Below are 129,579 nucleotides of genomic sequence, written 5' to 3'. Positions count from 1 at the left end.
GAGTAAAAAAAAAAACCTGAGATGAGCTGAGAATACCACTCCCACATTCTTGATTTATAAAGGGAAAGTTGGAGCCAGGCTGAATACTGAAAGATCAGAAAGCACTCCTGGAATCGACAGTGTCTTGAGCAGTATGTGTGAGAAGGCTGTGCAGACGTTTCAGCTCTGCCTTTAAGCTGTTTAACAAGCCATTCCCTGCTGAACACAGGTACCTAAGGCCAAAACTGTCTCTCATGTCCAAGACAAAATTTAAAGCTACTTGAAAACTGCAATAATGTGAATGGAGTTTAAGTCCAGACACAGTCACATCTTATTAGAGCAGACACAGTGCATGGACTGCAGGATTGCGATGGCTAAATATTTAGAGCAGAGGCAGCAGTCGTTTTATTTGCATGAAACACACAACCACAGTCTGCTCTGCTGATGCCAAAAAGCCATTTAATCAGCACTCAGAAAACTAAGGAGCGGAAAAACAGAACAATACAAAAGTTAGAAACTGAACTGTCATTTGCAGAAGCTTGCCTGATAAGGCTAATAGTTAAAATGATAAAAAGGCATGCTATGGATAAAAAATAAGCAGCAGCTGCCAGAGTAACTCGGGCGCTACTGAGAATAAACACAGAGTAAAGGCTAAGTCAAAAACCAGCCCAAGATCAAGATGATAAGACTACTGTCATCTGTGCAGTCATTTTCAATTTTCTCTTGAAAATCTCTTGAAACTTCCTCACAAACTAGCCAGCAAACCACTTAACCTGTAGTTGGTCTAATTAAATTGTACATTTAGATGCCATGGAATTTGTGGTAGCACCATCAAGAGCTGTCAGCTAGCTTTTATCCACATTGCTAAGAAATGTTCAAGGACACTTGGGACAGCAAAAAATTGCTGTGAGTCACCGAGACTGAAAGCTTTTGCACACCAAGCAAGAGTGCAGCCAAAAAGAAAAAAAAGGACCAAAAAAAAAAAAAGAAGAAAAAACTTCAAACAGATTGATGAAACATCATCAAAATGAAAGTTCCCCCTCAGCATGCTCATCTCTGCTCTCACAGACATTACAGGCACTCCAGAAAGCTGCTGTCTGAGAAACTGACAAGCAGTGCCAGGTCAGGTGGGGTGTTTGAGCTCAGTCGTAATCAGTGCGATGCTCTTAATTGATACAGGTCTGTCCCCTACTGCTGCAGGTCCAGGTGAGACGTTTGATTCACGCTCCCTGAAGTAAACCTGTCCCTGGGAGGTGCTTCCGTTTTCCTGTCAGCTCCGTCCCTGAGGCGAAATCAAACATCTAAGACTGCAGAGTCAGAAGTAGAGGCTACAGATAGTTCTACAGGACCATAACAGCATTTTTTGCACATAACCCATTTACTGTAAATTGTGCATATTCTGTGTTACCGCCAACCATTTTCCAAAGCTACAACAGCTTTTAAGATGGATCAATGTGTTTTAGCTTCTGATTCACTTTTTTTTTTAAATAATAAATGTATCATTGTGTTTTAGTGGTCATTCATGGCAGCTGAAACGCATGGTATATGGGTTGCTCTGAAGCATATTCCAGGTGGTGCATTCAATTGCTGGTGGGAAGCTCTGATTCAACCCTGATAGAGACAAATGTCTTGCAAGCATAGACATATGTATTTCATTTTCATTTTCCAAATCTACTCAGTAGTTGAGATGGCTCCTGGTTACTGTGGCTGCCCATTGCTTCTACATAGAACAACTTGATTGTGGAAGACAGTTTCCTTCAAGGACATTAATAAAATGCAATTTAATATTATCTTTATTTTGGTTTTACTCTATCAAAGTTTTATCATGCATTTTTAATACTTAATACTGTAATACTTAATTTAATACTTAATAATGAAAATTGTGCTAGGACATGTAGTCCTGCTCATGTGCAAAATGATGCAGCTCTGAGTAATCTGACCTATCCTGTCCTATGGAAGTAACAACATGGGGTATATGTATGTATACGGGGTATACCTAGCTAAAACCTGTAGTGACTCTGACACCTATGAACTGGGTTTAAAAGGGCTAAGGCTCGAGTAAGTGATTAATGACTACCATGGGGCAACACAAATGCAGCTCTGAGACAATATCTGCTTGTCATGTTATTATGGCTAACATAACAAGCAAACAATGAACTACTCACTGTTCAAATCAAGCTTACACTCAGCAATGTCGGCATCTAACATGACAAATGTAATTTCAGTATTCACTGACTTCTGAGTGGTGCTTTTTGTCTGCAGACTTCTGCGAAAAACATCTGGGTTTTCAGCACGCTAGATGTTCAGTTTTCTTCACCAGCACTAGTTTACATCAGCTCTCTGCCATTTCATTCTGGCAATCAACGTGCAGTCCTATAGTCTGGAAACAGCTGCTCCTGGTTTTAAAACATAGGGTTTGTTGAGAACATGCAGTCTACATGCAGCCCAGAAAACCAAAATCATGAGCTAAAAATGTCTACAAGCTACGAGCTGCATAGTTGTATTATACTCCTTCAAATTTTAATTCACTTCATTACATCAAGATGTGAATTTGGGAGCTTTTTGCATTAAAATAGTTGCTGATGAGATCCAAGCAAGTCTTGGTTATTGGAGCTTTCTATCAATGCTTGAGAGCATTTTCAACAATCCAGGCTTTTAAAGTGCATTACCATGCAACCATTAACACTGACGAAGAATAAAGATGAATAAATGTCCATTATGATGGATTACCTTTCTCAAGCAGGTCTCTGATGTTGATTGTCATACCACTCTGAAATGAAGTGAAACCAGTAGCTGTCTGGGAGGTGGAAAAAATGCATCCATCAATCTAAAAACATATGGACAAAAGGTCAAAGGCTGAAAAGTCAAGGAGGCTTGACTTTACAGATGTATGGGGAGGTGTCAGTGAATTTGTACAGCCTGCATTATACAGCATAGTCTAACCTCTGTGAGAAAGTGGGTCAGAACACCGACTCAGCTATGACCGTGCAGTGTGTGAGCCCTGTGGTTGTACCCTTTCATGTAAAGCCATACATGAGTCATGACAAGTCGTTTGTCATGGCGATCCTATACAGCCCCTAAACCCAGCGCCATAAATGATTGTGACCAGTGTCATGTCTTATCAGTTTTGGCATTACACAGGTTTTACAGCATGACCGCTTAGGTTTAACATTATCATAGGTCATTTACTGCTCTGTTTGCATTGCTTTGAAGGATTTATGTCCGGCCGACTCGCTGTCCAGTATTTATGCAAAAGGGGCTTATGTCGGTCCCAGAAGTGGAAAGATTGGGGATGGAAACAGTTGAGTTGAGGGTAACACTCTTGCTCAGTTGGAGCGGGGGAGGCAGACATTTAAAAGAGCTTACTGCTGTAGCTTTCACTCTGGCTTTGATTGTCTTCGCTTTGATCTGGTTTGGGGCGGCCATGTTGTGCAGTGTTATCCTCCCATAATCTCTGCCATCTCTGAAACGCTGCAGTGGAAAAGACACTGACTGGGTTTCTCTGTCTCTGCAGTGCCTCGGCCAATATGTTCACCACTCACAGTAAGTATGAATCACCTTATATATGAATAAAAACTGGAGAAAAACCCTCTGAGTGAACACTGAATACATACAACAAAAAAAAAAACAAAAAAAAACTGTGTCACTGTTCAGTCGATTGTGGAAGAAAATAATACTCTTCTTTGAAATGGAATATACAAGTGTGACACTAGCAGGGTGACCTAGACCACTTCCCTGCTGTACTTTGTACTTGGACTTCCACAGTGCATGCCCTGTTTTGTTAATGAATTGACCCTCCACTTAATCAAATGCAACATTACCTTACTTTCAGCAACTAAAACAATGTGCTACAGAGAAGCTGGTACGTGTTGTTTTCTAGGGGAGAATTTTGAAGCGCTTGCACTGAAGCAGAACTTCAAAGGGATATTGTGCATCTATCCCAAATTAGCTGTCTGAGCAACTGTCTGAGCACTTTGAGACCATCCTCTGTTGGTAAGAATACATTATCTTGTGGTTGTGAAATTATAGGCATTTATGTTGTAGTGCACCACTGAGCCTAGCTGGCAAAGAACAAAAAAAAAGGATATAGAGATCTGGTACAGTGAATAGAAACTGAATACAGACAAGCCCTCATGGCTTTCAGATCAACATTCCCAGACAGGCGAACTGTATATATATATGATACCTCTTGATGCCCAGAGCTCACCCAGCTTGGACCTAACACAGGAACCTAGCTGCACAACACAAGCATGGTTATAAAGCAAAAATGGGAGGTGAGGATAAGGTGTACTCTACACATTTATAACTCGTGTTGCAAGTCAAGTTTTAAACATCTTTATAAAAACAGATAAAAAAAATAACTACATGTTGGTTACAAAATCAGAATTTAGGCCTTTGCAACAGGTCACTTGAGCCTCTTGTCCGAGGTCCAAAGTACATACTCAACAGAAATATATTCGCTGGGAGAGCTGTCATGTGTGTTGACACACACTTGGAAGACCTTCTGCAGTTTGCACATGATTTGTATCACCTGCATGTCATTAAACCATGAGCATTTGCTAGCAGTGTGAGCTACAACAAAGACAGGACCTACATCACACTGAAATGTCTGATCGGTCTGCAGCTGAGGACAATATAACACAGTCCTCGGTGCTGTATCTTTTTTTTTTCTTTTTATCTTAATTACATAAACAAATGCATGATTAAAAGTTGTACCGAAGCTCTGCGCCAGCTGTTTGAGGCAAGCTGACACAGCTGTATACATGTGTCTTTGCACACTAAATCAAATGTCCCATTGTGCTCATCTGGAGTGAATTAGGCTGTGGGAGGGAGGGGGACCTAGAGGCTTTGATATACAGAGGAGGAAATGGGTAATGTCCTGGAACCACATGCAATATCCTAATAGGAGCTGGTGACTGATAAGAGGGAGATAACCAGATCATCATTGTCTGTCTGCAACATATAACTTCTTTTCTTTCTCTTTAACTGTCTCACAACCATGAAATAGTGTTGATATAAACACATTAAGACATGCACATTAATCACTTTGCTCTCCTTTTCATCAGCAACATGATAATAAATAATGTTTCATATAGGCAGTGCCAACCCCACCATGCATGTCCCAAAACCTAAAAAACAAGACATATTTTCAAGCAGAGTGAGTCCAATAATTGTACTCTTCATGTTCTAGTAATCTTAAAATAATAGTAGCAAGCTTTCCATTACAATGGTGTTGGTTTGAATCCCAACGAGAGGAAGGAACTTTAGGGATCCAGTGACAACCAGAAGCTGCAAAATATCACACACCCCACTCCCTATAAATTCAGTTGATGTGCTGTGGAGGAAGGCACATCAGCCCCAGCCACTGGAGCAGAGTTGGTCAGGAGCCAACAGAGGAAATCTGTGGTTGTACTAGGCAGCTCCTGTGTGAATGTGTAGCAGGGTGTGTCTGAAATACAGCCACTCTACCCAATATTTCAATTGCCTGGACAAATAAAGGCTTACAATTGTTTAAAAGTTATAATATGTTTTAAACCAACTATCCTTGAACCTAGATTCTTGGTTATAACAACAAAGTCACCACAATTGCTGCTGTTGTGATTAAAACTAGTTGAATGCATCAGGCTGAAATGATGCGGTGCAGTCTATAGTTACAGATCTAAACAGTCTAAATCTGAAAACAGGAAAGATATGGCTTCTCATTCATTCATTTTAAAGGCATAATTCATTCCCTTTGAAGTGCAGCCCAGTCTGTTTGCAAGGAACACAAGAAAGCCAATATGGAGAGCAGCTGGTCAGTTGGGATGAACATGACATGCTGTTTGTTGGGAAGAAAACAGAAAGAAAAGGAGGAACGAGGAGATAAAAAGAGTGAAAACAGACGAGCGTCACCCTCAATCACCAAAAATATCTCTTCACGGGCTTGCACACATTTTTTATGAAAACAAAATGAAGCACTATTTTGTTTGCCGAGAGAAAAACCTCTGTGGATAGTATGAACACAAATAATGTTTTTTAACATCAACATACAGCAGCTCTAACAGGACACAATGGGCCATCACATATTTGCCCCAGAAAGTGCAACTTAATTACAAGAAACAGACAGCCAGCACACTTATGTCAGCCAAATGCAATGTAATTAGAACATCTGAGCAGAGAGTGTAAAACTGAAAACAACCGACTTTAATCAAGAAAAATTACATCAAGTCTCTGAGACTGTGGTCGAAGCAAAAATATAACAGTACACAGAGGTGGCAGAGGTTTTCTTCACAGATTATGTAGCAGGGATCTGCTGCCCTCTTGTGTAGTAAAGTGTAATAACAGTACAAAGTAATGCATGGCAACCTGAAGAGAGCACAAAATAACAGGCCACACATTTTTTTTTTAATATCACACTGTGATATACAGTGTCTGTCAAGAGCTTCATTAACTGAAAGCTAAAATGATGATTGGCCCAAATTCCCTGTTGTGAATCTAAATGGGTGAATTACACACAAATGTAGTTCAATCATATGCTAAATATTCTGAAGACTTTCATGGCATTAATGTCAGTACTAGAATGAATAGTAGCAGGGGGTTGGGAATAAAAATAGATATTTAATTTAGGGAATAGATGCCAGAGTCAATTTGTTTGTCTTGCAAGACCAGTATTTTCTTTCAAATTGCCTCTGAAAACACATTTCTTTTGAATAATTTCTTTTGAATCGATTTCCTTTTCTCTATTATAGTGCTTTTGAAAATGTTTTTTTTTCTTTATTGTAAGCCTATTTTATAACCTTATTCAATATGGGTACATTTGGCTGCATCTGAATATTTTTCTGTTTCTTTTTTCATTTTGTCCTTTGTAATCTCTGGTTTATAGATAATCTTTATTATTATTATTATTATTATAGGGGGACATTTTAAATCTTAATATTGAATTAAAAAAAAACAACCTGTTAGTTGTTTATTAGTCACTTATAACGCAATTCAAAGATGAGAATACACAGATTACACCACACTAATTGAGGATTTGTGTACAAACCAACATGTCTGCCACAGAGGAGATTGATGCAGTAGGCTATGGAGTAAGACTGCAATCAAACCGAAAAACCAATCATCAGACACCTTATCAAAATATGACAGCTGGCTGAGCATGTCAGTGAGGGAGGAACCTCCCATCCCACATGCTGATGATAATTAGACCCACGATATCTGCATAAGGCTGTGCAGTGACTTGGGCCATCCCAACCGCCTCAGTTGTAGTTGGCTGTACTACATTACTGTGTGCCAACTGAACACTCAGGCCTATCCCTGCTTATACAATCATTTCTAAACTCACTGTTGGTCTTAAAGAGAGTTGGCTGATGGGACTTGATCTGTCTTTAAACAGTCAGTGAGTAAGCAAATCTACAGCGGCACATAGATTTAGCTTCTTTACTTATGCAAAAATACTCATGACCTCATGTACGTAAGTAACAGATCACAAAATCATCAAAATGTGTAAAAAGTAAAAGCACTCACTAGGCAGAAAAAAACCAATGACAGTTACATTGTTATACATATGACAATGAATATTTATCATTACTGATGTGATAACATGTAAGCAGTAAAATACCCATTAATGCACAGATGCAAGCAACATTACCCAAAAATAAGGGTATGATGGTATCTTTTTCTGATTTGTAGTAAATATCCTTGACTTTGTTTTGTTTATCCATTTGTTTCAAAATTGCTTTCAGTGAAAACTTCATAGGCCAACTGCTGTCTTCAGCCCCTACTGGGAGTGTGTATAGATGTGATCCCATTCGCACAAGGAGGTCGGAGGACAAAGCATATAGTCAAAATTGTATTTCATTCCTTCCACTCTACCAAATCAAACCTGGAACAACAAGCTGAACCAAAACTGTACTAAACAAACTGTACAGCTGTGGGTGGGTGGGTAGGTTCATTGTGCTTGCTACAGTGATTTAGATTGCTGCAATAATACTGCAGGGCCCAGTCATTACATCATTTTGTAAGTATATGCAATTATGTAATTTTGACTGCATGCTGTTAAATGAGGCCAAATTTTGAGGAAGTGAATGTTGACTAGAGGAGGAGCTTAGGACTGTGCTGACAAATGAACAGTTTTAAGTGGATAATTGTTGGTCATATGTGGTGATTCTGCATTTTACCTTGAAAATGAAATCTTAATATTATGGCTTTTGAACAATGAATGCATTATATTATAGTAAAGGTATTTCACATATAACAACTCTATGTGATTTATTTTATGAAAAAAGATGACGATTATTCTCAGATGTAAGATTTGTTTTCTTTTATCAACAGCTTCAACATTAGAATACTGCTTACACATTAATACATCAGTAATAAACAAATATTGATATTCTAAGTAGGCCTAAATGTTGCTAATGATACATTAATGCAGGACTTTTTTAAAATGTAGTGTTTGTACATTGTGATATTATTACTTTTACTTAAGTTGAGGATATGAGAATTTCTTTTTTGTTTTTTAAGCATCTTGATTTTTAGCTATGATAAAATTAATTGGCTTCACTTTCCAATGATTCTGGTGTTATATTAATTTTTTGTCAATCTAATGTTATAAATGTATTTTTTATGAAATTCCATCTAAATATTATCAATTTCTCTATTTAGTCCTGCACGTTTGTCATTTGTAAACATCAACTTTAAATGTTTTTGTGCACAAGACATCAAAGCATAAAGCATCTATTAGAAAGAGTAGCAGTAATATGAAAGCATAAAAGTCAAATAAATAGGATAAAAGTTAAGCTTAAAAACTACATTTTTATTTTATCCGTCTTTGTATAGAGTATATAGCCTACTCTTTCCACCATTACATTTATTTGACAGCTATATCTTGCAAATTAAGGTTTCACACAAAAACAAAATTAGGTCTATTAACACCTTAAGTGCTTTTTGTTGCAGTTTTACTTAAGACGAGACTCTGAATGCAGTGCATTTGCTTGAAATAGTGCTTTTACAATAGTATTATTACTGTTACTCAAATAAAGAGTCAATCTTTTTGTCTACTAAGGCAGATTTTGTCTCAGGATTACTTGTTTCCATTGGAGGTCTATGTAAAAAAAATATTTCAGGTTCCCCATACTTGTCATCTCTAAATACATAAATTTGCTGAGATGTGCAAGAAGTCAAATTTTGTGTCTGTGCTTAAAAATTAATCACCTACTACGTTTTTGATAGGTAATATTTAGATATGGTACGATTATAATGACAACAGCAAGTTAGTCTTTATGCCATGAATGCTTAAAATTGCAGTTCTGCAATTAACAGCTGTATAAGAAAGTAACTAGTTGTATTTACTCAAGTGCAGGTTTTTAAAGATTTTATTATACTTCATGCTTCTGCTTTACCACATTTATGCATGTCTTTTACTTGTAATGGAGTATTTTAGCATTCTTTCAGTCTTACTTTTGCTTAAGTGAGGGACTTGTGATTTACTTGTGATATATGATGTTGGGCAATTTAAATAAAACTTACATTTTAATTTGATTTGATTTTTTTTTTTTTAATGTATTTATCTAATCAATGTATTGATTTATTTTGATGATTTAAAGGCTGTTTTTTTGCCATGTTATTTATGCTTATTGCCATATGCAACTACACAAACTTCCGATTTCGTCATGCATGCAATTAAAGTAGCCTCTAGGTGCGGCTGATACAAAGTGTAAAAGTTTATAGGAAGACTTCAACAAGAAATGTCTGCTCAATACTGAAACATTAGGTCATGATGGCAACATATGAACACTCCTGAAACTGCAGCCGCGCCCATTAATAGCTGCATTAGCAACCAATTACAAATCAAACAAAGAAGAGGCATTAATAAACGCCCGAGTTATATTTAGCCTCTAATAACAAACGAGCACTCAAATGTCATCCCATATCTGTGAATGCAATCGTGATGCTCCAAAAACGCGGAAGCAAGGCCGGTTTGGTATCTTGACAGAGACATCTCTGACCAATCCTAACACTAACTATACCGTGAGTGCAGCTGAGGGCTGAGGGCTGAGGGCTGGGGGGGGCAGGAGGAGGACGAGGAGGAGGAGGGGGGGGGCAGCAGCAGCAGCAGCAGCAGCAGCAGCAGCTCAGTCAGGAACAGAAGTGACCGCTAGCTTCATGTCAACCACACAGAGAGAGCTCCACTAGCAAGAGCGGAAACCTTTCAGGGGGAAGCAGGAGAGGGAGAGACTGAGGGAGAGCGAAGGGGGGCTGCCGGAAGGGACACCGGACTCCATCTCCACGCGTTTGAACTCGAACAAAAATTATCCCCGTCGATTTATTAGTGTTTTGCCTGTCTTAAAGAGCTCGGGAAGTATCGGCTGTAGGAAGGTTAGCTGTAGCCACCGCCATCTCCTCTCAGTCGGAGCGACCGCCGTGTCTTCCACACCATGGGGAACGCTGCCACCGCCAAGAAGGGCAACGAGCTGGAGAGCGGTGAGTCCGGGCTGCTGGTCGGCCTCAGCGCCGTTTCATGTTGTATTCAGGCGTTTGACACTTACCAAGCCCCCATAAAGCAGCTAGCTACCCTTGGTATAGCACTTAACACTGTCCTATCTGGCAGCTACGGTAAAGCAGGGGAGGGCCGTCCGTCCGTCCGTCACCCCCCGCACGGTTATCCCACCAGCGCTGCAGACACTTCGCCGTTTAGTTGTAGAAAAACAATCTTTCAGGGTTTTTTTTTTTTTTTTTTTTTTTTTGATCTTGCACATTAAATTAGTTAAAGGCCTAGCGAAGCTGGCTAGCAGCAACAAGACCCCGTGGATGTTGTGGCTTTCTTGGCTGCAAGGGGGTGGGGAAGGGGAGCATTGACAGACAGCGTTAACAGCAAGCTATTAAAGCATTTATTACAGAGCTGTGAATGCAATGCTTATCGATAAACTCCCCATATGGATCAATTCACACTTTTAAAAGGTTACTCGCCTGCCTGCTGGGAGCACAAGAAGGATAAAAGCTTGATGACCAGCTAGCCTGCTAACTTAAGCTATGAGGGGGGGATTAGCCCTCAGAAGGCCCCTGTCATTTCATTGCCTCTTGATGGTGGTAGCTGTTCAGGCCTGTGCGCACATACAGTTAACCGTGGCGTGCAGTCGCCTCACATCGATATACTTGGACAAAAAAAAAAAAAAAAAAATCTCCAGCCTAGCATCACCTCATCATCTCTTCTGTGCCGTGATCCTCTGCTTGTAACAATCACGACGTGGTTCTTACTGTATGTTTTGTTGCAGCCTCCTCTTAGCACAGTTAGCTCTGTTAGATAGAAACTTTGCACTGGTGATCTTAAATCTGCAGCAATAAACCACAAAACCAAAGTAATTGTTATAAATGGCCAATAAATTTTACTTGAAGGCAGTGTGGGACTTTTTCTGCCTCAGGCTTCAGTGCTACATTTTATTCTTGGCTACATAAACAAAGCTTTCCCTCTGTACAGCACCCTGACCAAATATGGTGAAGAAATGACAAATGCCCTCTTTCCATTCATAAAACTGGGACCTACTACTGTCTTCCTGGCATATGCACACTCACACTCACACAAACACACTCGAATTGTGTCACTTATGTTTATTTAGAGCTCCATTTCTAATCTTGCTGTGGTAAACGTCCACCAAGGCTCACTTCTCACACTCAGCTTGTCATTGACTGGAGCAGCTTGTCATCAGACCTTCGTCAGAGGATAAGGGGTATTACAAGCTTTGAAAGGTTTGACGTAACTCGGCCCAGGCCAGTGTCACTTTGCGCTCGTGTACTTTGATGTGTGCAGCTGGTCATCGTTGAGCATCCCATGCAGTATATCATACATGTTTCCCTATGCCTGGTTGTAAACATAAAAACTGTAGGTGTTTATTGCTTGATGCAGAACCAGTTGCATTTGATGGCTTAAATTCAGTCACATATGCACTGACTTTTCATGCACTTTTACACTCTTAAAACTTGCACAGAACCATCTGTGTTCAGTTACGCACTTAGTTTGTTTAAAGTATTGTCACTATATGATGCAGTGAAAACGTTCCTCTGAGATTTATTGACCTGTTGAGAGAGACCAGGCAGGCACAGAGAACGGTGCCAACCAGAGACACTCAGGCAGACAGAGATGATCAGATCAGCAATAGTTCTCATACTTCCAAGCATTTCTTTTGAGTGTAACTATGATCCTGAGATCCTAGGCCGTGGCTAACTGTTAAACCTGTTTAAGCTGACACTGTGCCCTGAGCTGCAGATTTGTCTGGAGTGTAACCGCTCTGACAAGACGACCTGGTTACCTACAGCACTGTTTATACACTAGGCTACCTGTGTTTACTCTATATCGCTGCCACTAGCTGGATCAGTTGGTCACAGGGAGATTAAACAGTTGCCATCATGACACCTATTTCATTTCTCTGTGCCCGTGTATTGTGTTTCACAGAATAGTGCAACAGGACAGACTGACATAACTAAACCGTGTTATGCTTGTCTGGATCTCAGCATTGCTGTCAGGAAGGGTTGGCCAACTGTGCTGGCTTTGGACCATTTAGTTTTCCCTCAAGGTACAAAATGTTGGAGAGACTATTGTGGGAACAAAAAGAGCTCGTATTATTCAACTGTTTCGAGTTTCTGGATGGCGAGTATTAAATCAGCAGTTATGTTCCAGGGCTGTAAAAAATTATTTTCATTGTCAATTCTCAATATCAATCTGGAGGTAAATTTCTTGAGTTATCATTTGGTTTGTGAAAATGTCAGATTAGAGCTGAAACAGTTTGTTGAATAATCATTTGATCATTACAAAATTAATCAATATCTATTTTATAATTCATTAATTTCAGTTTCAAGCATAAATGAGAAATCCCAACTCTTCCTGTTTTTCTCTGTTTACATCATTATAAATACAAAATATCTGGGATTTGGATGGTTGTTTGTACTAAACATGACATTCGAAGACATCATCTCAGGCTTTGGAAATTCTGTTGAAGCCCTAGTTTCATCTATGGAAGGTCTGAAAATGTAGAAAAATGACAATCACAGTTTCCTGAAGCCCAAGGTGACGACCTCAAATTGCTTATTTTGTTTAATCAAAAGTTCACCAGTCACATGGGTCAAGCCACACAGTTGAGAAGCTAGAAACTAGGACATATTTGGCATTTCAAATAATCTGTTTAATCAGTTATCAAAATAGTTTTAGTTATGTGCTTACCAACCAACTGATTAAACAACAAATTGATTTTGATTTATTTTGTTAAGGCAAATTCAGTTTTACGTGCAAAAAAAATAAAAACAAACCCACATTATATTTTTACAGAAACTCAGAAGCTTTGTAGAACATGGTAGATTTTGAACGTTTCCTTTCTCTAGTATGGATTGTTATCTTTTCAATCTGACTTAATATGCATGACTGAATTTGTGCTACATGGCATTTGGGTACACCTGTTCCTTGAAAACCACAGGAGACAGTCAGTCTCTGTTTAAATTCCTCAGGTGAATGTCAACTCTGTTTTCATTCTTGTCGCTTTGGTTCATTACATATGCTTCATGTTTGTTGATGTGTTATACTTGTTGTTATGTACATGAACTCTATATTTCTCTCTGTCTTCTCTTCTGTATCATCCCATCCATGTGGGTGATTGTTCCTGCAAAACCTTGGTGATCAATAGAGACTTTTGGTATGCTCATTCCTCCAAAAGATGACCAGAATGGCAAAACGGCATTGGTCTCATTGTGAAGACTTGCTAGACGTGCTTGCTTTTACTGTGTGCTTTGATAATAAGTCAGTGTTTTTGTTATCCACATTCTCTCAATCTGGATATCTGCTGTCTGCTGTGTTTCCCATACATTGGTTTGTCTCTGCTTACCATTTTTATGCTGTGTTTTATAGCTTTCCCTCAAACCATATTAAGTGATGCACAAGATGCTCAGAGAAACCTACCCTGTAATTTTTAAGTGTTGTGGTCCCCTTCCCTTTTGAATAAGGCTGCTAATTAACAGAAAATATACTGAGTTTCTTGGCATGCATCACTAGTCTGCCTGTCTTGAATGGTGTTGTCTTGTGTTTGTGTATTGTCCCACCTTTAGAGCAAAGTATGTGGTATTTTTAATATTTTTGTTTAATTTATATCCAGATGAGAGTTGACGTTGCCCTGTTTTCTTCTCCATTGATTTGCAATTTAATTTCCATTTCCCTCATTTTTTTCCCTTTCCCCTTCTAGTACAGTAGCATTTGGCCTTAAACCTTTTTAAGTACCTGTTTTTTTGTACTAATGACCCAAACTGTGTTGCTAAAGAAGAAGCAGAGGCTAACTGCATCTTTTTTTTGTTGTTTGTTTTAGTGAAAGAGTTTCTAGCCAAAGCCAAAGAAGATTTCTTACGGAAATGGGAATGCCCACCACAGGTCAGAATAATGAAAAGCTGAACTTAACGTTTGTGGTAGCTTCGTCCACAGAGAAGGCTAACACATTTTTATTTCCACAGAGCACAACGTGCCTAGATGACTTTGACAGATTAAAGACCCTGGGTACTGGCTCATTTGGGAGAGTCATGCTGGTGAAACACAAAGGAACAGAGCAATACTTTGCCATGAAAATACTGGACAAGCAGAAGGTCAGTAAAAACATGCATCGGGCATCATGGGTCATTTTCAAAGAAATAACAGTGTTGACATTAGCAGGTAAATGTACAGCGACAACAAATGTTTGGTGCCGCTTAAGATATCCAGCAAATACTGTATAACCATAATAACCTGTTGCTGTTGCATTACAGGGTTACTAGGGGACACACGTAAAATAAATAAATAACTAAAAGCTTCCTTTCCTCTCAAAGTTTGCTATCTTAGATGTTGCTAACGTAAGTGAGATTTTCCTGACAAGGTCTATCTCTTTTTATCTGTCAGGTGGTGAAACTCAAGCAAATAGAACACACATTAAATGAGAAGAGGATATTACAGGCTGTGAGCTTCCCCTTTCTCGTCAAACTTGAGTACGCGTTTAAGGTACAGTGTACTTTTCTTTTTTTTTTCTAATGTAGCAACTTAATTTCCCCTTATAGTTTATCAGCAATATTAAAGTGTATTTTACTTTTTTTGTAGGACAACTCCAATTTGTACATGGTGATGGAGTACGTTCCAGGAGGAGAGATGTTCTCACACTTAAGAAGAATTGGGAGGTTCAGGTGAGTATTATTGTGCAGTGCTCAATACGTATAAAATATACAGCATCTTATTGTGCAGTGCCACCTGTATTTATTATTTATTTTCTGCTCATACCGAACTTTTATCAGTTTTTGAGATTGCTTGTGTTGGTGTTTTTCTATGACACCAAACACACTTATCTATTCTTCCTTTCCAGTGAACCACATGCACGGTTTTATGCCGCCCAAATAGTGCTGACATTTGAGTACCTCCATTCACTAGATCTCATATACAGAGATCTGAAACCTGAGAACCTCCTCATTGACCACCACGGCTACATTCAGGTGAGCTAGAATGCACTGAATGAATATGTAATGCTGCTTTGTCTCATATGTCCACACTTTGGACATGAATGGTATAGAAATGTATATGTGTTCCTGACTTCTAGGTGACAGACTTTGGATTTGCCAAGAGAGTAAAAGGCAGGACCTGGACGTTGTGTGGGACACCGGAGTATCTGGCGCCAGAAATCATCCTCAGCAAAGTATGGACATTCTGTTTTTTTTTTTGTCTGAACCAATTAATGAATGAACAAATATTTTCCTTTTTCTTTCCCCTTCCTTTTTCTGTACTGCAACAAAAGTCAACCCCACAGGTCTTAATGCAGTGATACAGTTTTTGTTTTTGCATTTCTCAGAAGACCTAATAGACCTAATTTCACTAATAGATAACATCAATCACTTTAAGTTTTTTTTCCAGCCCTTGTACAAATACATTTTCAAGCAAAATTGTCAAGCTACCTAATAGGGCTGCGCAATCTTAACCACAGTGTGATCGTCTTATCGTCACTCTGTCAAATTTCCAATAGCTGATATGATTGCTGGGGATGTGGGGGTGGGTGGATGTTTGTCATATATTACCATAGAGAGAGAGAGAGAGAGAGAGAGAAAGAAAAAGATCTCTCTCTGTCTCGCTGGCTGTCCGAAGTTCTATGTGCAACCTTACAAAGCAGCGGGCCAAGACACCGAACCAAAGGACATGTTCTGTCTGCCTATCGATCTCCTCCCTGAATCACAACACAGCACACAGCTGCGCTTCAATGACAGTTGGCTGGTCACTGTGTGCAGCATCAGTTACAAACGACTATATATGTGAAACTATGGCAGGGCAAATTAGATTTAATATTAATTTAATACTACAAATAATAATAATAACAAGTTAATACATTAATGGGAAAACAAGTCAAATGTCGTCTTAACAAAGGCAGAAGCTGTCAGTGATCGCTCTGATGATGGTCGATCACCCTACTACCTTAAACACCCATAGGAAATGTCAGGTTTCTTTTTAACATTGACCACATTCACTGTGGAACAAACATCAAGAGGAAATCTGCACAAGAGGAAGAGATACCAACATTTTTTTTCAGTTTCTTTCAGCCTCAGTAGACCAAAAAGACGTGATGTGTTTTTTTTTGCAAATCTAGTTTTTTATCAACTGGAGGAAACCTCACACTTTGCTATTGCAACAGCTCTTTTACCAGAAAATACAATCTACATTTGAATTTAGACAAGTATAGAAACTCACTTGGGTTGAGACGAAAGTTGAAAGTTGGTGCAACAAAAAGGTAAACTACTACACACAATAAAAAGTATCATAAATATCTCACAGTCTGAGTAGCCAAAGGTGGATATTGCCTTTTAACTAATGGGGTTTTCATACTGTACGTTCTTGTAATAATTACAATGTACAGTATGAAAATTAAGCATTTTTTTATGCAAGTCCCAAAACAAAGAATATTTCCCCAGCATAATGTTATCATTAGGTCCATTTGGGGATATAGGACATTTGGCAGTTTCCTCTTAAATTCAGAGACTGTCTTAATATGGAACCTCTTACACCTGTGTCTGTCTTCACTGTTTTAGGGCTATAACAAAGCTGTGGACTGGTGGGCCCTCGGAGTTCTCATCTATGAAATGGCAGCTGGCTACCCTCCGTTCTTTGCAGATCAGCCTATTCAGATCTATGAGAAGATAGTGTCTGGAAAGGTAAGCAGGTGTTTATTTTTAACAAATGAAAAAGAGTCCTTTATTACAAAACTCTTGTATTTAAACTGAGAAAAAAAAAAGTCTAAAAAGTTCCTGTTTCTTATTTCTAGGTGCGATTCCCCTCCCACTTCAGCTCCGACTTGAAGGATCTGTTGAGAAACCTGCTGCAGGTAGATCTGACCAAACGTTATGGCAACCTGAAGAATGGAGTCAATGACATTAAGGGCCACAAATGGTTTTCCACAACAGACTGGATCGCCATCTACGAGAGAAAGGCAAGACACCAAATGCATTTTGTAGTGACACCAAACAGTGTTACCCCTGTAAAAAAACAAGTTAATTAGATATTGATTTGTTCATATCGATTTTTTGCTAGTTGTAAAATTCCCAGCTATGATGCTGCAACAGTGTTATTTTAGACTATTTTGTTATCTGAGGACTCTTCATCAAATTTATTCTGTGGTTCTGGGTTCTTGTGTGGAGGACAGTCTTTTTTGCGTGAATATTAACTCATTAAGTCATTTCAGAATTGGGCAATCAGAGTCTTATGGGTTTTTTTTTCCTCTTGGAAATCACCCAACTCCACTGATGGCTGTGAGTTATCAGTGTCACATGCCATTTTGCAGGGAGGACAATAGAAATAGTGTTTCGATTAATCAAAGTGGATATTTAGCTCGGGCTTGAATCCTATTGATCTGTTGATGCTATTTAACCTCAGTTATCAAACAATCATACTATGCTTTCAGAAACTTTAGACCAGCTCTTCTGTGTCAAATACATCCTTAAATCTGAGTCTGCTTCACAATGAGCAGGCTCATTACATTTCATTTCAAGATGTTACCATTTTCTTTAACTTTTTATGTTATTCCCTGATTTACTGCTGCCCCTAATTCTTTACAGTGGTTACTGGTTGCAAAATTTCTGCCTCCACAAGACAAAACCATGTGAGATTCTGTGATGTTGAAACAGTTTGACACACAAATCAGGAAGCCTGCTTTATTTTTCTTTCTGTCTATTGACAGTCCTATGTGAGTCAGATGTGTGATTTTTTTTTCTTGTTAAATACTGCAGTGTGACATTGTTAGAATGTAGTATTATCCTGCAGGGTTGTTGCAAAAGGCGATTTTAGACCCATTTTCACTCTGTCTCTTCTTTCATGATAATATTTTTTTTTTCTGAAAGATGAATGAAAAAAGATAGAAAGTCACAATCTCTGTAGATGAAATGATCAAATCAATTGGATTGTATTTGATCATCTGCAAAATCTACAACAATAATAATAATGACCGTTTCTATAATGAGTTTCTCATTGAGTGTCTCTCCACCTTCACTTCTTCTCTCTACCACCCAAACACAGTATATGTTTACTAAATACAGAGCTGAGGGAGGTGGACTGACACCTTTGAAGAAATACTTCAGAGCAGGCTTGACATTTGTGTCTCGACATTTTCTAGATGCATTTTGTGCTCAGTGGTTTTAAGTTTTTTGACAATTTCTCTGTAAGAAGAGTGTATTTCTTCTGTCTGTTGTTGTTTTTCTGACTGGCTCTATAGACATAAATATAAATCCTGCATGTTAAAATGTGTATTTCTCTTATTCTTGCAGGTGGAAGCCCCGTTCATACCAAAGTGCAGAGGCCCAGGGGACACCAGCAACTTCGACGACTACGAGGAGGAGGAAATCCGCGTTTCTTTAACGGAAAAATGCGGGAAAGAGTTTGCAGAGTTTTAGGACGCGGGAACATGGATAAATCAGGGAAAAAAAGGGGATCTTTGCACTCTTCTAAAGACTTGGGATGGAGCAGAGACCATCGTTTTTCAGATCTACTACATAGTCCCTTCATTCCACAAGGCTGAATGAGGTCGCCATGATCCTTGGGTGCCGATAACCTCTCACTGTCACGTACACCTGCGTAATAAAGCAGACACACCACTTTTTCTTTTTTCTTTTTTTTGTACCTACCCACTGTTTTTTTTTTTTACTTTAAAGCAGTTAGTCTTGGATGTTGTTACCCCCTTTTAAAATGTGATATTTTTCAATTTATGAGGAAAAACTGAGACAACGGCCAATAATAGTCCACACATTGTAACTGACTTGTCTGTGGCAGTTTGACACACAGTTGTGTGGGTTGGAGGGTACTCCCTCTAGTCGTCAGTGGTGTATATTTAATGGTCTGTTACAAGTCCACAACAAGTACTGGCCAGCTTTCAGAGGTAGTATTTGTCCTATGTGCATATCTGTCAGTTTTGTAAGACATTTGAACATGTCGGGTGTTTAAAGCATGACCAAATAGAAAACATTGGGAGACACAAGAAGAGAGGTCTTTTCCTTTCTTTGCTTTTTGCCTTAGAGAGCCAAGTCCTCAGCCCCCCCGCCCCCCCACAAAAACATCCACTTACTGTCTTCTTGGTATTCTGGCACAGCAAGCCATCGCAGAAAATGACAAACCTTGTTACATTAGTAAAATCCAAATCCAGTTGTTTGTTAGATCCTCCTGGATCTGTTAGTTACATGTAAAATTTGTCATTCGGTATCTTAATCTTTTTTGTCGCTGTGTCTAACATTATAGTCATATTGTCCCTAGATTTCAGGTCTGCTTATAAAGACCTATTGTTACGAGTCTGTGGAACAATGTGACTTCAGTAAATGGAAAAGAGTGAAGTGAAATCCTTTTTAGGGTTTTTATTGAGTGTAATGTAAAGCTGAGAAGGTCAATGTGAATAGTGTTGCGGCTTTGTGCTTCAACATTGTTAGTGATACCTTAAAAAAAGTACAGAATTTATAATGTATTAAATCAAAGATGTTTTAAAATCTAAAGAAACGGGAATGCAAAACTGCAATTTGCCATATTCTCCCTGTTATCACCTCCAAACAGATTATGTTGTTTCATTCTTGTCAAAGAATGTAGGTTTGCAACTTACAGGTATGCCTATTTGAAAGCTTGATTTCAAGGTACAGTTTTCCTCACAATACACTGTCTAAAATAAAGACTGCTCCTTTGTATCACATGTAACCCTGTTATTGTTAAGCTCATTACATTATACGTATATGCATTGTTTCATATATGTTTTTATTTATACACATTAGAGATGCTAATAAATTTTATTTTTAAAAGTGTTGAAGTTGTGCTACTCTCCTTGCATTTTGACATTTACCATTGTGTCCCTGGCATATGCGCATTAAGATGGTCTTAATTTAGTCACACAGTAATATAGAGTAGTTCATGAATATGATAGATACTAGATTTAACCACAGTTCTTATAACTTTTAGTAATTAATTTGAGACTCAGTAGTCAGTAAATTGAGAGCATATGCTTACTTTTTCACTTTATTTTGTTTCGTATTTTTTCCTCTCCTTTTTTTAACATATTCACTTCATAATGAATATCATTCAAATTGTATAGTTTCATATTGAGAACAGTCGAGAATGGGCATTTTTGTTGCTTTCATTCTGTGATATTTTCTTATGCTCAACTATAATGATGTGATGCATTAAATGTAATTGCACATTCAATGTATAAATGTATAATATTGTTATGTTATATGGTAACTTCTAAAAATCATTTATTAGCAAACCAGTTTTTTAGTGTACAGCAATAAACAAAAATTAGATTTATCAAGTAATTTTGTTCTCAATTTTATGAAGATTTTTTTCACCCCTATGTTTCTTTTTTTTTCTTTTTTTACTTTTATTGCAAAAACAAATGAACATACAAGTAGCACTGAATTCACAATTATGAACTTAATTGGTCAAAGATGTGAGTGATAAGTAAATAAAAACAAATTTATGTTAGAAAGGTTTCAGCAGTGAAATAAAAAAAGCAGAGGTACAAGCATATAAACCAAAGAGCTTTTTGTATTTAAATGATACAGAAGTAATACATTAGTCAACAACTCTATATGTCGCCTGCTTTTAAGTGTTGAGTAAATAATCTATTTCAGCAAAGTAAGGAAGATGGCTCGTACATATACATTTTTATAACTTTGAGAAACAAGTCATTTATGCTCCATACATAAACACTTTTCGAGCAATAAAAGGTAATATTTTTGAATTGTTATTTTGGCTTTTTGATTTTTGCATTAGCTATAGTTTTCAGATATGCTTTAGTTCATTTTGAAACAAAGAAATAGCGGTTCTCTTGCCGACTATTTACTTTTGCGCTTATTGTAAATACAGAGAAGGACAAACTCTTACAGCGTTTCAAACACCAACAATTCGAACGGTACATTTTTGAACCTTTGGCTTTCCCGTAATCCTTCCAGTGAGAGGGTGTGTGGGTAATGTAGTACAGTGCCGGACACGTGGGGCGTCGTGTTGCAGTTCATTCGTAGTTTGCGGAAACATGGCGGGCTTGGAGCTGCTGTCTGACCAGGGATACCGTCTAGATGGACGAAAGGCCACCGAGCTGCGGAAGGTTCAGGCCCGTATGGGGGTGTTCGCTCAGGCGGACGGTTCGGCGTATATAGAGCAGGGAAACACGAAGGCTCTGGCCGTGGTGTACGGTCCACATGAAGTAAGTGGCATGGATGGAGGGGAGGGTTAGCCAACAGTTACAACATAACAAAAAATGATATGGATTTATTTAGCAAATGAGCACGGCAGTTGCCAGCGCCAGTAATTTCTGTAAACTTCATCAACTTATAGTAGGTCATTCCTGTGAGTTTGGATAGAGCTTTGTTGTTTCCATGTAGGTTTATCCATGATCCAGAATGGCACGAAATGCCATTCAAAGTGAGGGACCGTGCAGTTTATATTTGACTATGAAAAAAACCCCACTTTCTTTAAAGCTGACTCAGAGAACAACAAACTGAGATTATAGAGTAAATCATTATAATTTAACATATCATACTTTGGTATTTTATGATTAGTCAAGTAATGTGTTACATTATCACAGCTTAAATAAATGTGTTATGTGTTATTACTGGCCAACTGACCAACCTAATAGACTTGTCAACATTACATACACAAAAGTATGTGGATGCGCTTGTGTATTTTTGATATACGGCTGTTTTTCATTGTTTATTTATAAGGAAGGGAAATCTAAACTTTCAGCACACACTGACACTTTCCTCCAACTTTGTGGGGAAGTTTAAGGAGCGAGAGAGCCCTGACCTCAACCCCATGCAACACCTCTGTGAGGAATTCGAACATCGACGCCCAGCTTTTCTGCAAGATATCATGAGATGTTTGTGTTTATCACTACTAGATGCGCGGCTCACGCAGTCGGACCCTGCACGATCGGGCTGTTATCAACTGTCAGTACAGCATGGCCACGTTCAGCACAGCAGAAAGGAAGAGGAGACCCCATGGGGACCGCAAGTCCACTGAGATGAGCCTCCACCTCAAGCAGACGTTTGAAGCTGCTGTGATGACCCAGCTGTACCCACGGTCTCAGATAGACATCTATGTCAAGGTCAGTAATTAGACTGTTCGACAGGGAGACATGGATTTGATGGGTGTAAGTGTACTTTTTGTGAATTGATTTTTTTTTTTTTGTTCCTAAGTACATGAAAACTTTTCTGTCCAAACAGATTCTGCAGTCAGATGGAGGAAACTACAGTGTGTGTGTGAATGCTGCCACTTTGGCAGTGATTGACGCCGGCATCCCCATGCGGGACTACGTATGTGCTTGCACTGTCGGGTTTGTGGATGAGACGCCTCTTGCTGACCTTTGCTACGCAGAGGAAAGTGGAGGAGTGAGCTCCCTGGCCTTAGCACTGCTTCCCCGGGGTGGACAGATTGCTTTGCTGCAGATGGATGCCAGACTACACCAGGATCACCTAGAGACTCTTATTGAAGCTGCCATGACAGCCTGTAAAGGTGTAAGCAAGGTGCTGGATGAGGTGGTGCGACAGCATCTCCAAGAAGTGTCAGTGCTCACTGGGGAGTGATGCAGGGAGGAGGGGGAAAATCTGGACTGTTTGTGGGTGCAGCCTGGAAATGTTATTGGACTTTGAATGGAGAAGAATGATGGAGAATCTTGCTTGCATTTTTTATGTATTCATAGCAATTGCTGTGTACTTTTGTATATATGTAGTGAAGCTAATAATAAATATGTGAACTCTGCATCCTTTCTTTCATGCTTGTTTATTTGTGAGTAGTTGAATTTACGTATGTATTTAAGTAGTTGAAAGCATAATCCTTATCCCAGTACAAAAATGAATACACCTGCTCACATATTATTCTGATCAATAACCCGCATTTAAGGAGACTGAAAAAAAAAAAAAAAAACTGAATATGCTGTGGCCTTGAAAGTCACCAGATCTTGATCCAACCTCAAACCAAAAGTGCCAAGATCAAAACATTTGCTGTCACTTCCCAGTTTTCAGTGTTGGTAATGCTGTTGATACAATGTTAAACAGCATCAAAACAGGCTACATATAGTATATCAATTGAACAAACAGAAAATGCTGATTTTCCATTTATAACTCAGTCAAATTTATGTTGTTAAAATTGCAATGCAATGCAATTGCAATTTTCATCCCAAGTTTGGAAGGTCAATTTAATATAATAATAATAATACCACTACTAATAATAATATTAATATTAATAATACATAATAATGATAATAGATTATGATGACAATGTAGCAGTTGATTGACACGTCCAGTAAGATTAATCGCTGTGTTTATTTTATTCTATTTTATTTAGTTTTTTTTTGGACCGGATGTCAGTCCACCACATTAATGTTCCCGCAGGAACAAGGAAGTTAAAGCATTTAGCATCGGCTGCTGTGAATGAGCTCCACCTCTGCAGGTGGATGTGACCAGCTTTACACTGGAAAGAGGTATGTGTTCATACATACTATGCGAAAAATTAAAAAAAATAACCACGGAAAGTTTGATTATTATTTCGCCTTCGCAGAGGGCAGCGGTTTAAAGCACATCCCCATCCAGCGAGGTTAGCCTGCTAGCTAACACAAGGCTAACCACAGCTGTCAATAGATGCTGAGACGCGGCAGGGCGGCAGTAAACCCTTATAATGACCTGAGTCATATAAAGCCGAAACTCACGATATCTAGTTTTGCGGTTGTCTGTCTCAGTGATAATTGATCTTAAATAATAGTTAAAGTTACAGCGTGTGCTGCCTTCAGGGTCCAGGGTGTCCAGGCTCCAGGACTGTGTTACAGCCGACAACAACATGGGGCTGCTGTCTGACCCAAACAGAAGACGGGCTTTGATCAGCCTGCTCACCCGCCTCAATACCCCAATCTGGTGAGATTTTAATATGAAACAATTCCTGCACAGGCTCATGGGCCAGAGCCAATGTTTTAAGTGTGACTGTTTATTGTTGGCAAGTCAGTCAGACAATCACAGAAAGATGCAACATGACCATAAAGAGACACAAAATAACCACAAAGTGAAAAAAAAAAAAAAAGAGCAGTTTTTGTTGTTTTGCATCTCTTTCAGTCTGGGTGCCTGTTTTATGTGTTGTATGTGAATGTCAGCAGGGACCCATTGTCTGATTATCCATTCATGGCTTGTAGTCACTGAAGAATTAATTTGCCAAAGTGAACTATCAAATGCACTGGTGACTGTTTTTTTTCAGTCTGTTTTGCATTTTAGAATAACCCCTGTGCACCAGTGTGTATTCCTTATATGATTTTTGTGCCACTTTCATGTCTCTGTCTCAGTATGGTCTGCTACGTGGCGGGTGTGGCCTGGTTCATGGGTTTAGCTTTTGAACCATTCACTCTGCGGACGTACATGTCAGAGAATGCCATGGGGTCTACCATGGTGGAGGAGCGGTTTCCAGCCGGGGAGAGGGCGCTGGCCACTGGCAGGGAGTTTGCTGCTCATAAGAAGAAAGCAGGGTAAGTACCATGCGGCTTCAATTAAAAATTGTAGAAAGCCTGAAAATAATCTGTTTTTTAAAATCTTGGAGGATCTTGTTTATGATGATAGCAAACAAAAGCATTTTTTAAATTTGTAATGCTAAGTCTTGTCGGAGTCTCACAGGATTGTAAAACATTCCTTTCCGTTTTCTGACCTTAGCTGCCATACTAAGCCCTACAGCATTTGCTTTTATGTTTCTCTGCAGTGGGATGCCTGTGGATTGGTTGGTGAAGACCATGCAGGCTAGAGGGCTAGAAGTATTTACCCAGAGCTTCTCTCGCACTCTTCCCTTTCCTGATGAAAACAAAGAAAGATATGTGAGTTTGTGACTGAAGACATTTTGCATTTTTACTTTAAGAATGCTCCTTTGTCCACTTTTCTGCTCTTTGCGAGCAACTGACTAATATTTATATTATGTTTGTGCGTATTCTGTGGCTCTTCTTCATCTCTCACCATCCTCAGATGGTGAAAGGCACGAATGTATATGGGATCCTTCGGGCCCCTAGAGCTCCTCGGACCGAAGCCCTGGTGCTGAGTGCTCCCTGCAGCCCGGGCGATAACAACAACCAGGCTGTGGGACTGCTGCTTGGTTTGGCACATTACTTCAGGAGTGAGTTCAGCTCCCACTGTCTTCTCCCAGCCTATGTTGTATACATATATGCAATCCACAGCACCACAGTATAACTGCATACTGTGCTGTAAATGTCACTGTATAGTGGACTCTTGGTGCATTTTATCCTCTGGTTGCTTCAGTTATGTGAGATCTGCAGGTTCACATCAGCTGCATGGCTTCGACACAATTAAACACATTAGACCAGCGTTTCAGTTGCAGCTCATGCTTTAATGACTGCTGTTTTCCTCAATAGATCAGATTTACTGGGCCAAAGACATCATCTTCCTCGTGAATGAGCATGATCTCATTGGTATGCAGGCTTGGCTAGAGGGCTACCACCACACCAACACTACAGGTGATCACCTGCTTTCACCCATTTACAAACCACGAACAACAAATTTCCCTTCAAGTATTGAATTGTTGAGGTCAACACCATTTAACCATTTTTCTTTTCTTCTGCATCAGTGACTTTCTAAATGAATTCTTCTGCAGTAACAATTGTAATGATTCATCTAGGTATGGACTGGTCCCCACTGCAGGGCCGTGGTGGTTCAATCCAGGCAGCTCTGTCCCTGGAGCTCAGCAGTGATGTTGTTACTAGTTTGGACCTGGTACTGGAAGGTCTCAATGGCCAGTTACCTAACCTGGATTTAGCCAACCTCTTCTATGCCTTTTGCCAGAAGATAGGAGTCCTTTGCACTATCCAGGGAAAAGTAAAGTTTTGTTGACACTTGGCACATTTTCTCTTTTCTCATGTGTTTGGTGAAAACGGCGATTACCTTGGTGTAGGACAGGTCATATTTAGAGTTTCTCTGTTTCTACAGCTGCAGAGGAATGACTGGGACAGTGTATCTGGCTACAGCCATGCAGTCCAGACCATGATGCTGATGGTGATGAAGCAGGCCAGTGGACGGCCTTGGGGAGACCACGGCCTGTTCCTGCGTTACCACATTGAGGCTGCCACCATCAAGGGCATCAATAGCTTCCGCCAGTACAAGACTGACATTACCACCGTTGGCAGGTCAGAGCAAGCGTCTACTGACTTTTGCCATAGGTTTAATATATTTATGTGCTTTATTTTGTAGATTGCATGTGTTATAAGCTGACAGCTGCTGTTTTTGTCCTAATCAATGTCCTTTAGGCTTCTGGAGGGAATGTATCGTAAGCTGAATAACCTCCTGGAGCGCCTGCACCAGTCCTACTTCTTCTACCTTATGCCTTCACTCTCTCACTTTGTCTCTATTGGTTACTACATGCCTGCCTTCGGCCTGCTCGCCGTCATCCTGCTGCTTCGTGTATCCTTTCACAATAATTTCACTTGCATTTTGATAGGGTTGGATAACTTGTTCAAAGTATGACTTTTGGCATTGCTGTTCACATGTGCTTGACTGCCAGACTTTCCCTTGACAATACCACAGGCCTTAGACCTGTGGGTCCAACTTTCGACTCCACCACCTAGAACAGAAGATGGAGTCGCTGACATTGAGCAGGTGAGACACACAGACATCCAATCAGCATGGCAGATATTGAAGTATTCACATGGCTTGAGTTGATGAGTCACCATTTTAATACAATGTGATTCCTCCCAGGAGTCCAGTCCAGGAGTGCTGTCTGTGTTGACTCCTCTGGTGATCAGCCACCTGACTGGAGTGGCTCTGTACATGCTGCCAATCCATTTTCAGGAGATGGCCGTCAAACACTTCCCGGTGTTGGAGACTGAGGCCGTGGTTCTGACAGCTATCGCTGTTTATACAGCAGGGCTGGCTTTGCCTCATAACACACACAGGTAGCTACTGTCAGCTGCAGCCACTCTTTTTATGTGGTTTGAATGCTCTCTGGTCTGAAAAGACAGCACCATGTTGATATTAGAACATACAATATTCTGACCTGACTGTGTAGAGTGTGCTGTACAGTGAAATCTTGTTACACACAGATTCAAAAAAAAAACTCAGCACTCACAGTTCTGCATTGTGTGTGACAGTGAAGTACACATGCACATACGTATAAGTTGCGTCTGAGTTAAATGCATGTAACCTGTGTAAAACCTCACTGTTGATATAATCTGTGCCCAAACCTTATTTAAGCCATCTCAACTGTACATTTTTATACATTTACAAAATTCTGTTTCTCATGTGTTTCTCACAAGTTTACAAAGGGTGATAAAAAAAAACAAAAAAAAAACATGGGCTTTGAAATTATTCCTGACCACCGCATCACAAGTTCTGAATCCTATTGACCCTTATTTGAACAGCTGAAAGTGACCAAATAACACTTTAGTTGAGACACTGAGAAACTTGTGCAACTTTCAGGCCACAGTGATGCAGGAGAGTGAGGTGTTTGTTGTGTTGTTTGTTGCAGATTCCTGTCAGGTGAAGGGACGGAGCAGGGCTGGAGAGTGCTGAAGCTGGTCGCCGTGCTGTACCTGGCTGTGCTGCTGGGTTGCACCGCCCTCATCAACTTCTCTCTGGGCTTTATCCTGGCTCTCACCCTGGTGCCTGTCGCTGCCTTCGTCACACCCCACGTCCCAAAGTAAGAAACGCACTCAGATGCTTCGTAAGATGTTGCTGTGTACTGCTCTGTTAGTCACATGGAAGTAATACTTCAATCTCCTCTTCTCCCCTAAGGGTTCTGTCAGCCTTCATCTTGGTCGTCCTCAGTCCAGCCTGCACACTCCTATTTTCCGTCTTTTTCTTCCAAGAGCTACAGGAAATGCCTGTCAGCTTCCATGATGGTTGGTTGCTCTACCTGTCAGTCATCTCACAGGGCATCCTGGACCACTCCCTGTACGGCTCTCTGGTCTACCCACTCATAGCCCTGCTGGTCTATCCTTGCTGGCTGCTTTTCTGGAACATCCTCTTCTGGAAGTAGACGTCAGTCATGCAGAACCACTGAAGGCTTTCATGGAGAGAAAAACCCTCTGAGGTGTTCTCAGGTTCAGCAGGAGGAATGACAGTTAAATCCACTGGAGAGTTTGAAAGTTGACTTGGAAAAAAGTGCTGTGAATCTCTTTTTTTGGACATTTTAGTATCAACACCAAGTATTTCATTCTTGATAAATTAAGCAGAATGGACTGTTTTTAACATCTCATTTACAAATAACTGAGAGGAAGAGGGGAAGAGCTTTTCACAATTAACGATAAATGTCACAGTTGGGTTGCTTTCTGTTTAAAAAAACAAACAAAAACAATTTGGTTTAAGATTTTTGTTTGTCATACATAAAGAAAAATACTGCACTGTTGTACGTTTAATTTTTTCAGGCAGGATTGTAATGATGGAAGAAGTTTAGACAGTACGGACATGGTTTATTTTAAGGGTAAACAGTGGTGAAACAGAATAAACCAATTGCTTGGTTAATAGATTGTGTCCTTTAAAGGATAACTGGGATTTTTGAATCTGGACCATGTTTTGGCTATAAATGATTGATAGGAACAGAAATCTCTGCAATCAGTCCACTATTGAGTAAGATCAGCATACCTGCCAACCGCTGCTGCAATGCAAACAGCAGGGCTTTTGGTCTATGTCAAAGTACATCCACTGACAGTTTCAGATTATTAATGTGTCTAACAGCATTATAGATGGGATTCGTACAGAGATGGACCTTTTTGTTAAAGAATAATTATTTATTTAACCAGAAACAGTAGTTACATTGCCAGACCGCCTTGACAAAAACAGAACACAAGAGTTGCTTTGTGGTTAGTTTGTTTGCATATTGGTGTGACTTTCAGTGGTCGAAGAAGTATTCAGCTCCTTTACCTAAGTGAAAGTATCAACACAATAGCACAAACAAACTTACCGATCGAGCTAGCTCAGTAGTGCAGATCTGCAGAGATTTTGTCTTTATCAATTTGCTTTTACACCCAAAAATTTGGGAAAATGAGAACCAGGATAAAAAAATCCTTAGTTTTCCTTTACGATGTTTATACACCTGTATCTGTCGAACCAGCCATCACTGCATCTAATATTTTATACCTGTTTTGATAACTGTCTTTGAAACATGTTTATTTTATATTTATGAATGCCAAAATAAAACACTAGAAAAGTTTGGTTTCCTTGTTTGGAGCATGATACTTTCCTATATTATTGCATTTGCATACAACTTCAACACAAAGGAACTGACATTTAGTTCAAAATTTAATTCAAAAAACACTGCACAAAGACAAAATCTGGAATATTAGCAACACAAACAGCTGCATTTACACAAATTAAAACCTGCTACAAACTGAGCAATGACAACAAAAAGTGAAGTTGAGTGATTTAGTGCATTTACAGATACACTAGCCAGCAGCTCTGTGAGGCTGTATTGAGATTATTCAATCCTGTTCATGTTAACATCAGAGGAAAATTCAGGAAATGTTTTTAAGTTATTAAAAAAATATATAAAGGAACCATGGATGTCTCCAGATAATTTTGCCAATCAGTGTAGTAGAGAGAGATATTCTGCAAGATGCGAATCTGGGAATCGTGAATGGCTCAACTAAAATTTATGGCAATTCATCTGATTGAGATATTTCTGGATCAACCAACAGAATCAACAGAGCCATGTTGCTCACAATACTAACCACAATTTGTCCATGGATCAGTGTATCATAGAAAAATAGATCAACAGATGGATCAACAGGATTTCTTTAGACCCATTATGTTTATTCAGCTAATGCAAGTTTTTACAGTATTATGTACTGAAAACAGATCATTCCATTTCTGTCACAGCTCAGAGGGAATCGAGAAAAATTAGATCAACTGCTAAAATGTACATCAATTACTCAATGCATCTTGTTAAAAATAATACACTTGATACAATGTTATAAAAAAATAAAAGCACTTGACAACCCTGTAAACGCAACATTCCTTCTCTGTTCATTTTCCATGGCTTTTTTTTTTTTTTTTTTTTTTTTTTAATTTCCAACATTTTGGCACCAACAGATGACACACTTGAACAGAACAGGGTGCTGCGCAAGGCTTCATCTTTCCTCTCACTTCACAGTTGGCAGGAAACTGAAAGTATGACATTCCCTCATCTTCAGCTGCAATCAAATGCAAAGAACTTACATCGCTTTTCTCACCCCTAAAATAAATATTAGGCCGTTTGTGTTCTTTTTGCACCACACGTGCAAGCGCGCACGCACGCGCGCACACACACACACACACACAAACACACACACACACACACTCTCTCTCTCTGTAAAATAAATAAGAGGTCTGGCCAAATTCAGATGTATGTCATGGTCATGTCCATATAAAGGGTCAAAGCTGACGGTGCAGTTCATCGTCTGAGCCTCTGTGTCATGCTACAGTGCTTCAAACGCTCCCGTCTTCAGCAGCCAGCCAGCTGTCAGAGGACTCTCAGTGCACTTGACAAGTCTTGATGTGAGTATTTTGTCAACATTATGTGTATGTGTGTGTAAGTGAGTGAGAAATTGCAACTAGACCGTGATGATGGGCAGTCAGCTGCTGCTTAAACCAGACTCTCCCCGGTCCTCTCTCCTTCCTTTCTCCTTTGTGAGAGAAGGAAAAAGCGAGTGAGCGACTGTCACTGAGGGGAAACGTTAAGAGGAGTAGTACAAGGGTATGGACCGTAAGATATCATGCCGTACCTGCTGGATGTGTGTGTCGGGTCTGGCTGTGGCGCAGATTTCGCAGCCCGGACGAGACGGCTTGTTGATGAAAGTGCATGAGGGACAAGCCCACTCTGTCTGCTGAGAGGAGAAGAGTTGAGACAGGGTAGAGGGACAATTTAGGTTTGGTGTAACTTTTCTATACTGCCTACTTATGAAGAGTCTGACAGCTCATCACTAACTTTTTTTTATATGTTTTAACTTAGCTCAATTATTGAATAATACAGCTCTATTTAAAGATAATGAGACATTAAATTCTAAACAGTATAAACTGGTCACATACCTGTGTTTTACTGGCTTTGTTGGTGTGATCGTTCAGTTGCAGATTCTCTATGTCTAGGACATCTTTGATATCACCTGGTCTATCGCTTCCTCCACCTATGCTCCCTGAATTTGACAAAAACAACAAAAACAAGGGTCATAGAGCTGCACTTTCTCTGGTCTCAGTGTAATTTTTACAGTGAGTCAGAAAATATTCAGACAGTGACACATTTTTTGGTGTTGGCTCTGTACTGTGACTGTTTACATCCATATCAGATGAACAAACGTAGAAGGGAAGTAAAAAAAAATAAAAAATGACAAGCTGAAAAAGTCTAGAAATAAAGAAAACGTCATGGCTACAACAAAATATATGAATATGAAGTACGCTGCGGGAATTATAGCTTATTTTGTAAGCTTGTAGCTTATAACTGTTAATATGAACCTAAATTAAATAATCTTATTTAAAATTTGGTTACAAATCTTTTGCCAGTTATGACCGACTGAAGTCTCTAATTTATGGGAATCTCCAGACTCTTTGTATCTGCTGTGGTGAGGTTCTGCTGGGTTCATGTCCTATGATCAGATGATTGAGGTCAGGTGACGAATTGGGCCAACTCAGAGCATTGCAGTGTTTGGCTCTAGAACTCTCCTTTCCTGCTTTGGCCATATGTTTAGGATCACTGTCCTGCTGCCTTGTCTGGGGGACTATGTTTAAAAATGGGTGTAAACACCCTTGAACACCCTTAAAGCTGAAAGGCAGCACTTTAAACTCATATTTACAGTTTTAAATCCAACATCCTGGAGTCAAAAGAGTGAGAAACATCACTGTTTCAAAACGTTCTGCCTGAACTGTGACAGAAGGGGGATATTTATCAAACTGACCCTGGTTATTGTGGGGTAGCCTTGAGGGCAGGGTGCTGTAACCCCTCCAGTCTTGGGAGGTGGGTCCATTGCCTGGGGGCAGAGGTGGGGCGAGGAGAGCGCCCTCCAGGTCCTGCTGGAACAGCTGGCGGGTAAGACGGGCCTGTCGGGCGGAGATCAGGTAGAGGTACGCTGTGTCACCGTCCTTCTGCACCCCGTAGGACGCTAATGACCTCGGCTCGGTGCACAAACACTGACCGATCACCCAGCGCTGCACGCGGGGATGGAAACCGTACTCCAGAAACACCTGAAGAAGAAGAACGCAGGGAGTCAGTGGAGCTGCGAAAGCTACTCTGTGATATTTCCATTCTATTTTTGATAGTTCTCTAACCTGTTGCTTGAGCGCAGCCACAGTCATGTAGGGAAACACTTTCACTGTGACGCAGCAAGATGACGAAACATCCTCCACGACCACAGATAAACTGCAACAGAGATTTGACACTGTAAGCTCACACACCCAACATGGATGACCTATCAGTCGTAGTAAACTTGACGATCAATCCGTAGGCCAACAGTTCTCACCCTATCTCTCCGTCTGCGTAGTTTTTTTCGGACAGTTGAATCGTCAGCGCTGCTTTTTGGCGAGCCAGAGCGGACGCGTGTTGGGAAGCGGCTTGAGTGTCACCTGCTTCAATCGCTCTGGCGAGCTCGCAGCACAGCTCCTCTAAAAACAAGGAGGCGGCAATCAAAAGTGACATTTTTGGAGCATGTTTTGTGCAGAGAGAGGGAAGAAAAAAAAAAAAACCCATGATGATAAACAGCGATACTCACCGGTGAGTGGCAGCGAGGCTGAGCTCCACTGCTCCATAGCTGCTGCCGTGTGGTTCTGTATGCCATCTGATTCGTATGTGTTAATGTTTGCAACTGTCAGAGGAGAGATGAAAGAATAATGTCAACTGATATCAGTATTTATTTTAGCTGCACTTGGCTGATAAAGGCTCAAAGTACATATCAGTAACGCACTTTAATCACAGAAAAAGGGTTTAAGAAGTTTTCTTCTCTTCTTCTGTATATTGAATTTAGAGACATTTTACTTTAACTAATAATTTCTTAATATTTGCTTATATCCCAGTTTATAGTTGCTACAAGAATCTACCTTGAACCAGCCAAAACCGTGTTAAAAAAATATTTAATAGACAGTGAGGAATAGCTTCAGGTGCAGTGCGTCTGGTCTCTTTACTTTATATCTGAGGAAACACTTTGTCCATTGAATATTTTATCACATTGATCTGCAGCTTATTCATTTATTCAGTTTCATCTGAGGCCTGAAAGAGGTGGAAATCTAGATGTAGACACATAAGAGCTGTCGTGTATTATGTTTTTTTCAGGGGGCTGTCAAAAAGTTTGTCTTTTTTCTCCAAGGCTATTACGTCCACATGATTATCAGCGCTATGCTGTGAGAATAAATGAGACAATCTATAAATCTATATAATTTAAGTGCTATTTTGTTCTTGAATAATTGCAGTGTGTGTGTTATTAAGCAGTTGTAATTTTCTTTTGAACTGAAAACACAACGGGTCATAAAAAAGAGTTGCCAGACGGACCTCTATGTGCCTCTCTTAGTGAAGACATCACCACCGTGGCCCACTCCTCGGCCTCTCGGTCGCAGCGGAAGTTGAAGCGGATGCAGTCGTGGGGTGGCGCAGCAAGACGCATCTCATGGCAACGAGGGGACTTGACCTCATACTGCACTGAGCGCAAGTCAAACTCTGCAATGAACTGAGGGTAAAAAAAAAAAAACAACAAAAATTTAAGATCTCAAAAGGCCTGTCATTCTGCTTAGATATAATCCAGGGACTGCAGTGCATGTCATTCATTTCTATTTACAAAATAAAAGACAGAAAAGAGTTGTATCAATCACTTAAAAACTACTCAAAATGTGAAAATATGAACAGTGCTATCTTTAAATTGATTGTTTTATCTGACCAACAGTAAAAAAAAAAAAAAAAAACAAGAGCCGGAAACGAGCAAATGTTTGCATTTTTTCTTGGAAAATGACAAAAGCAATTTATCAATTATCAATATAGTTGCATATTAGTTTCCTGCTGATGGACAAATCAATGAATTGACTCATGGTTTAAGCTCTACAGCATTGTTTTCAGTTTGGAAATAGGCAAAATTAGATTCAAGCCCTTGGCAAAATAAGACTTTGGAATCTGCAAATACACCTCTATGACGACCTTTTCTCAATTGTTAATGTAAGAAAAAGGAAGGAATTCCCTGAAATATGGCAGAAAGCAAATGAATCCTTGTTCAGACCGAGAAAGACTTGTCATAAGTGATGGAGTTTGGCAGCACAGGGATTTCAGAGTATGATATGTCCTCTGACTTTCACTATGGAAATGGCGGGAAACATTAGTGCACTGAAGTCTGTTGTGAGTAGACAAAGGCAGAGTGTGTGTGTATGTGTGCGAGTGTGTGTATGTATAAACTCTGATATGACTGAGAATGAAAAACCTATCAGCTCGGACAGACAAGATAAAAGAACTGGGATCAAAGTAAAACCATGCAAATCAACAAGCATCTCAACTGTCGGGGGGTGGGGGGGTGGGGGTTGGGGGTGTTCTGCCCGACTTGAGATGACAAGCCGATTCTGAGGTTGTCAGATTTTACGGAGATGCTACATAGAGAACTTGGAAAAGAAAGGCAGATTTAAGAGTGGACGTGGTGAGACTGGCACAGTGCAAAGTAAACTCAGTTTAAGCATGATCAGTCATGTAAGTCCACAGCTGGGGCTGATATGCCCACTGTCAGTAGTCACCCGTGATAGTGAAAGCGTGATAGAGCAGTGCTGTCTAAAAACAGTCACTTTTCAGGTTAAACATATATAAGTAACTGAATTGCAAAAGGAAAAGTAGATAAGTAGTAATCAGCAGTGTACAGATAAACACTAGGATTTAATCATTGACAGAGTTTAAATTTCAAGCACTATCTGTGCTTCAATGAGACAAATTTTAAAAAAAGAAAAAAAAACCTTAAACTCTGAAAAAACTATTTAGGGTGAAAAGTGTAAGAATCTGCTACAATGAAACCTGCCGACAACAAAAAAGAGGAAAACAGCATTTACAAAAGTAGCAAAAGTGTTTCTGAAGGGTTAAAGGGAAAGACGCTGGGCTGGAAAGACGTTTGTATTTATGAGTATATCAAGCATATATAGTATATTGAGTATATAAAGACACGATAACAAAATGCTACCATCAACCCAAAAAACATCATGCAGATCCCATGTGTCCTCTACATCTTCAGAATTAAGATTATGATGTTTTCTGAAAAATGGAGAGAAAACATTGCGTTCTCACATCTTTACCACAAGTTGGACAAAAATATCCTGTGTATAATGTTTGTCCTAAGTGGGGTGTCAGAGGAATGGTATGATGTTAGTTAAATTTAACGGCATTAGGTGGTCTCATCCTCAGTTTGTCAGGCTCAGCTCTTGCAGTCAGTCAAGGTTCTGTCAGCCTCGGTTGTACAAAACAAATCAGGCCAGAGTAAAGCACTTTGTCCTTGTCAAGTTGAAATGTGTGAAATGATGTAATTGTTGTTGTTGCTTTAAACTAACTTTAGGCCTCATGTGACCAAAGTGCATGCTGAGGTGGTGGTAAAGCATCTGGGTGAATTTAGCTCTGATCTGTGTTGAAGTAGGCGTGCGGGGTAGCAAAACTTCCTGTTAAACTTGCAACTGCTCCACATTGTTATTTATATCTCTGCTTTATTGTCGACATTCACAATTACACCTGTCAACACCCTTTTCACCGAACTGAAACGCTCTATTCGCCACACCAAATGTTATAACTCAGATTCTCCAATAAGGAATACAATTGAATTTGTGGGACCAAAATGCTCCTCTACTGAGCCAATGCTCATGTAAAATGTAATAAGATGACTAGAGACTTCCAGCAAGATACAGAGAGAGAAGTGTAATGGTACATAAATTATGAGCATGTCACGCAACATGACAACTTCAAGGCTAAAAACTGGTAGTTTGTTTGTTTGTAGAGGTGATGGGTGAGAGGGAAAATACCTAGTTGTCTTCCCACTAAGTCCAGGAGCCTCACTGCAGCTGTTTACTTACAGGATCACAGCTGAAGGACTTCCCCTGATACTGTCATGGTTCAAATAAAACTGAATAAGTGATGGTTGATGGGAAGGCTGAAAGTGAAAGTGAAACTAAAAGCCATCTTAACTTCAGTAATGTTAACTTATGCACAACAATTTCAAGTTATGCCACTGGCAAAATAAGGACTAAAATAGAGTTACAGTCAGGTGGCTACAATTAAAAAGAAAACAAGAGGGGAAGTTGGTATTTTTGCTAAAAGTTTGACACATAGTTGTTACAGTGGCTCTAGAGGAAGGTCTTGGGTGGTGTTTCAACTGCCTGCCATGAAAGAGACATGCACTGAAAGAAGTCTGATGTGATTTTATCCCCAAAAATGAATCTGTGGGCTGCATGTTTCTGGCTGACTGCACCATAAAATGGCGTGTACAGGCCTGTGCGTGTATAAAATATAAATGTGACTCAGTAAGATGGTGCATCACAAACATATCTAAGCACACGGTGACAATACGGCTTCTAAACACACAGGTGTATGTGCGAACTCTCACCACACTGCGGTTTCCGCTCGTATCTCGCAGAGCCAGCCTGAACTCTCCGGCCCGGGCTGGGTCCATGCTGAGCTGTAGGCGCAGAGTCTCGCTGCCTGCTCCGGGGAGGCACAGGGGCCGGATCCCGGAATGGCACACCGACACCCGGACTGACATCAAAACAGTACTGCAGCAAGCCGTCGGCGCAGGCCCGCCGCATGCAGCCTGCTGGGACGCGGCAGTGACCGGGGCTGGAGGAGCCCAGCCGCCCGAGCTGAGTGCCATGTCGCGGACACCCGAGGCGTGGTGAGGGTGTTTGAAGCCCCGCGGCGGGTGTTACTGCTGCCCGCTGCCTCTGTGTCGTTTATAAGGTCCACCGGTATCTGGAGAGAACGCGTTTCTTCACGGGCAGGCTGTGGTTTTCTCCTCGCCTCGCAAATTCTTCCATATCTACACGACCGGAGCACGGAGCGAAAGAAAAACAAAACAGGAAGTGCAGCAGTTCGTCTCTTATTTTTGTCCGTAGAGAAACGTGGCCGTCAAACATTCGAAAAGCCGTAGTGACTGAACAGCACTGATCGCACTGCATTCACAAAAGAGAAAAAAAAAATTAAAAAATATATTTTGTAGTGCGTAATTTAGAAACGAATCACAATTAATTACTCGTAATTATGAGATAGTATATATAGTCTAGGATATTATTATTTTCCAATGTTTTAAATTAGATTTTATTATGAGAAAACAAAAAGAAAAAAAAAATAATAATACCTTGTTAATTGGTGGCCTGACTGTGTTTTCTGTGTTTTTTATCCCACACACTGAGGACAAATACAATAAAACAGCGTAAAAAGGAAATCAGACAGCAATAAAAGAAATAAACAATCATCCTCTGCAGATATAGGGGCAAAATAATGTCATTTATAAAGTGATACTTAAGAAGAAATACATTTATCAGAAAACAGCTAAATAATGAATACACAGACAGATTACACGGGATTTCATGAGGTTAGATAAGTGGTTGTTATATAACACCCTCAACAAAACTTAAACAGTTTTTTATTTTAATCACTTAACATTTTAGTGACATTGTGCACCTGTGTACACAGTTTTGTTGTATACTGTATATAATAGGATCCTAAAATACAGTATATCCTAATTATAATTGGGTGCCAGTGTCGGGACTTTACAATGAGAGTGAGAGTGTGCCAGCTAAAAACTTGAGAAATTTGTATGCGTTGTAATTGATTTATAGACTTTTTGTGAAGACCTGAGAGCATTGCACTGCAGTTGTTGAGCCTGCTTGTAAATAAAAATTCTCTGTCAGGTCAGGCCTTTTGTTTCCCCCATATATAATGATCTGGTTTTATCCCACTCAATAATAACATTTCCTGCCTGTGGTCTACTGCATTGGGATATCATGGGGATAAGTACAGACAGTTGAGATATTCATCACCAGTTGAATGCCGCCAGTTGCTTCTACTTTTGTAACTTTGCAGCACTGAAAACATTAAACTTTTTTTTTAAAAATGTGTTTCTTAATATATTTATCTTTTGGGTTTAATATATTGACTATACTCATCAAACTAAATGGCTGACTTATCACTGTCAGGATTTCCATGATTATAAACTATAACAATACAGACAGATACTCCAGTGATTATAGTCTGAGAGACGATATCTGTATGATTTCAGCTGGGTGTCCTGCACAGCCACGACTAAAAGATAATATCTAAAGAAACAGTAAGTTTTTATACCATAGGTGTTTCAGAACTGAGTAATGGATTAAGTAAAATGACTAACAGCCAGTAGCAGATTGTCCCTAAATGGCATTGTCTGTTAATAAGGCACATATTACCGCATTTCTCCAAAGTATATCTTTAACTACATGTCCTATCTTCATGCATATAATTGAACTCGCAGTAACTTGACCAGCAAGACACAGCTTAGCTCAAGACAGGTCTGGTCTGATAGAAGTTAGAGACAAATTTCAGAAATGTCTGTTCTGCAGGAGATCAGCTTAAATGTGAGGAACATGAAGCAGTTAGAGTACGCAGTCCTGGCCAGACGGGCACACCAGATCAAGGAAGAGCTCAGACAGGTAAAGACAAAAAGGTGTTGACATAAATCTACAATATATTAATAGTTGAGTGAATTGTCCAACCTGTATTGTGATATATTGAACCTCTGCTTTGAATTCACCTGTCAATAGGGAATGAGAAAACCTTACAAAGACATGATAGATGTCTCCTGGGGCGACCCGCACAGGGCAGGCGTGAAACCTCTGTCATTTGTCCATCAGGTAATCTGTGACCTTCAAAGACAGCATGTTTTTTTTTTTTATAAGATTTATAAAAAGCATTAAATCTCTCTCTTTCTCTAATGTATGTCTTCATATTTTGCAGGTTCTTGCAGCATGTATTTACCCTCAGCTTATGAACAGCGACAAACTGCCCTCGGACGTAATAGAGAGAGCTCAGAGGCTGCTGGGGGAATGTGCTGGAGGGAGTGTAGGTAAGGCCTGTGTATGTGGTATTACAATGAAGTGATCAGAAATTGTGTTCTCTGAAGCCGATATTACTAATAATAATATTACTAATAATCATTTTTGTCTTTTCACTTATAAATATAAATCTATATATTTTCTATATATATTATTTATATCACTATAAATCTGTCCCTAAGACTTCTGCCCAACACATTGGAGGTGAATGGAGTTGTTTTTGAGGTGCATAATGCATTTGAAAATTACATTTAAAATGCTTAACAGAAACTTATCTTTTAAGAAACCTCTCAGGTCCTGTTAATAATCCACACAGCTCACTGTGAACACTTAGCATACAAAAAGTAGTTCCTGTAAAAACTATTGACAGCTGTGCTTCTGTGTTTTATTCACAGTAAGGAGGACGCTGTATTATGGAAGGAATCTTTAAGTGTAATTTTTCAATGTTTTGAGCACCACAAATGAGATTTCATTCACACCCATAATGATAGGGAGGCAAAAATCTCAGGGACACTAATAAATAGATGTATGTAAGTGAGGAAATGCTTTTTGTTATTTGGGTGAATGGACTTTAAGCAGTTCTCAGTGTGAATTTTTGTTTGAGACACTAAAAAGACAGTATACATATAATGCAAATATGTATATATTTATGTGAAAAAAAGTACTACTATACATCAGATACATACAGATGAATGATATATACAAGCTACAAAAAATATATATTAGTCTACTGTGTAGTGTAATATTCATACAGTACACAATAATATTATATATATATATATATATATATATATATTATATTATTGTGTATAAAAAGCTGCTCTACAGTGTCATCTCAGCTTTTCTTATCAGTCTGTGTTTTGTGAGAGTTAATTCAGTGTTATTCCTTCAGGTTCCTACACTGCTACAGCAGGTATACCAGAAATAGTCCACAGAATCTCTGAATTCATAATGAGACGAGATGGTGGGGCTCCGTCTAACCCTGAAAACATATACATAAGCCCAGGCTCCCAGTGGTCGCTCATGGTAATAGTCAATATTACTAAAATCCTGTATATATATTTTTCCAGCCTCTTCCTCCTGTAAATTATCATCATCTCCAAGTTAACCAGTCTTTTCCTGTGCTTACTAGAACATTCTCAATGTCCTGGTGAACAGCGAGGCATCAACCAGAACAGGTGTTTTAACTCCAGTGCCGTGCCACTGCACAACCACTTTGTCCATAATGGGACTGGGAGCAGTCATGGTTCCCTACTACCTGAGTGAGGAGCAGGGCTGGGAGCTGCAGGTAGAGGAGCTACACCGAGCGCTGGAATCTGCAAAGGGAGTCTGTAACCCTGTTGCTCTGTATGTCATCAACCCTGGAAATCCATCAGGTAGTGAAAAAATAATAATAATGGAGATCATCTAAATATATTTTTGTATCAGAGAATGTAGATCACACGGTTGTTTTCATGCTGTGTTGGCTGTTAGGTCATGTTCAAAGCAGAAAATCAATGCAAGAGGTGATCCGGTTTGTTTCAGAGAAGAGGCTCTTCCTTCTGGCTGATGAGGTGGATGTTTTAAAGCATTATAATATCTCCAAGCATAATGAAAAATTCATACACATGAATGCACACGTGTCCCTTCACTATGTCCCCCTCCACAGGTTTATCAGGAGTGCGTCTATGGGGAAAAGAGTGAGTTTGTCTCCTACAAGAGGGTTCTGACGGAGATGGGGCCTCCTCTTTCAGACACAGTGGAGCTGGCGTCCTTCCACTCAGCATCCAAAGGCTTCATGGGAGAGTAAGTTCTCAGTCCTGATCAGTGTCTGAAAGTTTGTCAGCTACTTTGTGATTGGTGATCTTCACAAAACTCAAGACAAAGTTCATTCTTGATCCTGGACAAGAATGTATGAATGTCTAACACTTATTTTAAGTCCCTGAGCGTTGTTTATACATTTAACACATGGTTTATAACAAACTATAATGTGGTTGTATGTAGCTATGAGGGCATTCTTAGCGTTTATTAATGCGCAGGATTGCCATTTATTATCAGGTTAGACTTATGGTGTGTTAAATGAAGTGTTACCTTAAAGTGCAGAAGATCATGTGATATGATCAAAATCTCTTGAACAGCTGCTAAATGTGCATATGATGGGACCGTTTTGTCACGGTTAGGACTCTGGTTTGGATTTGTCTCTCCCACCCAGGTGTGGTCTACGTGGTGGATACGTAGAGCTGGTAAATCTGGACCCTGCTGTAATGAAATACATCCACAATCTGTTCTCCAAAGACTCCTGTGCCCCTGTGTTAGGTCAGCTTGCCCTGGAGCTGATGATTAACCCTCCGCAACCAGGAGATCCCTCATATGCTCTTTATAATACGGTGAGAACAGAGATACGTAGTTCAGATTACTATCCTGTTTTGCAGGATGTATAATAGCCTGCTTTCTTTCCTTTTCATTTTTGCTCTGCAGGAGACACAACACATCAGGACTACACTGGTTCATAATGTGAAGAGAGCAGTTGAAGTTGTGAACAGTCTGCTGGGTTTCTGCTGCCAACCAGTGGAAGGTGGAGCATTTGCATTCCCCAGAGTGCATCTTCCACCTAAAGCCATTGAGAAAGCCAAGGTTACTATGCAATCCTATTGAACCAAGTGTATGATGCAAAATCATAATATAATTATATCAGGTGCATTGGTTATAAAAAAAAAAAATTAAAAATAAAATGATGTTTTGGGATATTTTAGGAAATGGGAATGAAGCCAGATACGTTCTACTGTATGAGACTGCTAGAGGAGTCTGGTGTGTTAGCCAGTCCTGGTTCTGAGTATGGACAAAAGGAGGGCACCTACCACATCAGGTATAATACTGTAGATAAATCAACTGTTATTCTAAATAGAGCTTTAACAAATACCACTTAAAATGCATTTTTCTAGTAGACAAACTGTGGTATGATTTAAGATAAGTGGTCCATTTCATAGAATAGTTGCAGATTTAAAAAGGATATAAAATGTAACTGTGCACTGTCAATAGAGGTTTGGAACATTTTACATTTCAGGTCTGTGACCCATTTTTCTTTCTGCAGATTTTGCATTATGACATCCAAGGACATCATGGAGGAATTACTGAAACGCCTGAGCAGCTTTCACACACAGTTTATGAAGGATTTTTCTTAAACAAAGCCACTTAAGCAGTTCAGTGATTCAGTGAGGAGAATAAAAGAATCCAATCATTTCCCTCATGTCGACATGTGAATATTTATTACAATAAATATGACATTTACTGCATGCTGTCCATTTTAATGACCTTTGGCCAGTCCTCCTTTGTCTTTACTTGTTAGAGTAAAGTTCAACTTCTGCTTTTCAGAAAGCAAATAACCACAAACAATAAACCTCAGTCCCAAATCCAATCTTCAAATGGATTTCCTCACGCCTCAGTGCAAGTTTATCATTTACCTCAAAGAGTACAACAGTCCACTTCTCCTCTTAAAGAGTCCTGATTGGCTCAGCACATTAAATACCAACTCAAGAACTAAAAAATGTCTTAAAACAAAAAGACCCTCTCCAGAAAAAAAACAGATATATTTTTGGTTCCTCTGTACCAGCCAGCAAATCCAAGTACACGTGTAGAAAGAGCTTGTCATCATCAATCCACCTCACTGTCGCTGTTGTCACTCTGAGTAAAAGGGTTTGAGTCTGTATTGTTGAGCAGCTCTACGAGTAAAGAGATGAGCTTTCCATCTTGAGAGGTGTTGGTGATTGCGTTGTTGGGACTATTGAGGTTTCGGTACAGCATGGTCTGAATGGAAGTGCGTAGCTCCCACAACAGCTCCCACGTCTCACGTGTCAACTCACAGCGCACCAGAGAGCGACCAGGAAATGACACTTCCACTCTGTCTCCTCTCACTGGGACATAAGAGAGAAAAGTTATATATCATCAAGGAAGGAGGATTTAACTCTGGATATTTTAGGTGCTTTGGAGCAGCACCTACAGTATTTGTATAATCATTGATTTAAGCAAAATGCTTGTCCTGACATAAATTAAATTAAGTGCTTAGCATAGAGAACTATGTCAATGGGTAGCCTTGTTCCAGACTTCTCCAGTTTTTTAGCCGATTCGTACAGGTCTGGTTTATTGCTCACTGACACTTGGAAATCCACCGAGCCAATCAGGGATTTGTCGGTTAGATTAAGAATTGGGATGTCGTCTTTCTTGCAAAAAGTCAAAGCGTAGCAAAAGACAAAAAAACTGATGATTCATACAGCTATTCAAGTTGCTGAATTAACAGAAATAACAACTTCTAATCAGGATGTTTCTTTGACAGAAGTGAAAAATGTTAACTGCTCCTAGCAACTGCAGCTGCTCGTTGACTGAAAAATCACGACTCCTCCGTTTCAGAAAACAGCTCACATGACTGAACTAGACACAGCGTGCCAAGTATACTTCTTTGAGTGACGAAGCAAAGGAATACATTTCATATCGGAAACATGTTAAGAGTTTATTACACTCACACTTGCATAACTGTAATTTAACATGTAGATACAAACTGGCCCTCATTAGATGAGTGTGACTTTAATCATTATATAATAAAAGAAGGGTGTTGATGTGTGGTCTTGTTTCTGTAATTTACTCAAATTGGTATCACGTGTGGGACCAAAAGTGCTGGAAAATTATTCTTAGTATTTTCAGTCTTGCTGCTGCCAGATTAGCGGCTCTTATTAATGACGATGCAGTTAATTTCATAAAGCACAGACAAACTGATTTTTTGATTTATTAGTAGGAAGTCAAAACAGCTCTAATTAGTTTCATTGATTGGACTTCAGATTTGATAAGTCCTTTTGTTGATGTTGTTACCGAGGCTCACATATTTTTATATGCATTTAATATGGATAAGAAGAACATAATGATTTCTGTGTTATTAGTCCAAACAGATTGTGTTTGTTGTGTGGTTCCATCTTCCTGTATTACAACACAAGATGGTCGACGTTTGTATCGTGGTTTCGGTTTCGGAATTGCTGCACCCCTACTCTTTATAAACAGCACCACACATGTCCTACCTGTCTCTTTGATGTCACAGTCTGTGAGCAGCAGCAGGGCCAGCGGGTGGACCACAGAGGAGTCTCTGATGAAAACATTCCCGCTGGACTTGACTGCGTAGAAGAACGTCAGCCAGCGACTAGGGAAGTCCTCCTTTCCTCTACAACACAAAGGATGACGTGAACTTTACACACACACATTATGCAAGTCAATGCTGCTGTAGTTGTATCTTTGAGCATGCTCAAACCTGTTCACTGAGGAGCGGTGAAGCAGCACTGGTCCACTGAGTGTGCGGAAAAACACATCATTGGGGCGAAAGCGGCCTCCCTTAGTAACACCACCTTTCTTCACCTAAAATATATATTTTTTTAAAAAAACAAGCGAAAGATTATTTTTTTCCCACATAAACCCAAACATACATGTCCAAAGCCTTTGAAGGAGTACAGCAGAAAATAAGCTGTTCAAAGCCGTATTATAGACTCCATTCTGAGAAGCTGCTCTGTACCTGAATGAGGTTGGGATAGAGTCCAGCCAGCAGCACAGCTTTAAGCAGCTCATCCTGGTTGCTGTGTTCATTGCAGAGAGAAGTGTGACGCTGGCACTCACTGGCACGAGAAACCAGCTCAGCGTCATGCAGGTTCTCGCTGAACTGAGAGATGAGACCTGCAACAGCATGACAGAAAAACAGGAATGTTACTGTTAGACCCACACATTCGGTCTCACACAAGAACATTTTCATATTTGCTTTTTTTCCCCTGTGAGGCTTCTTCATACAAGTCTTCACATTTACTTAAATCTAACACACAAACTTGTTATAGCCTGATGAAGTCAACCTGTTCATAAGGAGGTGAAATTTCATCATAAGCATAGCATAGCATAGCATAGAGCCCTAAAATTGCCATATGAGGCTACGTGTCCTGCTCTGTTGTGTACAAGCCTCATTCACTAAAATGTCAAAGAGTAACAAGAATTTCACAAAGCGGTGCTTGAAGTCCTGCCAAGGGAAATCAAGTATAGTCTTATTTGAAGGCCCAAACACTTATGTCTATAAGACAGATGTTTTAAACTAACCATTGATGAATCGAAGGCTGTGCCTTGACAGAGTGTGTGTGTCCAGATATTCATCTCTCTCCTCTCTGTTGCCCTCCTGCTGAAGTCTCCTCCAGCCTAACACAGCTCTACTAAACACCAAATAGTCACTGTAGCTGAAGCCACTCAGAGATTCTTTCGCCTGGAAAAACAGAGCACAGATGATTGATCAGTACATTAGATTAAAGAAGTTAAATCTGTTTTATTTTAAACTAAGATTAATGAAGATATGGGTGTGGGAACATCTCACCTTGTTGACGAGTGCTCGGTTCTGCAAGCTGTTGTGGAAGGGGTCTCTGGTCAGACAGGCAGCTATAGACATCATGGGCAGAACACATCTGAACATGGCACTCAGGACCAGCACTTTGCCCAGCCGAGGGTCACATGACATACAGGCAACACGCTCTCCTAAAGGCGTCAGGGTTTCTGTCCTGTCAAGAACTCCTGCCAAAACAAAAATGCCAACATCAATTAAATTCAGCACAGAAATGCATATACGTGTTAAGTCAGACACATAAGATGGTTAATATATCAACACACAATCCAGAGCACGAGTCGCTGAGTCACTCACCTATGTCTTGTAAATTTCGGACAGCGTCTCTCACAGCTTCTTGCTCTGGACTGTCCAACACTTGGGATAAGAAATCTTCAGCCTTCACAAACAAAAAAAAAAAAAAACAAAAAAAAAAAAAAGACATAGGGCATCGTTCAATATGTGAGACAATACTATATAACAGGTACTAAAAAATGCACAAGAGCTATTGTTCTCTGTCATCACCTTGCAGTTAGGACTGTGAATTTTGGTCTGCATTACTAAACTCTCCAGCGGGGTGCGCAGGATCTCAGGGATCGGGAAAGGAGTCATGGATTCCAGCTGTTTTCGTGGGAACAGGTGGTAGGACTGCCCTGGCTGACATCGCCCTGCTCTCCCTTTTCTTTGAGTAACATTAGAGCGGGATATCCAAACTGTGTCCAGACAGGACACCTGCAAAACCAAAATGAAACAGGTTGGATCATTACTGATTTGTTGCCATTTTACATTCAAGAAGAAAATATCACAATCCCCAAATCTACACTTTTGCATCTCTGAAAAGGTTTAATGAGAAACTGGACTTAATGCAGATATTATTACACTAACCTTCGTCCGTGGGTCATAGTTCTGTTCTTTGTGAGTTCCGGCGTCCACAACATGGACAATGTCATCTATGGTGACGGAGGTCTCAGCAATATTGGTGGTAAGCACAATCTTCCTCTGGCCCATTTGGGGGCGCTGGAACACAGCCTGCTGGTCAGCCACTGATAAACTAGAGTGTACTGAAAGAAAAAAAAGAGAGAAATCATAAATGCAGTCTTTTCACGGGGAGAATTCCCTTTTTATACTCAGAAGACATAAGTCTTTGTGTCTCTGTGCTCTTACATGGCAGGATCATCTGTGAGCCCGAGGAAAAGTGGGGCTTCCCCTCCAGTTTCTCTTGAACTTCCTTGATGTCCTGCCATCCAGGGAGGAAACACAGCACTGCACCTGAAGCATGAGGGGGAACGAGTTTTATTAAATATACAACTGAGGCCACCATCTTAAATAGTGCTATAAAAAGGCATTATTTAAAAAAAACAAAAAAAACAAAAAAACACACAACAACACCAAAGAAAGGTTACAGAGTATTATTTTACCTGGTTCTCCACGTCTGTCAATGTGCTCAATTACATCAGCCACTAAATCTAGATCAGGTGTAATCTCATCTCTTCTCCCCTTCAAGAGAAAATACCATTTGAATTTAAAGGTAATGCAACTCATCAAAAACTGAAAAATCCATCGAGACTTGAGACTCACCTGCTCATCTGTCTCCTCCCTCTCCTGGACTGGCAGTGGGCGTCCCATCTCTCTCAGCACATCCTCCAAGTACCTCTCCCTCACTGGGTGCATGAACCCTGGCACCTTCACAATTGGGCAACCTCCAAAGTACTGGGCCAGCCTCTGGTTGTCCCCAGTCGCGCTCATTAGCACCACTCGTAGGTCAGGGTTCTCTTTTAAGCAGGAGCGCAGTAAGGCCAGCAGCAGGTCTGTGTTTATGTCTCTCTCGTGCACCTCATCCACCACCACATGACTGACTCCCTTCAGGAATGGGTTTGACTGCAGCTTCCTCAGCAGGACACCTACTGTGAGGAAGAGCAAGGCTCCTCCACTGTGCTCCGGGGGCCGGCTCTCAAGTCTCACCTATGCACAGAAAACATAGAATTATTTATTGTACAAAAAGATTTATGAACTGACATGAATAACTGTAGCATAGCACAATAGCATTCTAATGGAAGTAATCAGCTCTAGCCTTGAAACACTTCAATTCTAATACTACCAGCCAGAAGCAAAAGTCGATCAAATTTAGATGAAATCAATTGATTTTGTTTAGGAACGTAAGAAAATTTGTGAGTGCTCCCCCTATAACAACAGTACCAATGCCAAAAAGAAAAATAATTAGTCAATTTTACATCTGCCTCTATAAGGATAATGATTACAATAATGATATTGTATCCTGTCTTAATTTTTTTTTTTATTTATACTTTAATAGAAGTGCTCCCTCAGGGCTAGAGCTTAGGACTGCAATAAAAAAAAAAGTTAAGTAAACATAGGGCAACAAACAATTATTTTCATAACTTCATTTTATTTGTTTTCATTTTTGATTTCATCCTTTAGTCTATAAAATGTGTGAAAATAGCCACAAATACACTATAATGTAATTGTAGCTCCACAACATTTTTCTGAAGGTGATGTCTTTAAATTTCATGTTATTCAGTTCACTATCATAACAGAGAAAACCAGCAAATGTTTAGCATTTTTGCCTCAAATGACTTAAACCATATAAGAAACAGTTAGTTGTCCAGTGGTTGTCCAGCAACTTGTCTGATAATCAACTTATAATTTCAGCTCTAATTGACATAATACATTAAAAAAAAAAAAAAAAATTTGGTTTACTATAAACCTGTATCTACCTGATATCCCACAGAGCGTCTCAGAGCTGGGCCCATCTCATGAGCAACACGATGGGCCACTGACACGGCACTGATCCGACGAGGCTGGGTCACCAGGATGTTGCACTCGGCTCCGTCCCTGCCTCTCACACATTCCTCCAGCAGGAAGCGGGGGATCCGTGTTGTTTTGCCACACCCTGTTTCACCGGCGATCACAACCACCCTTGAAGACTGGACTGTCGACACCACACGCTGACGGTGGGCATCAACTGGGAGCTCCACACTCAGGCCAGGGTTTGCCCGCTCCCATTCCTCCTGAAGGTGGGCGTTGAGCTGCTGAGCCTCCTGTTTTGACAAAGGTTTGTACAGTCTGCCAGTGATGGCGTCTGTCACCAAGTCCTCTTCCTCTTCATCCTCTTGGCTTACTGTCTGCTGCCCTCTCTCCTCTTCCTCCTCCCACAGTTTCTGCACTTCTGTTGCCACTGGGTACTGTTAGAAAGATGCAGCTTTAGCTTTGAAAGAAAATTAAAATACCACCACATGGCTTATGCCAGTGGTTCCCAAACTGCGGGCTGAGCCCCTCAAAGAGGTCCCAAGATAAATCCGAGGGGTCACAAAATAACTCAAGGGTTAAGAAATAAAAAAAAAAAAAAAAAAAAAAAAAATTATATATATATATATATATATATATATATATATATATATATATATATATATATATATATATATATATATATATATATATATATATATATATATATATATATATATATATATATATATATATATATATATATATATATATATATATATATATATATATATATATATATATATATATATATATATATTTCTGTTGCACAAAATTATGTTTATTTTTCTGACTTTTCCTCCTCTTGTTTTGCCCTTCATAGAAGCGACCATAACCTGTGATGTGGGTCACGTCAAAAGGCTGAGAACCACTGGGATATCCAATCATTACACCCATGTGATCAATTCAAAACCTTGGGCATTACTGTGCTGCAAAAACATCCCCCACTCTTCCCTGATTTGTTGCCACAAAGATAACCACACTTTTGTTTAATATATAATTGCATGTTTTAACCTTAAGTATATGTCCATTAATCTTTGGCCATGTAGTGCACACACACATAATTTAAAAAAGAAAAAAAATATATCCAAAGGACATCCATTTTACTCACCTGTGCAAGATACCCTCTCATCTGAGTCTGCAGATAATTTGGGATTTCCAGTGGGAGGGGGCGTCTCTCCCTCTCCCCTGCCTCCCTCACCTTTTCATGATGGTACATGGCGTGAGTCAGCGGATTGTTGTTTCTATCCAGAAGCTGTAGCTCCTAAACCAGGTGACATGACATATATATTAGCATAGTTCTTACGTGCAAGAGCATAGTATGTCTCCAAAGTCATTTCCACCTTCAGTTTCATGCAGGCGAGAGCTGCAGCTTTCTTTTCTGCTGTCACTCCGTTGCTCGCTATAGCTGTGAACGTCATCTCCTCAGGCCAGAGCAGGGTCAGTTCACACTTCTTTTGCTTCCCTCCTGTTGTTCTGAACCTCATTAGCTCCTTAAATGATAGACAGAAAGATTGGTTTAGAATTTATGATAAGCTAGGAGCGATTAGCTTTCATGGTGGCAGGGGTGAGCGCTACCAACCCTGATTCTGTCAGATGATGTGGCCACCTGGAGGACCCTGGCCAGGAGAGGTTTAGGTTGAGGAAACAGGGAGAGAGCTTCAGCAATGTTGGCGGCATCCTCTGCAGAGGGCAGGTGTTGCTCACCTGCTTTAGACACATGGACGTTATCTGTCCATGGTTCATCCTCATTATCATAAAAGGGCGAATGTAGCCTTCCTCTCCCCCGACCAGCTCTCCTCCTGGGGAGCTGATTGTTCGGACCAATCACACCCATTTTCTGTGCACAAAGAGAGTGGAAAAAGAGAGCAAATCACTGCAGAGAATTAAAATGAGTAAGAAATGTGAATCCACTTTGTGAAGTGTAAAATCTTACTCTGAGCTTGAGGCAAGCAGCAGCTGCAGCAAATCGTTCCGCATCGCTCCTCTTGGAGGCATAACCCTCCTCTTCAATCTTGCAGGGCCACAGCAGTGTGACAGTGGCTTTCTACAGAAACAAAGTTACAGCACAAAACTTAAAATCAACTATGATTGAGCTCCCAAGTATATGGTGTGTCTAGAAACCCCATATCACCACATTTGTTCTTACCTTCATACCCACATGTTCAGTGTAGCTGTACTGGATGAGACGGGACAGGTCACTGACTCCCAGTGACCGAGAGATGGTGTTATTCAAGAGAGTTTTAGGATCTGGAAACTCCTTCAGCAGGTCTGCACTAAGCTTATCTAAACAGTGAAAATAAAAAGTCAGACACACAGTTCATGGAGAATTGGTGTCAGAATAATATTCTGTTGGCCTGCGGCTGCTTACACCAAATGGTCGGCATTTCTTGCAGCTTAACTCATTACAGTAACTACAGATCTCTCCCTTGTTTTTGATACCAGTCAGTCTGGAGTCCTTACTTTGTCCAGAGACATTAATTTTAATTTCCCTGATCCTTGTGAAAGCTGCTATGGGAAAGAAAGCTTTTACTACCACAAGACGTGGCAGGACGAAGAAGATTAAAGCTTTTTAACATTAAATCGTTACAGCACACCTGCAGGTGTTTCAGACTGGGATGGCGGTTTGGAAAAGGACGAACAACTGGACTTTTAGTGGTATCTTCTAATAACTAATATAGTGAGAAAAATGTGACAGCTACGAAAACTGTGCCTTTACACTTTTATACATCCATTCTCTATTTATAATGTCAATACTGTTTACTTGAGGCTTAGGTAAATCTTGAAATATAAGAGGGAGAGGATGTTTTCAGGATGTCTTTATGATTTTTTAGGAGGGATGTCCTTGACGTTTAGCACTGCTGCGAGCTGTCACCTGTTAGCCGTTAGCTAACTTAGCTAACAGTTGTTTCACTCACCTCGTTTGGTCTGAGAATCTGATGTACTCGGTTCCTCAAATCTTCCAGCTTTTGTCGTGCACCACCGCATTTCTCGGCTCCAGTTGGACGCTGTTTGGCCTCCTGAGCAAACACATTTGGCGATATTTCTTAGCCCTCTCAGCCGCATGAGTAAAACACCGGGTAGCGCCATTTTTAAACTACAATCTCTTCTTCTGCGGCGGAAGTAGACAACAGTGTTAACAGCGACACCGTTTGGGGATAAAATAAAATAACATTAAAATGACATGGCAAGAATTACTCCGTCATTTATTCACTCAAAACACGTGAATCCAAATTAGTAAGACATCCAACACATTAAAAATGTATTTGTATTAACAATTCATCAGTAGTCTTAATGGAGTGCATGACTTCCCCCTTAATTTATGCAAGCATTTGGAATATATGTCCAAGTCCTTAATGATCCATTTCATGTTTTATTTCTTTGAATTAATGTATTTATTTAAATTCAAACTTAAAAATTCAAAAAGGCAAAAAGCCAAACCCCTTTAAAACATCTAATTTTCAAAAGACCTTGTTTAGCACCTTAAGGAGATTTTAAGGGTGCACACCTTTAATTTAGACACTATTTTGAAATATGGTTGCCTTTTCATTATCCATTGAGTGTAAGTGTAGTTAAGCCTTTTCATCTTCAGCCCTTAATCAATAAATTAAATTCATCCTTAAACTGCACATTAATTAGTGTTGTTATAAGGTATAATATAGTTCATCTTGCTTTAAAACCTGAAAACATAAAGGCAGCTAACCCCTGTTACAGTAAAATAATTTTGGTGGGCCCTCAATACTAAAGAATTGTTACCACCTTTCACTACACGCAAAGTTAGAAAGGGCACATCTTAAGTGTGGATAAAACATAACATTGCATTGCTGGGATGTCTCGATCAGCAGATTTCAGCCATTATCTGACTTCTTTGCACACAGCAGTGTCACCACCTGGAGAATGGTTGGAAATCTCCCAGACTGTGTCTGGTGTTGTCTGGACTGCAGCCCATAAATAGGTCTGCATGACATACCAGCTCTTTCTGATCAATATGGAACTTACATTTGTCCTCCTCTTGGTTGTCACAACTGGTGAGTTATTGTTAAACGCCTTGTATTTGTTGGTGGGAGTTGCTACCTAAAATCAATATGAAGCAAGGTGATATCTTGATTTGAGAGAACGCTATATACATTTTGGGGACCTTCGTCCTCTCATTCAGCTTCTCTTGTTTCTGCGTCTTACTGCATTGAAGTGTCTGGGTGTGGTGTACCCAGTAACAAGCCCAACACCAACCGTGTGGTGAATGGGGAAGAGGCCCGTCCCTACAGCTGGCCATGGCAGGTGAATCAGTGCAAACACATTTCTTTTTCACAAACATAATTTATACCCATCCCTCTCATGCTGATCATTCAGTTTTCTGTTTATCTGTAGGTGTCTTTAGAGTCCTTCTTCCCCACCTGTGGAGGAACACTTATTGCTCCTGACTGGGTCTTAACTGCTGCTCACTGCATCACGTGAGGACGAGTTTACATCTCAGATAAACAGTTTTAAAACTAAAATAAATGTCATGTTAGATCTCTGAACTAATCTTGATGTTTTTCTTGCAATGGTCACATAACATTTCCAGATAAAAGGAGAGTGCTGAAATAGTAACGTTATTGATATTTATTTCTAAAACTCATTTTTAAAGACATGAAGGCTCTTTTTTTTTCCTATCCAGATTCCACACATACAGGGTGGTTCTCGCTGAGCATGACATGGACAAGCAAGAGGGACCTGAACAGTCCATTATGGTGAAAAAGATGTTCATTCATCCGAAATGGAACGCCAACTGTGTGTCTTGTGGGTAGGTTATCGTCCTTTCTCACCATATTCAGCCCGGCACTGTAGATCTGTGGTGGATTATTAAGAAACAGTAAATATGTCCTTGAAAAAAGTGTTTACCCTGAGAGTTTCTGTTGAACAGCAGCTGAGTAAATATAAGTTTTGTAAATGTATATGAATGCACTTAAACATGTAGAAGAAGCAGGTGCTCTACACAGTTAAGTAAACTCTGTGGTATTAAGAAAATATAATTACTGACATGTTTCTTTCTTGTTTCATTCTGTTACAAAGGAATGATATTGCCCTGCTGAAGCTGGAGAACAGTGCTGTTATCAATGATAAGGTTCAGCTGGCTTGCCTGCCACAGCATGGTGCTACTCTTGCCCACAACCAGCCATGTTATGTCACAGGCTGGGGTCGTCTCTACTGTAAGATCTGCTGCCAAGTCCGCTAATGCCCAGCTTATGTCGGGTGTAGTGCACCCTTGTGTAAAGCAAACACATTTCATTGCCCTGGGACCTGAAGAGATGCATCAAATATTATTTAGATTCTCAGCTGTTGTTACAATGAGTGTGTCGATTTCTCTTTAGCTGGAGGTCCCAAGGCAACTACACTACAGCAGGCCCTCCTTCCTGTGGTGGACCACAGTATCTGCAGTAAAAATGACTGGTGGGGAAGCTCAGCGAAAACAACCATGGTCTGTGCAGGAGGAGAGAGCAAGTCAGCATGCCATGTAAGTAACAACAATGTAACTCCATGCTTTGTGCGACACAAACAATACCATTTTCTCCAATGCTCCAATAACTGCTATCGTCTTCCAGGGTGACTCTGGTGGACCTCTGAACTGTAAGGGCAGAGATGGTAGATGGTACGTCGAAGGAGTGACTAGTTTTGTTGATGGGCGTGGATGTAATACTCCTCAAAAGCCCACAGTCTTTACCCGTGTGGCCTCTTTCATCCCCTGGATCAGTGAGGTGAGGAAAACTGCATAAATGTCATTTAACACAATCACTTCACACAAAAGACATAAAGTAAATATAATGTAGGCGTTTTGTGAAATGTACAAACTTAATCTTGTGTCATTTCCTTGCAGACCATGGCCCAAAACTGAAGAAGCTTCCATAACTGAGGATGTGACTGAACAATAAACTGTATAATGACATTTTCATATTTGTCTTGTATTTCATAAAAACGGGTAGAGTATTCATAACAAAGGAACATTTTAATCAGTTGTATACATATTTTTTTTTTTTACAAGAACAGGACAAAAGTGAATCTCATTTTACACAGATTTAACATAGTAAACATTCAAATATCAATTATGGAAACACAAAGGCATACTGTGCATATTTACTGTAGGTTTTAATGAATTAAGGACTTTATTATGATCATATCGACAAGGAAAATAAAGCAAAGCAAGTAAAACTGTACATGAATCAATTAACATGACGGAACATGTGAATGCAGCAGAAAGATCGTTTTCATTCAGCAACCTTGGTTTTAGATTATATACTATATGGTGTAAAACATTACAAGAGACACTCATGGGTCTGAGGGCGTCCAGGTGAAGAAGTCGATGCTGCGCAGCTCCTCAGGTAAGTATTCCTGCTCAACAGCGCCGCTGAAGGCTGGGTTGTATTTGTAGCCTTTAGAGTAGCCCAGTTGCTTCATCAGCCTTGTGGGGGCATTGCGGAGGTGCAGGGGGACGGGAGGCAGGGGGCCTTTGTGGTTCCTCATACAGGCCTTCACATTACTATAGGCCTTGTAGATCTCCACAGACTTGGGTGCTCGTGCCATATACACTACACACTGAGCCAGGATCACCTGTTGAGTAGCAGATGAACAGGAGGAGGATAACAGAGACACTGAAATACAACTTTTATTGTGCAAATGGCTCAGATATGGCAGTTAGCTATTTTGATGGAAGACTGTGTAAAACCACCACTGTTTGGTCACGTCAGCTTACCTCACATTCAGGCATCCCGATGAAGTGACAGGCCTGGAAAGCAGACACAGCCTGAGGGAGGGCAAAGGGATCTGCCATACCTGAGAGAGGCATGAGAAGGAGGGCATCCAGTCAGACTGCATTTAGAATTACATTTTCCGTGGTCAAAATCTTATCTTTCCCCATTTTATCTATAAGCATTCTCTGTTTACATTTCATCCAGTATTTTCTTTCTTGTAATAAATTCAAAGTAGTAAAGAATCAGGGAAAGTCAATCACATAATGCTTAGGAACATTCTAATAAGCAATTGACAGAGGACTGTTAGAAAATATAGTATCAGTCAAAAGTTTGGACACACTCTGTCCAAACTTTTGCCTAGTGCTGTATTTTAAGTTACTTGGTCATTTAAAGAGACAGCATAGCACAGCACTGTATGTATGACTTAACAGTAAATCACTGTTATACAATTCATAATTTTTACTGACAAAATTACCACTAACTTAATTTGTACCATTTCTCACTTTTCAAAACAATGTTAAGAAGTACTTTTTCACAAAGTAAATTAAAGGACAGTAGCATGATGCAACTACTTTAAAAGCATAAACAATGACTAAATAGAGTGTCACCACGATGTATGAGGAATGACCGGCTCACAAAGAGCATAAGACAGAACCCACATAAACCAACACAAAGCATAGAAGAGCAGAATATTAAAATCAGTGAATTCAATAAATTAAATTACATGAAAGGTAAAGAAACATACAAGTGTTCTGCATAAAAATAAGTTTGAAAAGAAAAGATTTCTGACAGGCTCCACCACTGAAAGATCTCGCTGCAAACGGCCACAGTTATCTTTAGTCATCAGCTAATCTTAAGGGACAATGAAGAGGTCCCTGTCGGAACAACACATTCCTCGCTCTGGCTCAAACTGAACTACAATGTCAGTGATGTAACCAGGAACGCAAGGCTGCAAACATGATCAGTTAAATCTAATCTTATCCATTAAGGCAACCAGTGTGTTAAGACCAGAGGATCAGACAGGAAGCAGTGTGCCAGCTGCATGATGAATGACTAGAATACATTATGAAAGATAAAACACATCATTCAGGAATTTCACGTACCAACATCCTCGCTGGCAAAGCGGACCAGTCTGCGAGCCACATAGAGGGGATCCTCGCCGCCCTCCAGCATGCGGCCCAACCAGTACAGAGAGGCATTCTCATGGGAGCCTCTCATCGACTTGTGCAACGCTGAGATACAGTTGTAATGCTCTTCACCTTTGAGTAACACAGATACATACACACAAATACATCAACATGTGAAGCCAAAAAACAAAAAAAACAAAAAAAACAGATCAAGCATTACAGCAACCATTTTCTAAGCCTTCACTGTGGTGTGAAGAACATTACATTAGATTACATTCATAAAACCATGCTGCACTATGACTGAGGGGCAGTTTCATCCCCATGTGAAACAGGGAACAGTAAATCTCGGTCTTTTGTGACAGCTGAGTATTATGTAACAGGACAGTGTGGAGGACATATGAGGTCTCATGAGGGGAGTTATCCATTATTGCGCTTCAAAAGTGGTCAGGTTGGGAGGGATAAATGAGTGGGGAGGCTAAAGCTACACTATATTAAAAACTACACCTCTTACTAAACTCAATTCTGACAGTACTATGGTCACTGTAACTCGAAGAGCACTGATTTTATTATTAGCTATTTCAGTTTAGAAGATTACAAGTTATAGTACTTTCTAACTCTATGAATGCACAGAACACCATCTCAAGCAGTCTCGTCGTTTTATATTTCATGTTGCAAAGGGCACTGGGGCTGTACTAAATTGTGTGTCGTGTAATACCCCTAAGTGACATTCACTTGCACACACAGAGGAGACAAACCATGTGCCACTCCTAAGCAACCATAAGCATAGCTATAAACACCCCAGGTTATATCCATTGTGGAGTATTTTTATGTTTTCTTCTTTTATTTTCTTCTTTGATCATTTAATGGAAAGATTTATTTAGAGGTTATCTAAAATGAAGGTATTGATGGTAGGTGTTCTACCAAAGCTGCTGAGAGGATTGTAAAGTTGTGGATTTGCAAAATATGTTGCAATGTTCCTCTGACAGTTCCTCATATTTTAGCCATCATTGGTAATACTTCAACAATGGCAGAAAAGAATGGTATGGAAGTTACTGCAGTAGACGCTATGAAAACTATACTACAGAAACATTGGAAGTACATTTGGGCTTACCAGCTTTATCATAGAGAATATGGGACCTCTGAAGACCCTCCTTGACATGCTCCTCCTTCACCAGTATCTCTTGAGGAGGAATGTTTTGTCCCAACAGATTTGGCTGGGTCAAGCTCACCTGAGCCTGAACAGCAAGCTGGAGACTATTGAGTCCTGCTCTTGCATCGCCGTCACAGAGGTAGGCTATGGTGTCCAGAGCTTTTTGCTCAATGTAAATCTTTGGCCTAGGAAGAGAGAAAACCATATCAACGTCAACATTTTTATTGCAGTAAAAAGTCAAGTGCAGTGTAGTGGCTTTTACAATAAGGCTACTGCAGCATGACCATATTACACCTGAGAAAGAAATAACTGCAACCTCAGATTACTGCTTGTTACTGGGTATGATGACTATTAATTTATGAAAACATATATTCCCACACAAGTCTGGGAGATGGCTGAGGCTCCAACAACTACTTATACACTCCTACCATATATTATTATATTATTATATTACTAAGCCAGGAAAATAAGAAAAAAAAACAGGCATCAATGACAGATTTTGAATTGTAGGGTGACACCCAGTCGTGACATGTGGAACACCAGGGGCTCGGCCCCCAGAGGAGCACTTACTCATTTCCATCTGTTTGATCTTGACCTTTGGGATTCGCTGGCTCTTGTCCCAAGACTCTGATACCGAGTGTGGCCACGGCCCTGTCCAGGATAGAGCTCATCGCCTCCACAGAGAGCTTCTCCAGAACCAGCACCCTGCACCTGCTCAACAGAGCAGCATTCACCTGGAAGGATGGATTCTCTGTGGTGGCTCCGATCAGTGTTACCGTCCCGCACTCCACGTGAGGAAGGAAAGTGTCCTACAGGTAAACACGCACATACTGAGTGAAGAAAAACACGAGCGCAAACAGGGAATGAAAAGAGGTGAAAACAAACACCATCTCTGAAGTGATAATGTCAAGAGTAAGTTTTCATACTGCTTGCTCCATTAGACAAATGTCTCATCCTGCTGCCACTATCATAAGACAAAGTCACTGACAGCACTTGTATTACTATGCTATGTATTTTCATGTTTTGAATCTTATCGGGTCATTAAGCGAGGATCTAGACTGGTCCTCTAATGTAGGGATTTACTGTCATGCAGCAAATAACTGCTTAGAGTCACGGAAACTAACAGCCAACCGATTCCTGTGGGAAAGTAAGGGAAGTAAACTATTCAAGAAACTCAAACCTCAGTTTAAAATCTTGTGAACAGTAAGCTCTCTCTCTCTCTCACTCTCTGTCTCTTTCCAAGAATCAAACAGAGGAATTGGTGGGTATTGTTTGAGAGGGGATCGACCATTGAGAGAGAGAGAGAGAGAGAGAGAGAGAGAGAGAGAGAGAGAGAGAGAGAGAGAGAGAGAGAGAGAGAGAGAGAGAGAGAGAGAGAGAGAGAGAGAGAGAGAGAGAGAGAGAGAGCATATTCTCATAATGGTTTGCCTTTGTTACTGTGCTTCAAAAGTTATTTCTAAACATTTTGTAACTGAAGCTAACATTACAAAATATTGTAGTGGCTCTACCTGTTGGGATTTGTTGAAGCGGTGAATTTCATCAATGAACATAATGGTCTTTCTCTTGCACAGTCTGAGCTCATTCTGCGCCTGCTTGATCACCTCTCGGACTTCACTGGTGGACGCACTGGTTGCAGACAGAGTGACAAACCGAGCTGTGCCATTCTTTTTACTGGTGCTGGCAATTATGTGAGCTAGAGTCGTCTGAAAGAACAAAACATACACAAGTTATTTGTTTAAAACATATGCACTTCCTTCTGGAATCTTAATGGGCCCAGAGGCAAAACTGAAATTACCTGACACCAACAATAAAAAAAAAAAATTGTACCACGTGAAAACATTTTCTGCTTAACAACACGGAGCCAGTCATTTAATATTTCATGTCATTTAATGCACCTTGCTTCGAGAGCCTCATAAATCTCATCTATCACTGTAAATCCTTTAAACCAGCTACAAAAATAACCTTTCAACTGTGAAACCTGGATGCTGTTAAGACAACTGATAGGGAGTTAAAGAGGTCAAGTGTGAGCAAAGCATGTTGACAAAGTCTGAGCAAGGCAAGCCGCTGTACAACAATCCATGCAAGTAGCTTGGCATACCTAAGAAGTCATTAACAGGCTGTATTCAGGTCTGACAAAGAGAAGAGTGGCAAGCACCAACCTGGCAGCCACAGACTGGACTGAATAATTCACTCTGTCAACATGCTGTAAAAGTTTCCTCTCTCTCAACTCTCTGTTTATCAAGGGCAACAGAGAGAATGACACTAAAACTTAAGCTGGGAGAAAAGAGAGTACTTTCTGACAGAGCTTCACTGACAGCTATTTGGGTAAGAACAACAGTGTTGTGTTACTAAAAGAAACAGGTCACTGCTTAGGACGTGCATTTTATTAAGAGCTGAATCAATGTGTGAAGTGACATAAACATGATCAACTGTTTAGATTCGGGCTGCGCCTAATGATAATTTTCACTAACAATTAATCTGACCATCACTTCCTTAATTAATTTATTCGTCGATGAAATGTCACATTAAAATGTCCCACAGCCCGATAGGGGTAGATATTCAGAGTGTAAGATTAAATAAAGCATGACATGCTCACATTTGAGAAGCTAGAATGAGAAAATGTTTAACACTTTTTCAAAATGCCTGAAATTATTATTTATCAAAATAGCTGCAGATGAATTGACTAATAATCAATCAATCAATCAACTACTTGTTGCTGATATAGTTTATATAACTTTTAAAGCAAAGAGAAAGAAAGCACATATTCTAAAATTAGAAAATCTGCTGCTTTTCTGTCTTTTTTTTATACTGTTGGTTGGACAAAACAAGAGAGATGTCACCTTGAGCTCTGGGAAATTGTGAGGGGCGTTTTTGATTATTTCTATCATTTTAAAGACCAAACAATGAGTTGATTAACTGAAAAAAAAACAAAAAAAAAACCAAAAAAACAGATTAATCATTAATGAGAATCATCTCATGATAACTGATATTGATTATCTTAAAGCTAGATGTAGCTATTTGAGGTAAGAATAATATCAGTGCTGTGCTGTCAAAGCGAGAGACTTGCTGAAAGAGGGCACTGCATATGGGACAGTGGGAGGATAAATGAACATCAGCTCTGGTCAACAAGGGGTTTGGTGCTCCACGTCATCTGTCACCACCACACCTTTCCGCATCCCGGTGGTCCCCAGAGGATTAGAGACGGTACCTCTTGCGAGTCTAGGAGTGACCGGAGGAGTGTTTGCTGGCCAACAGCCTTACTCTGACCAAAGTATTCCTCCAGGTTGTTCGGCCGCATGATCTCCGCCAAAGGCCTGTCCATGGTCAGCAGTGTCCTCGGTGATAACCCATGTGTCGCCTTCAGCGTCTGCCCGCTGGACGCAGGTGTGTGGCTCTTCAGAGGCTCCGTCCCTGCTGGTCCAGGCTCAGCGGTGGTGGCGCTTTGTTTAGCGGCAAGTGAACCATTGCGTTCACTCTGAACGGAAACTTTACTCTTGTTGGTCTGGAACAGAGAAAACATCGAAGTGGTCGGGGTCCCTGCCACGGCTTTGTTGACACCGGGGCTGGCCGGTGCGGCTTCCGCACTAATGCGCGGTTTCTTCAGAGGAGGTCCGCTCTCATCGGTGGCGGACGGGCTGCCGTCGGTGACGCCTTTCAGCAGACACACGTCGAGGTGTCCGTTAATTGTGGCCGGCTTGAAGTCTTTGAAACAAACGGGACACTGCACCGACTCCCGCGGTGCGGATGTCTTCTCGTTCGCCATGTTGCTTCCGCGCTAAACTTTTGACCTTTAATCATGTGACCAAACAATGACATGAGAAAAACTGTTAGAAACTTTCTTTTGCATAAACGGGATGTATAGTTGTGACTTCCCTCGTTTACATGCTCAATATGACGTTTATTCAAAGATTATGTAGATTAACTTTTTTTTTTGTTGTTGTGGACCTACCCAGTCTATGGGACCCACTTTAATTTCGTCCATGTGTGTTCCTGTGTGCGTTTACGTGCTGATGAGATAGTCCGACGTGTGGACTTGTCTTAACAATAGACACTTTGAAATCTAATTTTGATCGCATCTTGGTTAAACTGTTAGGATGTCAAGTAAAGCTAACGTTGTCACTCAAATGTAAATATAAGCGTTTTCTTCAATGAGGGTCAGGGACACTTGTTCTTACGTGGTAACTGTGGTACGTGAATGCAGCAATTATCCAGGTACGGTAACAGCCTGGCCACGCACAAAGATACTCTAAGACTCCCAGGTTCTTGGGGCTAATGATTATTTTCATTTATTTCATTTCGATTAATAGCAATGAATGAGGAAAAAATAAAATAAATTTGAAATTATTTTACTAGCATTATTTTACATATAGTAAGTAAGCCAGTAGCAGTAGTAGTAGTAGTAGACATTTTAAGCTATTAATGAATGTTGTTCTACAGTACTTATACTTCAAGGAATCAAGAACAAAATTATCATGAAATTATTGGAAGAATAACTAAATACTGCAAACAGCTAATCTAATAGTAAAACAGTGTCATACTGTAAAAAATCTGATTTCCCCAATAAATTTTACACATTCTCTGTATTTCAGAGTCACAGGAATATAATATTAAAAGTACAAGAATAAACAGTACTGAATAGGGTGTCTGAGTGGGCCAATGGGTGGGGCTTCAAAACACATACATGATAGTTGGATATAAAAAGAAATCAGAATCTGTAAATACATGAGACTTTTTGTAAAGTCAAAGTCTCAAAGTTTCTCAGAATGGGGTTAGATAAAAGGATGAGAGGGAGACACATAGAGGAGGTTTTACTGTGTGAAAAAATAATAAAATAATAAATGTTCTTAGTTGTGTGACTGACTTAGGTTCTGACTGAGGGACTGACAGAGAGCCTATGTACAAACTAGGCAACTAGCAACAATATGTACAGTAAGACAATGGTCCAATGAGTCTAATGAGGCACTGAAGGACTGTTTGGACTCAACCAACTGGTATGTTCTCCTCGAGCATCATGGTGAGGACATTAACAGTCTCACTCCCCGCGTCACAGACCACATCAGCTTCTGTGTAGAGAACACTGTACCCACTAAGACAACACAGTTGTTTTCTAACAAAAAGCCCCGGGTAACTCCAGATCTGAAGGCCTTGCCGAATGAGAAGAAAAGTGCATTTGGATCAGGGAACAAGGAGGAGGGAGAGGGAGCAGAGGGAGCGAAGATGGTATTGTTCAACATACGTGCAATACCACACTTTATGAAAACAATGTGCAATATTACACTGCATGTAAACACACTAAAATATAAATATTGTTCTCTGATGTAATTTTTCCTGTCTAACTATGCTTGATACCTGCCCTCGTTTATATCCTGCAGTTGTAACAATACAAATTTAACCAATGAGATTAATAAAGTTCATCTTGTAATGTGTTATCTTATCTTAAATCCTTAAATTGTGTTACAATACAACATACGTATTTAATATCAAAATGGCAAATAATGTTAAGCTCAATGGACAACATAGAAATTTTATGCTTAATGCAAACAAAAGCATCAATCAATGGGGTGCTGAGGCTGAGTCCAGAAAATGTGAAATTTCTTACACCAAAATCTGGGTGAGACTTGTCAAGGCACACACTACACACCTATTGTAGATTATGGGGTTAGTGAGGCATTTTTGCTTTCAAATGAATCAACTTTGATTATAATTTATATAACTTGAACTTCTATCAACCTCTATAAACCTGTGAAATAAACCATCAAACAGAGTTGTTACTGAGTAGTTCCTCATTACTTCATCATTGTATGACAATATGTTCATTAACAACAAATCAGACATAGCAAGTTCTTATTTACAATATTTAAATCACATCCACATTATCCACATTTTCTGATGCATTAGGGATGAAGACTTAAAAAAGTGTAATGAATAGAATGTCATTTTAACTCATCTCAGACATGTAACCATGGATCTGCGTGGAAAGGTGATTACACAAAATGCTCCTACGTCTGACAGAAATAATAGCTTAAAAATGAAGACCACTTGTACAGAAACAACATACTGGCCTTATACTGATGTTTGTCACACTGAAAGTTACCTTGACTGATTCTATAGCATATTTCTCTGAATAGGTTTGTCATGTGTGTCGATGGGCACAAGTGTAACATTACAGTCCTACACACAAGGACAGATGGATGGAGAAGAGTCAGACTTTGCTGTAGTCTCGAAACTGTTGAAGAGATACAGAAGAGAGGCAGTTAGCATTCGGAGAAATATACAACTTGCTTGTTCAAAGTAACTTCAGTTAGCATTTTGTGTTATAACCTTTCCACATAGATCTGTGGCTAAATGTTTAAGATGGGTTTACTATGTTATTCTGCTTATTACACTTATTTTTAAGTCATCTCTGCATCAGGAAATTACACAGATGTGATAAGTAACATATAAGTGGTTTCAATATTATGATTAAAACACTTGTTTGCAAACTTCTGTCTGATTTGTTGTCATGGAACTTATTGTGATATAATGATGACGTAATGAGGAACTACTCAGTAAAAACTCGTTTGATGTATAACTTCACTTACCAAAGCTCTACAAGCTGTAAAAACAACCATAATATACTGATGGATTTTACTTTAGTTTACAGTTCAGTACAATTGTAATGTGTCAGAAATTACCCTCTAATTTCTAAAAAGAGTCTAACGGTTCCAAAAAAAAGATGCAATGTCCTACCAGCTTCCATAGCCTACTGTTTGGGATATGGGAGCAAAAACTATAACTAACAATAAGCTCCATGCGACTGTAAACAACATCCAGGCTACAACAGACGGGCGAAGGAGCGTCCAGATGTGACCCAATGTGCTTTACCTTTAGTTTATGGTACAGTTTTCTTGCACTTTACTGACCAAATCTCTACAAAATGCAAAATACAACTGAAATCATAACCAAGAATTTAAGGTGTAATACAGCCTGTTTTATGCTGAGAAAGGTGCTGTGAACATTTGCATGTTAGATTAGCAGCAGACGTCTTTAAAAACAAACTTTAAATATTGTTAGCTGTAGCTACTATTAAATGTTACCTTTGCTGGTTGTGCCTGAACTAGTGAATTTGTATTAGTTGATTTTTAAATCTTTTATGTTCTCAAGTCCTTGGAATGCTTCAAAAACATTTCACAGTCCAAAGACGAGCTGCAAAAATGTCTGTTTGCCCTGCAACGGACAGTCATTTGATTTAACACAGTTACCACTGCGTTTTCATAGGCATACCAGAACCACACCTTATGGTCCTCTACAACCAATAAGAAATGGTCAGTCATGCGTATGACTACACTCTATACCCATATGGGCTCAAATTAGGGTCCTAATGATTCTGAGCTTGTAAAGTGATGTTTATGAATAATTCCAATGTTTGTAGTTGTAAATGAACCTTTGTAAACCTGTAAAATGAACCTGCATCACAAATTGAAGTTTCTGCATGTGAAAAAATTGTGCTCGTGTCAAAGAGATTTGTGTTCGTTAAAAAACACCGTGAATCAAAACTATGAACGAATGATCAGTGCTGTGGTTAAAGACACAGTAAAAGAGGAAATGTTTCACTGCTGCTATTTTCTTACAAACTTGGTGCTTTATTGCAGCCTTCCTCAGTCTTTCTCTCCTGCTCCGCTCAGATGAAAGATCCAGCCAAGGGACACATACCAGAGAGGTCAACCAGGCCAGGAAGACGGTGAGAAAACACCAAAGGAAAGGGCTGGCAGCCATGTGTCCCCCTCAGGGAGAATGGCCAAGTCTAAGTCAGTTATTCGGTGCGCCAACAGCCGAAACATGACTAAGCCGTCCCAACGTAGAGAGGGGGCGAAAACCACGCACTAATTCTGGGAAATGAAGTTTGCACAAGCGGTATCCATGCAGTTCATGAATTACTTACAAAAGATACGTAAACTACATGAAGGAGTGTTAACATGCTTTTTGAATCGGCCTTTTAAGTCTACAAGAGCACCAGCAGAGGGTGCTGATGTATTTTTACACAAGTGAAATACTGTGACAACATAATGGTGCATTCACTTATTACCCCAAGTTATAAACAGAGGCTAGACACTAATGATCTTTTTATGGTAAAGATGAAAAAAAACGGATGTGATTTTGACATGTCTGACTGTCAAAACCAAACACTGTAATATTTAGTTACAGTAACGTGGCAAAATATGAAACCATGTGTAGTGTCTACTCAGGACACTACATAAGTGCTCAAGTAGCTTTGGATATGTCAGTTTTGTCGATTGCCAAATTATGTGATGACTGAGAGGTGCCAAAAATAGTGTGGAATTCAATTAATCACATGTTGTAGCTGAAACTTATAGTCTACTGTAAAGCAAACTGAGACATTGTAAGCAATCAAAGACCAGATTTGCTTTTTTCCATCATGGCAGCCAACAGATTCATTTGAGCAGTGAGAGCAGAGCTCCCATCCAAAAGTGAGTTCATTATTGTATTTGGCAGAGATGGAGGAGAAGCCAGAGGAGGCTGGGGAGGTTTCCAGACATGCTGCACATACCTATGACTGGCCACAGTTGGCCAGATGATGCATTCTTGGCCTTGTGGCAGAATGGGTTTCACACCCAAAGTGTGTGATTGTTGCACAATGTACTGTAGACTATGTTTATTTGGATTGACACTAAATAATAATTGTATATAGGCCTATTAATTACTTTTGAATCACTTGCGTTTACACTAGATATTGTAATTTAGGTTTGCAAACAAATTCCAAATGCTGAGAACATTGAGTGTAAGCCTCCACGTGTTAGTTGGTATGACATTTGGGGCAGTAATCCAATAGCACAGGCTATTTATTTACACCACATCCAAGTGTCTGTGTTGACAGGAAGATAAGATCTCCCATCACAATTCTCTCACTTTTCATTGTCAGTGCCGTGTTGAAGATTAATTTTGCTTTTTGGAGACTGTGGCTCACATAGTTAATTAACTGAGAGGAATATGGGAGAAAAGGACCTTGAAAAAAAGGCTTGCTCTGTAGTGTTGACAGGAGGTTTGACAGAGTGAGTGAGAGCATGTCTCTCAGACACCCTTTGCTGGCACCTGTCACTCTTTTGTCATGAGGACAAAATGCCTGTCCTTTGGCTCTAAGTGCTGGCAGGGGTGGGGGGCGTTGACTGAATTAACAGAGGCTGTGGAGGATAGTGTAGTATTAACGTCTGGGCGGTCCTTACCCTGAGAAGGAGCTGTCATCTCCTGTAACCCTCCACTTGAGACGCTTCTCGCTAAGCTCCATAAGGTTCCTTTGTAGTTAAAGATAGGAGAAGCAAGACTATAGTAAAAGGATGAGGAGTAAAGTGAAAGCCATGGAGAAATTTGTCACAGGCTTGGACATTTGGCTGGTCAACAGCATGTGTTTAGTTGCCTCCTACTTATGGCGCAGGCTGGGTGATCTACTCTGCTACAGGAGGAGGCACAGAGCATCTACTCCACCTGCCATTCAGGTACACAGTATACAAGGATGTTTGAGGAACACATTTTTTATCTTTCATATCATCAGTGTTGTCATGGATTGTATTTATGTCAATGTTTCAACTAACTTCCAGATGCGCCAAAGACATTTTTTAATACAACAAAGTTGTATTCTATTCTATTTTGGTCGAAATTCACTTTATTTTATTATTAAGTTAGTCCCACTGAGAGAATATATGACACATCAAAAGCTCAGTTGTGTCAGGACTTTCTGATTTCTTGACTAACACCTGCATATGTAACTTTTATGATGGTAGGTCTGCTGCTTCAAAAGTTGATGTTTTCAGAGGAAAGGATCGTTGCATCATGTCACCATTTTCATTTGATTATTATTTGTAGGTTGGAAATTACATCTTCATCGTCATTCATTGGTATATTGCATGTGACTGTGCTCGAGAAAATCATTATTGTACTTAGAGGTCTGTTTGCTTTTTCTCTGAAACAACCACGGATAGTTGTGTGATTGCCAGCCACAAGTAGTATTAGTAGCATCATTTACTAATACTACAGATTATAATTTTGGACTCGCTTCAGAGGGGATGACAGCAGCTTTAATGGCATTCCTTATCTGAGCTTATTCTTCCTGTTCTCATATGAGTGTCCTATGAGGCTGGAGAAGTAGTTGTTTCATAAAGCATTTACACACATGTCAGGGCTGTAGCTTTTGTTTGTTGTTCTTTTGCTCCCTCTTTTGAGTGGAATATAATTTTCAAAGTCTTTGTAGCTTAATTCATGTGCTGAAATGCATCTACTGTTGTAAAATTATCAAGTCGCAGTACAGGTAAACAGCGACTGATATGTCATGTTTAATAGAACATAAATATATATTTTAAAGACGGCACGTGAATTATTTCTTGTAACATGTACTGTAGCTCCACGTTGATTTATTAGATTGAAGTGTCTGTGGCTCCAAATTATTTGTTCTGTTTATTCTTGTTCTTATTATTCTTAGGTTCCCTGGAAAAAGCTATGATACCTCAAATACATAATTTATTATTGATGCTTGAATTCTGTGGGCGATGTCCAGCTCACAATTCCTGTTAAACACAACACATGAGATGTCAGCAGGGAGCAGAGGCTTAGTGCTGTTGTGATGTATTGTTGCATCAGGTTTCATGAAGAATAGGCTCTCGGGCCATTTCTTATGACAGACATATTGGTAATGGAAATGGGTTTCATGGCTCTATAATTACTTTACCCTCAGACAACAAACAAATAGGCTTGTCTTGTGATTAACTTATGTGTTAATATGTTCATCTTTTATTACGCTTTTACCAGCTTTTGATATTTTGCATCATGTCATAATTTGTCCAGAAAACCGTAAGAATTTAGTTGCATAACCTGCACATAAAGCCATCTTTGTGTCAGCTTTAAAGTACACTTTATTTGTGCAGCTAAGTGCTTACTTTTACACTCAAGTTTCCTATGTTATCCTCCAGCTAAATGTCACATCTAATTTAATTAGTATGGTCAACATATGGGGTTTATCCATTCAGCAGTAATGTGCTTCTCAGTGTCTAAGTGAAAGGCGAGACTTGTAGTTATGATGCATTTGTGTCTTGCTATGTTATGGATAGCAGCAGGAAGGATACAACATGTCATAAAGGGCTGGTGGTGTTAATGAGTGCAGAGATCGGAGAATCTGCTGTGAAGGTACAGTGAGCTCTAGTGGCAGGGCAAGACAGGCACACTGGAGGCTCAAAATCCTGATTTTGCTGCCATCTAGTGATTCAATTTTTTTTACATACACTGTCACAGTGTATGTGGTTGGAAAAGCAAGAGACCTGAACTTCTTACAGATCAGTGCAAACAAGCCTTTTGCCTGGTAACGATCAATGTTGTATTATCCTTTAACATCAGCATCTCATGGGTCAATTGTTTCTTTCAAATCATAAGATATGACCCAGTGTCACTTGTTTTAAATTGTAAAATGCATATTATACTGCCTTGATATAAATGTATACACTGCACATGGATTATAAATACACACATTCTGTAGTTATCTTTGATGCTGTGATTGTGTGCCTCAGAGTAGAGCTGAAGCCCTCTCACCCTCTCTTGTTTCCATTCCTCTCTTGGCATTTAGGAGATCCACACTGACATTTACCATAGGAGATCCACAAGTATGTGACCAGGCTTTCTTTGCGTTCTGTCACTAACCTTTAATAACCTTTATCACATCCTCAATGTAAAGCGCTTCTCACTTTCCAGACCGATAATAATAGTGCATTGGGGAATAGCCTCCTCAAGCAGAGGCACTGAACTTGAAAGTATTACTCAAGTACAAGTGAGATTATATGTGCTGAGCAGAAATACATGTACTACAGCAGCTCTTTTCAAAAGTACTCTGGTTCCCTGGTTACATCAGATAAAATGTATCATGATCACTTAAACCATGAATGCACCTAATTGATAGAAAAATAATCTGGGTTTTCTCAGATATGAATATTTGTTAGTGTAAAAAAGATGTAATCATTTTTTATTTTCGAGAAGTTCCTCAAACAACTGATTTATTCAATAATGAAAATAATCCTTTGTTGCAGCCCTATGCAAAGATTTTGTACTACTTCTGTTATACAATCATCTTTGGCTAACTTATGCTAATATGTGAGCAGGCTCTTGCATTGCTTTGCAAACATTAGTAAACGCACCTCCTGTTCTTCCCTCTGGTCACGAGAACTGTAGAAGAAGTGGATTTGTTTCTATTTATGTTTTCATTCTTTTCAGGGAAAACTGCCCTCAAACCTCTGAAATTCCACTGTTCATCCTTTATATAGATGAACAATGCCACCTGCTGTTCAAAGTAGAAACCAGTGGTGGAAGATCATTCACTGAAGTGTCACTTTCAATAAGAATAAGAAAATATTCCATTGCAAGTAAAGGTGATGCATTCATAACTTTTCTAAAGTAGCAAAGAAGCAAAATATGCTTCGACTATCAAAGGTAGTTTTTGCATTTGATTATCATTATTGATGAATTAACATTTAAGTGTCATTGTCACAGATGTCACAGTTGGTCTGAGTGGGGCTAATTTAACTGCTTTACTGGGCAACTTAATCTACAGCAGCACATCAGGTTTTATAAAATCATCGTGATTTATGTCTAATTTAATCTGCAAAGTAACGGTTTCATCTACTAATCTGAGTAAGTGTACTTACTTTCCATCACTGCTAGTAAGTCAGTAACTGGACCAGGCATATGCAGTTTCACATAATTTATTTCCTCGGAGCATGTCCAGTTCCAAAAGGTATAAGTGCATATCATGTGACATCTCTCAACATTTGGATATTTCAACTTGCAAGCAATAACATACACATTTATCACATTTTATAAGACAGACAGGTATGCGTTTGAGTGTGTGTGTGTGTGTGTGTGCTCATTAAATGTCCTGAATCAACATAACATAGTCTAACGTAGTTCTATGACCCCATATAAACAAAACCAAAAAGTGCGGCAGCAGCCAAATGTGTTTATATGCCAAGAGAAAACCTGAGATGACAGGGAAAGAACAGAAGAGACGTCTTAAACATTAGCACGAGGAGTAAAGTTTCATGGCTGCCACACACATTTAAGCCCACAAGTTTCCGAGAGAAAGTGTGGCCAGAGCTGGAAGTGCTGTGGGATGTGTGAGTGGAGACTGGAGAGGTGACTGGACAGTAGCCACAGCACACAGACCCCACTGCTTCCCAGGACATTGTGTTCTCGGTAAGGGAGGTGGTGCTCCATTTTTAACAGTTTGTCTTCTTCCAAATGCCAAACAAATAGGCTAATGCAGAGCACCATGCAGGTCACACTATTCAACCATATACCCCTTCACATGTATGGCTTATGCAAAAAAGACACTGTCCAAACTAAAATACATTTGTGCATTTAAGTCCTTTTTTGCTCCCAGTTTATTTATTGTCAGTTTATTTAGAGGCAATACCACCTGCTTAACATGCACTTTATTTGGTGTAGAAAAACCATTATGCTTTAATGATTGTTGGAGTCTTCATTTAGTTTGCAATAACAATATCTTCATCTCAGATGTTTTCATAATTATACATCATAATCAGGTCATCTATTCACCTATAAAAAACAGTACGTTAAAGCTACAATAACTTAAGTAATCAATTAGTTGAGCTATTTTAATGAACAGTTAATTGCTTTGAGGTTTTTTTTCAAGTAATAATGCTAGACATGCTCTGGTTCCAGCTTCACAAATGTGAGAATATCCAGATTTTGCTAGACTGAAATATTTGGGTTTTAAGGTCGGTCAGACAAAAATTTGACGTTGGAAGACATTAACTTGGGATCTGGGAAACTGATAAGCATTTTGTTTATACTCTACTCAGAAATACTAAACGACATCAAAAGAGAGTAAAAAGTACATGATTTTGATTGCATAATCATTATGGGTACAAAGGATACACAGTGACCTTAAAAGTTTGAAGGCTTACTGCTTAAAGGAGCAAAGCCTTCTGCTGTATATCAGTTTACCTTTACATGTTTTCCACTGTAGAAGTCCTCAGGTTCAAACTACAAGGTCAACCAGGACTCACACAAACACAGAATTATTCATCACATTTTTTTACACAGGCTATCTAAGCATTCATGCAGTTGACAGTCTCCAAACATCCGGGTAATTTTGCTGTCACATTAACTAAACAACATTTTAATCATGCACCAGTAGACAGGGCACTGATTTCTCAGCTGCCACCTTGTGTCCTCGGGCTGTGTGTACACATGCTTGGGTTTGGCAGAGAAGGTGAGAGAGGACTTTGAGCACTGGTCATAGCACTGTTACTTTCTTTGGCATTAGCTTCACTGTAAAGTGTAAGCGATATAAACTCGATATTTGCTTTACGTCGTAAACCTCAGAGGCCTGAGAACTGTTTATATCCCTTGTAGGGATTAGTAACCTTAAAGTGCCCCTCTACCTCTAAGCGATGTAAAGCAAAGCAGTGTATGCTTACCTTTAATTTGCAGAAAAATAAGGGTTACATTTCTTTTTTTGCAAATATTTGTATTGATTTTTAGTATATTCAAAGCACAGAAAAAGAAGGAAAAAAGAAAGGGAAAACACTACAAGCAACTACTACTGAAGTACACATAAGGCCATGTACACTTTGTGTATGACTGAACATTTCTTCCCTGGTGGACTAGAACACTGTCAACAACAAAACAGACAAATATGATATATAATTTAAAAAAAAAAACAGTAAAGAAATACTTCACATTCTTCATGCTACTTTTGTGGAAAGTCCAGTGTGTTCGTTCCATGCGCACCACTGCATAAGAAAGTTGACTGTCCATGCCCCTCAAATTGACACACCATGCTGCAAATGACCTACATTGTCTGTCATCTGTTGGCATCCAGAGACAGGTGTGAGCGTCCCTGTCTCTCCCTCACTGATTAATGGTTGGTTCCACTCCCATCTGTTTCTGCCCTGTCAGAGTCACTTGTTTCCGCCATAGCCACCTCATGCAAGTGAACTGAGATGAAAATAAAAATACAGGGGAATGCAGTTGGTCAGTCTGCTCTTACAAGCCTGTAGGAAAATTGCACAAGGCTTTGCACAACGCGGCTTGGTTCTTATCTAAATAAGACAGAGAGTAATATGCAACCTGGTATGATGACTTGTCGGAAATACGAGCTGACAGATAAACTCCTTCCCTTCCCTTCCCTCACCTTACCCTGCTTGATTCCACTCCTTCTGCCAAGTTCACAACCCTCCTTGGTCCTTGCACCCATGAGCCCAGATTTTGGTTTGAGCCAACAGAGTGAGGCGAGTTTGGCTGGGGTCGCCATGGCTCAGTTTGCAGTCTGTGCCTCTTTTGTCAAAAGTATTTCATGGTGGCTTGAGCAAAGCTGGATTCCTCCTCAGCTCTATCATCTGTGAATTTATGGGGGCAAAGTGAGTTCGTGAAGTTTGTGAGGGTGAACTTGTCAGGAAATAGCTTGATTCGTCAACCGTGAGAGTGTTGCAGCCTCTGGTTATTTAAACTTTGAATAATTTTGACTGCAGCATTTTCAGTGTTTGTAGCCTGTGAGTTGACATAAAAATAAAACATGTCTGTTGTTAGGATAAATCATATTTTTATTTACAGGGAACATAGAATCTGGTCATATTACAAGAGCTAAGTTAAAATTGATCCCATCCTCTCTTGAGGGAAGTTATCAGTGGATGTTTTTGTCAGTGAGTTGGCAATGTATAAATCATCAGTGTCACCTATCTCTTCTTTCAGCAGACAGGCTAAATATCTTACTGTAGATCCCCTTAGCCAGGAACCACAGGGTTCCTCACGTTTCCCCAGACACTGGGTGCAAGTTACAGGTCTTCAAGAGATAAGGACGGAATTTGCATTGCAACATGGTGCTCATTCACAATCGTACACAGACAGAACCGCATGCAGCAGTGCCAAATAACCAGCTGCCCAGTCCTTTTAGTCTCTTCAGTGCCATGACACACATTTGAATTGTTTCTTTTAAATTGTCAGTGTGGCTTCTATTTTGAAATGATCTCAAAATCTCTTCTTCTGCTTAAAAAAACCCACCTGTGAAGTCCGTCTTTATGTTTCTCCTTTTTTGGACACCTGTGCAGTCCACTCAAGAATGTGGACCAGACATGTCCACCTGTGACAGCGCGTTAATGTCATTGTCATTTGAATGGGAAAAACTGTAAAAATGAATGAGCATTGTCCCACTTGTCTTACATGCTGATGAAGTACTGTGTACAGTGACCATTTTGACAGCCAACAAGCGAGTGACGGTGGTGGGCTTAACACTTAAAGGCTCTCAAATGTCTCATAGCCCAAGCAGTGCCAAGCCCCCACCCCAAACACTTGAACCCTGCTGACGTAGGCTGTCCATTTACATTTAGGGACACCGGCTCACTCCATTCTTAATACCATTTCTATTGTGGAGAGAAGCAGGCGCCAGGGGTAAAGTGTGAGAGAAACAGACTTTTTTTTTTTTTTGATTTAATGAGATGCAGAACTTATTTTACTTGACAGTTTAAGAGATTTCAAATCTTCATAGCTGGTGATTGGGGATTTTTGACTCTTCTTGCTGGATTTCTTTTTCTTTCACATTTCTGTATTTTAATTATTTGCACACCAGAGTGGCACACTGAGGGGTAGAGCTGGCTACGATTTTTGAAAAAGTATTTTCGTCTGTTTCACGGACGTTGCTTGTCCTATTTTTGTCTCAAGCTGGTGTCTTAACGTGATTTTTGTATCACCGGAAGCCACGAGTGCCTTGGTAATGATGGGAGATGGCAACAGCGCAAGCTTTGACCTCATCCAAAATCGGATTGAGTCACTGAGCAGCAAGATGGACAAGCTCATCAACATTCAAGAGAAGGTCCTCAACCGACTAGATGGGATGTCTCAGGACATTGATGGCATTGAAAAGGATATGGAGAATCTGAAGGTTGACAAGGAGGAGATCCATCTGCCACCCAGGGTAGTGAACCAGACCCAGGTCATGGGGCGAGAGGTGAGGGAAATATGCCAGGAGATGAGCACCATCATGTCGGTGGTGAACCAGCGGTCCGAGCAGCAGGCTCAGAAATTGGAAGGGATGGAGAAGCTGGTCCTCAGCATGCAGCAGGTGATCAGCTTCATTGGGGAGACGGTGAAGGGTTCGAGGATTATGGAGCTGATGTTAAAAGGCCCCACAGCTCGGAAGGGCTTCAGATCCAGAGACAGTAAAGGAAAGCAGGCTATCAAGAGAAAAACATCTACAGAAACATTAACCAAGAGGCTTGACAAGGTGAGATTAAGAGGCCTTGCTTTAAGTGTGTGCCAACAGGTGCATTATATTGCTGTTGCATAAAATGGGTTTTGGAGAAATATTATTGTTGATCTGGATTAAGAGTTTAACATTTTTTCCAGTCTAGACTCTGAAGTATGCATTTAACATTTTGAATTATGTACTGGATATTTTCTGAAGATGCATTTATCATTTTAAGTATCTTAGTATGTTGCCAGGGATTCCAGCCCAGCCATCACCATGGACATCTCGTCCTTCTCTTGTCACTGTTGTAAAAGATGCTATATAGTGTTTTCCATGCTGACTTCGATTTCTTACATCTCACTGGGGTCTTGTTGTCTTGGCAGAACATGTGAAAATGATCATAGCAGCAAAGCTGACCTCTCCTACACTTCTCTCGAATGTGAATGTGGCTTGGCTTGTGTGCTAAATTCTCCATAAAGTGGCCAGGGGTGATAGGTAGTGTCTGGGCTCTGGCATGTTTACACTCGCCAACTGCTGATTGAAGGCAAAGAGATTAGGAACACTAATTTTATGGTGTTATGTAAGTTGCTCCACAATAAATTTATCAGTTGTAGCTTATATAAAGTCCCAGTTGAACTCCAATTTTTACTTGTTGGATCTCTACCCATGCTCATTGCGACAAGGCCTTCTTGGCATGAGGCTCACTGTGGGGACCCCACCGGCAGGGCACGAGAGGGACGGTGTGAGGCCAGGGGTGAAATGTGAATGGCCCGGTTTAGAAATGCTGTTTTTGGATCGGGGCCGCAGTGTTTGGGGTCTGAGAGGGCTTTAACCCCTTCAGCTCACCAGGAGTCAGATGTCAACAAATTGCGATGAGTCAGTGTTTCTCCTCTGCTCTCTTTAGCAGCTTGTTTCTCTCAGTGACTCACTTAAACTTGGTACATTGCTTACTGACAGTTATATTATTGCGTCTGCACATTCCAGTACCGTGCCAGTAATTTGGTATATTCTGCATCACTTTTTCTAGTGGTTACCCCTCTGCTATAAGCAGGTATTGCCTAAAGTCTATGCCATGTGATTCTTTGCAAATTGTGAAACTTCCTGCGGCGAAAAATAGCTCTTCATAAAACTTTTACTGGGAGTCCTGCTGATAATGCTGTCAAAGTACCTTTGATTTAGAGGTTCCAGTAAAGGCCTGCATTTAACACGGCATGCAGTGTCCAAGAATGGCAGGTACAGGTTCAGAAAAGTCAAAAAGTAAATATGTACTTATGTAAATATGATCTCCATGAGATTACTATTGCTCCACTGGGCTTTGCACTTGTATGTCTGGATGCAGTGTTTGCATTTTTAAATTAATGTCCAAAGTTTCAACTTTGGTTTGGCTGAATTGCCTAGAATGAATAAGTTACTCAACTGTACAGTTTTTTAAATGAGGCTTTTGTCTTAATTATCCAATCTGAGGACAGACCAAGACCCGACACAAAGGTCACAAAGTCCTGCTTGGCAGCAGAGGCATAAGTTGCACTTACAGTCATCACCACACTCCTGTCACTTGCATAGCTGCAGACGTTAGAGTCATATCTGTTTTCCTCTCACCTGAGTGGTTGTGACGTCATGTGACAACGTTATCACATAATTGAAAAACATTTGTCATGGTGCACAGTGTTCAACAGTGGAGTCACTTTTCTGTGTCAATTTCTTTATTAAATTAAGACATGATTATTCTTATTGAATTCAAGCCAATTAAAAGTTTGAAACATGCATTTATGGTTGTCGATTACATCCTGATGATTGAAGACCACATACCAATCTGACGGCTTCTGTGTGAGTCACATTTCAGGGAATTTCTGTTGTCGTCAGAGCACTCGTCAGATGGTGACTCCACCTTCAGAGGTGTGAGATTTCTGCCTGTTATTGTGGCCTCTAAACGAATTCCCCAGTCTCCCAATCAGAGATTTGAACTCCTGAAAACACTGCTGTCACTGGGGAGACACTGCACTCTAAATATCTCCTGTGCTGTTTACCTCACCACAGCATTCGGAGAACAAATGTGAGACACCCAGAGGTTCACGACAGGTTTTTCCATGCCAATCTGATCGGAGAGTGTTTAGAGAGTTTCCTCAGCTGAGAAATTTGAACAACAGCCTACCGTCGCTTGTAATATTTTCCACTCAGGGTCAGCATTGCATTCCGTCGCTGAGTGTGACAAGTGATAAGCTATAAATTCACTGCCCTGCTGCTGTCTATCCATCTGCCATGAATAATCAAAGGCATACCATACAAGTGGGTCTGCGCATGGAGACGTGCAATAAATGTGCTAATCTGTAAACTGAAAACAGAGGAAGTGTTGCTTATATTTTGTCCTTTTCCATGACTTCATATGTCATTTCGCTGAGTTATCGATTCATTTGTTTTGTGCGCTATACATGTGACCCTAACTTCATCAACTCCACCTCACTGTCATTTTTATTAAAGTACATATTTGATTTTTGCTTCATTTGTTACGTTGTTTTACATGTGATGCTCACTTATATCACTCATATCAATGTTTTATTGACATTCATACTTAACATGTGATATTTATTCCATTCAATGTGCCTTCATATAACCCTACTAAGCATTGTCATCTTGTCTTTTTACTAGAAAACTACCTCTAATAAAGCCAGTAAAGGGAATCAACAGATAACTCCTGCATGTGTGTCCAGTACTCCTCAGCCTTCCCACAGGATAAAGCTCCATGGACCAAAGCATTTCCTCGCCTCTCGCAAATGTGGAAAGTTTGTAGGTTTTATGTGCTCGTAGACCATATTTACACAGGAATATGTTGTTTGTAATGTTTAAGTATATGTGCATTTGCATTTCTGGCTTTAGTCTGGCACCTTGTTCTGTATGTTTTTAACTTAAATATTTTGAATGCTATTAAACGGATATCCTTAACAAGAAAAGTGTAACAACATGAGATTTTTGCATAGCCATATGCTGTGTTACATTTGCCAAAAACACGTTGATGCCTTTAATTTTAGCTTTGTGAACTGGCTGAAGTTATTCATTTTAAACAGGAATGATAAAGCAGAATTCTGGTGAAGAAGAAAATGTCAAAATATTCCTTGAATATAACATTTTAATAGATGATTTCTTTGAAAATGTATAGAAAATTGTGTGGTGCCAATTGTTTTTGATTGTTTTCGTTTGTATTTCACAGTTGAAAGACCATAAAGGTAAAGATGGGACAGAAAAGCCATGTTTGAGCCCTAAGAACCAAAAAGCTCAAAAGAAGATGAGGCCTCCAGACACAGCAGGTGATGAGATCAAAATACTACATCCTCTACAAAAATACTTTGTGCTTAAACTTCCAAGAGTTGTTCCTTTGCTATACTTAACATAAAGGCATGAAGCTTCCATGACAGGAACATCTTACTGTGTTAGAGTGATACTGTGTTACATGTACAGCGATAGCCTACTACCATGTTTACCATGACATAAGGTCATAAGGTCCAAGCGAAATATTTGGCAACTTCACACTTTATCCTATAGCCTTTCACAAAAACCTATTCAATCTTAAATATGGCAGAAAGCTTTGATGAATATTTAACAGGTTGTAAAGGATAAAATCCAACTTCTGTTTGGGCTTTTTCTAGATCATATCTCTATGAAGAAACAGGTTTTGCTTCTTCATGAGGTGCAAAAACTCAACAGGGAAAACACAGAGAAATCAGGTCACCAGCTCACCCCCGGCTGTCTGGATCTGGAGGCTGGCATGCCCCCTAAAGATCAACAACCTGATCAACAACCTGCTTGTAATCTGGTGGACTACCTGCGGGAAGATTCCCATGTGGCTGAGAAGCATAAGGTTGTTGAGGAGGAGGGGGAGGAAAAGGTGCCTGAGGGAGAGGCAGTGATTACGGAGCAGGAGCCCGAGCCCGAGCCCGAGCTTGATGTGAAGGATGTAGTGAAAGAGAAAGAGGATGAAAAGCTCAAAGTCCCAGAGGAAAAGAAAGAACAAGAAGCTTCTGTTGTAGAAGAAGTAGCTGAAGCTCCAGAGCTCCCTGCTGCACATGACAACAAAAAAGAACCAACTGCTACAAGGTAGTCTATAAGAGCTGCAATGATAGTTAATCACCACAAGATGAATGTGATGAATATATTTGATAATATATATTTATTTTTAAACCAAATCTCAAAAAGTTGATTCCATGTCCTCAAATGCCTTTCCTTCCCTATGGTGTAATAAATAGAATATGTTTCCATTTAGGACTGCTGGTTACACAAAACAAGACATTTGATAGTGTCATCTTGGGCTCTAGGAAATTGAAATGGCTCTATTTTTACTATTTAGTGATGTTTCATTGATGAAAAGGACTGGTCAAATTGTATTCATTTTATTAAGATCTTAAGATATTGCTAAAAAAAAACAAAACACATTTCATTGTGTCATAGTCTGGAGCATGGGTGTCTAATGTAAGGATTTATTTGTAATTAGCCATAGCCAATTATATCTGTGTATTGCATCCATCCAGATGAGTGATTGATTTGATGGCTTCACTCCTAACACATTGAAAAAGGAATTTTTTCTTGTTTTGCTATCTTCTGTCAGCCATTTCTTTATACAAAAAACCAGATTTATAATAAAAAAAACAACAACAACAACAAAAAAAACTACCATCACTTTTGTTTCAGCCCTGATGACCTCAAAGATGCTACCCCATCTCCAGAGGGTGAGCAAGACCAGACAGCAGAGATCAGCAGCACAACTACCAAGTCCTTTGTGACTCAGGAACAGTGTGTAGTGGAGGAACACACAAAGAGCCAGGTGGTGGTGAAGGAGGAAGAGGAGGAGGAGGAGGAGAAGAGAGACGATAACAAAGAGGAAGGACAGAAGCTTGAGTCTGAGGACTGGGCCGTCTTTAAGGCAGATGGAGTTGAAATCCAGTTCAACCTCAAACAAAGGCTGGAAAGAGAGAGGAAGGAAAACAATGCAGAAAAGGAGGATGATGAGAATGCTGAGCGGTACTTTATTGGTAAGTCCGGATTTATCCTTATTTATCCAATTTTAACCCTTTTTTTGGGTGCAAAGTATATAGTTGACCATCTGACAATGCTACGTTGGTACAGCACGGCAGTATGAAGTAATATAAAGCCTTTAATATTGTCTGGCACTAAGACTCCTCTGTAATATTAAGGCAACAACTGTGACTGTAGCTGATGTTTATCATAGTATGTTAGTACACAGTGTGCTAACTTGATTATGGCAGCCATGTACCCTTTCAAAGGCTTCACTGTAGCTGATAAACAGTGGCGCTCCTGTGTTCTCACATTCCTCATAACCTTTTAAAACAGATTATATCTTTTCTCTTGTCCCCCCCCCATCTGACTTTAGACATCACTCCTCCTCCAGTGGCCCCCTTTAATCACCGCATTGTGTCGGCTAAGCCCAACCAGATCTGCAACTTCTACACTATCAACTGGCAGGAGGTCCTGGGCGGGTGAGCGTTGCACTTGTGTGTGATGTTAATATTAAATATATAATAATAATATTAAAGCTGCCGGTGGCCAGTTGATCAGTCACGAATAAAAGATTTCAATTCCCATAAAGCCTAATTGCGTAACCCCCCCGCCACCCCCCACCCCCTTCCCTCCTCTTCTCTCCCCTGGTTCATAACTTCAGAGTCACGGCAGTTATTTTTACTTCAAGACTGAGTGGTATGTGAAACTGTATCCCCGGTGCCAGCTGGTAGCTAATCACTAAGTGTTAATCCAAGTCTTCAAAGAAGAGACAGAGCCCAGCTCAGATTTAATGAAATAACAGATTAAGCACATCACTCTCCTCAAACATCCCTGTTTGAAGCAAGATCACTTTTTGATTTGTCATGGGAAAACGCACGAAACACAACCTCTGTCCTGTTTCATAACTGATTCTGGGCCTCTAGGATGTTTGATTTGAGATGATAGAGTTGGCAACTCTGGCATTTGTTTTCTCTCTCTCTCTCTTTATCTTCAAGGGGTCGCTTCGGTCAGGTGCACAAATGTGTCGAAAACTCCTCGGGTCTCACTTTGGCAGCAAAGGTCATCAAAGCCAGGAGTCAGAAAGAAAAGGTACGGCCCCTAACCTACACTGTCATGATAATGAATTAGTCCTATTTTGATAAGTAGAGTGAGAGCCACACCACATGATATAAAAAGCACGAGAGGGGCTTAGCTACAGTTTTTATTACATACTAGTCCACTGCAAGGCCACACAGAAGCAAAAGGCAAAATATTTCTCACCTAGGTGAGAAATATTTGACCTAGAAGAGAAGATGCATTGTCTCATAGCAGAGAACAGCTGACACCTCTCACCGTGTTTGTGTGTGTGCGTGTGTGTGCTCACTTGCCTGTGTATCTGTGTGTTTGTCTGCAACTGTGTCTGTTTGTCTGCTTCTGCGTCTGTCTGTCTGTCTGCGGCTGTGTTTTTGGTAGGAGATCGTGAAGAATGAGATCCAGGTCATGAATAATCTGGACCATGCCAACCTGATCCAGCTCTATGCAGCTTATGAGTCAAGGAATGACATCATCCTTGTACTTGAATAGTATGCTCCTTCTTTTATATTTTCAGCACGTGTTCATTCATTTCAAAACAGCTTATTCATCACTTTATAGTGAAGATATTATCCTTCATAGACTTAAATTGGTGGGCCCAGCGGAATTTCTGTTAACCTATTTAATTATTAATTAATTATGCGTAAATGTATTCTTAAAAGTATGGACCATTTTATTCTAAAATTTAAATGATTCTTTATGTGAAATATATTAAAATTTGGGGTGTTTGACTGTTGTTTTTTATGCAATTGTCTTTAACCTTAGTGTTGGTGGAGGGGAGCTGTTTGACAGGATCATTGATGAAAACTACACTTTAATGGAGCTGGATGCTGTGGTGTTCATCAGGCAGATCTGCGAGGGCTTGCAGCACATGCACAAAATGTACATCCTACACCTGGACTTAAAGGTAACAAAGTCACTTTTATTTTGAAGTCAGAACTTAAAACAGAACTTCATTCCTGCAGCCTCTCGGTTAAAATCTTTTGTTTTGTTATCAATTTCAGCCAGAAAATATTCTGTGCGTGAGCAGAGTTACAAATAAGATCAAAATCATCGACTTTGGTCTCGCCAGGGTGTAAGTACTGGTATTTGCTTCTATTTTATAGATAGTTTTATTAATTGCAAAATGTAAAATGTCATTGCTCTGAAATTTGATTACATCCCCACATAGATATAAACCAAGGGAGAAGCTGCGAGTGAATTTTGGCACGCCAGAGTTTCTCGCCCCTGAAGTCATCAACTATGACTTTGTGTCATTCAACACAGACATGTGGAGCCTCGGTGTCATCACCTACATGCTGTAAGGAGACACACAAACACATGCACAGGTTTTAAAGAGACTAATGTTAATGACTGTTTGTCTCTTCTTGTTAGTCTGAGTGGTCTGTGCCCCTTCCTCGGTGATGATGACAATGAGACTCTGAATAACATCCTGGCCTGTCAGTGGAACTTTGAGGAACAAGAGTTCGTAGATACATCTGAAGAAGCCAAAGATTTTATCTCCAGGCTCCTCCTTGTAAATAAAAGGTACCATTTTCCATCTATGTTGCTGTATTTCTGTCCTAAACTGAGATTAACATCTGGTGACATGATTGAAATACAGTCTATGGATTGAATAATATTTATGTGTCATTGTGTTTCTCGTCAGCTGGAGGATGGGGGCATCTGAGGCCCTAAGACATCCTTGGCTCTCTGACTCAGTCCTTCATCACCGCCTTTATACAAAGGTAGAATACACATTCCTGGCCTGCATTTATCATAAATAAGATAAATAATGAAATACTAGTGAGACAATGACCACAAATCTAGAACTTTTTGAATGTGTGGGCTTTGTGTGCTTCTTTATAATTTTAGTGCTCTAGTAAGTGTAGAAAATATAAAAAAGCTAGAAATGATATATTAAGTTAAATATGCAATTTTAAAAAATAAATTAGAGATACATAAATACATGGGGGGAACAACGCTTGCATTATGTGTCACTGTGCTACTACATTTGTTTTTATTAATCTTTTTTTGAAATATTATTGTTGACCCTCTTTTTCACAGAAAACCATGTGCAGATCACGGCGATCATCATGTGTGCCCATAACTGATAGTTGAGGTTGGTCTGTTTTGTTTCTGTTGTATTTTGTTGTCATTTTGTCTTTATTTGTTTTGAACAGTTAAAATCCTGTCATGAGAGATGTAAATGTTCCATTCAGCCCTTTACAGGAATACTTTCAAAACATCCACAAGGGGGAAGCATGTATCAGATTTTGTGCAGGGTAGCATGGCAGAGGCAAAAGATTCAGTTCTTGGATGTTAAAGATATAATAACTGTCCCAATTATAATAATTGTCTCTCTTTTTTTTTTCTTTTCTTTTTAGGGCTCTACAGTGATGTGACGGCTCCAGCTGTGGCCACTCGGACCAACCCTCCTGTCCATGTAAATGACCTAAATTTCAGTCAATGCATCTGCAGCATTTTCCTGAAATGTGATCCACCGTGTTGTGTTAATGTAACTAATATACCGAAGCAAAATATACCAGAGATAACAGTTTTATTCAAATGAGATTTAATAGTTGATAGTTGCAGCAAGTGTTGTACTGTACTACTTTTTCCATGAAGAGATGAAGAACATCTTATAATGTAAATCAGTTGTTATGCAATAAATGTGATAAAATCCTGATAATAATATCAATAACTCAGCTGTTGAGTTTGCAGTTTGTGGTGATGTTTTATTACATTACATTACTTTGTTAGATGTTTTTCAATTTTTTTTTTCATCCTGTTGTAGATGGCATTTCAAAACGGTGCTAAAGTCATTTACTAACCTAGTTTAATTAGACACATATTATCATATATACATATGAGCTTGACTGTGTTTGGCACATTTCACTTGAAAGTTGAACATGCACATTGTACTATCTACTTAACTTTCAAACATCCACTCACCCTCAGTTGTCTATAACCAAATGCACTGTGCTGTCATTGATTGCTGCTGTTTTCATTTTCTGCCGATACTGTAGATATGAACTCACATGTTTAGACACATACCTCAACTGCTTCTTTGTGAAGGCTACAGCGTGATCCATATTATGTGACTGGAATAATCTTTACGCTCAGTTAGAAATATTATTGTTGGTCTGTAAATAGATGCTGAACTGTAGATTAAAATCCAGATTTTCTCATATTTTAGAAGATGCGTATTGTATGTATGGACAGAATGGAATTTGTGTGCTTGGTGTCATGAGCTGTAGTATGTGCACTTTATATATTGTTATTTATATAAACATATATTACACATAAAGCTACTGTAGTTCCACTGAAAGGGCTTGTGTGGTCGGACCTCCCTGTCTCCTACGTCTGTTTCATCCTGCTTTGTCCTGGTGTTCACAAAGAAAATACATTTCGCTGTCTTATCACCTAGGTGTAACATTTTCATTCTCTGTTGCATGTTATTAGTGTTTATGTGTTGTTAGCCATTAAAGCTTAAACTTGACAAATAGAGTCATAACTTTTTAATACTTTTTTCTTTTTTATCGTATGCTCAAGCTGTCAAACCACTCTAGTGCCACTCTGGGTGTATACTGTATTCATGTCACTGTAGATGCTTTTTACACATGACAGAGTTTTCTTGGAAATGCCTTCTGTGAAGGTTCACTAACTGATAGTAATACACTACCTACCTAATGATGATCTAGTGGATAAAATATTGTTAGAACTATGTTTATGTGAATTTAACTAAATGATGAAGGTTACGTTAACGTGTTGTTGAACACAGAGTGCTAGTAAAAGAAGTTGTCCTCACCAAGTGTTAAGAATTTCAAATTCAGCATGTATTTGTGAAGTGTGTACACACCCATTAAACTGACGTTGTGTCTTAAATCAGTTTGTTTGCTTTTATTCCATTTATGTCAAGGTTCAGTTTGACAACATACATTACAGCTAAGAGTACCCCAAAGAATAAACAGGGGTAATACACAAGTTGATGAATTCAAAGTTGAAGGCAATAAGAAAATGACCCAGTGTTCACTAAAATTATGTGCATAAATAGGAAGGAGGAAACTCCAAATAAAGAACATGTACCTTGAATCCAGGTTCAGTGCTGATAGTGTTTTGTGTAAGAACTTTAAGGTCACTGAGGAGTGAGGTGAAAAGATAGGAATTTGACTACAACCTTCGCCTCTTGAATACCCAAAGATGTAAGTGAATGCCCCGCCACACTATAGAAAATATCTTGAAAATAATTTGAATAAGACGGAAGAAGAAATTAAAACACAATACACAATACTGTATTTTAAAGAACAGTGTGCCACTTGTTAATAGGTGGCATTTGTAAATTTTCACATACATAAAGCTCGAGTAACGATACACTCGTTCTAAAACAAATTATAGCCAATCTGTGGTCGCCTAATGTGAAACATAGATCTAAACTCAACCAAATGTTTTCAGCATGAGTCCCACTTCTCCCTGGTATATTTAGTTCTGAGACAATCACATAAACGTTTTTCAAGTCTTTAAACTTTTGCTGGGTTATTGAGAGGAAAACAGTCTTCATAAAGCATTTTGTCTGTCTGTGGCAATGCAGTGAGCTATATTCGGTGAGAATTTTACAATCTCAGCCCGGGTCTCTATAAACCTTAAGTACACAAACATACGCCCTTATTCAAGATGAAAGTACAGCTGATTCTAGGAGTCTAATAAAGAGCATCTGAGGGAGCCAGTGTGTGCTATACAGTTTGTTCACCTAAGAAAATAAACTGAGTGGGTGGGATGATGATGATGTTGGGGGAATAGGGCTTTGACTCAGATACATGGAAATAAAAAAAGTGGCTATCAAGGATTTTCACAGAGGTTGCAAGAGGGGTTGAGAAACTGGAAAAAAAAATAAGATGAATGACAATGAACAAACAGTGAGCTGAATGTGAGTTTGTGAGGAGCATGCTTTCAGGAACATTCCAATTTCAACAAAGTATACCTTAACTTTCACCCTGCTCTATCCTTTAAAAGACAGTGAAGTCTTATTTTACAGAACCCACAGGGTTAGTCAGGGATACGTGCAGACTTTATGGGAGAGTACCATGGGAAGCATGTACTTAATTGTACAGAAATACCAGAAAAGCAAACTGTACCACCAAAAAGCATAGAAACCCAGTAGTTGGCCACTTTTACATCCACTAGTTTGAGACTCTCATGGCCATAAAATTGTAAGGGCCGACGAAATAATTCACAGTTTTGGGTTATTTTCATTTTTCTTCCATTTTGATTTATATATCATGCACTGGACAGTGACAAGAAAGATGGATGAGAGGCAAACTGTCTTCCATTTGGATGAAAACCTGAAATTGACTTGTGCTCAGGCTCCTTTTGAGGAATTTCTTAGAAAGTGGACAAGAGGGGAGTGCGGCTTAAACTGAAAACCGGCCTTTGGAGTATTTACAGAACGTGTGATATGACAGTTAACAACAGAGCTAAAAGAGAAGCTATAATAAATAAGTAAGTAGTGTAAGAGATAATACATGACAAATTTTATGTTCCATAATTGTAATGGACGACATGACCACAGGGGGTCAGAACCAAGTCTTTTAAAACTAAAAAAAACCCAATAACTTTAAAGTGATAAGGAAAGCGAGTCCTGTCCCGGCAAATAGAAAACTTCAAATAGTAATTTTTTCTTGCATTTTCCTAAGATATTGATGGTGGATGTGAATAAACATGTATACTGAGCATTTCATGTGCAGATTAGGTTATGAGGACACACAAATATAGATCTGGGGAGAAAACTAGCTAGCTAGCGAGCATGCAAGCAACTAGGGAGTAAGATTTTCCTGTTGTTGACATACCAACATTACATGGATCTTTGTGACAGAGGTTGGCTTTTTTTAAATGATTTGGAATATTTACTTTATATATTAACTTCAACATGAAGGGATCAGTTTTCTAACATATTTGTGTCCATAGCTAGTTTGCCAGCTAGTTTGATGTAAGTGCTAGCTAGTTAGCTGGATAGATAAGTTTTTTTTATTTTGGCTACTGTAACCATCAGTATTGTAGGGATCTTTGCTACAGATGTTTCCTATTTTGGGGAAAAGATTTCGACTGGTGTAGTGTGCATTTATTAAAATTTTTACTTCAACAACATTTTTACAACATTAAAATAAAACATACAACTACGTGTGAATTTCAAATATTTTCCATCCATAATTTCCTATCAAGGACTGACAGCTTTGTTTAGTCTACTATTTGTTTATTTTCACACATCATTTCATCAGACACAAGAGATTTCTTGTCAGGAATGGTTCAGAGAGAGTTCATACATTCCTCTATTACAAACACAGGCAGAGAGAATCTGAGTCTGTTAATAGCCATTACTATCAACATGCAAGTCGTTTGGCAAAACAGGTGATACTGATTTCTTCCAAGGAGTCCCCCCACCCCACTTTCTTTTTTGCATAGCTTTTCAGGAGCCTGAGGGTTGGAAGCCGAATGCATTAAGCTCTCGCTTTATCCCTGGTCCAAGGCCCAGGTTAGAATGGTGAGAAATTCAATTTAACAGGAGAAAAATGCCTCCTAGAACTGCCCCTCCACCACCTTACCCCTAAGTCTCCTCCATCCACATCTCCAGGGGTGATCTCGAGGAGCCAAACCAAAACCAGATGGACTTATTGGGCCTAAAGATAACAAATAGTGCCTGAGTTCCTGTCAGTTAGAGACCACCAGAGCAAAGAAGCTTAGGGTGAAGAAAGCTTACTGACATGTCTTACTCATTGTCTTGCTGTAAAAAGTAGTATTAATGTTGACAATACAGTAACATATGAACAAGAAAGTTATACAAAAATTACTGCTGAAGTTGGTTTGTTTGGTCAGGGTAGGAACTTGTTAAGGGTAGGGATGCATTGGATAGTTTTGGTATTGGTCCATGTACATAAAGGGCTTTGCATTCAGAAAACAGGTAAGATGCCAGCTTGGCCTTGGGAAGGTAGGCTGTCAGCGGTGACCTGAATCTCTGGGTGGCACGCTCTACAGTTTGTTAGCTGATACATCTACCGCCCACACACGCTCAGTAAGAAAGGACAGACAGAGAAAAAAGGGAGGGTGACCCCAGAACTCCTCACAGCCTCCCTGCAGATTGACTAAGAAAGTGTCCTTTGTAACAGGAGTTTCCTGTGCGTAATTAAAAAATATTGGGCCCTGCTCAGAAGGGAGGAGACGGCGCCCAGAGTAGTAGGAGGCTATGTGAAGGGTAAGACTCTCTGCTCCACTCTTCGTTTCATGTACGAGCCCTGGAGCTGGCCCTGACGTTTGTCCAAACAAGAGGCGCTCTCTCTCTCTCTCTCCAAGGAGGTCCGGAGAGAGGACCAGCCAGTTCTCAGGGCCCGGGGGCAGGTGGTTCTGATTTGTGTGTGGGGGGGGACAGACCACGTTTATGTTCAGTTAATGGCAGAACATGTGTCGTCACGTCCAGTGGTGAGAACATGCTGGGTGAGTGATCTGTTTTTAACATCACTGAGGTTTGCCACCAATACAAACACAATGCCCAGTTATCCCTTTATGGTTTTCCCTTAACATAATCATCTGAAATCTGGATATCATTGATGTCCAGTCTTTTTGAAGAATCCTTTTTCCCTCTTTATAATGTTATTCAATTAAGACAATGTAACTTTTACAAGAAAAGGGGTGCTTCTGAATGAAACCAAAGATGAATTTATAAGCAATAAAACAAACCTTGGCTGCAATTCAGTGCACTCAGTGGTTTCAGTACTACAGCATTAGCTGGTCTGGTATGACCAGGACCTTATGGTGGCTAATGTTAGCTAAATGTTAACAAACTGTGCTGGGATTACTGGAACAGGTTTTTTTAATGACCTCTCTTCTTGTACTTACATTATATATGCCCATGTACTGACACTTGTGGTTTACTGGTGCCACCATTAAGCAAAAATGCCTTAAAGCAGCTATAATTGATTTTTTTTAATAACAGTGTATCAAATGACACTTAAAATTTAATGTGACAGTGTGAAAGGTGCTGCTCAACCTACAGATGATTATCACCTGAAGCTCCCCCTGGCTTTACGGAGCTTTATAGCGAGTTTCACCTCATTGTTTAGCTGTCCAAATCGTTGGTCTGGTTCACTCTTCTGACTCACATTAGTGTAGTTTTTGGCTGCAGTAGGCAGCTGTCAGCAAATAAGCTCTAAAAACCCACTTTATGTCACTTGTCCAGCACCAAATGGCAGACACACACAGTTAGAGACTAGCTGGTGAACATAGTGGAGCATTTAGCAGCAGTGCCAGATATTTCCCTCAGGAGTTGGTGGAAACCAAAACAGAGCTAAAAGGAGAGAGTGAATATTGAACTTACATTCATAAGTTGGACACCAACACGAGTCTAAATGACTGCTGATGTTGCTTTGTGTCTGCTAGATGTGCTAACCCATCCTGTGTTAACTTAAAAGGTGATAATACTATATCACTGTTTTGTTTATAACTTGCGTTTGCAGCCCCCAGCTGGCCAAAAGATCAGCTACTGCTGTTAAGTCTTTAAAATAGATTCTCTTCATTTCATGACATTCTGCAATGAGTAAAATGTCTAATTAGTCTAATATGTTCAACAATTATTATTGGGAGGTTGACGTAGATAAATAATTATATGATCAGCCCACACATGCTCCATACTTTTATTCTGCAATGTATTTTTTTCAGTAACAGTACGACATGACTTGAAATGAAAATAGCCATCTCCCACCCACACACAGATTGATTTCCAGATGAGGGGGAAACACAGCAGCTTGCTGTGTCCAGTGTTTTCAGTTGGTGGTTTCAACACTGATCAAATGGCCATGCCGAAGCCTTTAATGATCTTGGAGGTTCCCCGCTGTTGGGTCATCTGCTTGGCTCCATATCATCTCCAGGTTGGGCCCTACTGCTGGTCAGGCAGTCCCACAATGGGGCCCTTTCCATCAGCTTTGTATTTACTCGTCCCTCTGGCTCACCCCTCGGCCTGCACGGGGTCTCTGTTTAGTCTGCCAGCCCTGCTGAGAGGCCTCAGTGGCCAAGAGAGCCATAATCCATCAGGCCTCTGTGTGTGTACGTGCTTCTCTCTTTTATGCTTTAGCTCTTGCTGAGGAGTCGTTGCTGAAGGAACTAAATGGAGCCAAGCGTCTTGTTCAAACAGAGTGAAGGAGCATGTTCTCTGAGACTGAGGTTAGTGTGTTAACACAAGCTTGTGTGCAGGCGTGGGCGTATGAACATGCTGCTTGTGTGCATATTTTATCACATCAGACCTTTCCAGCCAGACAAATGAACTCCTTCTTGACCCTTTAGCCATGCAAACATCTACTTTTCGTGCCCAAACCATCCCCTGTCATGCTTTATTGGATCCCCTTTACTGTTCCCACAAACTCACACTCACACACACACACACACACACACACACACACACACACACACACAGACATGCTTGCATAACTAAAATTTGTGACAGAACAGCAAATACTAGACATGCATAAGCTTCATACATATCCATATTATACACGTCTTGGTTATGCTCTCCTATCCCACCCACAGAGTCTGTCCTCCCTCCCGGTGCACAGTGATCGATGAGCTGAGCCCCGGTCTCTCTGCAGCAGGGACGTACTGAGGGGAAAAGACCCTTAGCCTGTTCTCTGTCTGTCTCCCAAAAACAGCTCCGATGGCCAACAAAAACACAGCACAACGCACCCAAATAGCAACCCGTGCTGCTGCCACTATTGTAGTGTGAAATGTTTCCCACGATGGAGCTCAAGACAGGAGAGGAGGATTCGATGCATGACACAACCCTGAAAGTGAGAGCCAAAGGTTAGACTGAGGTGAAGCAGAAGATGTAACGAGTTCCTTTCTGTCGTGGCAGTATGTATGCTGTTGAGATATAAAGTATAGTGTGATGAAAATTAGTGCAACACTGCATATTTTGAGGAACAGGGTACAACCACAGCCACTCATTTGGGTTTTGATCGGGGTGGGGGGTGGAGGAGTGGTTACTGTTACCTGACCATATTTAAGCTAAAAATTCATTGCCTGGTTTGTTCTTGGTTTGGCTTTTTTTTTGGGCCTGCCTTCATTTCAGTCCAGTCTGCTTTTAGACAGGGGAAACAGGAAAAGAGTCACAGTGCTGCGGTTCATTCTTCAGGCCATATTCACTTGACCACACAAAGAGCCCATTTTGAGGGAGACATTTTATGTGTTGTGTGGCAGGCAGCGCAGGCAAAAAAGATTTACTGTGTCTGTGTCTATTCAGGGGCGTTTTGGATGATGTTCATGCTCTTACTGGTAGGGGCCAGGGATTTATTGCGGCTGGGAAACACTGTCAGGTAGATGTTTCTGACAGACTGATTTTAACGGTTAAATCCACAACAAATTATTAATATACAATTTTCTCTACCAGAGCGGTCCAGTTCCTTGATATTCTATCAAATAATAAAGCTGCATTTTACACTGTTAGAACATAGGTGTAATATCTGTGTAATATATATTTATGTTGATGTTGCAATATCTGCATAAACAGATGTGCACTGTCTTATTATAGTTCTTATTCCAGCAACATATTGCATAGATTAAGAATAAGCTGCATATTAAAGGATTGTGTTGGCAAAGAAATTTTAAATGCAACACAAAAGAAGGAAAATATATATAAATAGATATAAATTTTAGATCTTTAGAGATAAAGATGTAAAGATATGTCTTGTTCATCTTTGAATCTATGAATAGGATTTGAATACTTTATGTTTTTATATTCTTTTGTGACCTGTTTTATAAAAGTATTAAGTAAAAAAAGGCAATGATGTTTAATGTATTTATAAAAAAAGATAATGTAGCTTTTTGGACTGAAGCTTTATTATTTTCAGTCAATCATGTAATTATAAAACAGTTACATTTCATATAGTACATATCTTCCCTGCACTGACATAAAATATTGCTCATATGTTTTCCAATAGCAGCATTATCGATCATAGTTCGGTTTTTATTTCTTTCATTTTTAAATGTTACATTTATCCATTTAGTGGTTAAATAAAATCAAAAGTTAGGATCTGACTTCAACATCATTTGATATGGGGTCATTATTAGGACCACTGAAAAAAAATGTCTGCATTCAGTTAAGCTGACTTTTGATTCACGCAGTAGGCTAAATGTAAATCCAGCAAATGTGGTGATGTCATAACAGCTAATTCTATCTCAAATTTCAATGAAAATAGTAACAAATAAAAAAAAAAGTTGAAGGAAAAAAAAGCTGAATGAAAAGTTATAAAGTAATCTTAGTATGAAAATGAATTAGAACTGCTGAGTTTCAGTCTTTTCAAATAAATCACACTCATACTGTGTAACAGAATACATGCATAGTTGTGATTGGTGCTTGTAGTTGTGTGTGTGTGTGTGTGTGGATGTGTGTGGGCATGGAGGTTGGTGGGAGAGGAGGAAGTTGTACCACTGAGGTAACCCTTGGAAGGACTAACAATGGCCCACACGTATCCTGTGGCTGTGAAAATCTTGAAGACCCTACACAAACACTCTGGAGTCAGCGCCCACAATTCCCCCTTTTTCCTCAGTGTTCCAGGTTTTGTTTTAGTTGCACTCTTTCACTTTTTTCAGCTAAAAAGTGCATGGATTTTTGTTGTTGTTGTTGTCTGTTTCCCTGTCTTTGTGGAGACACAAATTCTGAAGTTAAAGATGGATTGTAGCCTCATCTGGTGAGGACTGGTCAGTGGGTGAGAATATAGGATTCTTAGAAGGATATTTCAATGATCATTTTTTCTGCAGCGGTATATTGGTCTCTCTTACTAAAAGTACATAGGCCCTGAGTAAGATTTTTCTTTTTGATTCACTTGATCATGGACCTTTTCTCCCTGTTTGCTGTTTCAGCAGATCCCCTCCCCCCTTCCAGCCTGAAAGGGAGAGGCCATCACAACCTGCAGAGCTCACATCAGCATGGGGAAAACACACCACTGATTGCCTCAGAGCAGGAACCCACTTTCCAGAAACTCAGCAGAAAATTAGTGCAGAGTTGCTCCATGTTGAGGCTAATGCACACACACCTGTATCCCCCCCTCCTTCTCCAGTAGTTGCTCTTTATCCCTGTCTGGATGTCTGCCCCCAAAAAGTAGCCCTTGAACACCTCATCGCTTCCAAAACAAAACTAATATCCTCTTTACCCCCTCATCATGCCACAGTGGCTGCCTTCTTGCAGAGAATACAATGTCCTGCCAGGGAGCATTTTGAGAAAGCCATTCAATAGCTGCATGCGCTGCTTGGCCAATGCTGTTTGCTTTGATGGGTTGCTGACAAGACTGACCTAAGCAGAAATCTTTTTACTGCCCAAAATTGGAGCAGCTTTTTTCTTTTTACATTCACGAGCGCTTGCTGTCACTGAGTTCAACAATGTAAAGGGGACCACCCATGCAAAAATAGATGTCATGATGGAGCTTGCTGCGGTTGCTTCGGTGGTAGGCTGTAGTTCTGCTGTAGTTCTGTGCAAACACACCACATTATTGCTGACAAGGAGAAACAGTGCAGCCCTTAACCAGCAGAGGGCGACTAAAGCTTTGGAAAGAATCCCAGAACATTATTAGGCCAACATGACCTCCCCTCCCGAGTGTCAAAAATAACATCTCCCATTACATTCATGGCTACAGCAGAAATTTAAGTAGGGTGGTATGAAAACCTCCTGCCAACCAGAGCTAAGACAAAATTTAACGGTATAATCTGCAAGAAGAAACTGTTCATATTCATTGCCTGTGTAACTGAGAGATGCAACATCTTCATAAATTTTCTTTAGCTAGTCACAGTAATATAGCATTTTCTTTCTCATTTTGGTTTCATGGTTTTGTAATGGTTGTAAACCACTGAAAACCCCCAAAATACAAAAATGCACTGCTGTTGAGGAGCCCAACAAGAGGTCACCTGGCCACACGATGCAGTAGCATCCCTATATATTTTAAATGTCAAGGACTAGCTGCATTTAATCATACCTTCACCCTCCTGGCTAGTCCCACAGCATAGAAAATCCTCACCACTAAGCCACTGTCAGCGCCACTCCCCCACCCACTCCAGCACCTCTCCCCGTTGTTCCCATGGTGAGGGCTGTCACTGGCCAATCCGAGGCGGCCGCTAGGACCTTGGTGGTCTGGAGTGTCTCCGAGGTGGCACGGCCGCAGGGCTGCAGAGAGTAAACAGGACACTGGGGGATGGAGGGATGGAGGAAGAGGGATAGAGGGATATAGGGATGAGATTGTGGAGTCAGCAGCCTCTCCGCCCTGCCTGGGGAAGAGGAAAGCCTGTAAAGCCTGCAGATTCAGAGCTCACACAAACAGTGGACCGCCCTGAGACTCAGCTTAGTGGATAAGGCCTTGGCCAGACAGAGGGGGTAGTCAAATAACTGCTGAATTAATTTTCCTGAGAGCACATTTTCACCAGAAGCCAGTTCATTAGATTTGATTATTTTATTTGAGAACACTATTTTTGGTTTATTTATTTTGTGATATTCAGCCACTTACTTCATTATTTATTTACCTCACCTACCGAACTATCTGTTTGGACGATAGTGGAATGAAGTACATTTACTTGAGTTCTGTACTTTAGTATAAATTTGAGCAAAACCCTCTAGAGACTTTATACTTTTACTCCCCTTTATTTCAAAGGAAAAGGTCAAGCTTAAGCTTGTTGTCTCTAAACTAGATCAAAATAACCATATCTTAGTCTGTGTAAACAACTCAACAGTAATATAAATGCAACACTAACACTGGGTCAAAACAACTTATTGATGCTAGTGAAAGTTCACCTGGTGTTGCGTCAGTGCTGTTTAACACAAACTGGGTCAATTATGAACCCAGTGATTTCAAGTGTGTAGCTTCAACAACCCAACAGTATATGAGACTGATGAAATGATCACCATCTTAACTAATTACAACAGTAGCATGCTGCTTTCACACTAATGCACCAGTAACAATAATCCAATAATGTGATAGTTAATACTTTGGCACGCATGGGGCCAGTTTTCTGAATGGAAAATGTGCTGTACAAGTTGCTAAATATCCTTCTATACTTTTACTTAAGTAGTATTTTCAATGCAAGACTTTCACATGTAATGGAGTATTTTTACATTGTAAAAGTACTGTTACTTTTACTCAGTAACGGATCTGATTTCTTCCACCACTTCCACTGACAATGGTCTTAGAGTTTGTACGTAAAAGAGTGAGCTATATCAAATAATTATCATTGGGAAAAAGAGACATCAAAATGTCTGCCAAACGAGGTTAAAAGATAATTCATAAAGAAGTGTGGAATTCACCAGTGCCCAAGTCTTAAGGGACCGTGAAATGAGTAGCCAATATCCACATGTTATATACACCGTCTGTTTCTAATAATATTACCCTTGCGGGTGATGACAGGTTGAAAAGTGATTTACCTGAGCGGGCTTTTATTACAAATCTTTCTTGCACCATTCCCTCTGCTACTTAAGGAATCAGACTCGCTTCATTGTGGAACTCGACCCCAATACTAAATAGCATAGATGGCTTCCAACAGTTTTTGACTCTCATGATAGATCCCCACAGAGGATTTGCAAATAGCACCGAAAGATTTACTGTGTTTGCGGGTAAAGACGAAAGTTGACGTTTAATTCTTGCAAATAATAATCTTTTAATGACAATTCTCAAAAACAAAATGTGCAAAATATAACAAATACAAATCAGTACAAAAAACGTCTAAAGTTGGGATTACAGCTAACCATGACAGCAGACTGTGTCTTCTCAATTGAATTGTCCTTTGAGAAACAATTTTTTTTCCACCAGTGGCTTTTTCATTATTTTCTTTTAGAATCCACATCCAAAGCAGTGTACTTAGTCCATGTTTTCATAGATTCAGAACCAGTCATCTGGGTTTTGTCTCTCTATTTAATCTGCCAAGGGGAAAGGCAGAGATGGAGGCTGTTCTACCAGGAAATATAGGTATCTAATAGATCTACTCCCCGCTTGTATTTTGACAGCAATGGCAGGTCTTGTGAACTAATGGCATGCTTCTCTTTCTGCCAGGGGGGAGAAATATACCGCCACAGGGGAAGCCACAATCCTAACAGGCAGCTGGAAAAAGACAGGCAGACATGAACTACTGCACTGGCTGCCCCGAGAAGAAGAAGAAGACTCTGTGCATAACAAATAACATATACTGAATTAGGAGAGACTTTTATATGATTCATTTTATGTGAGAGGTTGAAATGGGGCAAAATATCCACAGATAATCTGAATTCGATCGTATTTCACCGAGACATGTGCTTCCCCTTTCCTGGATTACTGAGGCATGTAATAAAACACACACTGTTTGAGTTGCTTCCTCTGAACCCTAGAGCCCCTAGAAATGGTGTTTAAGGTGATGTGAATGCTTATGAATTTCATATTTAACAAAGGCAGTGAAGAGCCAAAGCAGGCAGGTAAAAAGATCAGAGAGACTGGAGGATTATATATTATATATTGTTGTTTCTCACTGTAACTGTCAAACTGATAAAGAAAATAATTATCATCTGCATGAAAGCGTCATCATTTTTAAAGTTACAGCTATGGTTTTAAGAACAGAATTGACTCTCTCGGGTCTACATCATGAAATGTGAGCAAAGGAGACTTTTTCTGCTGCATTGCTGCAAGAAAGTTTCAAAAATTAAATGTCGGGTCATAAGACCTACAGGGATTCTTATCTGTAAATGAAATCCTTTTACTTTTTCCAATTACAAAAACAAAAAATACTCCGTAGAGACGACTTTAATAAATGTAATGGAAGCAAGCATCATTAGAAAACAGGATTCAGACAATTAATTTGATGAAACAAAGCGTTGGCGTGGAGCCAGAAGGGTGAAAGCATTAGAGGGGTTACTGCAGGGTGACTCAAGAAATACTGATATTTGAAGTACAGTCAAATCGTATTTAACAGGCAGAAACTGACAAAGTCCTTTTTTTTTTTTACTAGTCATTGTTTTTTAAATACCTTTGAGATCTTAATTGTTGAGATCTTTATTATTTATATTCTGTATTATTTAACATTTAATTGCTGTTGTATGAACATGTGGGATTCGGGTATTTTGTATACCAAGGTAGTTTTTAATAATTAATGGTGTCCATAGCATTTTTGGAGGCAAGAGAGAAACCAAAAAAGAAAAAGAAAAAAAAACAGCTGTTTTTCATAAGAGAAAGACCAGAATTTAAAGAACGCTTGATTTGAAAGCCCATGAATTACTTTTTTCTAGTGTGTGTGTGTGTGTGTGTGTGTGTGTGTGTGGCCTCCATGCCGGCCTCTCGTGTGCTGGAGCGCAGAGCATGAAATGGCTCTAAATTGGCTGTGTTTGCCCTCAGAGGACCGCTCTTTTGAGATCATATCCTAATCCCTCAGAGAGGCGGTCCACAGGGTCGCTGCTTATTCAATTAGTCCGAAGCCATGGCTCTAAACATGGAAGGGCAAGAAAGAGTGTGAGAAAGTGTACAGATAGAGAGGGTGGTGGTCTGTGTGTGTATATGTTGGAGGTGATGGCGTGGGGCCATTGTGGAAGCTGCATCTGTTTATATTGAATATTTAGACGCCCATTCTGTGCCTTTTATTACAGGCTGAAGGAAGAGGAAACATCTGAGACAAGTACATAAAAAAGACTGAAAGACTGAAAATATATTGTGATGGTAAGTTGTTGCAAAGCGTAGATGAGGTCTCCAGCCAGAGGGTGGCGCCTACATGACATCTCATAAGTAGGTGTTAATAACTTTGGGAGCTTGATAAAAGGTACATGAGAGGATGAAGCTCATTCCAGAGGGGTCATCACTAAGCCTGAAGCCCAAACCACACTCCCTGAGGCAGCTGTTCAGTTACCTGAAGGTCTGCACTTCAACTCCATGTAAAGTCATCACCTCCTCTGTAAAAAGTCAGCACAGTAAAAGTTGCGCTTTTACTAGCTTTTCCCAATACAGAGAAGAATACATTATTTGCATTAATGAAGCAAACAAGATAAAGACAAGGTAGCAGAAAATGAAGTGGTTACTGTACTCCACACCTGACATGCCACTGGGACTGACCAAAACTGTTATATTATGTACATGCTTAAAATAATGTATCAATGTATATAAAAAAAGACAGAAAACTAGGAGTAAGGCAAATATTTTCTTCTTATTATCTATTATTATATTATTATCTTGCCACACGAATGACCATACAGATGTAAAATTAAATTCCCATTCAAAAGTTCTCAAAGAATATGTACATTTCAGGCATTTCAGAACTAAGTCATGGCTCATTGCACGCTTGCAGTTTTGACTTACTGTGACATACTGTGCATGAGTATGTTGAGCTTCATTTTCAACATACTGTGATCTTCAAATAAGTATTTTAGATTTTTTGAACCACTTCACTTTTTAAAAAAACATGTGATGAAGCTTTTTTTTTTTTTTTTTTTTATGTGACGTTGCTGCATCCATATATCTCTATAGTTAAGTTGATGTATAAAACAGTTCTTGTATCCCATATGACCAACTGTCTAACAACTGACTCCATAAACATAAAGAATACAACAACGGAGAAAGAATAAAACTGTCAACTTAGGACGCACTGGATCCTGAATGGTGACTTGGCTTTTGAAATGAGGCCATGTTGAAATGCTGAAAAGCTGAAACAGAAGCCAAGAACAGTTGAAACATCTGGCTGAAAATGAACACCGTTGAGTTTCACTTCGTTGTGTGTCATCAAACACACAGCCCCTCTCTCATTTTGGGTAAAATTTGATAAAAATCTCTACAACATGTTAATTTGTTCCCATAAACATTTCTCTCATTTCTCACTTCTGGATCAGATTTTCACAGCACGGTCTCCTCCTTTGTCTGCAGGGAAAAAAGAGGAATATTTCTGTGTTACGGTGAGCTGATAGACAGCGACACTTAGACTAAACAAGGTAGAGGCGATGACAGGAGCTGTGCAGTCAAAGCGTGGAAGGCCCACCCTGCCAACACTGCTTGTCACTCCGGAAGTTTACTGGCTGTGACATTAGGTGCCATGTGTACTGCTGCAGCCACCTCGAACCCTTTCCTGACCACCATGGTGCTTGTAAGCATCTGTATCAGTCTGCACCGCTTCATGCAGACCTTTCAACCTCTACACATTTTAACTTGCAGCATTTTAAGTGGGGCATTTTCGGGAAATATGCTTGTTTAGTCTCAACCAGAGAAGAAGATCAATATCACCTTCATCTTATCAGTATGTGACATTTCATGTTTAGCATAGCAGAGCATAGCATAAGTGTAAAAGGCAGTGGGGAATATCTATTCTAGCTTCGTCTCCAGCTAACTATATAAAAAAACTGTTGTCACAGTACATATAAATAAAATCCAAAACAATTCAGCTATTGAAAGCAATCAGGCTAGCTGAACACAGGAGTTCAGAGCCATGACTTGACCATGGAAGAGCAGGAGACAGGCTCTAATTTGCGTAAAGTAACACCGTAATGCAATTTGGAAAATACTGAACATGCACGTTGACGGTGGAAAAGAGGATTATGTAGCAGGAGTGGTTTGACAAGTTTCTATGGATGTTTTCTTTCAGCTGTGAAAGTTGTTACTATTGGAATCCATAGTAATTGCGATGGATCCAAGCTAACCACAGCCTCTGTTCTCTGCGAAGGACAAAGTGTTTTTCATTCTCAAAAGATGCTATTTGAGTGGAATATCACTTTAAAAAGTGAGTAGCCCTCCCCAGTTCTTTCATTTCCCTGACATCATATAGCAAGTGGCTTTTCCCAAAAATGTTCTATTTTTAATCACTTTGTGGGTCTTGAAAAGCAAGCACAGGATAACTCAAATCTTTATGTTGCATTAACCTGACTTGAGGCTGGGGCTCAGTACTTTCTTTGGCAAATCATTGCAGTGTTCGGCACATTTTTCTCCCCACCTGAATAAAAGACGAAACCTCATTCAGATGAGGTACAAATGAGTGTGCTACTACGGAGCCAACTGAGAGCTCTCTGTGCTGCGGTGGGGGCCGACCTGTAGCCAACCCGTCTTTCAGCAAGCCAGCCTCTGTCAGACCAGGCAGTCCAGAGTGCATAGCTTACCGGAAACCAGGGCAGTTTGATTGAGTTCCTGTTATTGACTGCTTTTTTTTTTTTTTTTTTTTTTTTGTGGAGAGCAGGTTTCTGCCAGGTTAATTTTTTTTCCTCTGCCAGCTGTCAGAACACAGACTGTACAGAACCACACGCCCAAGCACTCAAGGCCCCACCAGCGCTTTTAACTCTAAATACTCATTTGTCATCCAGTGGCAAGCATGCAATATTTGATAAGCAATTAAAAGTTTGAAATTCCCTTTTCTCTATATACTGCATTATTGTGTTAAAGGAGATTTGTCTGCATGCTGAGTCCTGCTGTGGCTTCTGTGTACTCTGGAGCAGGAAACCCATAGCATCCCTCAGACAGTAAATCAGCCTGGGGATTGGGATGCTCCTGTTCAGAGCAGGGCTAACTATGAGAGATGGAAACAGTGGAGGTTAGGCGGTGAGAGGTAATGCATTGTTTGGCCCCTGTCCCAGTCCATATTGAGGCCGGTGTTGGCTCGAAAGCCTGAAAGATGTGTTTGTTGTACAATAAGTTGTAGCACCATTGCCATCTGGGTATAGACCTTTGGTCAGCGCTGCACAGACGTGTGTGTGGTTCTCCTTGCCAGAAATAATAATAATAAAACAAAGAGGCCCATTCATTCCTCCTCCCCCAAGATGAATTTACCACAGTAATGATATTAGAGGTTCAGAGAGGATTAGCAAAGTAGTAGATTTTTTTCTTTTAATGTCACTGCTGAGGGCATGCAACATCCTTAAATCCTTTGAAAAGGGACCCGCAGGATTCAACATGCATCATATCTTTAACAGCTGCTCAAGCAGAGCTGCCTGCATAGAAAGTCAGTCTTCCTGTGGTGTAACATTTGTGTCACCTTTTAAAAAAAGCAGTATCTCATCATTTTAACAAACCTCTTTTGTAAAATGTTAAAGGAGTTAGTTTATACCAAGGTCACGTGAGGTAGGCAGATTGCCAAATGGCATGGGTCCTTTTTAAAATCTTAGTAGTTAACTGAGCCATCCTGTCTACAGTTATATCTTGAGATAATGTGATGGTGCGTCTTTCCTTACTGTCATGCAGGCGAGATACACCATATGCCGAAGATTTCTGGTGTTCATATTATAAGTCTAGACAAACACCCCCCCACTCCCTTCCAGAGTCCTCCTCTTCCACTCTCCCCCTCCACCCATATCCACATCCTCTTCCGGCTACCGTCCAAAGAGAGTCTGGAGTGAAGCATGATATGAAGACTACTATAAGCTGCCAAGATCCCTTGTGGGTAAGAGGAGGACTGTGATTTGTGTCCCAAATCATTCTTTATTTGCTATCATTTACTTTCCTTAATTTATATAAATATATATTTATATAAACATACAAATGCAAGTGCAGTAATTCTGCAAAACTTCCAATAATGGAACAAAAAATGTCCTTTTTACTAAAAATATCCAACAATGCAATGCTTCACCTTTGCTCCTGAGCTTACAGATGTATAAATTACAGTTATGAAACACTTAAAGTGTCAGTGGTGACGCAAAATGTTGATGATTAATAAGTGCATGAACTATACAGAGGCCTGCCATCACCTCAGGGCACAGCTTCTGTAATTCAATGTAATGTCTTTGTGAGCCTTTATGAAATGTGCTCACAAGGTTTACTATCAACAAGTTCTCCAACATATATGACCATATAGGTCATTTGTCCCCACTGTAACCTCTGATACGAACCATAGCAGCGTCTTCTGAGTTAGTGCCCCAAATGGAGCATATTTGCCAAAAATACTCTGTTAAAAATCACTGTTAAAAAACAAAACAAAAAAAACGAACCCCTCTTATGGTGTGACAATGCTATTGTAAAGGTTTAAATCATAGAGGTCATTGTAAAGGTTAGTTTTGGGCACGAAATAATAACTTGCTTAGGTTTTTGATGTCATATAAACTTATAAAAGTGCAGCTAACTTTTTCTGACAGCTTATTAGAAAGTGAGAAGCTCTAAACCTTGATTTACTTTCAAGTAAAAATGAATTCTTGATACCTTATTCGAAAGGTCTCATAAAATAAAGTAAGCAACACATAATTAGATAGTGAACACATGAGCAAGAGGTCCAAGGTTTTGGACACAGATGAACAGCGTGGAGCAAAAAAAGTGCTAAGGCACTAAATTATATTTAAAGCACACTTCTAGTTAATCACATAATTTTTACATTTGTCTTTGTTGCATTGTTGTGTTACAACATATCACACAAGGGGCCTCTTTTGATATTGATTCTGGGGCACCACCGAGCCACCTGTCAGCAAACACAGTAATCCATTAAGAGCTACCCAGTGGTGCTGATTGCTTTGCCCCTGACCCCAGCTGCTTGTTTACTCAGGGCATGGTTGCTAGTGGGGGGCGCGGGGGTGGTGAGGAATAATTTGAATTCCATAGAGTTGAGTTGTGGTGAGGGGCGCAGGTCCTTTTCCACCACCCTCTATCCCCTCCACCCAAACTCCCAAACTCAACACAAACACCCAGTCAGTCTCTGGGTGATGGGCTGAAGCCAGGCTCCTGACACACCACCAGCCCACTGCCTGCCTGCCCGGGTAGAGCGGGGCTGTGTTGATACAGCTGGGGTAGGCAGAGGTGCCGAGAAGTCAAGTGACTTGACCGGGGTCAAAGCACCTCTCTCAGCCACACACACACACACACACGTACACACGTGTATCACAGCGACACTCAATATGTCTTTATCATCCTTCTTTGCGGGGACAGCCTTAAATTTCTCCTCAGACAAATGTATTGTCTTCACCACTTCAGCTCTGTTCAGGAATGTGTTTATGAAACACCCTCAGAAAGCCTGTGCTTCCCTCCTCTGTGAATTATACAGAGCTTTCATCATGGGTACACTTTCAAGTCTACCTCAGGTCTCACTTTTCTTGTTTCTGTCGTTGACTAAATCTTTGTTAGAGCCAAGAAAAGCTCAGGAAGGCAAATAGACCACAAAGGAAGCCAATATCCTCCTCACTCCTGGGACTTTTTAATTTTTTGCTTCAATCGTTGACCAGCAGGAGGTGCATTGCATAGTGAGTCACAGCCTTATCATCAGTAAGTGCATGTTTTGGACTGCTGGTGCACAATTATTGCTTCCTTCTACCTCTAATCTTTTCCAACAGATTCATTATGAGTTTGAAAGAAGAGGTTCATAGGCAAAGCTCTCTTGGTCCTTTTTTTGTTTCCAGGGGTGCTCTGCAAGAAGGTATAATGTTTCAGACAGCTCCCAGAGCACCACAGCGCCAGCCAGGTTCTGTACCCTGCCCAGGTCTCCATCTCTATCTGTCTGAGGCTGCGTTAGACTGACTGTTCTTCGTTGTTCTGACAGGGTAGGAGCGTGTTTCCACCTCATGAGTCAGCCTGCGGAGGCCCAGGTGTTTTTAATCCAAATTCTGAACAGTCCCTGAAGAAGATTGATGAGCCTTGTTATATGTGTCCAGACAAATAGTAACAGGGACTACACACAGCCACGCCAGACGGCACACACACATACACGCTCTCTCTTTCTGAATATGTGTGCTCTTGAGTAAATTATTGAGTGATTGAGTGAGCGAGTGAGTCAAGAGTTGTATGTACTGTAAACATGTATCTGGGGGAGTGTGTGAGGGTTTGTGTCACCTTTTATGTTTAGGTGTGGGTCTGTAGCAGAAAAAGGGCCAAACAAGTTTTACTGAACTGAACACATCTCTTCTCAGGTCTAATGACTTCATCGTAAAGAGAACTTTCATCCTGATGAGGATATGAATTTGTCAACCAAAATTCCATGGAAATTCATCTAATAATTGTTAAGACATTTCACTCAAAACCACAAATGTGAAAGTCATGGTGGCACTAGAGGAAAATTTTCCTCTGGGAACGTTGCACTACTTTTGATATTTGTTGAGATATTTCATCACCAAAGTGATGGACTGAATGACTGACCGACTGGCATATAACTCTCCTTACAGCTGTGCTGCTAGCGTGGCTAAAAAGAAATCTCTCATGGGAAAAAGAAAGGAGAAAGGATCTACATAAAGGGTTAAAGGGGCCATGCTACCATGCCATGGAGCCCTATTGTCTCATAGTTCTGCTCTTTTTTTTGGAGCGGGGCTGCTGTTTTTGATCACCTATCCCATCTGTGACACAGCACGACTGACTTTGTATGAGAGGGAAGTGCTGGCACCAGGCGCTGGGCACCATGGGGCCTCTGGTCTTATCAGCAACCAGGTCATAAGGCGAACTGGTGGGGGCATATAGGCAGGGACACAGTGGGACAGGAGAAAGCAGACAGGGTAGGAGAGGGAAGGGGGAGGAAGACGGGGATTGTGGGACTGCCTCATACCCGCCGGCTTGTGGTTTGTTCTCCCGGGGGGACCCCTGCTGTGCTGGACAGGCATGCAGAGGGTAGATAACCATGCCAGAGGATGGATAGATGTGAGAACAAAATGAAGGGAGAATAACAACACATGGCAGTCATACCTACCCAACATAGTGAAAAAAAAGAGGTTTGCTCATAGTTTTTTGCACTATACTACATTTTTGACGGTGACGCCTTGTTCAAAACATCTATCAACCCTTCTGTGTTTAAAACCCGATTGCAAATTTCTTTGAAAACAAAAAGAAATACGTAATAAAAAGAAATCCATAAACATTTATGACTTAAAATGCATTTGCAAGTTTGTGTATAAATCGCCTCCTCTTGTGGTGTACATATTTTACTGGCACAACCTGGTTCTCTTCTGCTCTCACTCTTTATTTTCCAGCCTTTTCTCCGAGTGCCTGCAATTCCTCAGGTTGCTGCTACAGTGGAAGACAGGCCCGCAGGGAGCCACCACTGTAATGCTAAACTGAGCCATTTACCACTGTGTATCTGGTGCCAGCAGGCCTGCCTCGCTTGAACACACATGCTCCAAAGATATCCTTTCCAGAGTTCAGCTTACTGCGCTGCTTAAATGCACCAGCCACCTTATTCAATTAGAGCTTCGTTAGGAGCCATTTGAGCAACAATTAGCTTGACTGTCTGAATGGTGATTTATGGAGCTGGGAGTAGGATTTTCCCTCTGCTTGCTCTCCTGCATGTCTGGTGGATATCTGCAGTTATTTGGTATATGATTTACCATCGGAGCCATGACAAGCAGGTGTGGAAAGTAAGTGATGTGGAGAGTGGAAAGAAAGGCACTGAGGGGAAGTTGATGGAAATGATGGAAAAAAAAATTATAGATTGTAGAAAAGAGACAATGGTGAGAGAAAAAAAGTACTCAAGATAGTGTGATACAGGGAGCCAGATATCTAAAAAGACAGAAAGGCAAAGCAGCACGTACGTGTTGATAAGGCTGAGTTCAACAGAAAAATGAATAAGAAAGACAGGAAAGAAAAAACGGACGGGAAAGTGTTAATAAGCGTTAATCCTGGCTCACTTCGATGACCTGTTGGAGGAGCTCGTCTCTGAGGGATTGAGGCAGAGAGGCCAGAGCACCACAGCTTCCTCCTCAGGATGTCAGTAAGGAAGGGCCACGCCATGTTTGTCTGGGCCGCTGCCTACTTCTTATCACAATCGCTCTCTCTTCCTTTTTCTCCCTCAGTATCATATGGTATATCTGTGTTTTTCTATCTCTTCAGAAATCTGGAAACAATGTTATTTCCTCTCAGAGAGAGGCAATAAAGCTGCAACGAGGCAAACAATGTTTTCTTTTTATTTATTTTAGCAACTTGCTAGGGTTTTATGGAAAATGGTTGACAAACAACAAACAAATATCCAGTGATAACTAGGCAAAAAAAAAACCCAGATAGAGAAGCAGTAAATCCATCCACAGTTGAGAGTATTTTATCAAACTTTAAAGACTGAACGATCGTGCTCAAATCTTGATCACAGTTTGAGACACAGATAGTGATCAATACATCCTGCCTGATTGTGGTGCAGGCTGCTGGTTTCTAGATAATTTCCCTCGGCAGGTTATGATCTATGTCTCAAAAACTGTTCCAGGTACATGACTGTTGGCAGCACAGATGTGTCAAACCTCTGCAGGAACTGGGTGATGCTTGTGAGTCATAAATTTCCGTGCAGCATTTTCAGCAATTTAAAAGGCAAGGGAGTTGTTAGGCAAAATGCAAAACTATGTGCTTTGTAAAAAAAAATACCGACATCATACAACACAAACACTGTATGTGCAGATTATTCATGAGTTCTCATATCTGTTTACACATCAACCTTTTTGTTTTTTAATTAGTAAACATGAATTTAAAATATGCAAATAACTAAACCTGCAAACAGTATTTCTGTAATTTCTGTCTCGTTCAAAATCTATAATTGTTTTGCCACTATATCACTGTACGTCGAAAAGAACCCCAATTATTGAAGCACTCATTGAACTGTAATTCTGTCTCTCTCCAAGAGTGACGTGCTGCTGAAACACGACCTTGTGACACCTGTGTTAAACTGAGCTGTACAACACTGCGGGTGTGTGGCTGGGAAACAATCCAGCTAAGTGCAGTCAAGTGGCACAGGTGACGCTGAGGTCTGTAGTAATGAATCACCCAGTATGGACCCATGCAGCCACCAGGATATTAGCTCTAAACAACCTGTTATTGCAGGGGATAAGGTCAGGAGATAGCAGCACATATCGTGTCTCCCTTTCATTCGCAGGAAGAAGAAACCCTGCTCCTGCAAATGAAAGTAAAATAAACCGGACTCGAGCCTTCATTTCATTTTCCCTCTTCACAATGAACTGTGTACTGTATGTCATCCGCTACAACCAATAGGATCATGACAAATCAAATTCAGCCCTCATACGTGCCCAGATTGTGTGAGCACACCTCTTCACACCTATGCCTCGTCCTGGTCTCTTTATCGGTCGGCAAACAAGTGAAACCGAGCGTCTGCCCCTGGTTCTATGGAATTCCAGCCATTCCCCTTGCGTCCCATTTTCCTGCCTGCTAATGTAATCGGAGGGAAACAGAGTCAGCTTCCCAACGCCACAACCTCCAGATAAGACCCATTTATCACGTCGTTCCTCTACGGATCGCTCTGCTCCGGCCTGACCAGATTGAGTCCCAGATCCTGTCAAATCACGGAACCTGCCTCCAGAGAGATAGGGTGTATTGGTGTCTGGCTGAGGTCTGGCTTTTGGCTCATATGAAATGGAAGGAATGATAACAAGACACATCTCAGTCGGGAGCCGAGTTGTTTTTCTGAAAATGTTAAAGTAAAGTTGCCATGTTGGCTGTCATTCATTTTGTTGTACACTGGACATTAATGTGAAAGGAATATTCTGGTGTCACGTTAGGTTTTCATCTTATGAACTTAGTAAGAAACATTTCAGTAACAAAGTTTTCTTAAATGTAGGCAAAATTTATAGCGTTGACACATTATGCTGTAAAAGTCTTTTCCCTCAGACTTAGAATGACTCATGTGCATGCTAATACAGGGCTGTTCAGCATTCAGACATTAAGTAAGTGCTTCTCTGAAAGGACCAGTGTCTCACCTTTAATCTCATCAGAGTTGCATGTTGATTACAAATGATGGGATTTTCCTGTGAATTTGTCAAATTTGTCAGAGGAAAACATGATGAAATTTGCTTCAAGATCAATCTGTCTTCTCCACTTGCTGATGTATGGTGAGGTGCCAGACGTCTCTCACTCAGCAGGCACACACATGCAAGCATTCTCACACACACACACACACACACACACAGTCATAGAAGCCCTTACACATGAACACAACCGCACATTGCATGGCAAGGTCAAAAACAGGAGGTTTAGGTCAGAGTCGTCCGTGCCTGCTTTTTACCACGCTTGATTGAATCAAACAGGGTTCAGTGTCGTTAAATGTTGTGGCAAGACCTAATCCTCTCACCTCTTTGCTTCCAAGACAGGAGAGCTTTAGTCTGCTTGCTGTCTGTAAAGGCAGACTACATTAGTGCTGGTCTTGGCTGAAAAGACTGCTTGTATTTCAGAAGTCAGGCCTGGGTCTTTTTTCTCAATGCATGGAAATTCTTAAAACACTGGCACAACTTCAGGAAAACATTACCTGTGGCAGTGTTTGTGGTGAAGAGGGCACTGTGTGCCAGTCTTCAGTGGCCACTGGGCCTACAGGGAAGCCTGACAGAGTTACCTACTTAGGCTTTCCATGAGCGCCCACAACAGGCACACGACTTGGCCAGCAGGAGATCCAAATTGCCTGTGGCGGTTCAGCTGGAAATAGAACCTACAGTGCTGCAGTCTTCTGAAATGCCTGTCATGTCTACACAGAGCAGAGTGCGACCCCTGGATGGAATAATAACCACACATGTGACACTAGACATGTCAATCATTAGGGTCTGTGACTTCAGCATGATATCTGGCATTGTGTGCGGATATAGCCTCAAGCAGAATCACAAGGTTCAGTCAAACTGTGTGAAAATAGTGTGAAAATACAACAAAATAAAGGTTACACTCCATATTCTTAAAGGAAAGCTGTTTTTGTAGTGTGGACCATTGGTTTACTATGATAAAATTGCACTCAACTAAATAATGATAATAATAATAATAATAATAATAATAATTTGTAAACAAGCCAATTTAGCCATTATCTGTAACTAATGATAATGATATTTTATCTGTGTCCATTTTATGCTATGCTATTTTCATTTACATTTTATTTGTTATTTTTATTTGCCTTTTTTTTATACTTTATCTATAGCACTTAGAGATTTGTTTCAAATGTATAGTGCATTACAAATAAAATGTATTATTGATATTATTGTTATCATCCCATTTTGAGATGTCAGCAATTAATCTGCTGATGCCAATGTCATAAAAACTGATAGAATTGATGGTTGAATCTATGAAAAATGAAAGTTGTTGAATACGTTCTTTTTTTGTAAAGAATAAACATAGGGTTAAAAGTGAAATTACATATCATTTACAGCAGCCTCTGTGGCCACAAGTGCTAATGGCACATTGAAATTGAAATTCTCTTCAGTCAGTTGTCAGTTAGTCTTTCATAAGCAAGCAACTCTGAGTGAGTGAACTGGGACTGTGGATGTTTTAGTCACCATAAGTGACTGCCCACACTGTATCAAGTAAGTGGCTGTTTCATATTGAAAAGAACTCTGTTAGTGGGGAGGCGTTGTTTCAGTTACTGGTGGTGATATGTTTGACTGATAGGTCTGTAAACTTCAAGGCTTATCAGCCAAAGCATGGCACATCATTTTATAATATTATGATATTATGAGACAGGATTATACAACTTTGGAAAGTTTTCACATCAGCAATTATTTCATCTTTCGATGTGACATGGTACTATCTATTTATTTTTTTTTTTTTTGCCTGATCACTGTACTTCTATTTAGCTGGAGCGTCTGCATTTTCATTTGTAAAAGAAGAACTGTATCATTTGATCCCGCAAAAGAACATAGTCTCGCAAATGAATTATAAAACAGCTGATTTCAAGTAAGCTACAGCTTCTATGTGACGCAGACAAACACACTACTGTGATGTTAAAGGCCAAAGAACCACCTAGTCCCAACATAACTGTCTGGGTCATCCTCAAGACAGCAGAAGGGTGGAGGACTATCTGTCTGACGACTGGAACTGTGATTTAACACTGGAGTCAAGGGAGTGTCACACTCAATCACTGTCGACCAGCTGACCCCCGACTCTCCTCTCCACCTTCCACTGTCTGACTATCTGGCCCTGGCAACAGAACGCAGGATATTCTCAGCAGGAGCTTCGCTGTTCTATTCGCAGATTCGACTTCCTCTGTAATTACACCCCCTCCACACACATCACACACATGGGAAGGTTTCTGATGTATTGATGAAGGCAAACCATAAAAAAAGACAGTTTTTAATTCAGTAACCACTTAGCATGTGGCGGTATAAAGCAGAAAAAAACGGTGCCTGTGTGACATGTTGCAGTAGCCTGATGAGGCTTGGCCTGTGGTATCCGGGTGGAGTACGGTGGCAAGTTGTGGATGGAGAGGCCTGTGTTTCATCTCTGAGGCAGAGAGAATAAGAGTAGGAGAGAGAGAGAGAGAGAGAGAGACAGAGAGAGAGAGAACGAGAACGAGAAAGAGGGAGATAGACAGTGGTGGAGAAAGGGAGTTAGAAATTAGAGCGAGAGAGGCCAGGGAGGTGAGGGAGCGCAGCTGACAGGAGCTTCCTCTGGGTCCGGTGCCTGTTTTCCAAAGGAAGTGCAGGAGGCCTAATCTGTGGCCCCCAGAGAACGGAGACCTGGTGGCCCCCGCTTATTGTCCACTTTATCATCTCCTGCTTTTGATGGGCCTTTTCTCCATATGGACAGGGACTTATCATGAAAAAGAGCCACGGGAGACAGAGGAGGCTGCTTTGAGTAACTTACAAGGAAGCTTACGCGTGTCATCAAGTGGATTTCGTGAACATCTGAGAATATTAATTTTTAAAACATGCATGAGAAAACTTTCACTTGACAGCGATTCAGGCAGATTCATGTCAAGATTAGCGGAGTAATCCTCCCCAAAAAATGATGTCTAAACAATCTTTTCCCATCTTGTGTGGTGTCTGAGAGGAAAAGTCAATCAGGGAAAGCACTGTGGCTTGCGGGGTCAGGAAGTTGATGCAACCACTAGAGCCACAGTTTGTCAAGCTGTCACTTCATAATGAGCAGCTGAGGAAGTCACACACAACCTCATACACGCACACACACACAATTACCCTTCAGATTCACATGATCAAATGCACGATAAACACAGAAAGGTAAACATTTTAAACCAACAGTTCGTCCTTCTTCTCATTTCTACTTCCTCATGTCCTGTCTTCCTTTACTCTCTTGGCTTCCTGTACATGAGGTATTTGCTTTTATAAGACAGCAGAGATATTAACTAGGTGTACTGTTTCTTCAGTTCACTTTGACCACAACTAATACGTGCACTATGAGGCATTGCATCAGATTCCCTACATCCTTCCACTCCTCCTACTCCTCATGCTATTTTGGAGCTGTTACACGCCCTCCCCCTTTTGTTCCCACTGATTAGGGGGTCTGCTGCAGGGAGTGGGCCCTCCAACAGGGATGTCCGATGACCGGGAGCCTTCCTCTGAGGGTTGCCAAGACACTCAGGTGTTTGCATGGACACACATACACACAAACACATTTCCTCCACTCTCGTATCCCCACCTGCAACTGTAGTCGTCGTCTGCTGCTGGAGCTATTATTGTCATCATCATCGCCATCATGACTATTATGACTAATGTTAAACTAACCACCATCTGTTGGGTGCTGTCACCACTGCAGTTGCTTCCCAAAGAAATGATGGGTGATTTTTAAGGAATGAAAAGACAACTGTTCCTTCTATTACTCAACTGTGGTTGAAAACACTGGAAGGAGAAGCCGTGTGGATGGATTCCGGTATAGTGTCATCCACCAGTCTGCCATATACTTGCTGTCACTGACTTAAATCCTTTTTTCTGATTGTGAAGCACAGGTCATCTACAGTACGATGCTCTTCCATTTTTGTGGGCTTTGTAGATGTTCCTGAAATCCTGGGTGCCAGGGCTCATTGAACTGAAGCAGTTGGAGCAGTAAACATCCCACCATGCATCTCCCTGCTGTTTTGTCATTACATGCCTTTTCTAATTGCCTTAACAAATGAGGACTTTCTGATGAATTACAGCAGCACATGTTGCAACCATAGACTGTATATAAAAAGGTTGCAACATTAGAAAAAACGTCAGAAAACTACAGGAAAACACTACAAATTGCACATTATTTGCAACTTAAGTTAATAGGTTGATAAGTTAATATTAAATCAGGTGTCATATATTGATAGGAAAGTAACATTAGTTGTTGAGCATTCATATCATGAAATTTATTCATGATCTGTGTTTCCTGTGTTAGATTTGTTAAATGACCTCCTTCATCTTTCTCTCCTTTCACCATTGTTTCATTTCACAGAGGAATAGAGCTGCATGTACAACAGATTTCATGCATCATTAATTGCAATAGAAGGTGTTGATCTGGACGGAAATGGGGGATGATCAAGTGGTGACAGATAGAACAGGCAGTTTATACCATGACTAGGCAAGGCAGGCCTCTCAGGCTTTGGATTTCTCTACAGACTGAAAGGGTTTGTTTAAGTGTTACAAACCAAAAAAAAATAAATAAAATAAACATGTGGGGTTGCAGGTTATAGTATAAAGGGTTAGGAATGTATATATATATATACCTTTATATATAGTAATATAAGATATAGTTTAGAGTGCAGACTGGTTCTGTCCTGCTCTTTATTTGGTTTGAGGATGTTTACACTCCTATAACTCCAGCCAAACATCTGGTATACAGTGTTACATTTGCCAAACCCAGTGGTTAATCTTCATCCTGAAATCCTTTATTTTGTAAAAAAAAAAAAAAAAAGCATATATTGTTTGACAGTATGAACATAAAAGCAGAAATCCAATCATTGCCTGTACGTTATGGTGAACAACTTTTAAATTACATTGTCATCTATAATATTGTACTATAACACCAGTTCTATCCTGCTATACATGAAGAATTCATCTTAGTATGCTGATTTATTGCCTCGCCTTTTAGCATTTCATGTAGCCTTCACGTGCATCATGTGCATTTTTAAGACTCTTCCGCAGGCTACTCGTTTTAAAACAAATCCACATTAAAAAGTCAGCTGGAGACGGGGTTTTCAACAAACTCACAGAGTTTTAGCTTTGGCATTAGCTTACACTGCCTAGCTACAGTTGGTAAATTCTGCTAGTTGTTACATTTGTTTTTTCAGCTGACAAAATCAACAGTTGTCGGCTTTGAAAAGAGAATCCTGCTTTTGTTTAGTTCTGTGTGAAATCGAAGACCTGTTGTTTAAAAAATGACTGATTTCGAGTAAATCTGCCACATTCATCACTGTAAACTGCTTATAGGCTGCGTGAGAGCAGAAAATTTGGCATAGCAACAGTAACTAAGGGGGGGGCGGGATTAGAGGACAGTCAATTCCACTTTGTTTACGAGCAGTGTTTTCAACCCTAATCTAAGAGCACCCTCAAGGCCTCGCACAATCTCCTCTACAAGCACCATACCGTCTCCCTCCTTCTCTCCCCTTTCTATCTCTGTCTCACATGCACACACATTCCTGCAATCAATGTCTGGCCTTTTCTCGCTCTCTGAAGTTATGCATCAGGCAGAATAGAGAGCTGACCTCAGCCCCTTTCAAAAGGAGCCTCTAATCCCGCATTCTTAACTCGATTACAGAGTGTCAGGGGGATCAGAGAGACTCTCTCACCTGTCATCTATCACAGCGAGGAGACACAGCTCTCAGCCGTGAAATCCTGCCAGTTGTGGAGGGGAAGGAGCGTGGCGGGAGACAGCGAATGACAGAGCGACAGTAAGGGAGTGTTAAGTCTTGTTTCATACCTTCCTGCGTGATCCAGCAATTACAAGTGTTCAACCTGTGCAGTGTTTGTCTGCTGTATCACGTGTCTGTGTTTTTCTCATGTAAAACACTGCAAACAACATCAGTCTTATTCTCTGACAACAGGTTGAGATGATTTTACTGGCTCCCGTTGAAATGTTCTGTCTAATGACCTTCGTGTTAAAATGCCCAACTTTACTGCAAAAATAAACCTGTTCACAGCTTGGTACAAAAAACGGTTTTGGTCTCTACAGCTAATTTCCTCCTCCGTGACAACTGGGGTGGTTTGAATTTTGAATATGAATGACTTGTTTAAATTTTATGAAGGCTTACAGTTATGCTAAATTAAGGGTGTGCCGCTGTCAGTGACTGGTGGGTGAGCGTATGCTTGCCACCAACTGGCATTCACAGAAGTCTCAGCGCCACTCATGCCCAGCAATTTGAAAATCATTTTTTCCAGCGTACCATGCTCCCTTGAGTTGGGACTCTCCCGTCATGACCTTATCATTTCAGTCAACGTCTCACGGTATCTTAACAGCTAGTTGTGTTTCCTTGCAGACCTGTGGTAGAAAACAAGTGACCATGACTGGAGCCAGTGATGTTGATGTTCCAGTCCTGCTAACTCTCATACTCTCTCTCGCTCTCTCTCTTCCTTTCACTCACTCTCTAGCCTGGCATGTTGTGTGAAGGCAGGAAGGAGAGGGATTCACCGGTGGCTCATTAAAAGCCATTAAGGAGCAGCACACAGACAGGATGTGGGTAGTGAATAGAGGAAAGCAGTGCAGGGCTGAGGACACTGCCTCTCTCTCAACCTCCCCCTCCTCCCCACACACCTCTACTGCCTCCTCTCCCCTGCATCACACACACACACACACACACACACAGTAACACACTGTTATCTTCTCCACACAGCACTTCCTATGGCCCCACACATATTCCAACTAGCCCCTGCTCTTAGCTCTGCCAACTCATGTCTCACACCCCTCTGACCTGCGTGTGTGACGAGCAGGCCCGGCGATAACACCCTTTTCACTCAGCTGCTCTCACTATCTCTTTGTCTGACACCTTATCTCTTGTTCGCTCCCTTTGTTTGTACATCTCTTTGCCCTTTCCCACCTCGGACTCTCCGTCTCTTTTGATAGTTGCCATCTTTTTGGCACAATGCGTACAGCGATGGACCGGAAAAGCCTCTATAAAAGCAAACTCAAGCTCCAGTACACAGGCCGGCGTACAGTCTGGGGCCTGTGGGTCACAGAGGGATTAAAAAAAGAGGTCTGTTGAGTTGGGATCGTGGCCCCGTGGCGTCAAACAGAAGCTCCACCTGAATGTGACCTGAGGCCTGGGAGGGTAGAGACAGGCAGTATATCCTCACTGGGAGTGATGGATAAATCAAGAGGGTTGTCCTCTTTAAAAGAAAATGGTGTAATGTCTGATGCTTCAGTAATTTTCCATGGGCATGACATTATTATATATACAGCTCTAGTGTTTTGATATGCAGCAACAAATCAAATTAATGTACAATCCCAACCTTTAACTTTCAGGACCTGATAACCTCTTTTAATCTACTCTGCTTCTCACTTTACCCATTTGAATCCTACATAAGTACACTGTTACACTGGATTGTATTGTGATGCCAAAAGTGGTCCAAAATTACACAAGTGTGATGTGGAAACTTGAAACCTCCCCTGACAAGGACACACCACTGAGAATGGACTTTTTGCAGTGAGGTAGGAGACACGTTGAGTCCAGCAGTTAAAGTCTGGAAACAAGGGAAATATTTGCAAATGTATAGATTGTGTTGTTTACAATGAGGAGGCGTGAGTAAATGTGCTTTTAAGAATTGTTAATTAGTTAAATTATAAAATTGTTTTGTGTGGGGGAAAAACAGAGCAGCAGAATTATTATTCTGAGCAGTGTATTTTAATATGTCATAAAACATGTCTGGAGTGTCCTTTAACTTTGATTGATACTCGTTTAGTCACAAATACCAACTAATTATATAGAGAAAGATTTGAAACCAAGACTGGGGGTGCTTTTACAGTACAAGTATGATTATATTGCCAGGGCAAGAGTGTGGGTTTTGTCAAACTTTTCCTGTACCGTCTGCCTCCTTTTGCTCTTTCTGCATGCGTGTTCCCTCTCTGCAGCTGCACTACTAACTACCTCCTGGACTCTGAGATTTTCTTCAGCTGGTTCTTTGCTCAGGACAATGTCAGTGTTACAGACAAATTTAACAATTTAACTTCAAGTCAATGTCTTTTTTTTTTTTTTAGTACACGTTGTACATGTAAAATGTAAACAGTGAGCTTAGGCTGAAATGTGAGGTTCTGGAGGTGCTACGCTGCAATCAAGGAATATGTCTTTGATATGTTACATTTTCCCCCACATGGACTATGTCACTTACATAATGAAACACTTTCTATTGTCTTCACCTTCCACGTCTTTCTCTGTCAACCACATTATTGCACTGGCTCACTTGACATGCTGTACAACTCAACTCAGCTCCTCCAAATAATTACAAACTCCAAGTCACTTGACACCATTGACCCTGTTAGTATTTGGAAACTTCACTCCAACACTGAGTTAAGAGTCACACTGGCACTGTTTAGACAGAAGGAAAAAAAAGCTGGCTGTGGTTACTAGTGGAATGGCTGAGTTGTCCCTTGCCAAAAGACAAATATAAATATAGCAATGTCATTATCTGCAGCAGTTAACCAGGATCATTTTTCTCTCCTGCTTGCACGTGCTGCTTCCAGGTGTTGCCATAGTGAGTAATCCTGTTTTCTCAACTACGCTGCTCTCGCTGACAGAAGTTCCACATAGGAGTTTACAGGGTTTAGGAAAATCAAATGGAGGGCAATCACTGTGTTTTGATAAGCCCAACTCTGCGAGCCCTGTTGGTTGTTTGGTGCTGATTGCCCAGGACTAAGAGCTAATCTTGTGTTCACACATACTGTACTTGAGGGCAGGTGTGTAAGGTGTAATATGCGGCTTGCACAGCTGACAACTTTCAAAATAAAATGTGGGATGTTTGCTTTTGAAGTTAAAATATTTCCCATGTGACCGCACACAGTATGTAAAATTTCATTTCAAATCAGATGAGTAGTATCTGTGTGTTTGGGGAAATAAAAGAGAAATACCATGGTGATTCACACAGAGACATTCTTGCTCCATTGCCTGCCTCCAAGAAGGTCAGTGCACGGGCTTGGCCACAAACCAGAGTCGCAAAAACTGGTGGAAGGATTCAGAGCTCAAGGATACTCCAAGACTTCAGATGCTTGCTGCCACAGATGATGTGGTATTTCACATGAACAACTGTTCTTGTTATATCCAACATAACTGTGAAATAAAAGAAACAAAGACACATATGGGAATATGTGACAGAATGTCACAATAAAAAAAAGAAAATGGGGAAAACACTGCAAGTGATAAATGATTTTCAGGTAGAATCATATAGGGCTTGATGATCCTATTCTGTAAACATGTGGACATGAGCTGCAGCAGTATACCACATGCAATGAAAACCTTGGGATGACCATAACAGGATTTCAGCATGGAAAGACAATAAAGACCCCATTCACAGAGCATTTCTCGCCACAGTTACCACAATCATCTCAATATGTGATAAGTTTGTCTCCTGTCATTGTCTCATTTCCTGTTCTTAAAATAAGAAACCATGTTTCCTTTTATTCTCCACTTATATGGCAACCGCTTACAAACGACTGGACATGGATGCTCATTCCAAAGCTATTTGTCAAATTACTAAATCAATGCAATATGTTGCCTCGTTGGTCTGTTTTCAATGTTTAGTGGTCTGGGAAATGTTGTCACATGCTCAGACAACATTCCTAGCTACTACTGTATCAGCCCTCACTGGCACCACAGCCGTAAGTTTTGCAAACTGTCCTTTACTGATGGGCAGTGAGGCCGGTTTCACTTAATGCTGTGCCTCTTCATCTTCCGTGCTGATGATGGCCTGACTGCGCAATACTCCCCGCCAGGGGAATACTTCAATCTGTTTGTGGTTTGCAGCTGGATGCAGGTGATGGAGCTGTGCTTGTAGCCTGGGAGACAGCTGTGTGAGTAGGACTGGAGTACATGTGAGGCCAACAAGCTGTCCTTAAGAACAAAAAAAAAAAAAAAAAAAAAAAAAACACTGCATCACTGGGGAAGTGGAGGGTGGTAAGGAACAAGAGATTATCTGCTATTGTTTACAATCTGCGCAGTGAACAAAAAGACAGTACCATGAGATCAAATCAACATCAGCTCAACAGGTGATGCCCTTAAAAAGGCGCGAAGCTTGCATTATGAATATTCTCTGAATAAAAATGTACAAAGTTCAGACTACAAATTGCCATGAGGTCCTCAATTAAGCAAAATGTAGATTGTGCGTAACGTGTTTCCTGAGATGCTTTGATTCGGTCTGTTAATTTGGAAGGAAATCCACTTGCTAATTGATTGGTGCATATTTTGAAACAAAGCTGCTGATTGGTTTACTCATGGCTTGATTGCTATTTATGTTAGAGTTTCAACGACTTCCTGTTGGGCTATCAAACCCAGGCAAAGCAAGGGTTCATTCTCCAAACACTCATTTACACAGATTTGATCAGAAACAAGACAATTTTACTGCTGCCCTCTAGAGAGATGGTTAAATTATTTATCTCAAGTAAGTCTAGTTACTCAACATTATAATTTTCTTGCTGCGATTTTCCAGGAAAGATGAATATGTTACGGCATATTAAGATGAGATGATTAAGCTCAAAGTTCTTACAGGGTGAAACATGCAATGAAAGAAAGTGTTACACAACAGTGAAACCTCAAAAACTATGAATGTTTGATAAAAGTGTTTTAATATCTCTCCCTCATGTCAGTGAAAAAAAAATCAGCTCTAACATGTAATTTACTGGAAACCAGAAAGGAAAAAAAAAACAAAACAACAAAACAAAACAAAATTGAGACAGATATGAAATTATTTCAACATGATCCCGATCATTACTCAGCACATTCTGCAGGTCCATCCTCAGACACAGCAGCTCCTCACATGCTCCTCCGCAGGCAGACAGGTGGCAGCAGAGAGCCACGAGGCCGCAGCTGCTGATGGCCCCGGGGTCCATTGCAGCACAATTAAAATGTATGTGACTTTTATACCATGCCAGCTCCATCTTAGTGTCACTTCTCGCGACGTCCAGATTTCAGGAGGCTGCAAAGCACTTCAACACGACAGCAGTGGTGACACATGAGAAAAAAGAAACGCAGCTAAGAAAGGATGAGGACAGCAGGTTTGCAGGCCTGGGACAGTACAGTAAGTAATTAGACTCTGTTTTATCTCATTTATGCTGTGCAAAATTCTCTTATACATAATGTGGAAAAGTAAGAGACAAAAGCTAGGTAATTTTGGAGCTGAAAGGCAGAGAATGATCATTTTCTTGAATTTCTGTAAACTTGCTTGCTGAACTTAGTGCCTGTAAATCATCCCCATCATGAATTTTTTTTTTTCTCACTCTGTCTCGCCCACACTGGGGACACTGTGAATGTTTTGTCAGGATTCTTGGTGTGGTGTCAGCATTTTGGCACAGGGGAGTGATTTAAAGGAGCATGGCGTGCGTGTCATGCCCCCCACGCCTGACTGTTTCAGTCTGCCCTCAGAGTGTGTGCAAACAAATAAAACACCAAGGCCTTTTTTAATTAGCTCCAGGGCAAAGATTGGCAGCTTGTAGTGGTAGAGATAGCACAGTAACCAGCTATTACTCTAAATATTTGGTGCGTTGCAACAGTTGAGACCATAGGCGTGGGATCTCTGGAGACACATTAGTGGGTGGAAAATTGAAAACAAGTCTAGCTGTACTTGCTGGTAATGTCACTTCTAATAAGATTAGATATAGATATAGATCAAATAGAATCTATCTAGCAAATATTGCTGGCATGATTTGTCTTCACCCACAGCTGGCAGAGGGTTTGTTCAGTGCCACTTTGTAGACAAGACAATAATTTATGATAAGACAAAAAAAAGTTGGTGAGAAATGTTTTGTCACATAAGGTCATAACCATTCTTGTTTCCAAATTTAAAGAGCAGATACGGTGTTTTAAAATGCTTTATTGCATCATAGAGCATTTGCACTGCTCACCCACGCTGTGACACCTTGAAACTATGTTGATGTTGACCTGAAAGTTATAAAGGTCGGCCTAAATCACTACGCTACAACTGGAGAGGGACACAGCTCATCAGGGGCTTGTTATGTCTGTGTGATTCAGCTGCAAATCAAAATTATCCATTAAAACTGGAAAAAATATATACATAAAAATTACATATATTTTGTATGTGGTAAAAGGTGCCATAAATGTGTGCTTTAGTTTGAATTTTTTGAATTTTTTGTTTGATCACCACTCATCATACCAATATTCTGATATGATTTCTACTTTAAACCTTAATTTAATCATCAGCAATCAAACAGCAAAGTAGATTAAATAGTGAACACTGATGGTTAACAATAACAATAACAATATGAAATCACAAAAAAATTGCCCTCCACTTTTTAAAAACAAAATAATACCTGAAAATTAATTGATTATTTACACCGACATCAAGACAGGAATCACTGTCTGACATTGTTATTTAATTGCAGAACAAGTTTTTGCTTTTGATCTCAAATTCAAAACTGTTTGTCAGTGAATCAGTGTAATCCCTTGGTAATGCATATCTTCATAGGTTCTCAGAAGTTTATTACACTGATGGTTTTGGCACGGCATCAAAGGCGAGCCAGGGCAGATGAAGAATAGAAATTCCATGACATGTGTTAGATATCACATTTCAGTTCTGTAGAAATCCTGCAAACCTCTCTGCGATCAAACAGCACTCTTTTTGATTAACACGCCATTGTTTTTCCATCGGCAAGAATATTTTTTAATCCAAAGGTTTCCCTCTGTAACTGTATTTGTTATAAGAAAGCTGCAGTGCCATCATCCACAATCTGCTAGTATTGTGTTGTGTTATGCCACTGGACAAGTAACAACATGTTGCTCCCTGATCTTTCCCCCTGTTGAATAATTGGCATCTTTTATTGATAGTGTCATGATTTCACATTTCTTAGAAGGACTGAATATACACTGATGATACACTACACTGATCATACAGTGCATTTTTTTTTTGGGGGGGGGGGGCGCTAATAATGATTAACCCACATTTAATATATCATTCAATAGCATGACTGTTCTTCAGGTACCCTGATCATGACCCCAGATTTTTCTGCTCACGGCCATGAAAGTCGTTATTTACAGTGCAACTGTGTGAGGGCATATCTGACGCTGATGGGGCTTGTGTTTATTTAATGCCGACTAAATGACGGGGTTCAGGCCTACAGCTTCCTCTGCTCTTAAAATGTAATTATAGGGGGATTCCTTTGCTGCGCAGGCGTTTGACATCTCTGTTGAACCTTTCTCTTTTCATGATACGCTGATTCATGATGCATTGTCAGTATCTGCAGAATTATACCTAACATTTAACACTGTTCCTGCCTAAATTATATTAACATATATATGTTAAATTATATTAACTGTTTTCCCTATTGTTTAGATTTGATAACACAACATTTGACACAACATTTACATAACAATATAGAACCTAAGAAATTCAAATTGTCCTTAAATACTATAATAATGCTATCTCAATACTTAAAGTTATATTCATGTGATTATGTTAAATTACTGCATGATGGTTCTAGCCAGCTAACTGAAAACTATGGAATTAGAGTTGTGTTGTTTTTGACTTCCCAGGATGCACTGCAATTGTGATTGTAATGGGAAATAACAAAGACTAAATAAATAATAAATAATACTGGAAGGTGGTTTAACAATTTATGCAAGCAACAAAACTGCTTCAATCATTCACAACTATGAATAATTACAGATGGCACTGAAATAATTTCCACTCATCAAGATTAAGCCTATTTTAACATAACCTCCTACACCTTCATTTTTTAAGATGAAATACATATTTTCTCTCTCTCCATTTAGCTCAGACCTGAATACCGAAGAACTTGAATGTGTTTATTTTCCTCATCTTCGCGTTCATCCTGTCGGGATTTTATTCCATCTCCAGCTGATCCTTCTCACCTCTGGGAAGCCCACAGCATCGAGGGGAGCGTGTTCAGCATGGCCTCGGGAACAAGGGTCACAATTAAGTTACCGTCATTTTTTTTTTTTTTTTTTTTTGACTGTGTGGGGGGGAAAAAAAAAAAAAAAAACACAACGCGTGGCACCGTGCATAAAAACATAATGAGAGGGGTTCCGGTCTATTTAGATTATAAAGTAAGTTTTTGCAGCTGTAAGCCTATAGCCTAATACAAGCAAAAGGTTCACCATCTGCTATTTCATCAGTCAAATGAAATTGATCGCAACCAAAGAATTCAGTGAGGGATTTTTTTAGACATCATTTCCTTATTTTGAAACGGAAATAAACAACACGTCGCCAAACGTGAAATTCCCGCTATATGGCACATAAACCAAAAATCTGCCACAAACATAAACGGAGGTGAATCAATATTTTTGCTGAATAATAAATTGCATTGTTTATGTTTTGCTTTTAAAATTTAATTTCAGTTTTGAAGTAAAAAAACAAACAAACAAAAAAGCTTTTTTAGGTTGTTTAATGCACAGACTGAAATATTTACTGTCTGTTCATTTCTTTTATTTCTTTTATTTTCTTCTGAAAATGTGGTATTTATTATAATTTGTTGTCATCTTATTTTTGGAATATGCATTAGCAATGCGTTTGTTATGTAAACAATAAAAACTAAACATTTGATATCTATACGATGTAAACAGTCTGCTAAACAAAACGGCAGAGAACTGTTTCTACCCAGAAATCTAAAAGCCTTAAAACAGTTGACGGTGTCAGAAATAATAACATCTCTCAGCCAGTTGAAGTATGTGATATTGCTGTTTTCAGGGAGTTTATTTAGTCTGCTGTTCATCCTCAAAGTTTCCCTACTTGTTCTGCAACGCATGGCTGAGAAAGTAAACACAGCATAGGAAAAGAAAAAAAAAAAATCTCATTAAATTAATTCTTTTGCACAGTTTTGCTTATTGTCACCTGATTCACATACCAAATACCATACCAAGGAAGCAACAATACAAATTTTACACAGCTGATCACACACAGTTCTGATTCAGTAGTGGTTTTAAATAATAGAAATATAAGAAACACTATAAACATGATCAGAAACTTTTAAAAACCGAGTCTGACAAAATTTTGAGGATAAAACGAACTTATAAAAAGAAATGTATACATTTTTATGCTGTTTATACAACATAACAGTGAATGGTTCATCATGTGTGAGATCATGATACGTTTTAATGTGTTTAAACTATGTGTGTCATGTTCCAACTGTGTCTGCTGATACAAGAAAAAAACAAAGGATTGTTCAATTATTGATATTGTGATGTTCAATCCAAATTCCAAGAATGTGAAAAATAAGAGGTTAATAAAGGTGTTGACAATGTCCTTCCATGTGTTTGTGTGTGCATTTGTGTTTCCATGCCTGTCAGAAAGAATTAGACAAAGAGAGTGAGAGGTCGGACTGGGAGTGTCAGCACGGCTGAATTTACGAGTGTGTAATGAAGCATCTCTGATGAAGACAGACTAAACAGAGACTGTGTTGGCCTCTCTCTCTTGCTCTCTCTCTCTCTCTCTCTCTCTCTCACACACACACACACACACACGCACGCACCTCTTCAGGTTTGTCCTGTTACAGTCTTGAGAAGATGTCATACTGTATGTTTGGGCATTGGCTGCACACTCCGTGATTTCATAAGATTAGAACCAATCTTACAAATGACTGGCAACAGGTTTGGATAAGGAAAAACTGCTGCTTTCCTCAAAAAGACAAGAATAAAAATGAAAGAAATCTCAGCAGAAGCAGGATGGACAAAACTTGAACAGATGTGTAAAAAGTAAAACGACATTAGAAAGAATTACAAAGGTAAATGATAAAGATATAAATATATATTAAATGTGCTGCCAGTTACATTTGGATAAGAGCATATATATATATATATATATATATATATATATATATATATATATATATATATATATATATATATATATATATATATATTAGAAACAAATGATTGCTGTTGTCAGTAGACTCTATACCTATAGCTTTATTATTTCTTACATGACTGCTACAGAGGCTATTCTCTCTGACTGAAGATCTCCTGACCAACCTGAAGGACTTTTCTATTAAACAATTATGAAAATATAACAGTTCAGGTTTCCTTGCTTGTTTCATGTCTCCTCTCACACCTCAGAAATGTAGCTCTTTTTGCTGTGTTTCTTCCCTGCCATCTTCAGTAAGACCAACCTAAGCACTGTCAGGAGACAGGTGACTTTGCGAGCATGTACTGTACTCGGTGATAGAGAGAGAGATTGGTCTCAGATGAGGCCCCCCCCCCCCTTTTCTAGCTCTGTTTTGACTAGTATGCCAGCTCTCTAACAGTGAAGCGCTGACACCCCTGGAGTGGATTCTGGGCATACCAAGGAAGAGATGTCTTTGAAAGGACAGATGTTCCTGGGCCTAACCTGCCTCCTACCCAAACCACTACCCTGCTCCCATTGTATATTTGTTCTTGCTCTATAAATAACTGGCTGGTAATTCACAGAAAAATGTAACTGATGTGCAGCTGACTTCCAGGCCTCTCATCTTTGAGGGTGAAAGGGACTTTTAAAATGCTGGAGAAGAGTTGGTTGATACAGTCACGGTAAATGGGTTTGGGCGAGGGGTCACGCTGAACACACCCTTTTTTTTGTGTCCACATAAGGACTAGTCTCGATGTCTGGACTGGCTCAGCTGTCTTATGTAACAGCAGCGCGTAGTCCTGGCAGATGAGGCGTGATGGGCTTGAGCCAGCGCGACCACATAGTCCAAAAATATACTGGCCATATTCACCGGGGAATATACACTTATTTGGTGTTCTTCTTAAAATTTCACAGTTGATGCTTGCCTGAGAATTTCAAAGTCGGTGGTGGAGGAGAAATTACACCCAGTAAGCTCAGTCTTTCACACGCCAGCTTCTTGAAAAATCTTACTTTACTTGAAATTCTCAAATTAAAAAAAAAAAAAATCATCATCAAGTATCTGAATTTATCATATTTCTCTGGATTGCATGTTTAAAACAGTTTTTTTTCTACTTTGGTGAGACTGCAGAGTATTTGCCCACTCGCTGTGGCTGGAGGGATGAATGGGTGATTGTTCGAGGGCCGTGTGACGACTCTCCTGGGGCCCATCAATTCACAGAGGCTCCTGGAACATCAGGTCATGGCTAACCGGGCTCTGAAGCTGCAGCCTGGCCTCGCTGTGCAGATTTTGCCATAGTTAGTTTGAGCTCAGGACCTCCAGCGCTCACAGCTGGGTCCCTTAAAAAAGCCCAGCTGAATGGTTTTAGAAACACTGCATCTCCTCTTTCCCCGCACTCTCTCACTGCTCGCTCTCCATCGAGCACAGCACAGATATCAGATACTGTGTTTTTTACTTGATACGTTCATCTTTGCTTGCCAAAGCCCCTGGAAACCATATTAAAGTCTGCATTCCATATTTTTAACCAAAGGGCCTCTTTAGTTGAAGAATTTGTCCAAAATTTCCATTATCCCCTCTCTCCTTCTCCTTCCTCTCCTTCCCCGCAGCTCTGTGTTTCCCTGTCTCTTCCCCACATGCTCACACACATCTTAATTTTCTCTTTTTCCCCTCTAGCGCTGCTATCGTGTTGTATCGGTTACAGCTGACCACCAGTCAGGTGGGTCTGTGGGACATTTTAGAACACGGAGGGGCAAGCCAGCTCACTCAGCGCCTCCAGCCTGCTCCTAGACTCCAGTCCCAGGCCCCGCTGAGGCCTTGTCCCAGGCAGGGCAGAGAGACACCTGGCCAAACCACAGAAACACTTCCAGCTGCAGACTGCCTGATGCTCGCCACGGAGAGAATTCAGGCCAAAGGTGGAGGAGCTCACCGAGAACTACAGCACTACCAGAGAGATTTCTCCTCCTTTTCATGTTTATTGGAGTCACAGTGCTTAGCATCTGTTCCTAGGGAGGAGGGGGGGGGGGGGGGGGGTCGTTTTTGAAAAAAATTTTTACCTTGCTAAAATGTTTACACTGTGTCACAATAAAAGTCTCCTTCCTCCTATAATGGAAAACAAAGCAAAGCAATATTTTTTAAGCTGCGCTCCATAAAGTGAAAGTGGGAGAACACAAGCGGCGAAAACAGGCAGAGAGAACAACAGCTCCCTTTTCTCTCCGACTAGTTGACATGAAAGACCACATTATGTCTGAGATTAGAGGCAATTACTCTGGGAGTGTGCTTTAAGACCTTTGTTTGCCAACATGACAGGAGGGAGCAGGGCTGTAATTTGATGAGGGGGCAGTGTGAGTGAGAAACTCGGCATGGCGATCTCCCAGCGGAGAGAGGCAAAGGGAAGCCTTTGTCCGTAGTGTGGAGATGGCAGTTGGCAGAAATGTGAATGTTTGGAGGAAGATGAATTCAGCTGGGATTCATTAATTAGCAGAAAGGTCCTTATCCTCATCGTCAGATTTATTGTGTGGCTTCCGTTTATGGCTGAAAAGTGAGTTTAAAGAGACTTTACAACCTCCATGGAAATACTTTCATCTTTGCCTTTTGTTCCAGATGACACTTCAAAAGCTGCTATTTATTGTTTCAGCATTTATATTAATTCAAATTGCACAATTGTGTGAGTTCACTCAAATGTCACAAACACTGTAAACATATGATTCAGACTGGACCTGTGGTCAAACAAAAGCACCGCACCACATCTTCAAGACGTGACATCTCCTCTATTCTGGCTGGGTGCATTGTTTCGAACATACTGCAAGTTTTCAGGACAGGAAACGAGCAGCTTGTTCCAGACCGACCGGCAGAATGGAACACGTCTTTATTTGAGGGAAGTCATTCCGTTGATATATAAAACACCAAAGCAAAGTTTCCTTCCCCCTCACTTTCCTGGTGCTATCCCCTTCAAAAGGACACGGTCCTTTATACTGGGCTCACATGCACACACGGGACCAGAAGAAAAACAAACAGTGGCCATTTAAATATCAACCAACCTGCCTTCTGTTTGAATGGAGGGGGCTACTGCACAGCTCAGCCCGGGCTCGTCAAGCATGCTGGAATTACGTGCTCGGCTGTCTGAACCATGGATGTGGACCAAACTGGGGAACAACAGCAAAGCAAACTATTGTGGTGATCATTTCTGCAGGTGTACTGTGAAAATAAATATACTGTATGTGGCTGTTTATGCCAGAAACAGAAAACCACATGCAAATGTTGAAAACTTGTTTTAAATTTAAAGTTTAGACTATTCTGTAACAGGAAAGTCCTTCTATGGCTGCTACACTAGAAAAAAAAAGGGTTATGTGGGAAAAACATCTTAATATACCTTGATTCAAGGTAAAATATATTGTCATCCTCTTCAAAAACAGTACTCAGTGCACAAAGAAACTGAAGTGCAACAAATGATAAGTGCCGTCACACAAATAGAAAAAAATATGTGCAGCAATAAAGTGAGAAAAATGGCAGCAGAAATAGTGGCATCAACAGCCATTGTTTCAGTATCTGGACCAAAACTCAGGTCCTGTATTAGCCTGAAAAATGATGGGTATCAGATCATTTTTAAACAATGCCCAGTCCTACTTTCACCCTTTGCTGTCTTGTTCTCCTTAGCTGAATGTTCTCATAAGGGTGTGTGAAAGGAGGAAGAGGACCACCTATTAAAATGAAATCTTAGGAGTGATGGATGGGAGCTTGTTGAGGGGGAGCGGAGCAGCATACACCCCAGGGGAGGGGGATGATGAACAAGTGGGGAGGGGGATGTGTGTGTGTCAGGGGGATGTGGGGGGGTAGGAGAGTTCACTAAATCCCCACTCACACCTCTCGCTGTGGGTGGAGGGGATGGAGACCTCCCATGCTGTCTGACTTCGAAATGTGATTGACTTCATCCTCTGAAGTACTTTAAACTTTTGCCTGTTTTTCCTCAAATCTTTTACTTTCATCTACATTGTTACAGATGAGAAATATGCACTTTCAAGAGGTTGGTAATATGTAAAAGTGACTTATCCTTCATGTCAGTTGACAGTTGCGGTGTGCGTCGGTAGCTTTTTTTGTTATGTTTTTTCAAAATACTTTATAGATGAAAGCGAGCAATACTTCAGCAGATGTGGTGCTGAGCGGATTAGTCAACACTCACCTTACCCATTTGAAAGCTATTCCCAAACTCTTTGGACTCTTTCCAGTTGCATTGTAATACTTTTACTACTAAATGTGAAGCTACCTCGTATTTCTCAAAAAGGTGAAACATCCTAAGCCTCTAGTGATATGGTTACAAATTGGCTTTTGGCTTTGATGATATCTTATTATGATTAAGCCTCTGATGTATTGGTGCTATCCTGTGAAAACAGCTGTTTTCCAGCTTTGTGATGATGCATTTTTAGATGCTACAGTCACTTGAAGTTAATATTGATTATTTACCTTAAGGAGAGGTGGGAGAATTTTCTAAATCTATAAAGACACTTATCCTTCAGTTCAAAATTGCCAAGTTTGAGACACATGGTTTTCATTGGACGGCTAAATTATGCATTTACATATACATCAATAACATATACATACAAGTCTATAGTTTAAAAACTTTTCAAAAGTACAGCCTGACCTTAAAAATACACGTAAGCAGTTGCTCCTGGGTACGATGATGATATGTTTGCATATAAATTACCAAAGTAAATCTACCTTGCACTGACCAGTGTTGATAAAACAATACAAAAATTTATGATACACTTAAACTTTACAAATGATGGGAATCTGGGCTGACTCAAACACACACATCAATAGCCAAATCATCTGACTAAAAACTCCTATGATGTTGAGCAAATTTTAATCCAGTAGTCACATTTTAAGACAATAAAGGCAAATGGAGAGGCTGCAGCACTTGTGGTTTAACGCCTGGTGTGTAGAGGAATTACTGCTGTAGTAGTTTGCCTTTAACTGTCAGGAAATGACCCATAATCTGCAAGCGTTTGACTGCTGCAGCATTCCTGTGAAATGACACAAGTTGAGGTAGATTAGGGGTTGGGTAATTAGCTCATTAGTCAACATAAACACATGGCAGGGCTCCCCCGTTTCTACACACCCTGCCCCCCTCTCTCTGCCCACAGCTGGTGGGTTCTCACAAACATATGCACGCATACCTGCACGAATGCATATACAGACACATACGCTGCACCCAGACCACTTCATCATTAATCCAATTCCTTTCTTCTGGACTTTTTTTTTTTTTTTTTTTTTTTGCAATTTTCCATACTTTTTTCTGTATGGTTCTGCTTTGCCCCAGACAAGCCACTCTTTCATATTGTAGCCCTGGGGGCTGAGGGCCAGCCACTTTTCACCAGCACCTTACAGCTTATCAGAGCACTTTATCAGCCTGAGGGGGAGAGATGAGGGTTAAAGCTCTTCACTCTTCTGCTCTGCAGCTCAGGAAAACCAGCAGGCTGTCAGCAAACAAGTATTGGTAAGCTGGGGCTCAGAAACGTGCGCCTTGTGACAAAGAGAAAGGCGTCAGGGGTCATGTGCTCCAGTGTGTGTTTCACTGTGTGTTTGTGTGCGTGTGTGTGCATGAAAAACACAGGACATCCTTTGTGCAGCGAGGTGAGCTGGTCCCTACACAGCCTCCCTTGTTGCTCAGGGGACAGATGCTGAACACTGGAACCTGGACAGCCCTTCACACCTCCTAAATGCAGCAGGAGGCCTTAGCTTTCTCCTCCACTTAATTTTCGGACCCTCTGTTCACCCTCCCCTCTCCTCAGCACCCCCCACCTGAAGATCAACATAATGCTCTCTTTCATCAACGCTTCACAAACCATATGAAATATTTTGCAAACTTTATCAAGGAGGTGTTGAAAGTGGAAACATTCCTGAGTTTCTATTCCGCCACATTGATAAAAAGCTTCAGAGAGAATCTCGCCTTTGACTTTCAACACTTTGGAGCAGTGTTTTAGCACCTTGGATTTCAGTCACTGGCAACTTTTCATTTCAGAACAGGACTGGGTGTGTTCGCCTCAATGCCATTGGAAATAGAAGGCCTGTTTGATGGTGTTCATTGACTGATATGAATGACCATTTGTG

The 129,579-nt window shown here is 40.2% G+C and overlaps 9 protein-coding genes across 14 annotated transcripts; 6 read left to right on the top strand and 3 right to left on the bottom strand.

Moving 5' to 3' along the window:
- The first annotated feature begins 10,032 nt into the window (after positions 1-10,032).
- On the top strand, positions 10,033-20,256 carry prkacbb (protein kinase, cAMP-dependent, catalytic, beta b). Its single transcript, XM_071491622.1, has 10 exons — positions 10,033-10,437; positions 14,298-14,359; positions 14,440-14,568; positions 14,858-14,956; positions 15,053-15,135; positions 15,312-15,438; positions 15,543-15,638; positions 17,017-17,139; positions 17,250-17,414; positions 18,745-20,256. Exons 1-10 carry the CDS (start codon positions 10,392-10,394, stop codon positions 18,868-18,870), a joined length of 1,056 nt encoding a protein of 351 aa, XP_071347723.1. The 5' UTR covers positions 10,033-10,391; the 3' UTR covers positions 18,871-20,256.
- Positions 20,257-21,432: 1,176 nt separating this feature from the next.
- Positions 21,433-23,206, top strand: exosc4 (exosome component 4). The gene is made up of 3 exons (XM_071492456.1): positions 21,433-21,653; positions 22,347-22,553; positions 22,672-23,206. Exons 1-3 carry the CDS (start codon positions 21,483-21,485, stop codon positions 23,029-23,031), a joined length of 738 nt encoding a protein of 245 aa, XP_071348557.1. The 5' UTR covers positions 21,433-21,482; the 3' UTR covers positions 23,032-23,206.
- A 619-nt stretch (positions 23,207-23,825) lies between these two features.
- On the top strand, positions 23,826-29,631 carry gpaa1 (glycosylphosphatidylinositol anchor attachment 1). Its single transcript, XM_071490653.1, has 13 exons — positions 23,826-23,927; positions 24,234-24,354; positions 24,774-24,953; positions 25,181-25,292; positions 25,438-25,585; positions 25,842-25,943; positions 26,105-26,301; positions 26,413-26,609; positions 26,730-26,883; positions 27,007-27,078; positions 27,178-27,374; positions 27,947-28,117; positions 28,213-29,631. The coding sequence occupies exons 2-13, from the start codon at positions 24,281-24,283 to the stop codon at positions 28,454-28,456; spliced, it is 1,848 nt and encodes a 615-aa protein (XP_071346754.1). The 5' UTR covers positions 23,826-23,927; positions 24,234-24,280; the 3' UTR covers positions 28,457-29,631.
- Positions 29,632-30,455: 824 nt separating this feature from the next.
- Positions 30,456-37,474, bottom strand: sharpin (SHANK-associated RH domain interacting protein). Of its 2 annotated transcripts, none has more exons than XM_071490659.1 (9): positions 36,984-37,474; positions 33,926-34,100; positions 33,153-33,245; positions 32,904-33,045; positions 32,713-32,803; positions 32,343-32,628; positions 31,483-31,586; positions 31,179-31,277; positions 30,456-31,079 (listed from the first exon to the last, which is right to left on the bottom strand). In XM_071490659.1, the coding sequence occupies exons 1-9, from the start codon at positions 37,245-37,247 to the stop codon at positions 31,029-31,031; spliced, it is 1,305 nt and encodes a 434-aa protein (XP_071346760.1). In that variant the 5' UTR covers positions 37,248-37,474; the 3' UTR covers positions 30,456-31,028. The 2 variants fall into 2 exon arrangements, with proteins under 2 accessions (XP_071346760.1, XP_071346759.1); XM_071490658.1 differs by having other exon boundaries at positions 31,179-31,280; positions 36,984-37,457.
- LOC139628691 (alanine aminotransferase 1-like) lies at positions 30,822-42,753 on the top strand. Of its 3 annotated transcripts, none has more exons than XM_071490655.1 (12): positions 30,822-30,951; positions 38,971-39,060; positions 39,172-39,261; positions 39,365-39,473; positions 40,355-40,488; positions 40,595-40,838; positions 40,936-41,015; positions 41,111-41,247; positions 41,654-41,828; positions 41,920-42,075; positions 42,195-42,307; positions 42,533-42,753. In XM_071490655.1, the coding sequence occupies exons 2-12, from the start codon at positions 38,995-38,997 to the stop codon at positions 42,621-42,623; spliced, it is 1,395 nt and encodes a 464-aa protein (XP_071346756.1). In that variant the 5' UTR covers positions 30,822-30,951; positions 38,971-38,994; the 3' UTR covers positions 42,624-42,753. The 3 variants fall into 3 exon arrangements, with proteins under 3 accessions (XP_071346756.1, XP_071346757.1, XP_071346755.1); XM_071490656.1 differs by lacking the exon at positions 30,822-30,951 and adding an exon at positions 33,975-34,106; XM_071490654.1 differs by lacking the exon at positions 30,822-30,951 and having other exon boundaries at positions 38,941-39,060.
- On the bottom strand, positions 42,686-51,741 carry dhx30 (DEAH (Asp-Glu-Ala-His) box helicase 30). Its single transcript, XM_071490652.1, has 19 exons — positions 51,547-51,741; positions 50,778-50,914; positions 50,565-50,675; positions 50,211-50,468; positions 49,972-50,121; positions 49,740-49,892; positions 48,559-49,026; positions 47,405-47,788; positions 47,245-47,323; positions 46,991-47,095; positions 46,712-46,887; positions 46,352-46,558; positions 46,145-46,226; positions 45,824-46,017; positions 45,556-45,715; positions 44,990-45,147; positions 44,732-44,835; positions 44,505-44,644; positions 42,686-43,352 (listed from the first exon to the last, which is right to left on the bottom strand). Exons 1-19 carry the CDS (start codon positions 51,716-51,718, stop codon positions 43,093-43,095), a joined length of 3,498 nt encoding a protein of 1,165 aa, XP_071346753.1. The 5' UTR covers positions 51,719-51,741; the 3' UTR covers positions 42,686-43,092.
- Positions 51,742-52,517: 776 nt separating this feature from the next.
- On the top strand, positions 52,518-54,551 carry LOC139629319 (proproteinase E-like). Of its 2 annotated transcripts, none has more exons than XM_071491869.1 (8): positions 52,518-52,656; positions 52,818-52,906; positions 52,997-53,079; positions 53,286-53,411; positions 53,681-53,817; positions 53,980-54,122; positions 54,211-54,363; positions 54,483-54,551. In XM_071491869.1, exons 1-8 carry the CDS (start codon positions 52,590-52,592, stop codon positions 54,498-54,500), a joined length of 816 nt encoding a protein of 271 aa, XP_071347970.1. In that variant the 5' UTR covers positions 52,518-52,589; the 3' UTR covers positions 54,501-54,551. The 2 variants fall into 2 exon arrangements, with proteins under 2 accessions (XP_071347970.1, XP_071347969.1); XM_071491868.1 differs by having other exon boundaries at positions 52,561-52,656; positions 52,785-52,906.
- Positions 54,552-54,592: 41 nt separating this feature from the next.
- On the bottom strand, positions 54,593-61,658 carry wrnip1 (WRN helicase interacting protein 1). Its single transcript, XM_071491867.1, has 8 exons — positions 61,580-61,658; positions 60,797-61,418; positions 59,139-59,333; positions 58,201-58,439; positions 57,592-57,815; positions 56,457-56,612; positions 55,356-55,435; positions 54,593-55,213 (listed from the first exon to the last, which is right to left on the bottom strand). Exons 2-8 carry the CDS (start codon positions 61,391-61,393, stop codon positions 54,932-54,934), a joined length of 1,773 nt encoding a protein of 590 aa, XP_071347968.1. The 5' UTR covers positions 61,394-61,418; positions 61,580-61,658; the 3' UTR covers positions 54,593-54,931.
- A 12,602-nt stretch (positions 61,659-74,260) lies between these two features.
- On the top strand, positions 74,261-84,817 carry mylk4a (myosin light chain kinase family, member 4a). Of its 2 annotated transcripts, XM_071492313.1 has the most exons (15): positions 74,261-74,905; positions 77,516-77,653; positions 78,075-78,171; positions 78,511-78,958; positions 79,550-79,890; positions 80,250-80,355; positions 80,872-80,965; positions 81,329-81,438; positions 81,713-81,854; positions 81,952-82,022; positions 82,119-82,247; positions 82,322-82,474; positions 82,596-82,674; positions 82,994-83,048; positions 83,314-84,817. In XM_071492313.1, exons 1-14 carry the CDS (start codon positions 74,396-74,398, stop codon positions 83,045-83,047), a joined length of 2,472 nt encoding a protein of 823 aa, XP_071348414.1. In that variant the 5' UTR covers positions 74,261-74,395; the 3' UTR covers position 83,048; positions 83,314-84,817. The 2 variants fall into 2 exon arrangements, with proteins under 2 accessions (XP_071348414.1, XP_071348415.1); XM_071492314.1 differs by lacking the exon at positions 77,516-77,653.
- Positions 84,818-129,579: the final 44,762 nt, after the last annotated feature.

This window comes from Trachinotus anak, unplaced genomic scaffold, assembly GCF_046630095.1.
Source record: "Trachinotus anak isolate AG129_WGS33_773 ecotype Australia unplaced genomic scaffold, CSIRO_AGI_Tana_v1 ptg000012l, whole genome shotgun sequence".
Classification (NCBI taxonomy): domain Eukaryota; kingdom Metazoa; phylum Chordata; class Actinopteri; order Carangiformes; family Carangidae; genus Trachinotus; species Trachinotus anak.
Note: the sequence above shows the minus strand (reverse complement) of the source record. Positions and strands in the feature narration are given on the sequence as shown.

Bases quoted from the DNA above. Each gene is read 5' to 3' on its own strand.
- LOC139628691 (XM_071490654.1), top strand. From the start codon at position 38,956: ATGTCTGTTCTGCAGGAGATCAGCTTAAATGTGAGGAACATGAAGCAG. The intron at 40,839-40,935 runs GTAGTGAAAAAA...GTTGGCTGTTAG, and splicing joins CAACCCTGGAAATCCATCAG to GTCATGTTCAAAGCAGAAAA. The intron at 41,016-41,110 runs GTGGATGTTTTA...CCCCCTCCACAG, and splicing joins TCTTCCTTCTGGCTGATGAG to GTTTATCAGGAGTGCGTCTA.
- gpaa1 (XM_071490653.1), top strand. From the start codon at position 24,281: ATGGGGCTGCTGTCTGACCCAAACAGAAGACGGGCTTTGATCAGCCTG. The intron at 25,944-26,104 runs GTGATCACCTGC...TGATTCATCTAG, and splicing joins CCACCACACCAACACTACAG to GTATGGACTGGTCCCCACTG. The intron at 27,375-27,946 runs GTAGCTACTGTC...TGTTTGTTGCAG, and splicing joins TTGCCTCATAACACACACAG to ATTCCTGTCAGGTGAAGGGA.
- exosc4 (XM_071492456.1), top strand. From the start codon at position 21,483: ATGGCGGGCTTGGAGCTGCTGTCTGACCAGGGATACCGTCTAGATGGA. The intron at 21,654-22,346 runs GTAAGTGGCATG...TATCACTACTAG, and splicing joins TGGTGTACGGTCCACATGAA to ATGCGCGGCTCACGCAGTCG. The intron at 22,554-22,671 runs GTCAGTAATTAG...CTGTCCAAACAG, and splicing joins AGATAGACATCTATGTCAAG to ATTCTGCAGTCAGATGGAGG.
- LOC139629319 (XM_071491868.1), top strand. From the start codon at position 52,590: ATGACATACCAGCTCTTTCTGATCAATATGGAACTTACATTTGTCCTC. The intron at 52,907-52,996 runs GTGAATCAGTGC...GTTTATCTGTAG, and splicing joins CCTACAGCTGGCCATGGCAG to GTGTCTTTAGAGTCCTTCTT. The intron at 53,818-53,979 runs GTAAGATCTGCT...ATTTCTCTTTAG, and splicing joins AGGCTGGGGTCGTCTCTACT to CTGGAGGTCCCAAGGCAACT.
- sharpin (XM_071490658.1), bottom strand. From the start codon at position 37,247: ATGGCACTCAGCTCGGGCGGCTGGGCTCCTCCAGCCCCGGTCACTGCC. The intron at 33,046-33,152 runs GTGAGTATCGCT...CCTTGTTTTTAG, and splicing joins AGCCTCGCTGCCACTCACCG to AGGAGCTGTGCTGCGAGCTC. The intron at 31,281-31,482 runs GTATGTGACCAG...TTCTCCTCTCAG, and splicing joins ACAAAGCCAGTAAAACACAG to CAGACAGAGTGGGCTTGTCC.
- mylk4a (XM_071492313.1), top strand. From the start codon at position 74,396: ATGATGGGAGATGGCAACAGCGCAAGCTTTGACCTCATCCAAAATCGG. The intron at 80,966-81,328 runs GTACGGCCCCTA...TGTTTTTGGTAG, and splicing joins CCAGGAGTCAGAAAGAAAAG to GAGATCGTGAAGAATGAGAT. The intron at 81,855-81,951 runs GTAACAAAGTCA...TATCAATTTCAG, and splicing joins TCCTACACCTGGACTTAAAG to CCAGAAAATATTCTGTGCGT.
- prkacbb (XM_071491622.1), top strand. From the start codon at position 10,392: ATGGGGAACGCTGCCACCGCCAAGAAGGGCAACGAGCTGGAGAGCG. The intron at 10,438-14,297 runs GTGAGTCCGGGC...TGTTTGTTTTAG, and splicing joins GGGCAACGAGCTGGAGAGCG to TGAAAGAGTTTCTAGCCAAA. The intron at 14,360-14,439 runs GTCAGAATAATG...TTATTTCCACAG, and splicing joins AATGGGAATGCCCACCACAG to AGCACAACGTGCCTAGATGA.
- dhx30 (XM_071490652.1), bottom strand. From the start codon at position 51,718: ATGGCGCTACCCGGTGTTTTACTCATGCGGCTGAGAGGGCTAAGAAAT. The intron at 50,676-50,777 runs GTAAGAACAAAT...TTGTTTCTGTAG, and splicing joins CTGAACATGTGGGTATGAAG to AAAGCCACTGTCACACTGCT. The intron at 50,469-50,564 runs GTAAGATTTTAC...CTTTGTGCACAG, and splicing joins CTGCTTGCCTCAAGCTCAGA to AAAATGGGTGTGATTGGTCC.
- wrnip1 (XM_071491867.1), bottom strand. From the start codon at position 61,393: ATGGCGAACGAGAAGACATCCGCACCGCGGGAGTCGGTGCAGTGTCCC. The intron at 57,816-58,200 runs GTAAGTGCTCCT...CTCTCTTCCTAG, and splicing joins GATCAAACAGATGGAAATGA to GCCAAAGATTTACATTGAGC. The intron at 55,214-55,355 runs GTAAGCTGACGT...GCTACTCAACAG, and splicing joins TCGGGATGCCTGAATGTGAG to GTGATCCTGGCTCAGTGTGT.